Genomic DNA, 137,220 nt, shown 5'->3' on the forward strand with positions numbered 1-137,220 from the left:
TTTGGGATTACAGACATGAGCCACCGCACCTAGCCAGATTTTTGGATGTTATCTCCAAATGAATAAATATAAGTATGGCCACAGGGACACTGCTCAACAGGAACATGGATAACATACCTCGTTTTGGTAGTCCTGTTTGGGCCTGTCTTCATTTTTATGTTTTTTTCTTTTTCTTTTTAAGAGATAGGGTCTCACTCTGTCCCCCAGACAAGAGTGCAGTGGCAAGATCATAGCTCACTGCAACCTCGAACTCCTGGCCTCCAGGGATCCTCATGCCTTGACTTCCCAAAGTGCTGGGATTATAGGCGTGAGCCACCACGCCTGGCCTCTTCATTTTTCAAACAACCCAGAAGGGATACAGAATAGAATGTCACTTGGATAGCTGTTTGACAGCTTTTTCTTTTTCTTTTCTTTTTTTTTTTTTAATTGAGGCAAGGTCTTGCTTTGTGGCCCAGGCTGGAGTGCAATGCCGCTGTCATGGCTCACTGCAGCCTCAACCTCCTGGGCTCAAAGGCTCCTCCTGCCTCAGCCTCCTGAAACAGGCATGTGCCACTGTGCCCAGCTAATTAATTAATTTATTTATTTATTTATTTATTTATTTATTGAGAGGGAGTCTCGCTCTGTCGCCAGGCTGGAGTGCAGTGGTGCAAGCTCCGCTCACTGCAAGCTCCGCCTCCCAGGTTCACGCCATTCTCAGCATCCCGAGTAGCTGTGACTACAGGTGTCCACCACCACGCCTGGCTAATTTTTTTGTATTTTTAGTAGAGACGGGGTTTCACCGTGTTAGCCAGGACGGTCTCGATCTCCTGACCTCGTGATCCGCCCGCCTCGTCCTCCCAAAGTGCTGGAATGACAGCTGTGAGCCACCGCGCCCAGCCCAGCTAATTTATTTTTATTTTTTGTTTTTTGTAGAAATGGGATCTGGCCATGTTGCCCATGCTGACAGCTTCTAATAGAAGCAAATATATGCTCCCCTTGTAACCAGTAAGTTCACTTGCAGATATTTATCCCAGAGAAATGAGAGTTTGTATCCACCAAAAAAAAAACTTGTAACAGAATAGTCACTATAGCCAGAAAAGAAATGAGGGAGGTGGGAAAGGAGGGAGGGAGGGAGGGAGGGAGGGAGAGAGGCAGGCAAGCAGGCAGGCAGGCAGGTAGGAAGCAAGCTAGGTGTCCATCAACTGGGTAAACTTTTTAAAAATACGGTATCTTTATACAGTGGAGTACTACTCAGCAATAAAAAGGAAGGAACTGATATGAACTACTTATATTCCCAACAGGATGGATCTTCTAATTTGTTATGTTGAATGAGAATACTCTGTATTCAAGTTTATGAAGTACAAGGACAGGCAAAATAAACCTACAGTGACAGAAAGCAGAATACACTGTAGTGGTTGCCTGAGGCTGGATGGGGAGAGGTCTTAAGAATGGGGACAGGGAAGGAAGGTAGGTCAGGAAGGCCCACCACGGAACTTTCTGGGGTGATGGGCACGCTCTATTTGTTGATGTGGGCGACGGTTACACAGGTGTACATACATATAAAAATTAGTGGAGCTGAACACGTAAGGTCTGGGCATCGCACTGTATGTAAGTTAAACTTCAGTCAAGTGCTCTCAGCACACATCCGCAGCCACACCCACACAAAATCCCAGGAGGCTCAGTACCAGCTGTGGTCCGGGCCTTACCCACTTCGGAGAGGCCACGACCCAAGGCATCCGGTTTCCTCTCGCTCCAGTTCAACTTCCGCGCATCTACGAGGGCCGGGACTGCAGCTACCTTTCTGGAAGGCGCCTGCCGGCCAGTCACCGGCTGAATCCCGCCGTAGGCGGCTCCCAATCTCCGGCTGCGGGGCAGGGACCCGGGCGCCCCGCCCTCGCCAGCGCCCGCCCCCCGCCCGCCCCCGGTCCGCCCTCCGTATCTGGCCCCTGGGCAGCTGTCCCGGGAGGCGGCCAGCGAGTTGGGGCCGCGCGATGTCGCACGGAGCCGGGCTCGTCCGCACCACGTGCAGCAGCGGCAGCGCGCTCGGACCCGGGGCCGGCGCGGCCCAGCCCAGCGCGAGCCCCTTGGAGGGGCTGCTGGACCCCAGCTATCCCCGGACCCAGGCGGCCCTGCTGAAAGTGGCGCAGATGGTAAGTTAGCGCGGGGCGCGAGGCCGAGGTCCCACGAGGCGTCCCGGGAAAGCAGGGGTCGGGGAGCGGACGCGCCAGGCGGCTGGACCCGGCCGGAGCCCAGGGAGCATCGCGCAGCGGGCGGGGGACCGCGTCGCTAAAGTTCGCGGCAGGCTTCCTCCGGGAAAGTTGCTGCCGCAGCCCCGGCGCTGGAGCTCAGTCCGCCGCGCTGGAGCTCAGCCCCCAGCGCCGCCCCCGACCTTGCTCCCGCGGACCCAGGTCGCCAGGCTTGCAAGTTTCTCCTTCCATCCCCCTGCGGAGCCTGACCCTCCTACTGACTGAAGCCACGGGCAAAGTTCCTTTTCGTCTTTCTTCCTCTTCTCTGGGCCGCGCCGCTTCGAACCCGAGTCGGGGGTGGAAGAGTCGCCCAGGCGGCGGCGCTGAGGCAGCGAAACCCTACCTCCTCCCCGTCCACGGCCTCCTCTTTCCTCTGAACCCAGCGCAGCAGGGCTTCCCTGCTGTGTGTGCAGTTTCTCTCGAGGGAGGAGGTCAGAGGGTCTTGCGTTCCATGGTAGGGAAAAAGAACTGGGACCACTGAGACGGCCGTCCTGGTCCCCTGTGCTCTCAAGTTCCGAGGGAGGGCTCGGGTCTCAGGGGACTCTGGAGGGCAGGTGGTCAGCTGGGAAAGGCCTGTTCTCAGGGGCTGGTACTCATGTGGGGGAGCCAGACTGTTGAATGGGAGTCACCCGTGGAGCCAGGCAGGATGAGTGTCTGGGCTTGGACTGTGACCAGCTCAGCACAAGGGTTTTCTACCAGGGCAGACGTTGCCTGGCCGATTCTCTTGTTCCCCACTCTTTTCTTTTCTCCCTTCCCGTTTTTTTCTTCTTTAAAAAACACCTTTTCCGTTTGTATGATGTGTTTTGAAACTGGGTTGGGCTGTTTGTGACTCTCCACCATTGTAATGTTTGCACCAAGAATGGTGGGGAGGGGAGCGGTAAGTTTCAAAAAGAGGTGTGGGGAAAGGAGTATGGGGCTTGGACAAGGTCACAGACCCAGAAGCTGGGGCCTACTAAGGTGGACTGGCCCCAGGGGGTTGGGCACAGGACGTCTGTGCATCCGTAGCACTGCTATTCCAGACACTGAGTGTGCATAAGGTGGCCCTCATGTCTTGCTTGGGCCAGACCTAAAGACAAGGGGCGCTGAGTTCCTGCCTCCCTAAGAAGGGTGTCTAGATAGACCAAAAATTAGGAATAGAGGCATTTTAGCAACGTACAAAAAAAATCTGGTGCTGAGCATTGTTGGGTTTGAGCAGGGCATTTTTTGGCCCAGGCTAAGAGATTTGATCAGCCAAATAGAAGAGATCAGCCCATCTCACCATCCTTAAAAGAAGGGCTGGGGTGAGACGGTCCCTTCCTGAGCATTGGAAGGGATGAGTTTGGTAGACAGAGAATGGGATCAGAAGCCTCCATCTTGGCCCATGAGTTTGCTGGACAAAGATATTGTGGGATGAAAAGTCTCCTTGTTGGTCTATGAGTTTGGTACACAAACATAATGGAGATGAAACCTGGGCAACATAGTGAGACTCCCATCTCTACAAAAAAAAATTTTAAACCTGGTGTGGTGACAGGGGCCTCTAGTCCCAGTTACTTGGGAGGCTGAGGTGAGAGGATTCATTGAGCCGAGAAGGTCAGTGAACTGCACCACTGCACTAGTCTGCATGACAGAGGGAGATCCTGTCTCAAAAAAAAAAAAAAAAAGGTACAAAGAAAGGGTAATGGAGATGAGAGGCCTTCATGTGGTCCATGATTTTGATGAATAAAGATATTGGGAGATGAGAAATCTCCATCTCATTTTAAGCTCCTCAGCTAGCCTCTGGTCTGTGGCCCTTGGGGCAATTTACAAGTGACAAGAGTGGGGCCTGTTGTTCCAAAAAAGAGAACAAAGACTTGAAGAATTTCTTTATGTGGCTCCTGCTTCTCTGTGTGCCCCTCTTAAAACCATGCTGAGGAGTCTTACACTTGCCCTGGAGGGTTCCCCATCACTGCTGCAGGCTTGTTTGATCAGATCCTCTGGGAGCAAAGTTGCCCTTGCAGGATGGCCATGTGAGTCCTAGTTAGGGCTATCTGCTTGGGCCTCTTGTCTAACTCCTCCCTATTTTCCCCCTTCTCCTCTTTTCTAAGGCTCTGCTTGGGCATTTGAGGTTCATTTGTCTTCTTTGCTGGAAAATGCTTGTTTAGCCAAGTTTTAACTTTGGGGAAGGACAGAAGCAGCTAAATTAATGCCACCCACTGGGCTCTCTTTCTATGGGTCTCTCATTTTGACCATTGATTTCTCAGTTGCATGCTGAACAGGCTGACCCTTTTGTCCTCAGCTTCTCATGAAATGTTTTCATCATGATCTGATCAATAGATCTGCCAACACGGTGTCTTAAGAAATCGCTGCAAAGGCGATTGGAGAATGACTTCCCTTGTCTTGGGCCTCTTCTGGGTCCACCATTACTAGAAAATGAGTTTCTAAGTGAATATGTATACTTGACATGTCATTTATACATGTGTAAGTTTTATAATCTTCTGGCCATGATAATTCAGTTTCTTTGGTCTTCCTTTTCAGAGTAGAGACACAGTCACAAGTTTTGACTTTTGGCTTTAAAGGACTCTTTTTTCTTTCTTTTTCTTTTTCTTTTTTTTCGAGATGGAGTCTCGCTCTGTCACCCAGGCTGGAGTGCTGGAGTGCAGTGGCGCCATCTCAGCTCAATGCAAGCTCCACCTCCTGGGTTCACGCCATTCTCCTGCCTCAGCCTCCTGAGGTAGCTGGGACTACAGGCGCCCACCACTATGCCCAGCTAATTTTTTTTTTTTTTTTTTTTGTATTTTTTAGTAGAGACGGGGTTTCACTCTGTTAGCCAGGATGGTCTCGATCTCCTGACCTCATGATCCGCCCACCTTGGCGTCTCACAGTGCTGCGATTACAGGCGTGAGCCACCGCGCCTGGCCTTTTCTTTCTTTCTTGAGAGGGAGTCTTGCTCGGTCGCCAGGCTGGAGTTCATTGGCACAATCTCAGCTCACTGCAACCTCCACCTCCCGAGTTCAATCAATTCTCCTGTCTCAGCCTCACGAGTAGCTGGGACTACAGGCACGCAGTACCACACCCAGCTAATTTTTGTATTTTTAGTAGAGATGGGGTTTCCCATGTTGGCCAGGATGGTCTCGATCTCTTGACCTCATGATGCACCCCCGCCTGTGCCTCCCAAAGTGCTGGGATTACAGGCGTGAGCTGCTGTGCCTGGCTAAATGACTCTTTTTTTTTTTTTTTTTTGAGAGAGACAGAGGGTCTTGCTCTGTTGCCCAGGCTGGAGGACAGTGGTGTCATCATGGCTCACTGCAGCCTTGACCTCCTGGGCTTGGTGGTTGTCCTCCCTCAGTCTCCTAAGTAGCTGGGACTATAGGCACCCACCATGATGCCCAGCTACATTTTGTATTTTTTGATACAGATAGGGTTTCGTTATGTTGCCCAGACTGGTCTTGAACTTGGGGGTTCAAGGGATCTGTCCACCTCGGCCTCCCCAAGTGCTGGGATTACAGGCGTGAGCCACTGCACCTGTATGAGACTCTTTTTTTAATAGCTATATTTTTTTAGCCCTATTACTGTCCTTGATAATGTTCTAGTAATTATATACTATATACCATTTTATATGGTGTATATCTCATGAAACGTGTGTATAATCTCATGAAATGTTTCTAAGAATCCAGTGAAGTAACATGTTTGATAGGTAAGGAAACTGGCTAAAGAGTTAAAGAGACACTAAAGTCACACATCTGTTAGCAGTAGTGGTGGAACCGATCCAGGCCTAATGGCCTGATCTCTAAAACTCATAACTCTGGCAGAGTTGTTGCTTGTTAATAGTTCTAGGGAAATAAAAGCCACAGTGAGATAACACTTCACACCCACGGAGATGACAATAGAAAATAACAAGTGATGAAGATGTGGAGGATGTGAAGAAATTGGAACTCTGATACAGTGCTGATGAGAATGCAAAAATGGTGCAGCCACTTTGGGAAACTGTGCAGTTTCTCAAAAATTACCATGTGACCCAGCACTTCTACTCCCAGCTCTACCCAAGAAAAATGAAAACAGATGTCCACATGAAGACTTAGACGTTCATATGTGTTCATAATAGTATTATTCATAATAACCAGAAAATGAAAACAACACAGCTGCCCATCAAATGATGAATGTATAAGCAGCAACTAAAACTAAGTGGTACATTCATACAATTGAATATTATTCAGTCATAACAAGGGAGAATAAAGTACTGATGCCTGTAACCATATAGATAACCATGAAAACACTAAGGTGTGAAAAAAAGCCAATCACAAAAGACCACGTGTTATATGATTCCATTTATATGAAATGTCCAGAATAGGCAAATGCATAGACACAAAAAGTAGATTAGTGGTTACCTAGGTCAGGGAGCAGGGGTTGAAAGGAAATGGGATGTGACTGCTATAATGGATACGGGGTTTCTTTTGGCGGTGATGAAAATGTTCAAAAAATTGGTGACAGTGCCTGGTGCGGTGGGTCATGCCTGTAATCCCAGCACTTTGGGAGGCCAAGATGGGTGGATCACCTGAGGTCAGGAGTTCGAGACCAGCCTGACCAATATGGTGAAGCCCTGTCTCTACTAAAAAATACAAAAATTAGCTGGATGTGGTGGCAGGCGCCTGTAATCCCAGCTACTGGGGAGGCTGAGGCAGAAGAATTGCTTGAATGCGGGAGGCAGAGGTTGCAGTGAGCTGAGATTGCGTCACTGTACTCTAACCTGGGTGACAGAGCCAGACTCTGCCTCAAAAACAACAACAACAACAACAGCAACAACAAAATTGGTGATGGTGATAGTTGCACAACTCTGTGAATATATTAAAAACCACTGAGATTTACACTTTAAATGAGTGAACTGGATGGTATGTAATTATGTAAATAGACCTGTGGATGAGTGTGAGGGGCAAGGTGCTCTGCATGCAGCCACTGGGTGTGGGGAGGCAACAGCTACACTTCAGGAATCCCTGCGGTGTTTCCGCCACATCCACTCCTAGAAGAAGGGGTGTCCCCTGCAGGAGTCACAAAAGGTGGGCTGAAGGGCATCCCCTGAGTGCCTGAAGGGTCTGAGCTGAAAGGGATGCTCTGGGGTCTGAAGGGGTCTAGATATCTTTGCTGTGGGATTAAGGAGACCCCAGGATGAGGCTTGTGGCCCTACCAACACTCTCTATCTATTTGTTCATTCAGCAGACATTTATAACTGCCACATTCATCTCCATTTGTGCAGAAGCAGATGACTGTGACGAAGTTCTTGCCCTCAAGTAATCTGTGGTTCAGCTTGTCATGGGAAGAGGGGTCTTGTCCCAGATCCCAACAGCCGGTTCTTGGATCTCGTGCAGAAAAAAAATCGGGGCAAGTTGTAGAGTATAGGGAAGTCAAGATAGTCTACTAGAGACTACTCAATTACAGAGTAGGGAGTCTTCAGAAAGCAAAAGGAGGAACGCACCCATTGCAAATACAATGCTTGCTTATACAGGTTATCAAAAATAGTGTACTTTATTACAAAAGCTTGTGGTCAGCTTGTGACAAGCTATTAGTATTGTTACTTTCCTATGTGATTATTGATCTTAGCAAGAATTTATGAGTGGGCCATTATTTTAAAAGCAGAACCTATTCTTAAACTAAGAATACTTTTTCTTCTTAAAGTACTGGGACATTTCCATAAGTTCTGGGTCTTTATTTAGTTAGTTAATATTGTTAACTCGGGCCGGGTACGGTGGCTCACGCCTGTAATCCCAGCACTTTGGGAGGCCGAGGCGGGCAGATCACTAGGTCAGGAGATAGAGACCATCCTGGCTAACACGGTGAAACCCCGTCTCTATTAAAAATTCAAAATATTAGCCGGGCGTGGTGGCACACGCCTGTAGTCCCAGCTACTCAGGAGGCTGAGGCAGGAGAATCGCTTGAACGCGGGAGGCAGAGGTTGCAGTGAGCTGAGATCGTGGCATTGCACTCCAGCCTGGCAACAGAGTGAGACTCTGTCTTAAAAAAAAAAAAATTATTAACTCATTCCCTCAGCCATAAACATCTGTGACCGAGAGTGCCCAACCCCCCGGGAATGTAACCTAGCAGATTCGGCTTTCTCTCGGCCTTTATTCAAGATGGAGTCACTCTGGTTAGGATGCCTCTGACAAGCTGAGGGGATGAACAAGTACCAAAATTGGCTGCTCAGGAAGGTAAAAGTTCTGATAGTTGCCCACCTTATGGAAGAGGGTCAGAGGGCAAAGGTGATATTTAAATTGCATCTTGACAGATGAGTGTAAGTTTTTCAGGTTGGGAGTGGCTCATTTACCCCTTTACTGCCTTTATTCAGTATATGTTTAAGTCAGAGATAAGTGATATGTTAGGGATGGGAAGGAAAAAGATGTAGCAAGAAATGAGCCAGTATTGGGGTAATTATCTTAATCATCCCATCCCAGACATTTAGAAATGGGTGCCATCTTATCCATTGAGCATCTGCTATGCTCTTAATCTTATGTTATGTGAAATACAGCTATTAACAAGATAGACTCTTTCTGCCTGTGCAGCAAAACAGACTGTGACATTTGCATAACCATAACATGGACAGAGAATCAGAATGTATTTCACAAGCGGCAGTGATGGAAATCTAAATGTCTTCCGGGAGGTTCATTTATTTATTTGGCACATATTTGTTGATCACCTGCTGTGATCAGCTAACTAGTAGGTGATCACGACTGTGTGCTAGGGCACTGTGGAAAGAAGACAGATGAGCCCCTGCCCCTTTATACTCAAATAGAGAAAATAAACATTAATCGAAATGGTTATGAATATGTAATTACAAACCGGTTCCAAATTATGAAGGAGAAGTACTCAGTGGTATAGAGCATATACTAGGGTGTGTGACCTTTTGGGGATTAGGAATGGTGTTTCTGAGGAAGGGACATCTGATGTGAGCATGAGGAAATTGCATCACAAGCAGAAGAAAGAGCATTGGCTGGCGCAGTGGCTCATGCCTGTAATCCCAGCACTTTGGGAGGCCGAGGCAGGTGGATGGCTTGAGCCCAGGAGTTTGAGACCATCCTGGGCAACATGGTGAAACCCAGTCTCTACAAAAAATACAAAAATTAGATGGGTGTGGTAGCACGTGCCTGTAGTCCCAGCTACTCAGGAGGGTGAGATGGGAGGATCGCTTCAGAGGTCTAGGCTGCAGTGAGTGGTGATCGCCACTGCACTCCATACAGCCTAGGTGACAGAATGAGACCCTGTCTTCCCATTCCCCCAAAAAAGAAAAGAAAGAGCCTGGACCCTGGCTCTTAGTGGAGGGAGGAGTCTCTCTAGGGCTGGAGGGGAGAGAACAGGGTGGGAGTATTGGGAATGAGACTGGAGGTATGCAGGGACCAGACCCCAGGGTCTGCCAAATCTTGGTGAATATATAGTCCTTAGTCGAAGAAAAATCAGCAAAACATCCTATCAACTCACCATTCATGAAGTGACTCCTAACTAGGGGCTGTACTGCCCCCTAGGGGTTATTTTAGAATATTATGGAACTTTTTTTTTTTGATTGTCACAGGGATTAGGGTTATATTACATATACAGTTTATTCATTTCAGAATAGTAATGCAAACTGGAATTTTGACAGTGCAATTTTGACAGTGCAAAATACTTTATATCCTAAAAGGGTGTTTTGTCTGAAATAAGATGGAAGGAACCTTCCCAGACTGGGTGCTAGGGGGAGTACACTAAGGTTTCTTGTCAGGAGAGTGGGTCCTACAGACCCTCTAAGAGGCCTGGGCAATTCCAGGCTTCACTTTGGGAGTTCACAGCTTCGGTGCCAAGTGGAATTCAGCTGTGGGGGATGTCTGCCTCTGGTGTAGCAGTGAATAGACCTGTTAGCACAGAATAGCCCAGCATCATCCAGAAAGACCCGCCCCTTTATGTTCTGCTTTAGACCTGTATGGCGGGGGTGAGGCAGGGGTCTAGTTTGGTTCCCAAGTGCAGTTTGCACACCCACGTCCTACTTCCTGGAAGTTGGAGAGTAAAAAGCAGCAAAGAACCTAACTGCCAAGATTCTTTGACCTCAGCCCATTCCTGACAAGAAACTACTTTCCATCAGTGACCAAACAAATGCAAAAATAAAATATAATAAAATCAGTTACTGACTTTATTCCTGCTAACAAAAGTAATACTTGTTCATTATGGAAACTTTGGGGAGCACAAGAAGAAAATAGATTCACCCGCTCCCTCTTCCCCAAGACTAAAAAGTAAGACTATTTTATAGTAGATACACATAATTTTGGTGGTGGGTTTTTGTTTTTTTTTAATTTAAGAGACAGAGTCTCACTCTGTTGCCCGGGTTGGAGTGCAATGGTGTGATCTCAGAGTGCAGAGGTGCGGTTTCGGCCCACTGCAACTTCTGCCTCCCAGGATCAAGCGATTTTCCTGCCTTAGCCTCCCAAGTAGCTGGGATTACAGGCATGTGCCACCACACCCGGCTAATTTTTGTATTTTTAGTAGAGATGGGGTTTCTCCATGTTGGCCAGGCTGGTCTCGACCCCCTGACCTCAGGTGATCCACCTGCCTTGGCCTCCCAAAGTGCTAAGATTACAGGCGTGAGCCACCATGCCCGGCTGGTGGTGTTTTGCTTTAAACAAAACTAGGATGATTCTATACATATTTGTAAATGCTTTTCTTTTTTTCTTCTTCTTTTTTTTTTTTTTTTTTGAGATGGAGTTTCGCTATGTTGCCCAAGCCAGAGTGCAATGGTGCAGGCTCACTGCAACCTCTGCCTCCCGGGTTCAAGCCATTCTCCTGCCTCAGCCTCCCGAGTAGCTGGGACTACAGATATAGGCCACCACGCCTAGCTAATTATTGTATTTTTAGTAGAGACGGGGTTTCACCATGTTAGCAAGGATGGTCTCAATCTCCTGACCTCGTGATCCGCCCACCTCGGCCTCCCAAAAGTGCTGGGATTACAGGCATGAACCACCATGCGTGGCTGTAAATGCTTCTCTTGCTGTTTGTTTAATGTGTGGTGCATTTTGTTCGTCTGCAGTTTGGTTTCTAAGAGTGCTGTCGTAGCCAGTCATGGAGGTACCGTGGTTGTGTGTACCATGGTACACTGTGGCTCAGGGAGCTTCCAGTTCTGCCTGCATACAAAGGAGGCTGTGATGAACCTCCTTGTAGAGAATCCTGGTGTACACGTCTGTAAATACTTCTTAAGGATAAATGGCACTGACCTTTTCCGAGAGAGAAATGAAGTGCCTCTTGCCCTACTCAGGTGGCTGGCATAAAACAATTCTCTAGACTTTTTAACATCTAGAAATTAATGAGTGCCCCTTTATCATCCAGGAGTTTCAAGGAGCCAAGTGCAGTAGTAATAGTATTTAAGCTGTAATCGTATTTTTGGTGTCTGATGATTTGGAAAAGGAACAGTGACAGACTAGAAAATTCAAAAATGCTTTTAAATGTTCTCGTACTTAAGTAATGGCCTCTATCTATCTGCATATATTTGAAGAATGGAAGTTCCACTCTTGTGGAAGACCTTATCTATTGAGGCAGCAGAGCTTAAGGCTTTAGTAATCACTGGCAAGAATTCCCATCCAGGACACCTCAAATAACCACTTACACTCCGGCTGGGAATCACTGGTCGGAGTGAGGCGATAGGGATGGAAACACCAGCCCAAGGTCCTCCAGGCTGCCCGGCAGCCAGGGCGAAAGGGGGTAGAGGAGGGGTTCGGGGTTGGTTTTCTCCACTGCAGGGGCCCTAGAGACCCCCGCCCCCGCCAGCACGCCAGGACCCTGGAATCCTGGGGGATTCCCTGTGTGGGCCGGTGTATTTATTTAAATTCTCGTTGCAGCGAAGGCCGCCCTTCTGTCTTCCTGCCAGCCCTGGCGCTTCCTGTGCAGCGCCACTGGACAGCCATCTGTTTCCTCCCCTCTGCCATCTGCCTCGCGCCCGGCCCAGCGTGCGGCCCTGGAAGCCTGGCTCGGCCGCCGCCCGCGCACGCTGGCCTTCTTTGTTACCACTTTGGCTCAGTGGTTTCCTGGGCTCGCTGCTCATTCCCTGGCAGGGCTTGCCGCGTCCGCGGCGACTCCTGGGATCGGCAGAGGCCTGGCTTCGAGCCCAGCGCCGGCAGCAGCCTGGGGGCTGCGGAGGGGAAAAGGGCCTGAGACGCGGGCACTGCTCCAGGCACCCCGCGTTCCTGGGCGGAAATCGCGAGCAGAGCCCTTCTCAGCCTCCTGCAGAAAACGCGCCTCACCTGGCTTGTGTTTAAATCAGCAAGGGCAGTGACGCGGCTCTTCCTTTTCCTGGGGCATTCACCCTCCTCCCTCTGCCAAGCCCTCTCTCTTTAGTTTACTTTAAGCAAAGGTTTTGTTTGTTTATTTGTTTGTTTGGTTGGGTTTTTTTGAGACGGAGTCTAAAGTCTCCAGTCTGTCGCCCAGACTGGAATGCAGTGGTGCAATCTTGGCCCACTGCAACCTCCTCCTGCCGGGTTAAAAAAGATTCTCCTGCCTCAGCCCTCCCAGGTAGCTGGGGCTCTAGGCGCCGGCCATCACGCCCAGCTAATTTTTATGTTTTTAGTAGAGACGGGGTTTCTTCATGGTGGCCAAAGTGGTCTCGAACTCCTGACCTAAAGTGATCCACCCGCCTTGGCCTCCCAAAGTGCTGGGATTACAGGCGCCCTGCCAGTTTACTTCAGATGGTTAGAAAGACCGATTGATAACCAGAAAGGCGGTAACCCGCAGTTTCCACTTACTACTTCCAAAGGGTTGCTCTGAAGCTTAAAAGCTGTGTCATGCTTATTTATTTTATTTTATTTTATTTTTCGAGACAGAATCTCGCTCTGTCGCCCAGGCTGGAGTGCAATGGCGTGATCTCAGCTCACTGTAACCTTCGCCTCCCGGGTTCCAGCAATTCTCCTGCCTCAGCCTCCCGAGTAGCTGGGATTACAGGCTCCCGCCACTGCGCTTGGCTAACTTTTGTATTTTTAGTAGAGAGGGGTTTCACTATGTGGCCAGGCTGGTATCGAACTCCTGACCTTGTGTTCTGCCCACCTTGGCCTCCCAAAGTGTTGGGATTGCAGGCGTGAGCCACCATGCCCGGCCGCTCATTTTTTTTAAAGAGAAAAATGAAGTTCCTTCTGAAATAAATGGGAAGGGAAAAAGGAGAAAGTAATTAAATGCTTTTGGGTACAGAGTGAAGTGGAGCCTTCTGGAAAGCAGAATTACTGTAGTGTGACCTCTGAATACTTTCAGTCTCTTCTTCCTCTTCAGATTTCCTTTATTCCCTGAGAAGCCAGCGCCAGCTCTCAACATTGTGAAGAAGCCTCTTTAAACGTTTCCTCTAAAGTTGTGAGAGTGGTACTTAACTAAATAACAGCACTTTGACTTCTTTAGGTGACAGCCACTGGGCTAGGTGGTTTTTGTTTTGTTTTGTTTTGCTTTTGGTTGTTCTTGTTTGTTTTTGAGACAGGGTCTCACTTTGTCATCCACGCTGGAGTGCAGTGGCGCTATCTCTGCTCACTGCAGCCTTGACCTCCTTGGCTCAAGTGATCTTCCTGCCTCAGCCTCCCTAGTATTAACAGCTGGGGCCACAGGCGCAGGCCACCATGCCTATCTAATTTTTTATAGAGACAGTGTTTTGCCGTGTTGCTAAGGCTAGTCTTGAACTCCTAGGCTCAAGCAATCAGCTCACCTTGGCCCCGCAAAGTGCTGGGATTACAGGCATGAGCCACGGTGCCGGCTGGGCTAGGTATTTTTTTATATGTGTTACCTTGCTTAATCCTTACAACAATATTATGGGGTGGGTCGTATCATTATCTCCAATTCACCGAGGAAACTGAGGCACAGAGTCATAAATACTGAAGGTGGATTTGATTTGGAGCCAGGCGGTCCAAGTCCACCACTTGAGCTCTTAAAAGGACAATTTGGGGTATTTTTTTCATGATGATTATGTTGTGTATATTGTCCTGTGTCATTAAACGCTGTTTGAAAATGGTGTTTTGATCACTGCATTCAGTCCGTTACTTGGTCGTACTGTATGTTCGTTTGGCTCTTGCTTGATAGGCAGGCTGTGGCAGATCTAGAAGGGGATGCTATGAGACATAACAGCAGGTGCTAGTGATGACTTCATCCTTTGCCAGAGATGAATTCAACTGGAGTGGGGAAAACCCCTCCCTGGGGTATTGAACGGACTAAGTATATGCCATATTTTAGGAAGGATTTTCACATTACCCAACATTATTATTATCTTCATTTTTAAGTTCTAAGTTCCTCCAGGAAGGACTGGGAAGAGAGAGGGGATCTAAAGTTACAATTCCTGCTCTACTATGTCTGGTGATTTTACATGCAATTTCCCTTTGTTTAACCTTTTCTTCCTTTTTTTTTTTTTTCTTTTTTCTTTTTTTTTGGAGACAGAGTCTCACTCTCTTGCCCAGACTGGAGTGCGGTGACTTGATCTCGGCCCACTGCAACCTCTACCTCCCAGGTTCAAGCAATTATCTTGCCTCAGCCTCCTGAGTAGCTGGGATTGCAGTTGCATGCCACCATGCCCTGCTAATTTTTGTAATTTTGTAGATATGGGATTTCACCATGTTGGCCATGCTGGTCTCGAACTCCTGACCTCAAGTAATCCCTGCTCCTTGGCCTCCCAAAGTGCTGGAGTTACAGGTGTGAGTCGCTGCACCCAGCCTGTTTAACTCTTCTAATGACTCTGTGAAGTATTCAGTTTTTCCTCCTTTTGGTTGAACAGAGCTGAGAGGTTAAAAGTTAAATACATAGCCATCCAAAGTTGAATACATCTATGAAGTTGTGGATCCAGCATTTGAACCTAGGTCCAGCAAGTCTTCTTTTTCCACTGTGGTGTGCTGTCTCTCTATGTACGGAAAGCAGTCCCCCACACTAGCCCACCATGGTACACACACCTGAGGGTGACTCCTAGTCAGTCACATCCTGTGTAAGTCCATCCTCTTGAGTGTGAGTGGAACCTCAGCCAGCAAGAAAACGGGACTTCAGGCTGGGTGCGGTGGCTCATGCCTGTAATCCCAGCACTTTGGGAGGCCAAGGTGGGCAGATCACGAGGTCAGGAGATCGAGACCATCCTGGCTAACAAAGTGAAACCCCATCTCTACTAAAAATACAACATAACCGGGCGTGGTGGTGGGCACCTGTAGTCCCAGCTACTTGGGAGGCTAAGGCAGGAGAATGGCGTGAATTCGGAAGGCGGAGCTTGCAGTGAGCCGAGATCACGCCACTGTGCTCCAGCCTGGGCGACAGAGCGAGACTCCGTTTCAAAAAAGAAAGAAAGAAAGAAAACGGGACTTCAGACCTGTGGCTACAAGAAACTGAAAGCCACTAAGAGCCATGTGAGCTCAGAAGAGGACCCCAAGCCTGGCCAACCTCTTGTTGCAGTCTTGTGAGACCCTGAACAGTGGACTTCTGCCCAGACTCCTCCTCTATGGAAACTATGAGATGATAAATGAATGTTGTGTTGAGGTGCCAAGTTTGTGGTATTTGGTTGTAGAGCAATAGATAACTAACACACTCACAAAAGCTTTTTTATCCTGCATCAAAGCTGGAGCTCTGATGGCTGCTCCTCAGCAAGGGAAGATGGAGCAATAGCAGTGCAGGGGGCAGCAGGGGCAGTGGCCACGTTTATCACTGGGCTCTGGTCACATAATCATTAGATTCATATGGAGTAAATCCATGTGTCAAGTTATTGCTTTTGGCATCCTGTGGCTTGTTTTACATGCAAGAACTCATTCATGATTACAATATCCCTATGAGATACTAGTATTCCCACTTTACAGATGAGGAAACTGAGGCAGGGAGTTTAATTATCTTGTCTGAGCCAAGTGTGGTGGTGCGCGCCTGTGAGCCCATCTACTCGAGAGGCTGAGGCATGAAGATTGCTTGAGCCCAGGAGTTCAAGGCTGCAGTGACCTCTGATCTGTGCCACTACACTTCAGCCTGGGTGACAGAGCATGAACCCATCTCTTGAAAAATTAAATAAACAAACAAATAAATATCTTGTAAGTTATACAAACTGACTCCATCTCCAGGCTGTCAGCCGCTTCTCCGTGGGGTTTTCTTGGAGCAAGTCCAAAGCAAAATCCTGATGCAAACAGTAACTGTGGTTGTACATTGTTAAGTTGTATTTACTTTTTTGAATAGGTAACATTTACATGATCAAGATTCGGAATGTACCAAAGTCCCCCAATTATCAGTTTTCCTCTCTGGAAATATACAGGAGGCTACTGGTGATACCAGTTTCTTGTGTAACCTTTAGGAGTTGTTTCACACTTCTGTGTCGGCCTCCCTTCCTGTGCCAGATAAGAGCATACCTACACTCACTGCTCTGTACTTTTATAACCTAACTTTCTGACTTGGAGGTAATTCCATATCCATTCAGAAAGTGTCCTCATTCTCCTCCTTTTTTATAGCTGCATTGTATTCCAGAGAATGGATTTACTGTATTTATTTAACTAGTCCCCTATTGACAGCCGTTTAGGGTATTTCCCCCTTTTGTTATCTAGCCTGCTGTAATGGTTACTCTTGTACATATCATAGTCTTGTGTATGTACAAGAATATGAGAAGGAGCAACTCCTGGAAGTGGAGGACCTGCTCCGAATGTTGCATGCGTTTGAACATTTTTTCATCTGTTCTAAAACTCAGCTTCTAAAACATCAACTTGTGATCTTCTCCCAGCAGGCTTTAGGGGTCTTCCATGTCTGCTGTCATGGAGAAGGACACTACTTAGTGTTGAGACAGTGTTCAGAGTTCCACTGCCCTCATATCCCACTCAAATTTCTTTAGCATATTAGGAACCAGAGAAGTCTAAGTCGGGAACAAGAAGACTTGCTTGACTAGCATTTTTCTTAGTGTTTCCCAAGATTCGTTAACATGGAGTGTTCAAGTCAGCTTCCCTAAAAGCAAAAGTAGATATGGGGATTCTTGTGCAACTGGTTTATTGAATGAGGAAAGAATACAAGGGTAGAAAGAGGAGGACAAAGACGAGTTTCAGAAGCCCAGCCTCAGCCTGATTCTATGGGGAACACTGGAGAATGAACTGCACCACAAAGATTGCCCTGTTCTGAGGCAAGGGAGCTGGGCTTTTGTACACCTTTCGTTGCCTACAGACCAGAAAGGAGGGTACATAAACTCCCAGGGATCTCTGAATCAGACAGCTCTAGTTGTCCAATGGAAACCACTAGCAGAAGGGTGCAAGCATAACAAGTTAGCAGCAGCATCTGCAGTAGCTGGGGGATGGATGCACAGACTTGGTGAAAGGGAACCTGGGAATCTGAACAGGGCACCAAGGGAGTCCCTGCTGGTATTCCATAGGAGCCATTTGAACTGTAGAATTGCCTCCCATCTATCTGGTGTCTGCCAAGTCTTTAAGCTGATGTACTCTGGGGACATACAAATCTGACCGCACCTTCCTTCCACTTGCAAACCTGGCTTATCTGTATTCTTGCCCAGACAGGCCCCTGGATCTGCCATGCCAGGCAGCTGCCTTACACATCTCACAAGATTTTTGATGTTACTTTTTACTGTCCACTGAAAGAGTTGAGTTATATTTTTCAACTCTCATTTGAGACAGAGGAGGGAAAAAATGTTTACTGAACAGAAAATAAAAGTCAATAGGAAGCAAAATTATTTCTGCAACCTTTTACAGGAGAGTTACAAGGAATATCACAGCAACACAAATAACTCGACCACATCTTTTGCAACTCCTTGGAAAGCCCTAAGGCCACAACCACAGAAAAAGGTTTCCTGCAAATCAGATATTTGATTTCTGGACTGAGGGCCTTTGTGACACATACAGTTTCACCTGGGAAAAGTGAAAGAGGCAACACAGACCCTTGTGTTGATAATGTGACATTGGTTTTTCAAGGGTTCCTCAGTGTCCCCATTATCAAGCAGCGCGTCTTGTTTTCTGGCTACCATGTTGGCCAGAGGAAAGAACTCTGTAGCAGAACATGTATCCCCTGAGCCTGATGTGGGTCTGCGTGCTGACAGGAAGTCTACTAGGTTTGTGATGACGTATATCCTGAATTTATGGATGTGATCACTGCTGTAACATTGTTGCCTTACTGTAGTTTAAGGATAAAAGATTATTTTCCAGATGTAGTGGGTTGAGTGAAGGCCCCTCAAAATATGTATCTTACTTCCTCAGAACCTGAGAACGTTCCCTTACTTGGAAAAAGGGTCTTCTCACATGTAATTAAGTTAAGGGTCTTGAAATAAGGGGATCACCCTGGATTATGTGGGTGGACCCTAAATCCAATGACAAGTGCCGTTGTAAGACAGACACAGAGAGGTGATGGTGATGTGAAGGCCAGGCAGAGAGTGGTGATGCGGCAAGGAAATCTCTCCTAGAGTCTCTGGAGGATGCACTGTCCTGCTGATGCCTTGACTTCAGCCCAATGATAGTGTTTCAGACTTCTGGCCTTGAGAACTGTGAGAGAATAGATTTCTGTTCTAAGCCACCAAATCTGTGAGCTTGCTACAGTAGCCACAGGAAACGAATACAACCAATTAAATATTTTCCATTACAGTCAGATTCTAAAAATCTTCAGCATTGTAGACTGTAGACATTTAATATTTTCTCCTTTTAGAGATGCTTTGCTCATTTCTAGGAATTAACTTTCAGAGAGGTGATAGCCACGCTGTCTACCTCTCGGAATGGCAATGACATCTCATCCACTTTGAGTACATCTTTTTCCTTGATAGCTTATTCAATGAGAGAAGCAGTCCTTGAATTTCTGCTGAGAAAAACGGAACAATAAAGACAGAAGAAAACGTCAGAGAGTGGTTCTCAGATGGCAGGGTGGGGGCAAAAGATGGAAAGTACATTCCAAAGAAGCACTGCTTCTAGCCTTCCACAGATGATGAATAAAGTATCCCCAGATTCCCCCAAACCATCAGAATGCCAAATAAATCTTACTGCATCCTAGTAGAATCTTTTTTTTTTTGAGACGGAGTCTCTCTCTGTCACCCAGGCTGGAGTGCAGTGGCGCGATTTCGGCTCACTGCAAGCTCCGCCTCCCAGGTTCATGCCATTCTCCTGCCTCAGCCTCCCGAGTAGCTGGGACTACAGGTGCCCGCCACCACACCCGGCTAATTTTTTTGTATTTTTTAGTAGAGATGGGTTTTCACAGTGTTAGCCAGGATGGTCTCGATCTCCTGACCTCGTGATCCGCCCGCCTCGGCCTCCCAAAGTGCTGGGATTACAGGCGTGAGCCACCGTGCCTGGCCCCTAGTAGAATCTTTAAAAATGAGCTACTGCAACCCAAAAACATATGTATTAAAGTGGTCAAGTTAGTATTGCTTAGTCTACTAGTTGTGAATTGATTGCTATCTTTTTAGTGTTTGTAGAAGTATCGGATGATTTACGTTTCTTAATTATATATTTTTGTAACTTCTTTTTTTTTTTTTTCTTGAGACAAAGTGTCGCTCTGTTGCCAGGCTGGAGTGCAGTGGTGCAATCTCAGCTCACTACAACCTCCACCTCCCAGGTTCAAGCAATTCTCTTGCCTCAGCCTCCCGAGTAGCTGGGACTACAGGCACGCGCCACCACACCCAGCTAATTTTTTGTATTTTTAGTAGAGACGGAGTTTCTCCATGTTGGCCAGGATGGTCTCAATCTCTCAACCTCTTGTCCTTGTGATCGGCCCGCCTGGGCCTCCCAAAGTGCTGGGATTATAGGCATGAGTCACTGCGCCTGGCTGTAACTTTTTATTTATAAATAATCCCAGGTTTACACAAACTTTTGAAGAACAGCACAAAAAACTCCCCATATATCCTTCCCCCAGGTTCTCCGTTTGTTACCCTTTCACATTTGTTTGATTGTTTTCCATTTGTATACATGCTATTATTTTTTTCTCGGAACCATTTGAGAGTGAGTTGCAGGCATCATACTCTTTCATCCATCAGCACTTCAGCATGCGTTTTCTAAGAGGAAAGACCCCTTCTTACAGAACTGCAGTACAGTGACTTAAATCAGGAAATTAATAACACAAATGCTATTACCTTATCTACAAGCTTTACTCAGATTTTGCCATTGACCCACTAATGTCCTTGGGTCTAGGATCCCATCTCAGATCATAAGGTGTATTCACTTGTCACATCTCTAATTCCCTTCAATCTGGAACAGGTTCTCAGTCTTTCTTGTTCTTCATGACCTCGACATTTGTGGAGAGTCCAGGACAGAGCGGTGCCTTTGTTGGATATTAAAGTCGGTTTGGTGGGACCCTCTGATTCTCAGCATTTTGTAGCTACACTGAAGGCAGAAGACAAAGAAAGAAAAGAAATCATGTTTGGCATAACTCGTCTCAATTTGAATGCTTTTGTTTTCACCAAAGTCCCTTTTACAAGTGTCTTATCTGAAGTGAATAGTTAATAGTTAAAGTTGAGCTTTGCTGGATGTCCTGTTCTTTTAAAAAGCCTTGCTCAGATGTCACCTCCATGGGACAATGGCTAACTACCCAGTCTTATTGTGTGAATTTGATGCGAATCACCTCATTTAATCCTCACAATAGCCCTATCATTTAGGTACTCTTATTTTGCTATTGTATAGTGAGGAAACAAAAACCCAGGTCTAGGGGGTGCCTGCTTCCCCGCTGGACAGCCCCCCTCCTGCCTCAGAAGGGCCTTCCCCAGCCCCTCAGCTTAAGTAGTCCCCTGCGCCACCCTGCTACCATCACTCTGCCCTGTCTCATGGTTCTGGTTTCATTCCAGCACTTTGCCAGCCCGAATCCCTTTGTTCACTTAATTACCTGTTTATGGTGGGCGCTCTCTACCAAGACCTGAGCTGCAGAGGCGCAGCCATCTTTCTGTTCGGGTCACCACGGGGTGTCCAGTTCCTAAGGTGGTGCCTGGGACACAGGAAATACTCATAATCTTTTTTCAAATGAACCCATGCATATTTTCTTTGACAAGGCCTTTGGTAATAACACTGCTTTCCAAAAAGTCAGCATGGATGAAGTGCTTGAGAGACTTGGGTCTTCTCCAGAAGATGAAATAATGCTGTGTCAGACACGTGCTGAGGAAGGGGGCTGGCGTGTGGGCCCAGCAGTGGAAAGAACCCTTCTGCCAGGCCCAGAACAGGCCATGGGGCCTGGGGCACATATCTTCAAGCCTGTGGGCCACGAAGCTGGGAGAAGGCACAGCTGGGTACCCCAGCGGAGAGAGGCTAGGATGCCTGTCCTGGAGCAGCCCACCCTCCCCCGCCACAGTTTGCGATAGAGATGCAGTTTCTGTAGTAGCTGCTAGCCTGTTGTGATAGCACCTTTCTTTTTTCTTGAGTTGAGTTGACAGGTTTCGGCAGACTCACAATCAAAACAGCAGAAGCAAACAGAGACAAGCAGAGGGATGACAGAAGTGTCTGTCAGCGCATCAAGCTGTCAGGGCAGGGTTTCTAATTTAAAGCAACACCAGGAAACACTGAATAGTGGCATTACTGTATTGGATTAAAGGCTAAAAGAATCAGATGCCAGAAGTGGCAAGCTCAGTTTCTGATACCATTGCTCACTCGATTGTTAGCCGTTTGGTGTAGTCCTAGCCGTGGCTCTTTGCCTGGCAGAGGCGCTACCTTAAGTCACTTCATCAGATGTTTATTGAATGGCTGCTGTGTGCCAACTCTGTGTCACCCGCAGGGGATACAGCTGTGAATGAGGCAGAGCCAGCTTCCCTGTCGCTGAAAATCAAGACCCTAAACAAGGATGGTATTTCACTACATTGAAGGCACCATTGTTTTAGGCACTCCCTAAGAAAGAAAGAAAACTATTTATTATGTGGTAACACCAATCTTTCTTATCATTTAGAATTTTTATTTTATGCTTATTGAAAGAACTCTTTTAATTAAATATAGATTTTATATATTTTTATGAATATATAAAAAGGAAAATAGGTGAAGAAAAATAAATTGGTTAAGATATCCCTAAAACTTGTTTTACAGCCAGAGCATTCTCTTCTAAATCTTTTTATTTTTAGAATATTTCTACACAAGCTTTTGTCCTCTATGCCATCAAGAATGTGAGACATGCAGCATATCTCAGAAGAATCCATACAAAAACTAAAAGCCATCAGTGCTGGGTTTGTGCACTGGCTTTTGACTCCCACTTTGGGAATGATGCTAAGCGACCCCTGAGTCACTGTCCCTGCCATCAGTCCCACACCCTAGGGGTCAAGGTGCGCTACTCTTGTCTCTGGGATTTTCTTCCTCCTGCTGGCACCTATGCCACACGTTTTGATGCTGGTGTGTCTGACCTTGCCACATGCATAGGCAGTGATAACTACACAACTGTTTTTCCAGTGGCCATTGAAACACCCCGACTTGGCCATGTGCAGTGGCTCATGCCTGTAATCCCAACACTTTGGGGGGCCGAGGCAGGCGGATCATTTGAGGTCAGGAGTTCGAACGAAGCTCCAGGCAAGACCTAATGCACAGGAAGGGGCAAGGCAGGAGGAAAAGGTGGAGGGGTGTCCTGGAGGAGAGAACAGTCTCTGCAAAGGCCCAGAGTTGGGAGAGAAAGTAAAGGGTTTGCAATCTTCTTGGTCAGTTCATAAAGTAGGCTTTTTGCTAGTGGTCAAGTATGGAAGAGCTGTTAGCCACAAAAATGTTAGTGGTTCCGTTGGGCTTTGCCAACATCCCCACCATAGCTGACTGCCTCGTAGAAGCTGCTGGAGGAATTAATGATGCAGTGGGCATGTTAATATACCTAAATTAAAATATCCATTGTAACCTGGGCATGGTGACTCACACCTGTAATCCCAGCACTTTGGGAGGCTGAGGCAGATGGATCACCTGAGGTCAGGAGTTTGAGACCAGCCTGGCCAACGTGGTGAAACCCCATCTCTACCAAAAATGTAAAAATATTAGCCGGATATGGTGGCACACGCCACTAGTCCCAGCTACTCAGGAGGCTGAGGCAGGAGAATTGCTTGAACCCAAGAGAGAGGTTACAGCGAGCTGAGATCATGCCACTGCACTCCAGCCTGGGTGACAGATTGAGACTGACACACACACACACACACACACACACACTCACTGCATCATTAATTTCTCCAGCAGTTTTTCTTTCATCTGGGTCTTAAGTTGAAGGATTTTATAGGTCTAGCGTTTTTTTTTTTTTTTAAGTTTTTGAGATGTTTATATTATTATACAAATATGAATAGGGAAATATTAATATAATTAAATCTGAAAGTTATTTGAAACAACTAAATTCACGCATAGGCCCACCATTCCACAGTTTCTACAATGTTATATTTTGGCCCTTGTTTGAGAATATGTGTGAACTTTGCAGGGCTGTTACCCTACTGACAATAATAGATTTCGTTTTGTTGCTTATTTTTCTATTACAAAATTTAGTATTTGGTAATGCCCCTGTTGCTATGAAAGCTTTATAATTGTGCATAATATGTACAGTCATCTAAGTGGATATTTTTAAATTTACATGACCACTCACTTTTAAACATGTAGGTTACTTTTGAGCTTTTAGCTACTGTAAATGATGTTATACTGAACATTTTCAGGGGTTGGCAAACGACAGCCCACAGACCAAATCTGGCCCTTCCACCTGTTTTTGTAAATAAAGTTGTATTGGAACACAGCCAGACCCATTCATTCATGTATTACATATGGTCACTTTCGCACTAGCACTGCAATAAAGATTGTGTGGCCTGCAAAGCCTGAAATATGTACTATTTGGTCATTTACCAAAAAGAAATTGCCAATGCCTGTTTTACGGTATGCAGTAGAGTTTTCTTTTGACTTAGATTCTTTTCCTTAAGATAAATTCTGAGAGAGAGATATTTATTCATAGGATATATAACTTAGTTTGTTGATTTCAAAATAACCTCTATTTGTAACATGAATACGGCCTTAAAGACATTGACATATCAGAACAAATGAATTAGCTGATTCATTGATACATTCATTTATTAACTGCTATAAGATTAGAGTAATTAGAAGATATTATTAATGCACCGTTGGTCCATTTCATTTGTACTCAGAAATAACTAATCTTCATCTCCATTATAACTCCTCTAGTAGCACCCAGTTCTTTTCATTCACAGCATTTCTCATAGTTTTACATTTTTTTATTAGTGCAACACTAGCTGCTGTAACAAATAACTCTCAAATGTTACTGGTTTGACACAACAGCTTTCTCCCTCCCCCATTTAGGAACCCCAGCATGGGGGTTCCTGGTCCGTGGGCAGCTTTTTCCTATGTGGCTATTCAACTTTGGGCCAAGATTTTTCTATTCTTTTTTAACTACTTTTTTGGGGAAAGAGCCCACTTAAACACTTGCAGTGAACATACTGTTGTGTGCCCAGGTATCCCCTTTATTGCTGAGGCATTCATCCCCCGCAGGTTCCAAGAATGGACCTGCCGAGTCCCTCCCCACAAATCTATGTCCACCCAAGGGACTCTCCTCACCCAAGATGATGCCTGTCCTCTCCCTGGGGGCAGCCTGTATCCAGTGGTCAGTGCAGAGTCAGGGAGGCCTGGTCTCCTTGCTTCAACAGAGAAACCTCTGAAGAGCAGTCCTAGCTTCAGCACTCCTCAGAGGATCAGCCAAGGCCTTTATTATGACTGCTCAAATCCTCCCTCCACCTGGTCCTACATGGCTTACTCTCCCACTGTGATCTCCTGGAGACCACTCCCCAGTGAACTTTTTGGATGCAAATATCTTTCTCTGAGTCTATTTCCAGGGAATTCCACCACCCCAGGCCCAAATGACCAAGCTACATTTTCTTGGTTCAGTTTTCATTCTTCACTTTCCATTGACTTTGAAAGTGTGCACCTTCTTTACTACTGTATTTCAGCACTGTGTTCACAGCTTCTGTTTGGTGCAAGTCTCTGCTCTTCCCCTCATCTTTGGCATTTCTTACTAAGGCTCCTTTTATTGCCTCATTACCTTAGGAAGAGGTGAAGTACAAATTACCAAGATAATAAATACTCAGATTGCACAGACCATCTGCCCCTGAACAGATGTCCACTTTAAGTCATTGTCAGTCTCCATCCCTGGGGCAAGGGGAGAGGTGAAGAAACTTTACCATTGAAGCTTCATGGGAGGAAAAGGGACGCTGGGGAAGTGTGGCTTCTATTGAGTTTCTGATTCATACACAGGAAGAGATTCCTTCCAGAAAATTCAGCTAAGGAAGAAGAAATGATAACCCAAGAATGTTACGATATGGAGCCTGCCAAATGTTTATGACAACAGAAGTGCTGCATGGACCCAGTGAGAGTTTTACTTTTGCATTTAGCTCTTGTGGGCAGAGCATGTGATGCATGCCAGGAACTGTGCATAGTGCTTTTCAGGTATTAGAAGAGCTAACTCTCTAAGCGGGTTACTATTTGTCACCCCCACTTTCCAGGTAGAAAACAGGCCCTGGGAGGTTACATAGCCTTTCCAGGTCACACAGCTAAGAGGCAATAGGAATTTGACCCCAGAACTGTTTGACTCCAAAGCCAAGCTCTTAATCTGTATTGCCTCTCTTCTGTAGAGGCCAAGGTTGTCCACAGTCTAGCCCAGGGACCAGCCAAAGTACTTTGGCTGGGGAGGGAAGTAAACCTGTTCAAAGTGCAGATTCCTGGGCCCCAACTCAGACCTACTGGATTAAAAACTACTCTGGCTGACGAGATCACGCCACTGCACTCCAGCCTGGGTGACAGAGCAAGACTCCATCTCAAAATAATAATAATAATAATAATAACTCTGGCTGAGGTGCCCAGGGACCTGCATTTTAACACGTCCCCTTGTGGATACACTCTCTAAAGGATGAGAATGTCGAGTAGTGACTTTCTCACTGCCGTACAGATCACAGGCCACCTTCATAACTTCCCTTGCCTTGTGTCAAGCAAACCAGCAGGGACCTGAGACCATCAGCACCTTTGTGACACCTGCAGGTCATCTTCCACTCTCATGCTGCCTTTTCAGTAGGCCCTCCTGTTGGGATTGAGTACTTTCTTTCATGCTGCTCTTCATCTCCTGATAAGGGAGGGAAACTGGGGCAGTGGAACTGCTGGATTCCTACTCCTCAGTAAAATCTTGGGTACGTCACCTACCCTCTCTGTGCCTCAGTTCCCTCTTCCGTGAGATGGGGGTGATAATATTACTGGCACAGGGTTACTGTGCAGATCTTCTCTGAAGTATTTAAGCTCTGAGTGAATGTTAGTTATTATTTTATTACCTCCTTTCAGTTGTCTAGTAAGATCTTTAATCTTTTCTCCAGAAGTCAGCTGAGTCTGTTCTTGCTATTCCATATTCATAATATTTTCTACAAGGTCTTCATTTCCTTTTTCCCTTTGCGCATCTCCACCTTGCCTCTACAAATCTATGCTAGTCGCTTTGATAAGAATATTAGATGAACAAAGGTCTGTGTCCGCATGAGGAGAGAGTCCACTTGGTCTTTGTTCGAGGCATTTCAGACGTTTGATTTTGCATTTAGCTGTCATCTGTAGAGCATATCATACATGCCAGGCTCGTGTTTTTGACTTAGCATAGACATCAAGGTGATGAAGAAAGAGCATTGGGTTGACTCTTGGCTCTGCTGCCCACTAGATGGGTAATCCTGGGTAAATCACGTCCCCTCTCTTGGTCTCAGTTTTCTCTTATGAAGTAGGGGGAGATTTTTGGGGATCAGCATTGTTCTAATCATGATATATATGTGCACATAAGTAGTTTTTTTGTGTTTTGTTTTGTTTTTTTGAGACAGAGTCTTGCTCTTGTAACGCAGGCTGGAGTGCAGTGGTGCCATCTCGGCTTACTGCAGCTTTCACTCCCGGGTTCAAGCAATTCTGCTGCAGCCTCCCGAGTAGCTGGGATTACAGACATGCACCACCACATCGGGCTGACTTTTTTTGTACTTTTAGTAGAGACGAGGTTTCACCATGTTGGCCAGGCTGGTCTCGAACTTCTGACCTCATGATCCGCCCGCCTCGGCCTCCCAAAGTGCTGTGATTACAGGCATGAGCCACTGCCCCCAATCATATGTACTTGTTAAGAATGAATTGCTGGGCAAGCTCAGAAAAGCCTGGGCTCTGGTGTAGATGAACTGTGAGTACTGGGGGCTGTGGCATTGCTGCAAGGTTTTCTTTTGGTATCAAGAAATTCCAGGGCAGAGAAAGTAAGAGTTCTGAAAAAGCTCTATGGAAATGAAGTGAACTTTTTACAAAGTGTACTAAGGGCTGGGACCTCTGAATTTCATCTCTTCTTCACAATCTAACTCTCATTCCGCAGTAGTGTGATTGTGCCATTTCTTGGCAGATGTCTTTTTCTTTTAAGTTTTTTAAATAAGAGTTTTATTGAGATAGAATTCACATACTATAGAAATCATCGATTCAAAGTGACAATTCAGTAGTTTTTAGTCTATTCACAGAGTGTGTACCGTCATCACCACAATCAATTTCAGAACACTTAGAACAGTTCTGTGGGTTTTGGCAAATGCATAGAGTCATACATGCATCACCACAGTTTGTACAGAACAGTTCCATCCCCCTCAGGTTCCCTCATGCTGCCCCTTTGTAGTCAGCGCTTTCCCCACCTTGTAACTCCTTGCAACCATTGATCTGTTTTCCATCCCTATAGTTTTGCTGTTTCCAGAATGTCATATAAATGGAATCATATAATATGTAGCTTTGGGACTGGCTTCTTTCACTTAGGAAAAGGGGTTTAAATTAATCCATGTTATCACATAGATAATAAAAATATTCTTTCTTTTTTTTTTTTTTTTTTTTGAGACGGAGTCTCGCTCTGTCGCCCGGGCTGGAGTGCATGGAGTGCAGTGGCCAGATCTCAGCTCACTGCAAGCTCCGCCTCCCGGATTTACGCCATTCTCCTGCCTCAGCCTCCCGAGTAGCCGGGACTACAGGCGCCTGCCACCTCGCCCGGTTTTTTTGTATTTTTTAGTAGAGACGGGGTTTCACCATGTTAGCCAGGATGGTCTCGATCTCCTGACCTCGTGATCCGCCCGTCTCGGCCTCCCAAAGTGCTGGGATTACAGGTTTGAGCCACCGCGCCCGGCCCAAAAATATACTTTCTATTACTGAGTAGTGTTCCATTATATGGATATGTGTCTGTTTACCAGTTGAAGGACATCTGTTTCCAGATTTTGGCAATTATGAATAAAGTTGCTATAAACATTCACTTATAGGTTTTTCTTGTGTGTATAAATGTAAGTTTACATTTATCTTAAGTAAATACCTATCTGTAGTTTTGTTGGTTCGTATGTTAAGTATATATTCAAATGTATAAGAAACTGCAAAATTATTTTTTACAGTGGCTGTACCATTTTGCATTCCCATAGCAATGTATGAGAGTTCTAGTTGTTTACCACACTTGCCAGCATTTGATATTATCAGAATTTTCTAGTTTGGGTTTTGTTTAATTTTAGCTCTCCCAATAGGTATGTAATGATATCTTACTGTGGTTTGTTTTTGGTTTTGGGTTTTTTTTTTTTTAAGACAGGGTCTCACTCTGTTGTCCAGGCTGAAGTACAGCGGCACGATCTCAGCTCACTGCAACCTCCGCCTTCTAGGTTCAAGCAATCCTCCCATCTCAGCCTTCTGAGTAGCTGGGACTACAGGCATGTAACACCACATCTAGCTAATTTTTGTATTTTTTTTAGAGACCAGGTTTCCCTATGTTGCTAAGGCTGGTCTCGAACTCCTGGGCTCAAGAGATCCACCTGCCTCAGCCTCCCAAAGTACTGGGATTACAGTTGTGAGCCACCACGCCTGTCCTTATTGTGGTTTTAATTTCCATTTCCCTAAAGACTATAATGTTGAACATCTTTTCATGTGCTTATTTACCATCCACATAGCCTCTTTGGTAAAGTATCTGTTCACATTTTTTGCCCATTTTTAAAATTAGGCTTGTCATTTTTTTATTTTTAGGTTTTGAGTATTCGTTGTATATTCTGGATAAAGTTCTTTGTCAGAAATGTGATTTACAAAATATTTCCCCTGCTCTGTGTCTTGCCTTTTCTTTCTCTTAGTCTCTCGAAAGAGCAGGGCAAAAGTAAACTTTGATAAAGTCTAATTTATCAGTTTTTTTTCCCTCATGGATTGTGTTTTCAGTATCTTATCTAAAAACTCTTTTGTTAATCCAAGTCACAAAGATTTTCTGCTATGTTTTCTTCCAGAAGTTTTGCAGTTTTATATTTTTGGTCTGTGATCCATTTTGAATTAATTTTTGCATAAGGGGCTAAGTATGGGCCAAGGGTTGTTATTTTATATGTGGATATCGAGTTGTTCTAGCACTACTTGTTGACAAGGATATCCTTTCTCCACTGAATTACTTTACACTTCTCTCAAAAGACCAGCTGATTATATTCATATGGGTCTATTTTTGGACTCTGTTTTGCTGCATTGATCTATTTGTGCTTTCACCAGTACCACACTGTCTTGATGACCATAACTTAATAGTAAATCTTGAAATTGGATAGTGCTCTTTTGCAAAATTGTTTTGGTTATTCTGATTCCTTGCCCTTTACATATGAATTTTAGAATCAGTTTTCCAATATTACAAAAATAACAATAAGCCTATCGCTGGGATTTGATTGAAATTGTGTTGAACCTGAATATCCATTTGAGGAGAATTGACTTATTAACAATACCATGTTGTTCAATTCGTGAACACGGTGAGCCCTTCCAATTATTCAGGTCTTTGATTTCTTTCACCAGTGTTCTATCATTTTCACTATATTGTAAAGTTAGATTTACACCTAATAAATATTTCCCTCTTTGCTGCTATTGTAAATAGTCCTCCCCTTTGCTTTTAATTTTTAACTTGTTGTTCATTGCTAAGACATTGAAATGCAGTTGATTTTTGTAAATTGATTTTGTATCCCATGACATTACTAAAGTTATGTATTAGTTCTACGGAGGTTTTTAGTAGATTCTTGGGGATTTTCTACGTAGATCATTATGTTTTCTACCAGTGAAGTGGTTTTGTTTCTTCCTTTTCAGTCCAGATGCCTCTAGTTTTCTTACCTTATTGCAACTCGCAGCAGTATAAGAATGTGAGGAAAGACATCCTTTCCTTGTTCCCTGTGTTAGGGGAAAGCATGCAGTATCTCACCAAGTATGATGTTCGCTGTGGGTTGTTTGTAGATGCTTTTCTCAGTTAAGGAAGTTCCCTCCTATCCTTGCTTGCTGAAAGTTTTTTGTTTGTTTGTTTGTTTGTTTTTTATCATGACTGGATATTGAATTTTGTCAAATGCTTTTTCTGTCTTGATACTAGTATATGACTTCTCTTGTTTTGTCTATTCATAAGGCATATACATTTGAAACATTTGGAAGTACTCAACCAGTCATGCATTCCTGTGACGAACCTTAGCTATGGTGCATTTATATTTCTTATGTATGTTGGATATGATGTGCTAATACTTTATGGAGGGTTTTTGATAGCCTGGAGTTTCTCTGTAAGCTTGTTAATGATTCAATCCACTTTGCATCCTTCCTTTTGAGATATTCATGTATTCATAGTCTAGTGTGGGTTATTCTGAATCCGGGTCTCTCTTTCCTCTCTCTGTGATTGGTGTTCTTTTGACTTTCTTTGTTTCTGCTTTTTGCCTACATGTTAGGAAAACATGAAGTTACGCAACTCAATTCAGGAACAGGATTTAGGAAGAAGTATTTGAGTCCAGTAGCTAGATTCAAATAGATTTATCTCACATTACTGAGGTCCTACCAAGTGCTGCGTCCCTGTTGTCACCTTAGAAGAACAGTTTGTTTGTGTTTATCTGAGCAGTCCAGTTCTCCATTAGCAGGCACATGAGAGGTATTGTTGAGGATGAACCTCTCCTCCATGTCTCTTTGTGGCCTCCCTGTTTCCTCCAGAGGCATCCAGATCAGGGCAGAGGCAGAGCCTGCTTCATGGGGACTGAAAGGGCTTTTTTGTCTTTCCACCAGGAGACTTTAGCAGTGGCAAGGAGGCCTGAGAATGACCCTGCAGGCAGGGCAAGGGGAAATGTAGGGAGTGACCAGGTTCTGGCCTAACAGGTTATTTTTAAAAAGTGAAGCCCAGTGAGGTGGGGAACTTTCTGAAGGGAGGTCTTTGTTTTCACTTGGCACTTAGATGACTCAAAAGTGAGAGAGCAAAGGAGAATGCAGGCTGCCTCTTCGCCTGCCTTCTGAAATGACTGCAGCTATACTTGGGCCTGCAGGTCACAGTGATCATGCCTCTGAACGGTTGAAAAGGCTGGAAGAGGAAGAAAGGGGCAAGGTGTCCATGCCACTGTCTGCCTGACTGAAGGGCGGTTTACCACAGCTGGCTTTTTGTTCCCTAGCAAATACAGCGGCCAGAGAGCAGGTGGGAAAGGCCCTCTCCAGGGCATTGTTCCTCAGAGCTGGGTCTGGGGGCAGGAGAGGGGCCAGCTAATGGCCTGCAGAAGTGGCAAGGCCTGCTGCCTTGCTTGCTTGACTCAGCGGTTTAGTTTGTGGAAGAGTTTGCAATGATGGAATCGCTTGAGCATATTGTCCACAATCTAAGGCAGCCAAGCCAGTCGGGGGAGTTTTTTTGTTGGTCTCACCAGCTGTCTGGACCCTCCCATTGGAGGCGACCCTGCTCCCCACCTCACTGGGCTTCACGTGCATGGGCAGCCTGGGTCCCTGGAAGCTCCCTGGAACATTCCTGCCACCTGCTGCCCTCTCTCTCTCCCTTTTCTTCTGGCCAGTATTCTGATTTCAGTCCCCATTACCTTGCTAGAACTGACACAGCCTCCTATAAACTGACTTCTGTGTCTCTTCTCTCCCATCTCCAGTCCACCTGCTACTAGATTCATTTTCCTCAAGAACAATTCTGCTGTGGCTCTTCTCTGCTCAGTAACCTTCACTGGCTCCCCATTGCCCACCTGGCGTATCTACTCCCTCAGCCTGGAATCTGATCCCCACTCCATCCCGCCAGCTTTGCTTCCCATCACACCTCTTCACATACCTGTGCAGTTTGCCTCATATGGACAGCAACCCTCTTGTTCCCAAATATACTCTTGTGCTTTCCCACCCCTATGCCTTCTGTGGCTGTGTTCCCACTGCCAGAAGCCTCTGATTCCCCTTCTCTGTGTGTTGGAATGCTTTTGTTGAGTCCACACCAGGGCCACGTCTGCTCTTCATCGGGGACATGCCTGACCACCTCCTTCCTCTATTCCTCACAAATTGTAGCTGTCTGGTAGTATTTATCCCCTGGTTTGTTGCCATTACTTGTATCTGGATCTTAAGCTCCTTACCCTTTAGGACGGGGTCCGTGTCTAAGCTGTCCTCATCTCCTGGTGACAACACACTGCACTCAGAGGAATCATCATTTTTGTGCTACTTTGTGCCAAGACCTCAAACATTATCCCATTTTTTTCCTCCCAACAAACTTCTGAAAGGAGTTTTAATACCTAACATTAGTTGAGCATTTACTGGAGCAGTACCAGGCTGTTCTAAATATTTTGCCTGAATTAGTTCATTTAATCCTTGTATTAACTCATCAACTCTTTGTGGTACGTTTGATTATTGTCCCTCATGCCAGAGATGAGGAAACTGAGGCCCAACGGGCTTAACTAGCCCCTACTGGCTGTGTTGAATGACTGTCTGACCTGTGGGGGTTGCTAGCCATGCTTTATTGCTCCCGTTTGGCCTTCCTTCCTCTGATGGAAGGCCAGCCTTTGGCTAACACTCAGACTTCCTTCCCCAGGCCCCACAGGGTACCACACACGTTCTCAACAATAGTGATTTTTCATCCGTGACATGTGCTTACAAATCCCTTAATGGCTTTTGTATTCTTGCTTTGTCGTTTTTTATCCCAGACTAATTTCTTCTTCCCCAGGCTGGCACTTATTTGGCATTGTGCTGCCTGGGGTTTTAATCAAGGCGGCCTACACCCACATTGTGAAACTCAACAGGCACTCATTTGTGGCACGGGCCCAGGGCTGGTTGCCAGGCCTCCTGCTGGGACTGGCCCCACAGCTTCTCCAAATATTTATTTCCCCAGGGTAGTGGCCAAAGTACTCAGCAGCAGAACTATTTCTTCTGTGTCAAGGTTCCTTAGGATTCTCTTTGGCAAAATGGCAACCAGTGTCGTCTCGTATCCGTAATGCCAAGCACAGAGCTGGACATGTGTGTGGCCATCAATAAATAATCCTTGAATGAATAACTTCATTCTTCTTTCCTTTTTAAAAGCTAGGGTTGCCTGACTGGGAAACTAGGAAAATTCTGAAAACAGATGTATCAGTTAGCTTTTGCTGGATAACAAATATAGACACTCCTCAACTTATGGTGGGTTACTCTTGAGAAATCCATTGTAAGTTAAAAGTACTGTTAAGTCAAAAATCCATTTAATACCCTCAACCTACCAAACATTATAGCTTAGCCTGGCCCACCTGACACATGCCCAGAACGCTTACGTTAGCCTACAGTTAGGCAAAATCATTTAATACGAAGCCTACTTGGTAATAAAGTGTTGAATAACCCAAGTAATTTATTGATGTTTTACTGAAAGTGTGTCACTTCCATACCATTGTAAAGTTGAAAAATCGTAAGTTGAACTATCATAAGTCCAGCCATCGTAACTGTGGGCACAAAACCTCAGTGGCATACAACAATAAGAGTTCATTGCTCACATGACTGAGGTCAGCTGGGGATTGACTGTGCTCATTATAAATTAGCCTTGCGTCTGTGCCTGGGGGTTGGCTGCTGTCATCTGATCTGGGCTGGTTTCAACTGGGGTGACTGCAGTGACAGCACTGTACATGTGCCTCTTATCCTTCTGAGGCCAGCTGAGTAGAGAAAAGTGGTCAGATAATTACATTGTCACAAAGCACACGTTGGGTGGTATGAGCACACCAAACTGAAAAGAACCTTCCTCTGCTGTGGCACTGAAGAGTGGCCACATTTCATTTTTAAAAAAATCAATATGTAGATATATTTGCTGATAGAACTGTCTTTTCAGATGGAATCTTTCAGAGAACATGAGTAAATGATTCTTATAAGCTGCTCAGGGGTAGGGGCCAAGAGGAGGGTGGAGGCAGAAGTTCTGTGTCTTCCTACCGCTCCTTCTCGGTTTCTGTGGCTACTGGGAAACCAAAACCAAGAGCTCTCAAAAGTGCCTCTGTCGCTGACATTCTTCATTGACCTGAAGCAAAGCGTGGATCCCCCAGGCCCAGCAGTTAGCCCTGTCAGAGTCTCTAGCCTGCAGAGGTTTCAGAACGAGCAGAACTGCAGTGATGTAGTATGGAGGTGTGGGTTTCTCAAACTTTTCTCAAGGTTTGGCCACCAGGGTGGTTTCATTCTATAATATTCAGTAACAAGCTTCTCAGAGGTGACAGCTGCCTTTTAGCTGAGCCATCCTGAGAGTATCTGCTGAGGACGCATTTTTAAGCCAGACCCCCAGGTGCAGGTCACAGATGGTGTCTCTCTCACCTGTGCCCGTGACTGTCCTCTGGATAGATTTCAACTTCCCTGTGCAAAGAATCAAAACATGAAACCCGGAACGGTGCATATGTTACTTTCAATAGAGGCCAGATAGGGCCTTTTTCTCTTTAAGTGCTTTTTCTGTAACGGATTACTCAAAAATTTAATGGTGTAAACCAACCACTTATTTTCACAAATTCTGCAGGTCAGGAATCCAGGCAGGGCACAGTGGAGAAGGCTTATCTCTACTCCACAATGCCTGAGGCCTGGGCTGGGAAGACTTGAAAGTTGGGGCCAGAGTCCTCTGAAGGCTTACCGTCTCACATCGCAGTTGATGCTGGCTGGGGGCCTTATAGGCCATAACACCTACACATGGCCGCTCCAGTGCTCTAAGCCTGTCGTAACATGGAGCCAGGGTTCCTAGGGCGAGCAGCCTGAGAGTGCGGACCAGAAAGAACTGGTATGGTAGACTGCGACCTCGTCTTACAGATCACGTCCTGTCACTTCCATCACATTACAGGCGGCCACCAAGCCCTGCCCAGCTTCAAGGGGAGAGGAAACAGATTCTACTTCTTGATGGGGAGTGGCAAGGTTCTGCAAGAGCATATGAGACTAAAAGTATCGCTGTGGAGGTTTTTGGAAAACACAGCCACGCTACACGAACAGTGTTGGGTGTTCTTTTATATCCCATTACCAAGGCCAAAGGATTCAGAATATCTGGTTATAGGGAGCTTGTTTAAGCCTCTTGTCCCCTCTCCCAGACCACTGAGCCCTTGGGGAAAGGTGGTTTGTTTTTTGTTTTTATTTTGCAATGGGGGGGATACATGGTTCCACTGTGTCACCCAGGCTGGAGTGCAGTGGCATGATCATGGCTCACTGCAGTCTCAACCTCCCAGGCCTCCAGCAATCCTCCCAGCCTCAGCCTTCCGAGCAGCTAGACCACAGGTGTGCACCACTGCACCCAGCTAACTTTTCAATTTTTTGTAGAGACGGGGTTTTGCCGTGTTGCCCAAGCTGGTCTCGAACTCCTGAGCTCAAAAGATCTGCCCACCTCGGCCTCCCAAAGTGCGGGGATTATAGGCATGAGTCACTGGCCTGGGAAACCTTTACAGTTAGAGCTTTGCTGAAAACAGAGGCCAGAGGCCCAAAACGTAGAAAAAACATAGAAGAGGCAGGAAGCAGTGTCAGTGGTTAAGAAGCAGACCTTGGAGCCAGATGGAAAGGACTGAATCCCAACTCTGTGCAGACAGCTCTGTGGCCTAGAGCAAGAGCCTCTCTGTGCCTCAGTTTCCTCATCTGTAGAATGAGGGGAATAATAGGGTTGTCATAATAATTTGACAGCCCTGTGCCTGGCACATAAGTGCCCAATGAGTATTAGCCATTTATGAAACTAATTATCATTATTGGTATTATTTCAGCTCCTTGTAAAAAAAAGCTTATGTCTCAGCAAGAGCTGTAGATCTTGACCCACTCCTGCCAGTCCTGGAGAAGATTTCTTGGCAGTCACTCCCTTTTATTTTGTTATTGACCTCATCAGGGAACCTGCGGGAAACATGAGCTCCTAATCCCAGTAATACCCTAGCTGTATATAGGGATTTCATCTGTCTGATTTTGTCTAGTCACCCAGGTCTTAGAATCTTGACTTTCCAGGAAAAAAATTTTTTAAAAAGAGCATTTAATGTATTTTCTAAATTTTTCTCATTTGTAAATTAACATGCTCTGTTTCCTCAATTCTAAGCTCCCCCCCAACCTTAAGACCATTGATTTTTATAACTTGTTAGGTTGGTGGGGGAAGAGTGCCAATCTGTTGTATAGTACATTCCAATCTCAACAACACTAAAATGTAGAAAGGTACAAATTGGAATTAAGGAAACACATTGAGTTCACTAGAATTTAGAAGTCTAGAAAAACACCTTAGAACTCCTTATAATTAGGTTGGGTATGTAGTTTTGAGAGGATACTTTTGAGCAACTGGTCAGCACCTGGTCACAAGCATAAAACTGGGATTTGGCTGGGTGCGGTGGCTCACGCCTGTAATCCCAGCAGTTTGGGAGGCCGAGGTGGGCGGATCACCTGAAGTTGGGAGTTTGAGGCCAGCCTGACCAAACTCCCATGGAGACCATGGAGAAACCCCATCTCTACTAAAAGTATGAAATTAGGCAGGCATGGTAGTGCATGCCTATAATCCCAGCTACTCGGGAGGCTGAGGGAGGAGAATCGCTTGAACCTGGGAGGCAGAGTTTGCGGTGAGCCAAGATTGCACCATGGCATTCCAGCCTCGGCAACAAGAGTGAAACTCCGTCTCAAAAAAAACAAAAACTGGGATTTGCCTGAGCAGACTAGAATATCTGCTCCCCTAACCTAAAACCCTGAGTTAAAACTAGAGCTAACCACAGTTAACACACCAGGCCCTTGGCTTCCATTTCTTCTCTCAGTGGTTGTATTTTCACACCATGAATCTTTCTTAACCTTTTTAATATTTATGTCATGAATATTTTCCCATGTTATGCAAGCGAGATTATTTAAAGCTACATTTTTCACAATTACAAAAGTAGTAATATTTTTAATACAAACGTTTAGAAAACACAGAAGCAGCATGAAGGGGAAATAATCACTCATAATACCATGACCCCCAAAGAGTCACAGTTAGCATTTTGTCTGCAGTATTTTTCTTTAAATATATTATCTGTGGTTTTATTAGGGTGGTGGAAAGGGTGGAGTTACAACTTCTATGCCTGATTTCTTTTTTTTTTTTTTTTTTTTTTTTGAGACGGAGTCTCGCTCTGTCGCCCAGGCTGGAGTGCAGTGGCCGGATCTCAGCTCACTGCAAGCTCCGCCTCCCGGGTTCCTGCCATTCTCCTGCCTCAGCCTCCCGAGTAGCTGGGACTACAGGCGCCCGCCACCTCGCCCGGCTAGATTTTTGTATTTTTTAGTAGAGACGGGGTTTCACCGTGTTAGCCAGGATGGTCTCGATCTCCTGACCTCGTGATCCACCCGTCTCGGCCTCCCAAAGTGCTGGGATTACAGGCTTGAGCCACCGCGCCCGGCCGCCTGATTTCTTTTTTCTTTACTAGGTGAACATTTTTGTTAATGGCTACATAGTATTTTGTCATAAGGCTAAACTATAATTTATCTAATTAACAAGTACTATTTCATATCTACAGGTTTTGTAATTTTTCCACTTTTATAACACTGTCATGACTATTCTTGTAAATAAATCTTGGCCTATATGCATGAGTGTTTTAAAATTATTAGAGGTGAAGTTATTGGGTCACAGAATATGCATTTTTTTTTAGATATTCGATAATTTAATGCTAAGTCCAGAGGTGCCTTTTAGACCCAAGCTCAACCATCAACCCTTAAATGTTAGTAGTTATTTCACTACTTATTATGTACTTTATAATGTGCTATATTATATACTTACTTTGTGTCAAGCACAGTGCTTTATATGTATTAACTGATTTACCCTCACAACTTCCTTGTAGAGTACATGATCACTTCCATTATATAGGTGAAGAAATTGAGACATGATAAAATTAAGGCCACACCACTTGAAAATGGCACCAGCCATTGAACTGAGTGGAAATACAACTGGGTTTACATAGAAATGAACCCAGGGCATGGCTGGAGGGACCACTCCCTGGCTAATATCTATGAAAGGTTACTGACCTCTCCAGACTAGCTGAGTAGCCATTCCTAGAAGCCCAATACTTAATCTAAGGAGGGACAAAGGTCTGGTCCCACTGAGTAGGACAAACACATAGTGAGTTCTTTTGTTGAGTGGCCGCCTTATGAGATCCAAAGAAACCCAAACCCTGCCTGGATCTGAAGGAAGTTTCTTCTCATGAAGGGCATGAGAATGAGACTGGAAGGAGCTGTGGCAGATGCTAGAGAAAGCGTGGGCAGGAGAGATGCCCTCAGTATGGGGACCAGGAGGGCAGAGAGTGCTTCTTAGACAGTCTAAAAGTGTGTAATACCATAGCCATTAGCCACATGAGGCTATTTAAATTTAGATTAATAAAAATCAAATCAAGAATTCAGTTCTTTGGTCACACTAGCCCATCATAAAGGCTCAGCAGTCACAGGAGGCCATGGGCTGCCATATTGGACAGCACAGGTAGAGAACATTTCCATCATCACAGAAAGTTCTATTGGAAATCTGATCTAGAAGCAGGAGTTTGGCAGGCATGGATTAAGGGATGGAGAGTGACCTGTAGTCTACTTCAATTTGGACATGGGTCATGCATGGGAAAGTAGAAGCAGACGTTGGAAAGGGAGTTTGGGGCTATTCCTTGGCGTGTTCGGTGAGCCTCATTTTGTGTGGACTTTGTATTAGGCCTCTGTAGTATTTAGAATACATCGTTAGATCAAACTCTCAAGTGTCTATCATGCCCATAGCCTCTCGTGAGGAAGCTAGCCAGTATGTGCTATCACCTAACCCTGGGCCAAACTGGCTAGAGCAGGGACTGCATTATCCATAGTCTGGACACAAGGAAGGTCTGAGGCCCATGAAGTGACTGGTAAATACGGTCCTCCCTGTGAAGAGTGTGCTGTGAGAGAGGCCGGGTCCCAGAATACATGGCAGGGACACACAGAAGCAGGAGAGAAGGATGGCCACTTGTGGCTATACCCTGAGTGGTGAGGAAGGCCCGCCAGCTCTCTCCAAAGCCTTCCTGAGAGGTGCTGAGAGGGCTCCCCAGGCCCTTTGCAACCAACCCCATTGCCAGAGGTGGCCAGAGTGCAGCCTCAGTCCTCCCTGCAGCCTCAGAGTCCGACTCCTGGAGCCACCTGCCTGACATTGAATTTTCCCTTCATTTCCTCATCTCAGTACCAACCGGATCAGGGTACCTCATGGAGGAGAAATGTAAAATAAACAGGAGTTTCAGTGAACTGTCGGTTAGGAAGGGGTGTAAGCGTCTGCTGAGCCTCTAGAGAGCTGGAAGTCAAGGGTGTCTGTGAGATTCAGGCAGGTGAGGGGTTTAGAAAGGAGCGAAGCTGAGGTGTTGTGGGATGGCTTCCCTGCTGGGGGCGAAGCCAGCCTGGACTTTGGCTGTAAGGAGTCAGTCTCATCTTAGTGTGAGCGCTTTTGCTCCTTTTTCTGCTTATATAACATCTTTGTTTGGCTTGTAAAATTGCACCATGCCAGACGTATTTCCAGACACCTCAGGCTCTTGTCGCTGCCCAGTTGATCCAAGCAGCTGGGTTGTTTTTCCAGCCAGTCCTGATCGTCATTGCTCCAGAAGGTTTCTTCTGGTCTTCACAGAGACTTAGATGAGCTGTGTTCAGCCCACCTTGCACCTGAGAGTCGTGGAAAGCCGCAGACAACAGCTGTCCACCTGCGGCCCACCTGGCCCCACTCAGACACCAGCCAAGGTTTGCTTGACTGCATCAGACCTGCTCCCACCTAGACTCTGCGCTGGTATTTGCACTGGTGACTTGTGAACGGAGAGCCTCATTGTTTGGTCTGGCTGTGGTCAGAATGTGAACTATTGCACTTTCATTCAGTTTATCGAAAGGAACCAAAAATCGTTGTCTTCTCTTGGGTGAAGCCCCATTGTGTATCACACTGCTCAAATTGCTTATTAAACAATTATTATTTTATAGTTTTAAAAATGAAAAGAATAAATTCACAACTTCCTCTCACGCCTTTAGGGGAAGAGTGATGACTGCAAATCTGAATCCTTTTTTCCCCCTCCCCTCTTTTGTCTTAATGACTGTTAATTCTTTCTCTGAGCTTATTGAGCAGTGTATTTTTTCATTTTATTTGTTTTTTGAGACAGGGTTTCACTCTGTCACCCAAGTTGGAGTGCAGTGGCACGATCTCGGCTCACTGCAACCTCCACCTCCTGGGTTCAAGTGATCCTCCCACCTCAGCCTCCCGAGTAGCTGGGTCTACAGGCGTGTGTCACCAAACCTAGCTAATTTTTATGTTTTGGTAGAGACAGGGTTTCACCATGTTGACTAGGCTGGTCTCAAACTCCTGACCTCAAGTGATCCACCTGCCTTGGCCTCCGAAAGTGCTGGCATTACAGGCATGAGCCACCACGGCTGACTGGAGCAGTGTATTTTTATTTTTATTTTTATTTTTTTTTGAGACGGAGTCTCGCTCTATCGCCCAGGCTGGAGTGCAGTGGCCGGATCTCAGCTCACTGCAAGCTCCACCTCCCGGGTTTACGCCATTCTCCTGCCTCAGCCTCCCGAGTAGCTGGGACTACAGGCGCCCGCCACCTCGCCTGGCTAGTTTTTTGTATTTTTTAAGTAGAGACGGGGTTTCACGGTGTTAGCCAGGATGGTCTCGATCTCCTGACCTTGTGATCCACCCGTCTCGGCCTCCCAAAGTGCTGGGATTACAGGCTTGAGCCACCGCGCCCGGCCAGCAGTGTATTTTTAAAACATTTTTTATGGAAAATTTCAGCCATGCACAAAAGTAGAGAGAATAGCACAGCAAACACTTGTGTACCTGTCACCCGACTGCAACAGTCACCAACTCATGGTCAGTCCTTGTGGAGCTGTGGTTTCACTGCCATATGATTGTTTAACAGCTTTATTGAGATACAAATTAATATCAAAAGAGTCATTCTTTTTAAGTGTGTGCAATTCAGTGATTTTTAGTAAACTGACAGAGCTGTGCAGTCATCACCACAATCCAATTTTTGATATTTCTGTCACCCCCCCACCCACCCAAAGATCCCTCGTACTCGTTTGCTCCCATATTGTTGTGAAGCAGATCCTGCGTTGTTTCATCTCATCTGCAATCATTACCGTATGTGTCTAAACTGCTGGCCAGCGTATCTGCTTGTCATGGCAGTGCCTGCTCAGGCGGTCCCCATTCTGCTGATGCCTTTATAAAAGCATATGTGTTCCAGGCTACTCCCTAGAGAGCCCGCACTCAGCCTGCTGGCCATTTTTACTGTTGAGAATTCGATTCAACCCCAGATTCAGTTCTACATGACTTAGTGACGGCCTACTATGTGCTGGGCACTAGGGACAAAACAGGGAATCCATGTAGTCCCTGCTGTGTGCACACAAGGTCAGACTGTGTACATAGTTGATGATGCAGTGATCAGAGGCAGCCTCAATGGGATGTGCACTTAGTAGGCTGCTTGTCTCCAACTGAAGCATCATTCTGCCCTGATCTGAGTATGTGTGTGTGTGACACAGCGCTCCTGATGACCCTTTGCTTCTGAGTGTAAAGCCCCTACTTGTTTCAGGATGGACAGGAGAGAGTGACCATGCTGCTCTCATCCCACATGTTAGAGAGAAGACTTCGCACCAGGGTGATGGTTTTGTGTTTCTTTACTCACCTCTCCTCTAGACAGTACGTGGAGAGGGAGTAAGAACGTGGCCCAGCACAATGCCTGCGCTGTAGAAGGCCCTCAGAAAAAGGATATAAAATGGCATTTGTTCATTCAATCACTTATTCAGCAGATATCTATGGAGAACCAATATACCATTCAAGGTTTCTGGCACTGGGAAAACAACAGTGAACACAACAGATCATCACGGGACTCACATTCTGGGGTGACAGACAGTAAGCAGACAGATAAAATATACAACTTCCTGGGCAGTGATAAGGGGATTGAATGAGTGGCATCTACAAATGAGAAAATATCTTTTTAAGAGGCAGAGGATGGCCGGGCGCGGTGGCTCAAACCTGTAATCCCAGCACTTTGGGAGGCCGAGACGGGCGGATCACGAGGTCAGGAGATCGAGACCATCCTGGCTAACACAGTGAAACCCCGTCTCTACTAAAAATACAAAAAAAACTAGCCGGGCGAGGTGGCGGGCGCCTGTAGTCCCAGCTACTCGGGAGGCTGAGGCAGGAGAATGGCGGGAACCCGGGAGGCGGAGCTTGCAGTGAGTTGAGATCTGGCCACTGCACTCCAGCCTGGGCGACAGAAGGAGACTCCGTCTCAAAAAAAAAAAAGAGAGGCAGAGGATAAAACTATATGTACAGTATGATCCGTTTTTGAAAAGAGGAAATAGTACATATGTGCTTGAAACATACATACATGGAAAGAAATACCTCGCAATGCCAGAGGAAGTGGTTATCTCTGAGGAGTAGCATTATGGGTAATTTTTGTTTTCTTAAATAGACACCTGCCTGAATTAATTTCTACAATGAGTAAGTATTGATTCTATAACTAGAGTAACACTTTGTTAAAGCAAGAGACTTGACATGAGCAACCTATCTAATGGGCTGAGCCTTGTGAGTTGGAGTCCCAGAGCCCTGCTGGCCAGCGTGAGGGAATCTGAGGCAGTGTTAAACTACGGACTTTCCTTCTATCACCTAGCTCTCAGTGCTCACTCCCAGGTGGGACAGAACTTAGGCCCTTGACTGAAAACAGAGGCCAGAAGCTGGGACAGGGGGCTCTGTATACAAGCAAGTGCAGCCTGCAATGGAGCAGCGTAGTGGTTAGGAATAGGGACTCTGCAACTGCCGGCCATGGTCCGGGGCCTGGCTCCTTAACCTGGCTGTGTGACTTTGAGCAAGTTACTTGACCTTCTCTGCCTCAGTTTCTACATAAAAAGATGATAGTAGTACTTACCCCCTAGGACTGTTGTGATGAACTTAGTTAAAAATTTTAGGGGCCGGGCGTGGTGGCTCACGCCTGTAATCCCAGCACTTTGGGAGGCCGAGGCAGGCAGATCACGAGGTCAGGAGATCGAGACCATCCTGGCTAACACGGTGAAACCTCATCTCTATTAAAAATACAAAAAATTAGCCAGGCGTGGTGGTGGGCCCCTATAGTCCTAGCTACACGGGAGGCTGAGGCAGGAGAATGGCATGAACCCGGGAGGCAGAGCTTGCAGTGAGCCGAGATTGCGCCACTGCACTCCAGCCTGGGTGACAGAGCAAGACTCTGTCTGGGAAAAAAAAAAAAATTTTAGTCCGGGCACAGTGACTCACGCCTGTAATCCCAGCACTTTGGGAGGCCGAGGTGGGCAGATAACTTGAGGCCAGGAGTTCGAGACCAGCCCGGTCAACATTGCTGACTTCAGAGGAGACACCCCCTACCCTGGAGGTGGGTACAAGCTCAAACCACTGAGTCGTTTCAGCCCAAGCTCGCTTCTTGAGGCCTCCCTCTGGGATGTGCTCCCTCTTATGAGCCTTGGATTCAGATAGACCTGGATTTGCTTCTTGGTTCCACCACTCGCCATCTAGGTGATCTTCCTTGGGCAAGTGACCTGCCCTTGGTCCTCACTTTCTTTAGATCTGGGAATTGGGCAGAGTGCCACCTGGCCACAGTTGTGAGGATTAAATGTACCAGCATTGCGCTGCCTGATATCTAGCAGGTGTTCAGTAGATGATTGCTGCTCCACTTGTCTCCTCCCACCATGGGCTTCCCAGATCACTCCCTGGCCCTCCATACCTTCCGCCCTGCCTCAGCTAGTGCTTCCTTTGCCCCTGGGGATTCCCAAGGCCCTGACCCCCAGACATTTTCCCTGCCCATTCCTTGCTATGCTGTTCACTTTTGGTGACCACATGTCAATAACCAGTGGTGAGGCCGGGGTGCCCTTTGGAGCCACAGCCTCTATGGCGAGGGACATCATTGCTATAGCAACAAGAGGCAGCAGCCCTGAAGAGGGTGCCTGCGGAGCCGGGCTGCCTGGGTCCCAGCTCTGGCTCTGGATGCACTAGTTGTATGATCAACTCAAATCACTCAATGTCTCTGTGTCTCACCTTCCTTTTTATACAGTGAGGAGAGTAATAGTCCCTACCTTGTAAGCTTGTGAGGATATGATGGGCACACAGATGTAAGGCACATAGAGCTTGGTGCACGGTGAGCGTACAATCAGGGTTAGTGATTACTTTTGCTCTTCTTGTCATCCTAGGATTCATGCTGATAGCCATAGCAGATACCCTTCTCTTTGGGGTTCAATCCTCAATGCCGTGTGCCATCCCCACATTGTGTCAGCTGCCCTTGGTTCCCTTTGATGACCTACTCCTCCAGGGATTTTCTTGTGGAGATGACCGTCCAGAGCCCCGTCCTTTCGCTCTCATGCCTGTCTAAAGAAGCATGTCCTCCTGCAGTGATGACAAGAGTGAGCAGCAGAAAATGCTCTTTTTGCTGTCTTGAAATTTAGTCAGCCCCAAAAGAAACCAGGACATTGTGTCAGGCACCGAAAGAGAAACAAGATAGAGAAAAACCGTTGCTTGTTGCACACCAAAATTTGTGATTTCAGTTCAGTTCAACACAAGCACTAAACCACCAGGTTTGCTACACAGTAAGTGTCAATGGTGCTTCTTGCCCTTTTGGATGCAGTGACATTTTTGGCAAGTTGAGCTTTCCAACCCGATCTTTCTTTCTTTTTTTTCCCGCTCTGTCGCCCAGGCTGGAGTGCAGTGGCACAATCTCGGCTCACTGCAAGCTCCGCCTCCTGGGTTCACGCCATTCTCCTGCCTCAGCCTCCCGAGTAGCTGGGACTACAGGTGCTCGCCACTACGCCTGGCTAATTTTTTTGTATTCTTTAGTAGAGACGGGGTTTCACCGTGTTAGCCAGGATGGTCTCGATCTCCTGACCTCACGATTCACCTGCCTCGGCCTCCCAAAGTGCTGGGATTACAGGTGTGAGCCACTGTGCCCAGCCCCAGCCCGATCTTTCTAAATGTGATCCTGACGACCTTTGCCAGTGAAGTACAGTGGTGACTCAGTGATGTGATTGTGGTACAGGCCATCTGTCTGGGCTGCACCTGTTGTGAGAAATCGGTTAGGGATGAAGAGAACATGGCCTGGCTTGAATAACAAGCAGAGAATGTTCTGGCCCCATCACTAGCCAAGAATCTGGAACCTGAACCCCTACATCACACCCACACCTTGGGTAGTCTGCCTGGAGAGCCTGAATGGCACCCTCTGGGGGCATTTGATGAGTACATTCTACCAAGTGGAAAGATGCTCTGAGGGCAGCCTCCAAAATCACCTCTTCTCCTAGTCACAAGGGACCTTGTGCTGGGTCCCTTATTGATGTTTGGCAAAAACACAGCACAGTTCTCTCCTAAAGTCCTACAGACCAGTGAAGGAGGGATGTGGGCTTTTTAAATGCAACAGAGTGTCATGGAGCTGTCACAGAGGATGGCAGGATGAGCCTAGGAACCATTCATTCACCCAGTGTTGAATTGAGCACCTACTATGTGCAGGACACATAAAGGATACAAGTGAAACCAACAGGGTCCCTATACTCATGGAGCTTGCATTCTAGGTGGGGAGGTCGGCAGTAAACAAGTTAACCAACAAACATAGATATAGTACAGGTTGCAAAGGTACCCTAAGAGAATATTCGGGACCTTCCTGAGGGGCAGGGTGTGAGGAACTCTAGGAACCCAGTGTGTTTAGAGAAGGAGAGGTAGCTGGGATCAGAACCTGCAGCTCCACTGGGCCTCATTAGAGGATGCTGAAACTGATTCAAGAGTATGGGACTATCGAAGGGTTTTACATTAAGACTTTAAGGTGCTCTAAAGTTGATGATGATTGCTGTGTGGACAGTGAATTGGACAGTAGACAGAAGTTTTTATTAATGGTGGCATTTCAACCAATGGGGAAAGAATGAGCTGTCCAGTAGATAGGTTAATACAATCGATTGACTGATTGGATACAGTCAGAACCCTACTATATGCTCTAGTCCATGCCATCTACAATCCCAGGCTGGATCCCATCTAGATCCCAGGCTGGGCGCAGTGGCTCACACCTGTAATTCTTGCATTTGGGAGGCCGAGGTGGGTGGATCACCTGAGGTCAGGAGTTTGAGACCAGCCTGGCCAACATGGTGAAACCCTGTCTCTACTAAAATACAAAAAAAAGTCTGGACATGGTGGTGGGCACCTGTAATCCCAGCTACTTGGGAGGCTGAAGTGGGAGAATTGCTTGAACCCGGGAGGCGGAGGTTGCAGTGAGCCGAGATCACGCCATTGAACTCCAGCCTGGGCAACAAGAGTGAAGCTCCATCTCAAAAATAATAATAATAATAATAGTAATAATAATAAAATAAATCCCAGATGATTAAAGAGCTAAAAATTGTATGTATATTTTTAAAGGCAGCAAATATTTATTTTTAATGTAGGAGACTTATTTATGAGTTAGGTTCTCACTTTGTCACCCAGGGTGGAGTGCAGTGGCCCAACCACAGCTTACTGCAGCCTCTAACTCCTGGGCTCAAGCGATCCTCCTGCCTCAGCCTCCTGAGTAGCTGGGACTACAGGTGCATACCACCAGGTCTGGCCAATTTTTAAATTTTTATTTGTAGAGATGTGGGTCTCACTATGTTGCCGAGGCTGGTCTCGAACTCCTGGCTTCAAGTTATCCTCCTGCCTGTCTTGGCCTCCCAAAACACTGAGATTACACCTACTGCACCCAGCCATTTTTTTTTTAAATAATGTTGAGATAGAGAACAAGACACAAAACCCAGAAACTATAAAAACTGATGCATAGATTTGACTGTATAAAAACTTTTAACTTTAGTCAAACAAAAGACTAAAAATAAAGGCAAATGAGAAATGGAGAGAATATATTTGCAATATCTATAAGAGACTAAGTAAGTTAGTATTTAGAATATAAAGAGCTCTTTGAATCCATAATAAAAATAGAAGCAATAGAAAATTAAGCCAAGAACATGAAAAGGCAGTAGCCAATAAACATATGAAATGATATCCAATCCACTAGTAATTAAGGAAATGAAAATTCAAACAATAAGATATTATTTCCATTCTTTTTAAATACTGTTCATCTGTGTTGGCAAGATTCCCTGTGGAGGGAGACAGGTATCTCTTTTGGATAACATTTTGGTAACAAACAACAAAATCTTAAATGTGCATATGCTTTCACTCAGTAATTTCACTTCTAGGAATCTATCAGAAATATTCATACAGAGACCAGGCGCCATGGCTCATACCTGTAATCCCAGCACTTTGGGAGGCGGAGGCGGGCAGATCATGAGGTCAGGAGATTGAGACCATCCTGGCCAACACGGTGAAACCCCATTTCTACTAAAAATACAAAAAAGTAGCCAGGTGTGGTGGTGGGCACCTGCAGTCCCAGCTACCCAGGAGGCTGAGGCAGGAGAATGGCATGAACCTGGGAGGCGGAGCTTGCAGTGAGCGGAGCTTGCGCCACTGCACTCCAGCCTGGGTGACTGAGAGAGACTCCATCTCGAAAAAAAAAAAAAAAGAGGAAAAAAAAGAAATATTCATACAGTTACCAAGAAGTACGTCTAATTCTTTGCCAGGTTGTTTGTATTAATGAAAAACTGGAGATGTGCTAAATGCCCACCAATGAAAGATTAAGTAGGTCTTCTCAACCAGAGGCAATTTTGCCCCCCAGGGGACCTATGGCAGTGTCTGGAGACATTGTTGATTGTTGCAAGTGGTGAGTGGGTAAAGGCTGGTATCTCGCAGGTAAAGGCCAGGATGCTGTGATAAGACAACCTATAGGACAGCCACCTACAACAAAGAAGTACCCAGCCCCCAATGTCAGTAATGCCAAGGTTGAGAAACCCTGGGTTAAATAAAGCCACTGCCAGACTGGGGAATAGTATATAGCCAATGAAAAGAAAAAGGTAAAATTATGTTTGCATGACATTAAAGATCTCTAAGATGTGTCATTTTAAAACTGCTTTTTTGAGGCCGGGCGCGGTGGCTCAAGCCTATAATCCCAGCACTTTGGGAGGCCGAGACGGGCGGATCACGAGGTCAGGAGATGGAGACCATCCTGGCTAACACGGTGAAACCCCGTCTCTACTAAAAAATACAAAAACTAGCCGGGCGTGGTGGCCGGCACCTGTAGTCCCAGCTACTCGGGAGGCTGAGGCAGGAGAATGGCGTGAACCCGGGAGGCGGAGCTTGCAGTGAGCTGAGATCCGGCCACTGTACTCCAGCCTGGGTGACAGCGAGACTCCGTCTCAAAAAATAAAATAAAATAAAATAAAACTGCTTTTTTGAAACTTAATATGTGATTCTTACAATGTAAGAAAACAAAATAAGTGGATTTTTAAAACTACTACATATCACTTCCCCTCCCCAGAGGCAAGTGCTGTTACCAGATTCTTATGTCCTTCCAGAATTACCACCAGCCTGGACAAACAGAATCTGGTTTTCGGTACGCTGTAAACAGGTGACTCTGCTGTGCAGTTACATTCAGAAACCAGTGGTGCATCACTGACCTGCCCAAGTCCTAGAGCTCAGGACCCCTGACATATTTCCTAGATTATTCTCCCTCCCTCGAGTTTCTGTGGCATTTTCATTTGTAGATACAAAACAGAACTATGTTTTGTTTTGGGGGAGGACAGGACCATGGGCAGGACCCTGGGGCAAGATTCTGATGTTGGTGAGTGAGACAGGACCTAGAGGAAGCCACGGGGCAGGTTTCTCAGCCAGTGGGTGTTAATGAGATTGCACAAAGGCTATTAGATGATGATGACTTTAACAGGGAGGCACGGGTAAATCTCCTTACACTCAGTGCAAAATTCAGCCAAAGTTGGGAGCATACCACATTCCTCTTCCTGTCTGCCACTGCCAAGCAGTCATTTATGGGCCCACTTGCATTTACAAATGCAGGTTCCAGGCACTGCATCCGCATCTGCTTCTCTGACTTTCTGAACAAGCCTGGCTTTCATATCCTGGGGATTTCCTGGAAAGCCTCTTAGAGTTGGGTCTGAGACTTTTGATGTTGGCTTTCATCAGTTACTTCTCCGCCTCCTGCCTTCTCTCACTGAAGTTTCATTCCAAGGTCAGATGGCAGGGAGAGTGGGGTTGGGTGACCTACCAGCATCCAGCCCAGGGCTTCCAAAACAAAAGGTGTCTGGGTGCCATCGTTAGCCAGACACAGGCACACTCAGTGGACCAGAGTTGGCAGAGGCACGAGGGCTCAGGTCTGCTGAGGAAATGTTCCCCAGCATGGGTGGCAGGAGACAGGGTCCTGAGACCACCAGACACCTCCCCAGCCCAGCTCAGAAGCAGGCATCTCTTGAAAACTGCCTCTCGAGTTTTCTCTAGAGATTTTTCATCTTAGACATCAAAATCTCGTTTCTTTCTGGAAGGATACTTAGCGAGGCTGAGAACCTGGGCAAACTTTCTGGCACCTGGCTGGCTGCAGGTGTACACTCAAGCTGCAACCAGACTAGTTTGGTTCCAGAGTCCTCAGGGGACCGTCACTGTCTCAGATCATGTCAGCTTGCTTCATCTCTTGTGAAATTTAAACCCTCTGCTCCTTCAAAAAAATAATCTCTTCTTTCTAGTAAGAATTCTTACAGAATGGAGTCAGAAAGGGCACAGGTTTTGGGGAGTGATGTTTTTAATCTGGAATTCTAATTCCAGTGACTCTGTAGTGTCATGGCTGGTCTGTGGGACCCTTGCTTTGAGTTGAGGGCTCTTGCAGTGTTACTTTTAAACCCCTGGACATGGCTGGGCACTGTGGCTCACACCTGTAATCCTAGCACTTTGGGAGGCTGAGGTGCGTGGATCACTTGAGGTCAGGAGTTTGAGACCAGCCTGACAAATATGGTGAAACCCTGTCTCTACTGAAAATACAAAAATTAGCTGGCTGTGGTGGTGCAAACATGTAGTCCCAGCTACTCGAGAAGCTGAGGCAGGAGAATCACTTGAACCCAGGAGGCAGAGGTTGCAGTAAGTGGAGATTGCACCACTGCACTCCAGCCTGGAGCAAGACTCTGTCTCAAAAGAAAAAAAATAGGCCGGGCTTGGTGACTCATGCCTGTAATCCCAACACTTTGGGAGGCCAAGGCATGCAGATCACGAGGTCAGGAGATCAAGACCCTCCTGGCCAACATGGTGAAACTCTGTCTCTACTAAAAATACAAAAATTAGCCGGGCATGGTGGCGCATGCCTGTAATCCCAGCTACTCGTGAGGCTGAGGCAGGAGAATCCCTTGAATCAGGGAGTTGGAGATTGCAGTGAGCCGAGATGTTGCCACTGCATTCCTGCCTAGCGACACAGTGAGACACCATCTCAAAAAAATAAAAGAAATAAAATAAACTCCTGGACATTTATGTTAGATATTTTATTTTTATGACAGTTCAATATAAAATAACCGTTATGAGAGGAGCTAGAAGGCACCTTAAGAGGCAAGTGAACCCTTTGGGCAGCATCACTTTGAAGTCACTCTACACAGAAGCATTGTCTTCCAGGAGCCTCCCAGCTGCTTCACTCGGTCCTCAAGTTGGAACCCCTACCTCCAGTCCTCTCTCAATTCAGGCGTGTTTGTTCATGTGCTTTTCTTTCTTTCTTTTTTTTTTTCCGAGACGGAAACCTCGCTCTTTCGCCCAGGCCGGGGTTCATGCCATTCTCCTGCCTCAGCCTCCTGAGTAGCTGGGACTACAGGCGCCTGCCACTACGCCCGGCTAATTTTTTTTTTTTTTTTTTTTTGAGGTGGAGTCTCGCTCTGTCGCCCGGTCTGGAGTGCAGTGGCCAGATCTCAGCTCACTGCAAGCTCCGCCTCCCGGGTTTACGCCATTCTCCTGCCTCAGCCTCCCGAGTAGCTGGGACTACAGGCGCCCGCCACCTCGCCCGGCTAGTTTTTGTATTTTCAGTAGAGACGGGGTTTCACCGTATTAGCCAGGATGGTCTCGATCTCCTGACCTCGTGATCCGCCCGTCTCGGCCTCCCAAAGTGCTGGGATTACAGGCTTGAGCCACCGCGCCCGGCCAAATTTTTTATATTTTCAGTAGAGACAGGATTTCACTGTGTTAGCCAGGATGGTCTCGATCTCCTGACCTCGTGATCCACCCACCTCAGCCTCCCAAAGTGCTGGGATTACAGGCGTGAACCACCGTGCCCCGCCGTTCATTTGCTTTTCTAACTGGGAACATGAAGACACCTGAGAGGGGTGGAGCCCGCGGGAGGGGCAGGGATAAACACCCCAGCGCTTTTCCCCACTGGTGTCTTGTTCTTTCTTCTACTTCACCTTTCCTTTTTTTTCAACTTGTGTATTAAGTTCAGGGGTACAAGTGTAGCTTTGTTGTATGGTAAACTTGTGTCACGGGAGGGGGTTGTTGTACAGATTATTTTGTCACCCAGGAATTAAGCCTCTAAATAATTCAGGGGGCCCCAGCATTTGCAGAAGTTACCTTCTGGCTTTAGAAGGATTTCTGAAAAGTTTGATGTCAGTGAAAAAAAAATTTTTTTTTAATTTAATGTGCTGGCTAAGATGCTGGCTATTTAAACTTGGAATGAATGAATCCCTGGGCAAAAAGGAAACTTTTAGGAGCATGCATAAGCACACACCATACTCTGGCTAAATTAGATTTTCTAAAATTGGGCTTTCCTAAAGAAAGGCATATGGTAGACGGCCATAGGCCAAGTGAACCGGATTCAGGAAGTGTTATTTCATGAGCACGTTTCCCAGGGAGGTTTGAGATGTTTCTAACAGAGCAGGAATGCACTTCCTATCACATAGTACTCAGCCCTGGAAGCTCGGAGCCGGACGACCTGCACAGGCCCCTTTTGTTCACTGGGAAACTTCCACATCCCTGTGTCACCATGATAAAGAGCTAACTTTGTTTTCAACGAAGAGTTGGAAAATTATTTTAATCTCTGCATTAAACTAGGTGCAAAATTGCCTCTCTACCTAGGAATCACACTGCATAATTGCACATTATCTACATTTTCAGTCATACCTTGAATAATACTTCTTGAGTTCATGAGGAGGTCAGTGTGGGGCTGGGAAGACCCCTAGACTTCCCCGTGTAGGTGTGGCCTGACGCAGCAGCAAAGCCCTGGTGATCATGCACACTTCTGCTTAAGGCAGAGGTGTGAATCATTATATCACCATGGCTGGCTAGCTTCAGAGGAACCGAAAAAATGAAAACACTTGGCGTTGCTCATTAGCAAAGGGAAATACACAAATGTTGAGGGACTCTTCGTGTCAGAGCCGCACTCTTCTGTTTTGATCTGGTAAGCAGAGCACTCTCCATGCCCACTTCAGGCTTCTGGCTGAGAGTCCTCTTTTAGCTGTTGTACCTGTTGCTGAGGATCTTGGTAGCGGGCTAGCCACAAGGGGCTTTAGAAACTAGGAGCATTTCAGCATCAACTGTTTTAACTGGAGTTAGATCCATTTTGTGATTTGATTTGATTTTTCTTTTTTAGAGACGCACTCTCACTCTGTCTTGCAGGCTGGAGTACAGTGACATAATAATAGCTCACTGCAACTCGACCTCCTAGGCTCAATTCATCCTCCCACCTCAGCCTCCCAAGTCACTGAGACCACAGGTGCATGCCACCACGCCCAGCTAATTTTTATATTTTTTGTAGAGACAGGGTCTTGCTTGTTGCCCAGGCTAGTCTCAAACTCCTGGCTTCAGATGATCCACCGCCTCGGCCTCCCAAAGTGCTGGGATTGCAGGCGTGAGCCACTGCACCAGGCCCCATTTTGTGATTTAATTCTCATTGTAGACTGACATTTTCTACAGCAGTTTTTCAACAATAGTATTGTAGTTGAGGGGCCACATTTGGGGCTGGAGCTGGGTAATTCTTTACTATGGGAGCTTTCCTGTTTATTGCAGGGTGTTTAGCAGCACCCTGGGCCTCTACCCACTAAATGCCAGTAGCAACCCCCATCCCCACAAATTGTCTAAACCAAAAATATATCCACACATTGCCAAATGTTCCACAGGACACAAAATCGCACACCCATTCACATACCCCCTCCCCCCACACACACACACACGCACACACACTTTAAGAATCACTGCTCTGGCCAGGCGCGGTGGCTCATGCCTGTAATCACAGCGACTTTGGGGAGCTGGGGCAGGCGGATCACTTGAGTTCAGGAGTTTAAGACCAGTCTGACCAACATGGTGAAACCCCGTCTCTACTAAAAATGCAAAAATTAGCTGGGCATGGTGGTGCATACCTGTAGTCCCAGCTACTCAGGAGGCTGAGGCAAGAATCACTTGAACCTTGTAGGCAGAGGTTGCAGTGAGCCAAGATCATGCTACTGCACTCCAGCCTGGGCAACAGAGTGAGACTCCATGTCAAAAGAAAAAAAAAAAAAATCACTCCTCTATAGGAAAGAGGCAGTATAAAATAATCTTTTTCCTAAGCTGGTTGTGCATTTTAAATAGATTCCTGGCTGGAAACAATGGCTTACGTCCATAATCCCAGCACTTTGGGAGGCCAAGGTGGGCGGATTGCTTGAGCTCAGGAGTTTGAGACTAGCCTGGGCCACATGGCAAAACCCCGTCTGTACTAAAAATACAAAAATCAGCTAGGCATGATGGCACACGCCTATAATCCCAGCTACTTGAGAAGCTAGGGTGGAAGGATGGCTTGAGCCCAGGAGGTAGAGGTCTCAGTGAGCTGAGATTGGTTCACTGCACTCCAGCCTGAGAGACAGAGCCAGACCCTATCTCAAAAAAACAAAAACAAAATAAACAAACAAACAAACAAATAAATAAATAAAGTAGATTCTAAGATTTTACACACATTGAACCCTGTGTGTTACTGGTTTGTCCTCTACATGGAGTAGACAGGTTTTCTCTTTGAGTGGCCTTCACAGAAGCTCAGACTCTTACTCATTCTACTCTCTTGTACTCATGCATTGCTAATAATATTTCATCTGATTATTAATCCAGGAGCAGGCTGTTAAGCATGTTCACTCGTGCTGCTATATTTCTTAGTGAGCTCTCACCACGTGCCCTGATGGTGAGCAGCCTCATCTCTTAAACAGGATTCCCGCACGGTTGAGAACCCGTCCACCTTTCTTGGCTTGTTATGATGAGAGCTTACACTTTTGGGAGGTAGAACTCCATCTGACATGGAGAAACATGGTCCTTAGAGTCAGACAGATCTGGATTCAAATCCCACTTCTCCTGCTTGCAAGCCAGATAGCCTTGGACTGAGATCGAACCTGCATGCCTGTTTACCCTTATGAACACGGGGATGATTTTGTCTACCTGGCAGGGTTCTGCATGGCCTTAGTGAGATCCTGTATGTCAGACATCAGTAAATGGTAACTTGTTATATCTGTCAGTTGATAGCTGTAAGGTATGAATTGCCATCTTTGTAGGTCAAAAACCATCAAATATTGGCAACTTCATACAATTGGACCTAATATGTAAACCCCAGGTCACCATCACGCTGTCTTCTTCGCTCTGTGGATATCCAGCAGATGAAAGGGATGGTTCTGCTTTTATATTTTACTGTTTTCCTGCTGCTTCTGAGGGGGCTTCCTGCCAGCACAATCTAACGAACTTCAGAGAGGACAAAGTCAGTCTCTGCCGTCATCAGTGTTCATAGCCAGCATGTAGTTTTCAAAGTGTGTACCACATGAAGTTGCACTCTTCCAACCTTCCGGCCAGTTTGTGTGGAAATAACCTGAATTGTATTAATAGCAGTTCTTCAGTTTGGGACTGCCGGGGGATGCTTGGTTTGTTTTCTGTTGTTTATTCCCTGGGTGCCCGTCTTGGGCAAGCATTTCTCTGATGTCTCTGTTTCTGTGGCAGGTCACTCTGCTGATTGCCTTCATCTGCGTGCGGAGCTCCCCGTGGACCAAAAACTACAGCGCCTACAGCTACTTTGAAGTGGTCACCATTTGCGACTTGATAATGATCCTCGCCTTTTACCTGGTCCACCTCTTCCGCTTCTACCGCGTGCTCACCTGTATCAGCTGGCCCTTGTCGGTAAGAGAGTGGCCTGGCCCTGTCCTCCTCATGCACAAGTCAGGATGTCAGCTGGCGTACTGAGACCTGACAGAGTTTTTCCCGTCTGTCCATCTCACCTCTTTACCCATTCTTTGCTGCCTCTGCCCTGAATTTCCTGTTGTTTGGTGAGCATCTCTGCCTGATGTCCTGCTGGTTTTTAAAACTCACTTTCCAGCTACAAGAAGGCTGTGACTATTGCCTCGTGCTTATTTTCTCAAGCAACAGAGAATGGCTGTGTGTATGAGTTGAGAAAAGGAACGTGGAAGGAAGGGTATTGATGCTGTTGTGAGGATCGAATGATAAGATTTTCTGGCTAAAAGGGACTAGTAGGGGCTGAAGAGACAGTCAGAAGTTGCCAGACTTTTTCTTCCCACTGTATAATTTTTTTAAGTTTCATTGAGATGCAGTTCACATGCTGTGTTGTTCACCCATTTCAAGGGTACAATTCAATGGAGTTTAGTATATTTCCAGAGTTGTACGACCATTACTACAGTCATCTTTAGAACATTTTCATCATTTCAGAAAGAAATTCCATTCGTTTTAGCTGTCACCTCCCTAACACTCATCCCTCCGGTCCTAAGCAATCACTAATCTTCTGTCTCTAAAATTTTTCTACTCTGGACATTTCATGTAAATGGAATTGTATTTGTGGTCTTTTGTAACTGGCATCTTCCACTTAGCAGAATGTTTTCATGGTTCATCCATGTTGTAGCATGTATCATATTTCATTCCTTTTCTTCTTTTTAGAGACAGGGTCTCACTCTGTCACCCAGGCTAGAGTGCAGTGACGTGATCACGACTCACTGTGGCCTCAACCTCCCAGGCTCAAGTGATCTTCCCACCTCAGCCTCCCAAGTAGCTGCGACTACAGGTGCATGCCACCACACCTGGCTAATTTTTGCATTTTTTACAGAGATGAGGTTTCACTGTGTTACCCAGGCCAGTCTAAAACTCCTGGCCTTAAACAGTCCTCCCACCTTGGCCTCCCAAAGTGCTAGGATTACAGGCATGAGCCACCATGCCAGCCCTTTTTATAACCAAATATTATTCCATTGTGTGGATAGACCAGACTGCATTTTGTTTTTCATTCATCATCAGTGGACCTTTAGGTTGTTTTTACCTTTTGGCTATTATGAATAATGCTGCTATGAACATTCGTATGTAAGTTTTTTGTGTGAACATATTTTCATTTTTCTTTGGTATATATCTAGGAGTGGAATTGCTGAGTCATATGGTCACTTTGTGTTTAATTGTTTGAGGAACTGCCAGACTGTATGCCAGAGTGGCTGCACCTTTACATTCCCACCAGGAGTGTGTGAAGCTTCCAATTTCACCACGTCCTTGCCAACACTTATTATCTGACTTTCTGATTCCAGCCATTCTAGTGAGTGTACAGTGTTATTTCCTGTGGTTTTGATTTTCAGTTCTCCAATGAGTAATGATGTTAATCATCTTTTCATGTGCTTTTGGCCATTTGTATATTTTCTTTTTTTTTTTTTTTTTTTTTTTTTGAGACGGAGTCTCGCTCTGTCACCCAGGCTGGAGTGCAGTGGCCGGATCTCAGCTCACTGCAAGCTCCGCCTCCCGGGTTTACGCCATTCTCCTGCCTCAGCCTCCCGAGTCGCTGGGACTACAGGCGCCGCCACCTCGCCCGGCTAGTTTTTTGTATTTTTAGTAGAGACGGGGTTTCACCGTGTTCGCAGGATGGTCTCGATCTCCTGACCTCGTGATCCGCCCGTCTCGGCCTCCCAAAGTGCTGGGATTACAGGCTTGAGCCACCGCGCCCGGCCCATTTGTATATTTTCTTTGAAGAAATGTCTATTCGAGTCCTTTGCCTATTTTTTAATTAGGTTATTTATCTTTTCATTATTGAGTTGTGAGAATTCTTTCTATAGTCTGGATAAAAGTCCCTTATCAGCTATATGACTTGAAAATATTTTCCCCCATTCTATTGTTTTTCACTTTTTTGATGGTGTCCTTTAAAGCACAAGTTTTTAATTTTGATAAATTCAGTTTATCTAATTTTTTTTAGCTCATGCTTTTCTTATATATAAGAAGCCATTGCCAAATTCAAATTGTGAAAATGTACTTCTATATTTTCTTCCAAGAGTTTTATAGTTTTAGTTCATATATTTAAATATTTGATCCATTTTGAGTTAATGTTTTTTGCATAGGGTGTGAGGTAAAGATTCATTTCATTCTGTTGCATGTAGATATCAAATTATCCCAACACCATATGTTGGAAAGACTATTCTTTCCTCCATTGAATGGTATTGGCACCCTTGTTGAAATCAGTTGAACATTAAATACATGGATTTATTTCCAGACTCTCAATTCTATTCCATTGATCCATATGTCTATCTTTATGCCATTATCACGCTATTTTGGTTACTGTAGCCTTGTAGTAAGTTGTAAAACTAGGAAATATGCAGCCTCCCAATTTGTTCTTCTTCTTTTTTTTTTTTTTTTTTTTTTTTTTTTTTGAGACAGAGTCTTGCTCTGTCTCCCAGGCTGGAGTGCAGTGGCGGGATCTCGGCTCACTGCAAGCTCCGCCTCCCGGGTTCACACCATTCTCCTGCCTCAGCCTCCCGAGTAGCTGGGACTACAGGCGCCCACCACCACGCCCAGCTAGTTTTTTGTATTTTTTTTAGTAGAGACAGGGTTTCACCATGTTAGCCAGGATGGTCTTGATCTCCTGACCTCGTGATCCGCCCGTCTCGGCCTCCCAAAGTGCTGGGATTACAGGCTTGAGCCACCGCGCCCGGCCCTTGTTCTTCTTTTTTAGGACTGATTTGGATCATTACAATTCCATATGAATTTTAGAATCAGGGTTTCAATTTCTGCAAAAATCAGCTGGGATTATAATAGGAATTATGTTGAATCCATAGATCAATTTGGAGAATACTGCTCTCCTAATAATATTAAGTCTTATGATCCATGAACATGGGAATTTTTTCCATTTTTTAAGATAATCTTTTATTTCTTTCAATGTTTTGTAGTTTTCAGAGTAAAATTTTTGTTTGTTTGTTTGTTTTGTTTGAAACAGGATCTTGCTCTGTCACCCAGACTAGAGTGCAGTGGCAAGATCATAGCTCCCTGCATCCTCAAACTCCTGGGCTCAAGCAATCCTCTTGCCTCAGCCTCCCAAGATACTGGGACTACAGGCATGAGCCACTGTGCCTGGCCTGAACTTTTAAAATTAAATTTCTGTCAAAGTATTTTATTCTTTTTGATGCTGTTTTAAATGGATTTTTTTCTTAATTTTATTTCCAGATTGTTCATTGCAAGTGCACAGGAGTCCAGTTACTTTTTGCATAATGATTTGTGTCCTCAACTGTGCTAAACTACTTAGTAGTTCTAATATATTTTTCTAATATATTTTTAGTGGATTCCATAGGATATTCTATAAACAGGATCTACAAATAGAGATATTTTTACTTCTTCCTTTATAATCTGGATGCCATAACATTGTCTTGCTTTATTGCAAGAAATTAGTTGAATAAATTAGACAAATATTGAATAGAAATGGCAGAGCAGCCATCATTATCTTTTTCCTGATGTTAGGAGGAAAGCATTCCTTCTTTCATCATTAAATATAACATTGGGTGTGAGTGTTTTGTAGAAGCCCTTTATCAGGTTAAGGAAGTTCCCTTCTAGCACTACTTTGTTGAGTGTTTTTATCATAAAAGAGTCTTAGATTTTGTCAAATGCTTTTTCCATATCTACTGAGGTGCTGAGTTTTTCTCCCATTATTAATATGGTGTCTTACATTGTTTTTCGTTTTCTTTGTTTCTGTTTTTTTTAGACAAGATCTTGGTCTGTCATCCAGGCTGGAGTGCAGTGGTATAATTACGGCTCACTGCAGCCTTTATTTCTCAAGCTCAAGCGATCCTCCCACCTCAGCCTCCTGAGTAGCTGGGACCACAGGTGTGCACCACCATGCCTGGCTAATTTTTTTTTTTGTTTTTGGTAGAGATGAGGTCTCCTTATGTTGCCCAGGCTGGTCTTGAACTCCTGGGCTCAAGTGATCCTCCTTCCTCGGCCTCCAAAAGTGTGGGGATTACAGGCATGAGCCCTCACACCTGGCCTGATTTGTTTGTATATGTTGAACCAACCTTGCATTCCTGGGGTAAATTCCATTAGGCCATAATGTATAACCCATTTTATATGCTGGTATGTTCAGTTTGCTAATATTTTGTTGAGGATTTTTTTGCATCTTTATTTAAAAGAGATATTGGTCTGTAGTTCTCTTTTTTTTCTGATGTCTATCTGGTTGTGGTATCAAGGTAATACTGGCCTCACAGAATAATTTAGGAAATATTCCCTCCTCTTTTATCTTTTGAAAGAGTTTGTGCAGAATTGGTATTAATTATTCCTTAAATATTTGGTAGAATTCAGCAGTGGCACCATCTGGGTCTGGGCTTTTCTTGTGGGTAATTTTTTTTATTGTTAATTCAAACTCTAATTTTACCATCTTTTCAGATTGTGTCATTTATTCTGGAGTCAATTTTAGTAGTATATATGTCTAGGAATTTGTCCATTTCATCTAAGTCATTGAATTTATTGGCATGCAATTATTTATTGTATTTCTTATATCCTTTTTATTTCTGTAAGTGCAGTAGTAATGTTTCTCTTTCATTTGCATCTTCTCTCTCTCTTTCTTTCTCTTTGATCAGTCTAGCTAAAGATTTGTCAATCTTGTTGATCTTTTCAAGAACCAGTTTTTGGTTTCATTGATTTTTTAAATTGTTTTCCTATTATCTTAATAAATTTTGCTTTAATCTTTATTATTTTCTTTCTTCTGCTTGCCTTAGGTTTAGTTTGATTTTCTTTTCCTAGTTTCTTAACGTATAACATAGTTTGGATATCTGTCCCCTCCAAATCTCATGTTAAAATTTGATTCCCAGTATTGGAGGTAGGACCTAGTGGAAGGTGTTTGGATCATGGGGGCAGATCCCTTATGAATGACTTGGTGCTGTTCTAGTGGTAATAAGTGAGTTCTTGCTCTGTTAGTTCCCATGAGAACTGATTGTTAAAGAGAGGCTGGCACTTTCTTCCCCTCTCTCTCTTGCTTCCTTCCTCTTGCTGTGTGATGCCTGCTCACCTTCACCTTTACTTCAGGAAATAGAAGCTCCCAGAAGCCCTCACCAGAAGCAGATGCAGGTGCCATGCTTCTTATACAGCCTGCAGAACCGTGAGCCAAATAAACATCTTTTCTTTATTTATTACCCAGCCATGGGTATTCCTTTATTAAAACAATGCAAAACAGACTAAGATGATGTGGAAGGTCATCATCTAATTTGAGACCTTCCTTCTCCTTTAATATTGACATTTACAGCTATAAATCTCCCCCTGATAACTGTTTTACTTGTATTCCATAATTTTGGTATATTATGTCTTCATTTTCATTCATCTCCAGGTATTTTCTAATTTCTCTTATGATTTTTTTTTCTTTGATCCATTCATTATTTAGGAATATGTTGTTTAATCTCTATATATTTCCCTGATTTCCCTTTGCTCTTGATTTCTAATTTGATTCCATTGTGTTCAGAGAACATATTTTGTAGTCCTTCTACCTCTATTGAAGTTTGTTTTATGGTCTGATATGTGGTCTATCCTGGACAATGTTCTGTGTACATCTGAGAAGGATGTACTTTCAGACGTTGTATATTTGTATATTATACTTTTGTTGGATAGAGTTTTTATATGGGATCTTTAGGCCTGGTCATTTTATGGTGGTGGTTGAATCTTCTGTTTCCTTGTTGACCTTCTTCCTGGTTGTTCTATACATTGCTGAAAGTAGGGATATTGAATTCTGCAACTATTATTTCTGAATTGTCTGTTTTTCTCCTTCATTTTTTTCATTTTTCGCTTCATGTGTTTTGGCTCTTTTACTAGGTGTATATATGTTTATAATTGTTATCTCTTCCTTATGGATTCAGCTTTTCATTATTATAAAACGTCCCTCTTTATTTCTAGTAACTTTTTTTGTGTTCGATTCTATTTTGTCTGATGCAGTACAGACACCCTGGCTTTCTTTTGGTTGTCGTTTGCATGCCATATCCTTATCTTTGAATATAAAGTCTCTGTCCCATAGACAGCACATACTGTAGTTGTATCTTGTTTTGCTTTGTTTTTTAAATCCAATCTGACCACCTCTGCATCTTGATTAGATTGTTTAATTGTTCACATTTAACATATTACCCACTGTTATCTTGAAAGAAATTTCCTTTGTGTTTCTAAGTTCTAAGGCCCCTTTCAAAGTTATGGCATTTTTTTCTGCTTCTTTTGAAAACAAATTTCTCTGGGGCTTACCCGATGCAGATACTGAACAAGCAAAGGAGAGAACAGAAGCTCAGCGACAAGCACAAGAGTGGGCTGCGTGGGGAGTGAAAGTTGGAAGGACAGACTCAGCCACACATTTCTGGTTGCGATACTGTGTAGGTACTTCCGGTTAGGATTCTCTCCAGTAGGTTTTCTCTGCCCCATGTCATCCTCCTCTGTCTTAATAGGTGAGAATCTTGGAGGTGAGGAACTTGCAGTTACTCATCTGCTCTTTAGTTAAAATCTCTGTGATCTATCTTGTGATATTCCTTTCTAGTCACTAAGGGAGAAACCAGGGTCTTTGATTTTACATAGCTTTGAGAGGAGCTACAGCTTTAAATTGGAATGCTTTTCCAAAATTTAATAGCTGCCTGCCCTAACGGACAAAACTTCATGAAGGAATGATTTCTAAATTCTCATTGAAGACAACTGAAAACGGATGCACCCTGGATTCAGGGCAAGCACTGGAAGTGGCCCCCAGCCTCAGTTCTTCTCTGATCTGATGTTTAATGGGGAAGAGAGAGGGTGAGGTGGAAGCTTTCCCTCGCTACTGAAAGGCCTGGTCTCATCCAGGGCCTGCAAGGATGCTGATTCATCATGATGAGTGAGTGTGGAGGAAATACACGGCCCAGGGGCCAAGGCAAGAAGCAAAGGTGGAACTAGTCCTGCCAGTGGATTGGCAGAGCTTGGCCAGGAGGGCACTCTTCTGGAGAAAAGAGAAGAGGGAACGACAGAAAAAAAAAAAGCCGGGCAGGGGGCGGAGCGGGGCAGGAAGGCTCAGGAGTAAGAAAACCAGCTGCCACCACACATCCACAGGCACATCACAGAAGTGCCACTGACCTCATTCTAGAGTCTGAGTCTGACAGGCCCCGGGAATGAACACCTCTCAGGTTCACACTCGGGGCCGTTCACATAGTGGGCAGACACTCCAGTCAGTCACACAAGACCAGCAGATTGTTAGCCCAGAACTTCCTCTGAAGCAGAAGAGAAAGGCAAATATCTCTAAGGCACTTTGCTTCTCAGAGCTGGAGCTTTCTTTAAACTCTCCAGCCGGGAAGTTGCAAGAAGCTCGTTTGCCTTTTAGTAGCTTTAGCCAAAGGTTAAGGCATTGTCCACGTATTGCTCTCAGGAGTAGAGAGGAGTCCTTAGTGGCTATCTCTGCTTACACCAGAAGCCTCCTTTCTTTCTGTCCTCTTCCCTTCCCACCTGCCCGGCATCACTTCTGTCTTGCTTGGCCTCTTCCTGTTCAGCCCCCACGTTGGCTGCCTGTGAGCTGCATTGCTCATCCCCTCTGCGTGTTGCAAGGGAGAAGAGGAAGCGTCACTCTCTCCCTTTCTTTTCATCTCTTCTGATGCCCAGTTGCTCTTCCCGAACCAGGAATGGACCACCCTACCCACTTCTTTGCTTTGTTTCTGCCCCCAGGAACTTCTGCACTATTTAATCGGTACCCTGCTCCTCCTCATCGCCTCCATCGTGGCAGCTTCCAAGAGTTACAATCAGAGCGGACTGGTAGCCGGAGCGGTGAGGACATTTTGGGGAGCCTTTAGGAATGAGTTCATATTTAAAATGCTCATTTTCTTCCTGATGGGGGAAGAGAAGGGTTTGGTTTCTGGGGCATTCCTTTCATAGAATCAACACCTACCTTGATCCAGTCATCAGCTCTCTTCAAAGAGCCTTAAGCGGAGGCGTCTAGTCCCAGAAGGTGGATTGTCAGGGCTGCCGGCAAATTCACAGAGCCCCAGCAGCCAAGGCCTCTCTCTCTTACAGCCACTACTGAAATCAGGGGGCCAAGCGGGTTTTAATTCACACACCCACTGTGATCGTTTGCTCGTTGGATGTCTCAACACTATGCAGAGACAGATTCTGGGACCTCTTTTGGGCCCAGTGGGAAGTGTACTGTGATCAATTAGAGATATATGCCATGAGCCTGAGCTTTGCCATTCCTGATTTTTAACAGTATTCAGGCCAGGAAATAATACTCCTGTATCTTTCAGAAGCAAAAATTGATCCATCTGATAGCCATAAATAGAAGCAGATGGAAATATACAAAAATACAGTCCTGTGAGATATATACATACATATATATGTATATACATACAGATGTATATACTATTTTTTAAAGATTCATAGATTCCTGTCATCTGATTTCTGATTTAGCTAACTGTTTATAGTTCAGTGACCTGTGGGCCAACACTGATTTGCTTCACTGATGAGTAGACGAGATTTTAAAAATGAGTTTTACGAAAAGCTCTCTCAAGCCAGACGTGGTAGCATGCACCTGTAGTTCCAGGCCCTCGGGAGGAATGCTTGTACCCGGGAGTTCGAGTCTGGCCTGGACAACATACTGAGACCCTGTGTCTTAAAAAAAGAAAAAGAGAAAAAGAAAAGCTCTTTCTGTATGTGACATTCATTGTCTTTCACTTACACATATTACCAAAATTTTCCAGACTTTGGCCTGGGAGTGGGTTGGCTCCTGGAGTTCCACTGAGGGATGGAGTCTGTCCTCTGAAGGTCAGCATGGGGGCAGAAGGTCACTGTAGAGGGTGGCCAAACCTCCCAACACTGATGCTCCACATGGCCCTCCCACAGCCCACCGCCCCACCCCTCTGCCCCCTCTCTCTGCCCTCTCTGAAGAGAGGGATGGTTGCCCCCTGCAGCTTAATACCTGCCCAGCTACAGTGCAGGATGCTGGAAGAGGCACGCAGTAGACCTGTGCCCACTGTGTTTTCGGGCCCACTTGGGGTGACTCCACTGTGTTTGGTAATTCAGGTTGCACGTAACTGTTTAGCCCTGGAATGTCTATAGCTAACATTCATCATATGCTGTTTTGTGCCTAGGACCAAACCTGGGCTATGAGGAAGTTAGAAGAAATTTTTCAAATATAGTCCCTGCTTATAAGAAAGTGGTCATCTAACTTAGGAGACAAGACACATGAAACAATTAGCAAACAAGGCATTGTAGTCTAGAATAGCATTCTGTAGCGATATAATAAACTGTTCAATTATGCAATGCAGACACTTGGAGACTGGGATGGTATATAACGTGCTAATTGTGCAGAACAGACAATGAGAGGCCGGGACAGGCTCTTAATAGGCTGATTATGTGCTGCAGACAACTGGTACAAAAGGAGCCCAGGAAAAGGAGCCCAGGGAAGAAGTAGGGGCAGCTGTTTATGTAAAGCAGCATCTGGGCTTGAAAAGAAAACCAAACCTTGTTGAAAACCCTACCCTTTAGCTGCCCCTGTGCCATTCTTACCGGACGCCAGTGCTGGTGTAATGAAGTGGAGGCCGTCGCGTGGGTCCGAGAATACCCAGGCACTGGGTACTGCAGAGCGCGGACTCTGGAGTCAGGCTCCCAGGGCTCCCATCCCATATCGGGCCCTTGCTGGCTCTGTGGCCTTTGGCAAAATAGTTGACCGCCTGTACCTCTGTTTCTTTAGTTGTGAAATGGAGGAGCAGGGGTGGGTAATCGTAGCTCCCGCCCAGCTGAGTTGTGAGGGTTAAAGGAATCAATACACCCACAGGGCCTCGCACCCTGGTAGGGATGTAGTAAAGTGGTCAGTAAGTTTTCACCACTGCAGCTCCCAGTGTTGTTCACAAGCAAGGAAAATGGCTGCAGGCTTCAAAGCCCAGAGATTCCAGAAGAAGCTACTGCCTCTCCCTCGACCATTTGATGAGCCTCCCCACAGGCGCTCTTCCTTTCCCAGCACCCGAATCTCATCTACAAGTGAGGGGGCTGCACTAGGTCAGCCTTCCTCACACTTCAGCGCCAGATGACCCTGAGAAAGGGAAAGGGTGCTGCCTTAACTTAGTTTAGTCTAATATTGTTTAATATGTACAAACATAAACCTAGATGTAAAGGCCTCGGCTTCTGGCTCTTATACGGCTGTAAAGCCAGAACGGAACGGAAAACCATTACAAATGAAATGCGAACAACGCCACTACACCACAGGTCATGTGAACTTTTTTTTAAACCCAAATTAAAATTTCACCCTTTTCTTCTCTACTGGTCTAGGATAATCCAAGTCCATTGGCTTAGCCCCAGCTCTCTTGTAAATGTAAACCCAAACCAGGCACTGAGGCTGCCAAAAGACCGAGAGGCCTGGCTGCCAGCCCTGACCTGGCCCAACCTGGGGGACCGGGGCCAGTGGCTGGGCCTCTTGGGGCATCCTCTCTGCACCTCATCCAGGATGAGGTGGTCGGGTTAGATGACTCTCCAAGCTCCTTTCTGGCCGGAGGCATGAAGGGAACAAGCGCAGAGATGAGAAGCAGACAGGATTGCCCGAGTAATTGGCCCTACGGCCCGTGAACTTCCTCTCCCCTCTCTCCACTGCAGATCTTTGGTTTCATGGCCACCTTCCTCTGCATGGCAAGCATATGGCTGTCCTACAAGATCTCATGTGTAACCCAGTCCACAGGTGAGTTCTGGTTATCTGTGCACAGAGGATCTCTCAGGAACAGGGGATGGCTTGTTCTTGACTTCAGCCATAGGGATAAACCCTGCTGTTGAGAAGGCTGTGTCCCAAGGGGACTTTAGAAGTAGTATTAGATCACAGGGGCCGGCAAAGGGGGAGATGTGGCCCCAGAATCTCCCCTCACATGCCCATCTCCACACATCCAAGGATGCCCTAGCATTTCAGCCTCGGGTGGCCAAGCTTTTTTCTCTTGCTTGCTTGCTTGCTTTCTCGCTTTCTTTACTTTTCTTTTCTTTTCTTTTTTTTTTTTTTTGAGATTGGGTTTTGCTGTGTTGTCCAGGCTGGTGCAGTGGTGCGATCAGAGCTCACTGCAGCCTCTGCCTCCCAGGCTCAAGTGATCCTTCAACCTCAGCCTCCTGAGTACCTGGGACTACATGTGGGCAGCATCACCATGCCTAATTTCAATTTTTTTTTTTTTTTTTTTTTTTTAGAGATGGAGTCTCACCATGTTGCCCAGGCTGGTCTCAAACTCCTGGGCTCAAGCAGCCCTCCCACTTCAGCCTCTGAAAATGCTGGGATTATAGACATGAACCACCGCACCCAGCCAGCTTTTTCTTAAGTTTCCTAATGACAAAAATAAAATGTAGGTTTTTAGAAAATACAGATAAAAACATATTTTTAATAGAAACCGTCTGAGCCAGGGACAGTGGTATGTACCTATAGTATCGGCTACTCAGGTGGCTGAGGCAAGAGGATCACCTGAGCCCAGGAGTTTGAGACCAACCTGAGCAACATAGTGAGACTCTGTCTCTAAAAAAAACAAAAATGTATTTTAAAAAATTAAGAAAAAGCCATCTGTCATCACACTACCCAGAAGTAGCACTGAGTGTCTATCCTTTTGGTATTTTCTCTCTGAAAAAATACAAGGATCAAACTTCATGTTTCATAACCTGTTTTTTCTCCTACTTAGCCACCTATCAAACATTTTCCCAGCATCATTAGGAATTCTTAGTGGCTCTGTGGGTTGCAGCATTAAGTCCATGGCATGACTGGGCAGTTTATTTAACTTGCCTCCTGTTTGAGGGCATTACTCATGGAATCCTACACTAAGCCCATGGAGTGTAGGATTCCTCTAATAAAAATTGTCTAGAACAGGCAGATTCATAGAGACAGAAAGTAGACCTATGGCAGCCTGGGGCTTCGGGGAGGAGACTCAGGGGTGACTGCTAATGAGGATGAGGTTTCTTTTTGAGGTGATATAAAGGTTCTAAAATTGTGGTTGCGCAGTCCTGTGAACATACTGAAAAACACTTTAGATGGGAGAATTGTATGGTATGTGAATTATTAAAATATCCCAGTAAAGCTGTTTAAGACAAAAAAGAATGATTTTTTAAAAGTAGAGAATGTAGGGGGAAAAAGAAGTTAATAGGTGATGTCTAACAGGATAAATCTATAAATATTGGTATAAGTTGGTTTTTTAAATTATGGAAGAATCACCAAAAGAAACCACCAAAGGGCTTATGGAGGTTATTGCTGAGGTAAGACTGAGGTGTGGGGCGTGGGGATGGGAGTCTCCTCTGTGCTACCAAAGTTTTTTTCTTGTTTGGAAATGTATTTTTAAAAAATGGAATAGTCTCAGTGAAAGTCGGCACTGGGTGGAGGACAGAGGTGCCCCCCGAGCAGAACTTGGAGTCCAACCTGGGGAGTGTGGCTTGTGGGTGGACCACATCCCTGGCAAGCTGTCCTGACTTTGCCATTTCCTTCCCAAGATGCAGCCATCTGATGAGGCCACAACCCCTAGGCCCCTCAGGAGCTTTGCAAAGAGGACGTGTACTCCAGGCGAGGCCTGTGGACCTGTGTTCCTGTGCCAAAGTCCTGTCAGGCTGGTGGGAACCAGGAAAGGCCTGCCCCCTCTTCCTGCTCTCCCAGGAAGCCAGCTCCCTGAGCTCCTGAGCCAGCCGGAAACTCTTCCTCCAGCCTTCTGGGGAGAATATTCCTCCCCTTCTGGAAAAGGAAAGCAGCCTCCAGGGAAATCTGTTTTCTGCCTTCCTGTTTCTAGAACCACCTCAGGTACTGATGAACCCCACTTAGCACAGCTGGAGGGGTTTGTGAATACTCCTGCCTAAATCCCTTCTACTTCACTCCTCAGGGGGGAGTGAAGCGCCTTAAGAAACAAAGCCCCCTCCTAATTTATCTAGCTTGTCAGTCCAGTCTTAGAGATACCCTCTTTCCTGAAGCGAGGCGTGCCTGTAGAAACACTATGTGGTCAGCCTGTCCCTAAGGAGATCTCGCGTCTCCTCTCCGTCTCTGCCTTTGTTACCATTGTACACGTGTTTATGCGTTTTTTAATAAAATATTGGCTCGGCCAGTTGCACAAGGCTTTCTTATTGAACCAGATGAAGACCGTAAAACCCGGCCTGAAACAGTTTCCATTCAAGCTTGTGTCTAGCCTGTGGCCCTCCACCCATGCTCTGTGGGTGCCCCTTGCTCAACTGCTGGACTTCAGGTTTTCTCTCCATCTTGGGGGATGGTATAGCAGGGCTGAGTTTTAGGTAAATGTGCAGGTTCTCATTTATATTAACGTCCTCCTTCCCCTGGAAAGAGCTTTAGAGCAAGCTAAGGATTGTGTTTACACTGTGATGATTAATGATCTTGCCCTAAATGCGCCATTTCCTTCCCAAGATGCAGCCTGATCTTGAGCTGCTCAGTTGGCTGGAAAAAGGAGGGATGGAACAATGTTTGAGCAACCCTGTGTGCAAGCACCTACATTCACGACCACGTCCAGTAGCGATGATAGTGACTCCAAGGGGGCAGGTTATAGGACCACATTTTTAGAAATGAAATCGGGGCTCTATCCCAAGGCACAGGGCAAGCCAGTGGGGAGGTGGGCTCAGGATCTAGGTTCGCCTGACTCCCAGCCCCATCCTTGCCTCTGCTGAGTGTTGCTGGAAATGGAGGCAGCCCCTGTGGGCTTTGAGCTGGAGCTCTGGGGCTGCTCTTGTGGCTGCTGGCCAGCTTGGAGCATCGGGCTGTCTGGGATGATCTAAGGAAGCAGCACCCGTGGTGTATCTGGAGCCCAGTGCTGCTGATGGGAGGGGATCCTGTGTACCAGCTGGGCCGGAGCAGGAACACGGCTGAGCTGACCCTGGCACGGTCGGCTCCTCCAGGGCAGTGGAATGGAGGAGCCTCAGCTGAGGAGGGCGCGGTCCAGGTGAGGCAGTGGGTCTGGGAGCCCCCTGCCTGTGTAGTGATGATGTGGGCCTCGCTAAGCAATGAGGATCCCAGTGTAACCATTCGAGCCTCCCCCTAGGAGGGCAAAGGTGGGTGGAGGACAGTTGGAGGAGTAGTAGCAGGAGCCAAGAGTCTGCTCAGTGAGGAAGGAAAGCAAAACGCAGAGCCAGGTGAGGCCTCCACAGACAGCGAGCAGCGGACCATGCAGCCAGCAGCTTGGCTGAGGGGTGGCTGTTTGAGACCACAGGGCCTTTTTAAAACAAGGGTTTCTGTGACCTCCTAAAAAACTGTCTGGTAAAACCACCCCTTCTAAATAGCCACATCCCCAGCACCAGGGAGTAAATGTTTAAGCAAAGAGCTAAGGGTGGTGGGAAGAAAGTCAGGCTGGGAGCCAGCAGACGTGGGGTTGAGTCCAGCTCTGCCATTGACTAGCCCCCGACATGGCGCTGGTCATCTCGCTGAACCTTAGTTCCCCCTTTGTGTAACGGAGAGAATAAGCCCATCCTGCCTGCCTGTGACCTTCCTGGACTTCAGTAACCTAGCAGCGCGCTTCCCTTAGCGTTATCTTAATCCCCAGAGAGGCACCAGAATGCCAGGAAATGAGCAGGTGAATGTTGCAAAAGTGATTGACTCACCTGGGTGTGAGGGAGCTGGAGAACATAATTTACTTTTAGTTCCCTGGACCTTAAACTTTGTTATAGTCAAGATTGGAAGCTGAGGGCAGTTTTCAGCCGAGCGCTGGGACCCATGGTGGACAGAGGGCATGATGAGACACCTGTAGGGAACTGGGTGGGTGAACACATCCCCAGCAGCCAGCTCTGGGCTGAGTTGTGGGGGTCCTCCCCGAAGGGGACACTGGCTTTTCACTTTTGAAGTAAGACAATGGGCCGGGTGTGGTGACTCATGCCTGTAATCCCTGCACTTTGGGAGGCCGAGACAGGCAGATCACAAGGTCAGGAGATCAAGACCATCCTGGCTAACATGGTGAAACCTCATCTCTACTGAAAATACAAAAAATTAGCCAGGCGTGGTGGCGGGCACCTATAAGTCCCAGCTACTTGGGAGGCTGAGGCAGGAGAATGGCGTGAACCCGGGAGGCGAAGCTTGTAGTGAGCCGAGATCATGCCACTGCAATCTAGCCTGGGCGACAGAGTGAGACTCCGTCAAAAAAAAGAAAAAAGTAAGACAGTGACCTTCAGATCCTCTGCTCCTTCAGCTCTTTTAGCCCTGGCGGCGCCCCAGCCAGTCACGGACGTTCTAGAAGCAGGGCCAGCACCTTTGAGCCCCTGTAATCTTGGCAACCTCTGCACACAGCTGGCTCTCCATTGGCAGTTGAGGATGCTGTTGACAGTAGGAAGAAGGAGCCCCTCTGGTTTTCCTATGGTGACTCACTGCCCCTGGACACAGCTTCAACCCTAGAGAGTGAATATCTGAGCCAGGGGGGCAGTACCATTCAGCTGCCCCATGGAGGACCAGCCTCTAAACCCAGGCATTAACTCATCACGGCAGCATGCCCTGGGGGAGCCGACCAGCCTTCCTCCAAGAAATTGAGATGCAATAGGTCTGAAATGGGAGCCAGGAATTCCTAAGCCTTGTCCACAAAGTGGATGTCACCTGGCAGCTGGTTAGAATTGCAGGATCCAGGCCCCACAAAGACCAACTAAAATAGAATCATCTGCATCATAACCGAGTCCCAGTGGTGTGTGTGCATTGCAATATTTGTGAGACACTGTTGGAATCAAAGACGCTCTAGGGTGGGTGCAAGTCTGAGGCTGATTTCACCGAAGGAGGAAGGAGATGAGAAATGGTGTCAGTTGGCGGGTGTCTGAAGTAAACCCTAATTCTCACTGGATCCACAGCTGCATTGGAAGAAAGATCCTTTTAAGAAGTAGCTAATGGGCTGGGTGCGGTGGCTCATGCCTGTAATCCCAGCACTTTGCGAGGCCGTGGCGGGTGGATCACCTGAGGTCAGGAGTTCCAGACCAGCCTGGCCAACATGGTGAAACCCCGTTTCTACGAAATACAAAAAAGTAGCTGGGCGTGGTGGCATATTCCTGTAATCCCAGCTACTTGGGAGGCTGAGGCAGAAGAATCGCTTGAACCCGGGAGGCAGAGGTTGCAGTGAGCCGAGATTGTACCATTGCACTCCAGCCTGGCAACAGAGCAAAACTCCATCTTAAAAAAAAAAAAAAAAAAAAAAAACAAAGGAGCTAATGGATGCTGGGCTTAATACCTAAGTGATGGGTTGATCTGTGCAGCAAACCACCATGCACCATGGCACACGTTTGCCTATGTAACACATGTTTACCTATGTACATCCTGCACATGTACCCTGGAACTTAAAATAAAAGTTGATTAAAAAAAAAAAAAAAAAAAAACACCTCCACTGCCTCCTGTCTTGGTATTTTCGAATTCCTGACCCTTCCCATATTCTGGCTTCAGCCCTCAGAGCCCCTTGCCCCTCTGGGCACTGTGGAGACCCAGAGGCAGAGCAGAGGGTGTAGGGAGCAGCACAGTCCCTGGATCCTGGGAGCTTTCGAGGAAGGCTGGCCAGAGCTCTGGGGCCTGGGGCAAGGAACACACAACCACCCTCCAGCCCCAGGGGACAGATGAGAAAATAATGTGCTCCACACGCCTCCCACTGAGGCCAGATGTCACAGAGCTTTGTGAACTAGGAAGAGGGAGCTCACTGAAGGAGGGTGACCGCACTCCTGCTGCCCCAGGGAGAAGCTGCGGAAATGAAGGGGCCGCTTCATGCTACGTGGGGGAACACCTGAGTTTCTGTGCCCCGCTGGAGGTAAGAAGAGTAGAGTTTGAAGAAGATGGTGATCTCGAGATTTCCATATTTTGTACTGTTTATACTTGTATAAACTACTCAAAAGCAATACAGATAGCCTTAAAGAGGAAGGAAGTTCTGCCACAAGCTACAATACAGATGAAACCCGAGGACGTTATGCCACGTGAAATAAGCCAGACATGGACAGACAGATACTGCATGATTCCACTTATAGGAGGTACCTAGGGTGGTCAAAATCATGGAGACAAAATCTAGAAGGGTGGTTGCCAGGGGCCGGTGGAAGGGGGAATGGGAGTTATTATTTAATGAGTACAGTTTCAGTTTGGGAAGATGAAAAGTTCTGGAGGCCGGGCGCGGTGGCTCAAGCCTGTAATCCCAGCACTTTGGGAGGCCGAGACGGGCGGATCACGAGGTCAGGAGATCAAGACCATCCTGGCGAACACGGTGAAACCCCGTCTCTACTAAAAAATACAAAAAAACTAGCCGGGCGAGGTGGCGGGCGCCTGTAGTCCCAGCTACTTGGGAGGCTGAGGCAGGAGAATGGCCTAAAGCTGGGAGGCGGAGCTTGCAGTGAGCTGAGATCCAGCCACTGCACTCCAGCCTGGGCGAGAGAGCGAGACTCCGTCTCAAAAAAAAAAAAAAAAAAAAAAGAAAAGTTCTGGAGATGGATGGTCATGGTGGTGGTTCCACAACAGTATGAATGAAAGCACTTAATGCTACTGAACTGTACACCTAAAAATGGTTAAGATGGTCAATTTTATTTATTTTACCATAATTTTAAAAAAAGCAATTCAGGGCCAAGTTCAGTGCCTCATGCCTATAATCTCAGCACTTTGCCGGACTGAGGTGGGCAGATCACCTGGGGAGTTCAAGACCAGCCTGGCCAACATGGTGAAACCCCATCTGTACTAAAAATACAAAAATTAGCTGGGCATGGTGACGCACACCTGCAGTCCCAGCTACTCAGGAGGCTGAGACATGAGAATTCCTTGACCCTGGGAGGTGGAGGTTGCAGTAAGCCACCGCACTCCAGCCTGGGCAACAGAGCAAGATTCTGTCCTTAAAAAAAACAAAGGCCGGGCGCGGTGGCTCAAGCCTGTAATCCCAGCACTTTGGGAGGCCGAGATGGGCGGATCACGAGGTCAGGAGATCGAGACCATCCTGGCTAACACGGTGAAACCCTATCTCTACTAAAAAATACAAAAAACTAGCCGGGCGAGGTGGTGGGCGCCTGTAGTCCCAGCTACTCGGGAGGCTGAGGCAGGAGAATGGCGTAAACCCGGGAGGCGGAGCTTGCAATGAGTTGAGACCCAGCCACTGCACTCCAGCCCGGGCAACAGAGCGAGACTCCGTCTCAAAAAAATAAATAAATAAATAAATAAATAATTTTTTAAAAGCCAATTCAGGACCTATGTCTAGGCACCTCAGTAGCTGAAGGAGCAAAAATTACATCAACCCAAAATGGCAACCCACAGCCCAACAGCAGCCACCCCATGTTCTAACAGCTAAGCATTATGGGTCCTGGAGAACACAGCTGTGGGTGCATTTGTCTTCTCTAATCCAGGCTGTCTGGGAGCTGTTCAACCCAGGCGCCTTGTGGAACCCAAACTGTGCACCCACCAGCCCTGCTCCCAGAGCAGTCACAGCCAGGCAGGTCCAAGCAAAGATGTGAGAGGAGGAAGGGATGTGCCCATGGGGGGAGGGGCAGGGAGCCAGGGGAGCCATCATGGCAACCTGAGGCCCCAGGAAAGGGTGTTGGCACCCGTGGCCACAAGGGGCACTAGGAGATGAGGCCAACGGCGGTCTGCTCACATCCCCTTCCACAAGCAGCCAGTTCTGTGGCCTTGCTCTTAGGGAGGGAGGGAGGAAGGCCGAGGGCGGTGCCATCCCTTGGGCACGCCTCTGCCAGGTTTTCTTACTACCCACAAGAGTGGCAGAAAACTGTTGCTCAGCCAGGCTCTGGAAGACTACAGCATCTGTGGGGTTTTCTGTAATAGGGGGCAGGGGGGCCTGTGGCAATAGAACTCCCAATCTTTAAGGACAGTGAAACGGGGAGACCCAAGGAGAAAGCCAAGTGGAAGGGAGGTTAGTGATGGAGCCGGGTGTGAGCCGAGGCCTGGCTGTCTTCTGGGCGTGGCCTGGGACCACCCCACTGCGGGCTGCTGGGATGACAGGGCAGGGCCAGAGCTAGATGTCTGCAGACAGACCCAGAGGGAGAACAAGTGTGTTCCTGAAGGGGCCCCCTTAACCCGGGCCTGAGGCGCCCCCTGTGCCACAGCCCTGTGCCGAGCTCAGCCTGGCTTCCAGCCAGACCACTGAAGAGACCCCAGGTGGGGGAAGATAGACCCAGAGCTGGCCCATTCTCTGGGCCACCCAGCTGCAGTCCTCTTCACTAGCATGAAAAGCAAACTTCTGTTGCCATGGAAACACAGCAGGTCTTTGGGGCCCCTCCTCAGCAACCACCACTTCCCTCCTTTGTGGCAGTTTCTGAAGTGCATCCTGTGAACTCTCAGAGGTGCTTCAGACTCACAGATACCCGATTTTATGAGTAAAATATATGCAAACACTTAAAACACTCTCCAGCCTTCAACAGCAAACACGGACACTGGGAGCCCCTCGGCCTCCGTGGCCCCTGCCCAGGGTAATTCACCTCGTGCAGCCACCGTCAGTGCAAGGCCACGCAGAGTGTGAAGCGAGCTGCTAAAAACCCCGCCACCACCTCACTGGGCAAGCCTGGACTCCTCCATCCTGGGCAACTCAGACGCAGCCACAGGGCGAATCCGACCATGAAGCTGCAGCTGCAGTTATCTCCTTACTTACCCAAACTGTGGACTTTGCAAATTAATCCCATTGTTCCTATGCACTGACTTTATAATAAGTAAATGTTGTCAATGTAAATTAGTCATTGATATTCATACCATATTTCCCGTTTCATATAATGGAGTTTCATGCATAATTTAGATTGAAGAGGGGGATTTCTCTGCTAAAAAAAAAAAAAAAATGGAAACCACTCACATAAAGGGCAATGCCAGGAACCACCGGGCACCAGGTAGATGGAAAGGGCCCAGGTAGGAGGAGGGCTGGGGAGACAACCGGTGGACTGTTTGGGTTTTATTGCCATATTCTATGTACATAGAAAACAACATAGGCCGAGTGCGGTCACTCACGCCTGTAATCTCAGCACTTCGGGAGGCTGAAGTGGGCTGATGACCTGAGGTCGGGAGTTCCAGACCAGCCTGACCAACATGGTGAAACCCCATCTCTACTAAAAAGACAAAATTAGCCGGGCATGGTAGTGCATGCCTGTAATCCCCGCTACTCAGGAGGCTGAGGCAGGAGAATCACTTGAACCCGGGAGGCGAAGAGGTTGCGGTGAGCCGAGATCACACCATTGCACTCCAGCCTGGGCAACAAGAGCAAAACTCCGTCTCAAAAAGATAAAATAATAATAATAATAATAATAATAATAATAATAATACTCCACGTAGAGTTGTGCAAAAAAGGAAATGTTACCACAGCATGAAGTGTGCCACTTGGCTCAGTTCTGAATAGTGATAATAGCCAGAATAATCGTCACGCGGCATACTGATTTGACCAAAACTATGACAAATCTCATCAGCCGGGCAGGGGTGCGTGTGGAGCGAGCTGCTGTCCAAGTGCTGCCAGATGCCCCAAGTGACCCAGAGAAATGGTCACCTGGATTTCCAGGCTAAACAGTTGCCGATTTTTAAATGTTGCCAAGTATCTTTTCAAAGATATACTCCAAGCCAAACACACCTGCTGGGGCCTAGCTGCAGCAGCCTGCCCCCGTTTAGCGACCCTTCCCGGGAGGGCCCTCCAGCGCTTGCCCCAGGGTCTTCGCAGTTCTCGGGGAAGTCGGGCCCCGCCGGTCTGGCAGATGCTTCCTCCCCAACCCAGGGGCAGCGCGCTGGGCGGAGGCCCTCCCTGGGGAGCCCCCGGGGTCCCCGGCCAACAGCTGTGCCTGCTGCCACTCCTCCCAGCTGGACACAGCTCTCCTGTAGCGAAAACAAAACCCACCGCACAGGTGGCTGCGGGAGCCCGCGCGACGCGCCCGCTCTTGGCCACGCACGTCCCCTGGTGGCCATCGGGAAGCATCGCCGCCGCATCCCTTGCGGAGAGCCACACCTCTGGAAAGCTAAGTTCAGGGTTCACATTAGAAGCATCCACTTGCACGTGTGTTTTTTTGTTGTTTTTTGGGTTTGTTTTTTGTTTTTTGTTTTTTTTTTTTTTGAGACAGTCTCACTCTGTCACCCAGGCTGGAGTCCAGTGGCACGATCTCGGCTCACTGCAACCTCCACCTCCCAGATTCAAGCAATTCTCCTGCCTCAGCCTTCCCAGTAGCTGGGATTAAAAGCGCCCACCGCCACGCCCGGCTAATTTTTGTACTTTAGTAGAGAAGAGATTTCACCATGTTGGTCAGGCTGTTCTCAAACTCCTGACCTCATGATCCACTGGCCTCGGTCTCCTAAAGTGCTGGGATTACAGGCATGAGCCCCCGCGCCCGGCCTGCACATTTTATTTGAACCTCAGGTACACAGACTAATCATCATCCGGAGTTTATAACACTCTTACACTCTAATCATGGTCCATGCATGGCCTCCTTCCTCCCTCCCTCCCTATTTTTGTTTGTAGTCAGCACTGAAGCTAGAATCGTGACAACTTACATTTAACTGTAACAATATGCTTCTTCAGCTCATCACCCTCCCATCTTTCCCCTCCCAAGGTAACCTCCCAGATCCCCCATTCATCAAGGGTTTGCATTATCTTGTAATCTTGGTACCTCATAATTAAATGGAAAAGATACCACACTGTATGTAATCTTCCAGGACTTTATTCACTTACCATTATGCAACATGTTACATCCTCTTGGCCTCACGTATCCCTTGATCCAGCCACCACTGCAGTGCCAGCCCTGCAAGGCCTATGACCATGTCGTGCCAGCATAACCTGATAGCTGTGCTTTGGGCCTTCAACTGTCACCTTGGCGCTTTCCTGTGGACACTGCCATGGGACCTGCTCAGTGGCCACACAGTGCAACTCGCAAGTGCAGGGGAATTCACTCCTTGTGTGGTAACACCGACCAATGGGACACAGGAACCAGTGCGTGCATTCTTCCTCCTTCTCTCCTGGACCAGACCACCCTGAGGCACATTTTACACAGCTTCTCAGAGGACAGTCCTGTGGGATCGAGGAACCAATCACACAGTGGTGGCTAACTCAGTAATATCCTCATATTGGCTCACTCTTCTTCCCTGGTTCACTCATGATGATGGCTCAGCGGACCACGTGGATACAAGCTGAAAATGTGTGCTGGCTGCACTAATAGCCTTATTCCAGGGGTAGCCTTGAAAGAAACAATGAAAGGAAACACTCCCAATGGGCAAAGCTCTGGGCAGTGCATCTGATCATCCGCTGGAAAGAAAATATACAGACTCAGGGAGTGGTGAACGGCTTGGCTGATTGGCCAGGGGACTGGAAAGAGAAAGTCCTCAAGGCCCCAGAGGGATAGGTGAGACAAAACGAGTCTTCAGCCACTAAACTTCTCAAACAAGTCAGTCATTTGAACAAGAGGTGGATTTCTTACAAAATGCAAGCCCTGAGTAATGAGGCCACTGAATGTCAGGAAAAAAAGCCCAGAAAAAAACCCCGCATAACACACATTATGGCTGAAAGCCAGGTATGGATGGAATGAAAGAGACAGGCAGAGCTGGACTAGCCAGGGGGCTCTAAGGGTGCTCAGAACAGCAGATGACCTGATACAAAACCTGGAGTGGATGTCACAGTTCCTGTGGAGCAAAGATCTAAGTCTGAGCTGATACAACTCAGTCCGGGGCAAACGACAGCAGAGGGACAAGAATTAGATATGGGGTTGCGTCCCCTGATTCACTCCCACCCAGGAGGAAGCCCTAAATATTCCTAAACTTACTACGTACTAGCTGCGGTTTTGTGAGGTAGGGTGGGTGTGTGTGTGTGTGTGTGCCTGGATGGTGCTTCTCTTTTGCAAGAACTTGTTCACTGGATACATTTATTGTGAGCCCTGTTGGTGACTCATATCAGGAGCAGTCAGATGCATACCCAAGGATGGCGTTTACTCATAAAGCTTGCCAAGCATAACATTTGAAACAATGCCTCTTTCTGGGAGAAGAAGAAGTATCTGGTCTTCTCACACAGGTTTTATACCGACAAGAGGTGCTATACAGAGCTTTCTTTCTTTGAGATGGAGTTCTGCTCTTGTTGCCCAGGCTGGAGTGCAATGGTGCGATCCCGGCTCACCACAACCTCCGCCTCCCAGGTTCAAGCAATTCTTCTACTTCAGCCTCCCGAGTAGCTGGGATTACAGGCATAAGTCACCACACCTGGCTGATTTTTTTTGTATTTTTACTAGAGATAGGGTTTCTCCATGTCGGTCAGGCTGGTCTCGAACTCCCAACCTCAGGTGACCCACCCGCTTCAGCCTCCCAAAGGAGCCACTGCACCTGGCCTATACAGAGCTTTCTTTAAGCTGAACATCCCTGTCTGTCGAACGGATGCTGGGAACTCTACTGTGGATTAGGGAAGCTTCAACAAGAGTGTGGCCACCTTTTGTTTCCATTGTGCTGACATAATAAAAGTGAAGGAATGTTTTGTTGCCATCCTACCTGGTACTTGGTTTGCAACCTAGGGTGTTGCTAATGCATTATTTTAGATCCCCCTGCTTTCACCAGCACAGCATATAGCACACTTTTATTGCCCTGAATTTCCCAGTGATATGGCATCAGTGGGTTGGACAAATCCAGTACAGTGTGAACTGGTGGTGTATGGGCAGGCATTTCCATCATGTCTGCACAGAGAATACATGCCACCCAGCACCACTAACGAAAGACAGGTGGGCCCTGAGCAAGGATAAAACCCAAGCGCTCTGCCTTTCAAGTGGCCATCTTGGGGGCTGTGTCGCAGCTCAGATAGATACTTCACAATTAAATAAAAACTTTGTAATAGCCACAAACTACAAAAAAAAGAAAAGAAGAAGAAGAAGAAAAAAAAAATGTGACCCTGCAGCAAAACTGGCTGTCAGACAGTACATTCCAAACCTAGGAATATTCCTATAGCTTCCATCCCCCAAGTCATGAGACAAGTGGCCACATTTGCGTGAGGGCCCAAACAACAAAGAATCTTAGAATCAGCCCAGAAAGCAGTAAAAGAAGCCTTGCCCTAGAGCCTCTATTTCCTTCGGACCTCAAGGAACTACAGGGGTCTGGGACTAACTGCACGGTTAATTAGAGCCTTTGGCAAACCAGACTTCTCTGGTTTTTCTAGGCTTCGATCTTGTGAACTTGAAGACTTCTTCCTGCTGCTGAGAAGCAACTGCCAGCATCACTGAGCCCTACCTATCCAAAACCGTCTTCAATTTGACATTCTCATCCTGCAATTCTGAACTAAGTTTCATAAATGGGTGGGACATGCTCCAGAACATCCCATCACGAGAAGAAAATGGATCTTCCAATTAAGGGCCAAACCCAGCTCCTCAGCCTTCAGCCATCTTCTGGGTGGGCCAAACAGGTGGTGGCCCACGCAGGAGACAAAAATAGTGTCTTTCCTACTGTTTTACCAAAACTGCTGGTTTAATGAAGGTGCCACCTATGAAACAGGCCACCTGACAAGAAAGCATCACTGAAGAAAGAGCTCAGCCACCTCCGAGCGAGCAGGGCCTTTGGAATGCTACAGCCATCCAGTGATGGCGCAAGGGTGGTGGCCCACAGCTGTGCGCACTCTGTGCGATGGGCTGAACTCCAGATGGGACATCTGACCACAGAGAATCCTGCCCTAAGATTAAACATGCTGCATGGGCTGCCACTAATGGCCCATCTGTATGGTCAGATCTTTGGGCCAACCAGGACTGGACCAGAGAAGACATACCATATATTGGGTGGCACCTACCTTGGGGACGTGTAACGATTTAATTACAAACTCAGTATTGATCTATATGGTTATATGAAGCAACCACATCCAGTGAAAAGCATTTAGAGTGAAAAAGTCAATCAAACATACGTGGCCATCACCTCCATTACAGACCGATCAGCCTGTGCTCAAATCCACCATAGGCATGGAACCACCATAAAGGATTGAGATGCCCAGTGATCAATTATGGAGGCCATGTTTAACTGCAAAGACTGTATTATTTGCCAACTATACTGGACTCTTCAATGAGGACTTCTACAGGGACAGCTGGTCCATCTTCATCTATTTACAAGTTGTACAAGCTGATAATCACCTCTGCTTACCCGAGCTCCCTTCAATGGATAAACAGACGAATGGTTCATTTTGTTCTGATTTCTGTGGACAGACTAAAACTTGGATACTCTATTAATCAGGTGTTCTATGGCCACCTTCCTCTGCCTGCTATGTACTTACAACAAAATGGCAGCTTGTGGGTCCAGAAAAAAGGACAACCTGGGTAATCCCTAAGACAGGATGACAGATCCCAACTGATCTGGTGTAAATGTTTGACCCTAGAAGTGCATGGGGGCCAAGGGGAAGTGAATCACTCTCTCTTTTTCTATTACAGGTATGAACAACAGTCCCAAATGTCCAGATTCTACTACTCTTCCAGTTCTCATGTTGTTAAATATGCCACCCGTGACCCAGCCCAGCTGTAGAACCCCAAAGGTCAGGGGTTAAGACAAATTTGGAGGTTTGTTTCCTCCCTCATTATAGTAGCATATTGGAGAGATGGTTCAAAAGGTCCAAATCAGCGCAGTGGACTAACATACTAAGTCTAGCCCCTGAACCTTTGGAAGAGCCCCTTTTTGAATAAAGCCATTTATTACTCTACCAGGGGCTTTCATTCTTATAAAATTGCATAATTACTGTTGCCTCCTCCAACTTCCCTATAAACACGTGAAGCACCACGAGTCAGGTCCCTCTCTGCATGTAGGCTCTTTATGTCCAGCATAAATTGTAGGATAATGAAAGCTTGGGGAACTGTGCGTACTCAACTTTTTTTTTTTTTTTTTTTTTGAGACAAGGTCTCACTCTGTCACCCAGGCTGGAGTGCAGTGGCGTGATCTCAGCTCATTGCAGCCTCGAACTCCCAGGCTCAGGTGATCCTCCCACTTCAGTCTCCCAAGTAGCGAGGTCTCCAGGCACATGCCACCATGCCTGGCTAATGTTTACATATTTTTTGTAGAGACAGGGTTTTGCCATGCTGCCCAGGCTGCATACTCAACTTCTAATCTGCTCGTTTCCCCCAGTGCGTTACTCTTATCTGTACTACGAAGCACAATGTCATATTAAGCTAGACAGCTTTCCATCTCAGTAGAGAATTTCTGTATTTCACTGTGTGAACGTATTCCCTTGTTCAGTAAAAATATTCTTTAATCAGAGAATGCTCACTGATGGCAGGAGCGACTGCTCTTGATTTTAAGGGCACAAGTTCAAGGAAATAGATAGATGAGTGGGATACAAGGAATGAGTGCCTGCTGAAGAACGGCCCCATCCTCCATCCCTCCCTTTACCATGCCCTTTGCCCCTCACTCTGTAGAACCTCCTCCCTCTGACCCTGGGCTTGGGAATGCTAATGAATGTGATAAAAGCGGCCTGAAAGCGACTTACCTTTGGGGGCTTGTCCCTGTTGCCCCTGTGCCACGGCCATGTGAATATTCCCAGGCTTGCCTGCGGAAGGGATATGAGAGACACACGGGGTGCCAGTTTCCCCAGCTGACAACAAGCTGACCCAGAAGCGTGAGCTTCCCATCACCAGTGAGCCTGCACCCAGACATGTAAGAGCCCTGCGGCCTAAACCATAACCATAGACCCATGAACTAGTTTTTGTTTTAAACCACTGAGTTTTGGGGTGACAGTATTCATCATTTTTTGTGGTGACAGATACAGAAGGTGCCAAGGGTGATTTTTTTTTTTTTTTTTTTTTTGAGATGGTGTTTCACTGTCACCCAGGCTGGAGTGCAGTGGCACAACCTCGGTTCACTGCAACCTCCACCTCCCGCTTCAGCCTCCCAAGTAGCTGGGACTACAGGTTTGCACCGTCAAGCCCGGCTAGTTTTTTGTATTTTTGATAGAGATGGGGTTTCGCCATGTTGCCCAGGCTGGTCTCAAACTCCTGAGCTCAAGTGATCTGCCCGTCGTGGCCTCCCAAAGTGCTGGGACTACAGGCATGAGCCACCGCACCTGGACCCAAGGGTGATTTAAAACTTCAGGGTCTGCATCCATGCCACCTACCCACAGAGGCTGGTTTCTCTGCTGCCCACATAAACCTGAGGTTTAACGTAAGAGGATTCCAAAGGAAAAGCAATAGATTGACATGGGTTTGTCCAGTGCCAACGGCAGGTCCCATTCTGCTTTTAGTGGAACAATCCTTCTGGGCATTAAATGTTCTGACTTCAGATGAGAGAAGGAGGGCAACAGGTGGCTAGGCAAGGTATCCAGAGGCTATGCCAAGTGCAGAGGTGATTAAGTACCTGAGGATCAAATAAAAAGGACTGAGCCACTGGAAACTTAGAGTCACACTCCCAAATGATAAAATGGAACCAATATGAGAAGGAAGACTCCATAAATCCAACAAACAGGAGAATTAGCACCAAAAGAACTTAAGATCTTAATAGAATGGTTTCAAAGAAAATGTAGTAAATGAAGTCAAAAACTCAATAGACTTGCTAAATAGCAAATTAGTTAAAATTAAATGAATAAGTTAAAAACAGCTTAAGAAACAAAATTAGCGTTTGAGGCTATCATCCATCTTCAAATATCTGTAGTACAGAGAGATAAAAAAGTAGAAAAAAAACGGAAGGTTAAATATTAGAGGACTGAATGAGAAAGTCCCACATACATCTCATAAGGACTCTAGAACAAGAGAGAAAATAAGAAAATTTCAAAGTGAAAATAGATGAGAATTTTGCAGAAATTCAATTTCATTCCTCAGATTAAAGCAGCACAACACATCCCCAGCAAGTTAAATAAAAATAAATCCACAGACATCTCCAGTGAAACTCAATACCAAATTCAAAGATACAATCTTAAAGAACCAAAGATTACCTAGTATGAATGCAGGCTGACCTCATGCTTTTTGCAACATCAGGGGCCAGATGACAATGGAATAACATAATATCTTTGAAGTAATGAGAAAAAATATTATCAATCTAGAATTCTATACCCACCTTAGCTATGTTTAAGAGTAAGGGCAAAATGAAATTTCACTCTTGCAGAAAGGACATCCAACACTGAAGTTAGAAAACAGTAACCAAAAATAAGGTGGGATGCAAAGACTAAACTATGTTGGTAAACCTAAATAAGTAATGACTGCATAAAACAACATTAATAGTTAATTTAGGAAGTTGCTAAGATAAATGTAAAATACTAGGCAGTAACAACATAGTACATGAGAAGAACTGATGGCCATTAATTCTAAGGTCTCTTAGTATCATTCAGGAGATGAGCAGGAGTTCTGATTAATATTACAAATCCTTATAAAATCAAATATGCATGCTAAAAATTTGATAGTATGTTATTACTGAGGAATTCTAGCAAAGAAAAGTGGCAGGAATTACAGAATTATAAAGTTGCTATTTTGCAACTGCTAACAAAGCAACTGATTGAGGCAAAGATCCATGGATGAAACCTTTTAGTTAAAAAGTTGATGGGAAACCTCACAGTGAGTGGGGAACACATGGTCAGCACCTGACCCCACTAAGTGTGCACTGAGTGTGGTTATTACCAGAGAATACAGAAAAAAAAAGTTTAATCTGAATTTAAGCATGCCTTTAGGGCTATCTTTCAGTTTACAGGAAATATGGAAATAAAGGAATAAGTTAAATAACATGATAACAGAAATTGATAAATCCAGAATGTGAGATATCTGACAGAAATCCATAGACGAACTAGTAGAGGTGTGTAGAGTATTAGGAATGCAATTGATTTTTGATTATTGATCTTTTTTTTTTTTTTTTTTTTTTTTTTTTTTTTGAGACGGAGTCTCGCTCTGTCACCCGGGCTGGAGTGCAGTGGCCGGATCTCAGCTCACTGCAAGCTCCGCCTCCCAGGTTCACGCCATTCTCCTGGCTCAGCCTCCCGAGTAGCTGGGACTACAGGCGCCCGCCACCTCGCCCGGCTAGTTTTTGTATTTTTTAGTAGAGACGGGGGTTTCACCGTGTTCGCCAGGATGGTCTCGATCTCCTGACCTCGTGATCCACCCGTCTCGGCCTCCCAAAGTACTGGGATTACAGGCTTGAGCCACCGCGCCTGGCCCGATTATTGATCTTATATTCAGCAAACCCGCTGACATCTTCTGTTACTTTTACTAGTAATATGCTAGTATGCATATCAGAATATGTAATTTGCTAATCAGAATATGTAACTTCTTATAAATATCTCATTCCGGTAACCATAAAAATAAGGTATCTAGGATAAATCTGACTAAAGATATGTAAGACCTTTATGAAAACAAAAGAAAATTGCTGAAAAACAATAAAAGACCTAAATCAATGGAGATTCTATGTTCATGAACGTGAAGTTCAACCAGTAAGATGCCATTTTCCCCCAAAATTAATTAATTAGTTAATTAGTTAATCTTCCAATTAAATGCAATTCCAAGAAAAAAGCAAGAGATAGGTGAGGTCTATCTCTACAAAAAATTTGTAAAAGGTGGCCAGGTATGGTGGTGTGTACCGGTAGTCCCAGCTACTTGGGAGACTGAGGTGGGAGGATTGCTTGAGCCCAGGAGTTCAAGGCTGCAGTGATGTAGTGAGCTAGAGCACACCACTGCACTCCAGCATGGGCAACAGAGTAAGACCCTGCTGAGAGGGAGGGGAGGGACAGAGGGAGGGAGGTAGGAAGGAAAGGACAGAGGAAGGGAGGGAAAGAGGGAAGGAAGGACAAATTTGGAGGTTGGTACACAGACCAAGGAAATAGAACAGAGAACCCAGAAATAAATCCATGCATTTACTGCCAACTGATATTTGAGAAAGGAACCAAGAACATACATTGGGGAAAAGACAATCTCTTAAATAAATGGTGCTGGTTAATGGTAACTTGGGAAATCAATAAATCAGTGCTGGGAAAACTAGATATCCATATGCAGAAAAATGAAACAGACCCCTCTCTCACCATATATGAAAATCAACTCAAAATGGATTGTAGACTTAAAAGATCTGAAACTGCGAAACTACAAGAAAATGGAAAATGCTTCATGAAATTGGACTGCGCAAGGATTTTTTGAATAAGACCTCCAAAGCACAGGCAATGAAAGCAAAAATAGACAGATGGAATTACATTAAACCAAAAAGCTGTGGCCCAGCAAAGGAAACAATCAATAGAGTGAAGAGACAATCTATAGAATGGGAGAAAAGTACTTGCAAACTGTCCATCTGATAAGATGTTAATATCCAGAAAACACAAGAAACTCAAACAGCTCAATAACCCAGAACAAAAACAAAAACAAAAACAAAAAACAAAGAACAAAAAAAAAACTAATGCTCAAAACGCCTATATAGACATTTCTTAAGAAAAGACATACAAATGGCCAACAGATAGATGAAAAAAATGTTCAATATCACCAATCATCAGAGAAATACAAATCAAGCCACAATGAACTATGATCTCATTGACGACTATTAAAAAGACAAAAAATAGGGCCGGCTGCCAGTGGCTCATGCCTGTAATCCCAGCATTTTGGGAGGCCAAGGTGGGTGGATCACGAGGTCAAGAGATCGAGATCATCCTGGCCAACACTGTGAAACCCCATCTCTACTAAAAATACAAAAATTAGCTGGGCGTGGTGGTGCGTGCCTGTCTTCCCAGCTACTCGGGAGGCTGAGGCAGGAGAATCCCTTGAACCCTGGAGGTGGAGGTTGCAGTGAGCCAAGATCACGCCACTGCCCTCCAGCCTGGGCGACAGTGCAAGACTCTGTCTCAAAAAAAAAAAAAAGACAAAAAAAAACAAATGTTGGCAAGGATGTAGAGAAAAGGAAACTCTTACGCACTGTGGGTGGGAATGTAAATGAGTACAGCCATTATGAAAAACAGTATGGAGGTTCCTCAAAAAATTAAAAACAGAACTACCATATGATCCAGCAGTGTAATTACTGGGAATATATTCAATGGTAGTGAAATCAGTATGTCAAAGAGCTATCTGCACTCCCATATTTATTGCAGTGCTATTTACAATAGCCAAGATACAAAATCAATCCAAATGTCCATCTACAGATGACTAAAGAAAACGTGGCATGTGTGTGTGTATATATATACACAATGGAATACTGGTCAATCATAAAACAATGAAATCCTGCTTTTTTTTTTTTTTGCAGCAACATGGATGAACCTGGAGGACATTATGTTAAGTGAAATAAGCCAGGCACAGAAAGACAAACACCACATGATCTCATTCATCTGTGGAATCTAAAAAAGTTGATTTCATAGAATTAGAGAGTAGAATAATGGTTACCAGAGTCTGGGGAAGGTAGTGAGTTTGCAGGAGTGGGGACTGGGAGAGGTTGGTCAATGGATACAAAGTTACAGTTGGACAGGAAGAATAAATTCTGGTGTTCTATTATACAGCTGAGTGACTATAGTAATGAATAATGTAGGTGGGCCAGTGGTGGCTCACCCTTGTAATTCCGACACTTTGGTAGGATCGCTTGAGCCCAGCAATTCAAGACCAGCTGGGACAACATGGCAAAGCTCGTCTCTACAAAAACTACAAAATTAGCTACTTGGGGGCGCTGAGGTGGGAGGAATGCTTGAACCCAGGGGGTCAAGACTGCACTGTGCTCCAGCCTGGGTGACAAAACAACCCTGTCTCAAAAAACAACGATGTAGTGTGTATTTCAAGATAGCTAGAAGACTTTGAATGTTATCACCACTAAGAAATAAATGTTTAAAGTGATGGATATGATAAACCCTGATTTGATACAATGCACACATACATTGAAACATCACTGTACCCCATAAATATGTAAAATTGTCAATTATAAATAAAAAATTAATTTACAAAGGGAATATTCTATACTTTCTAAAATGTTTAAAGGTTTACATCTTATATTTAGTACTTGATGCTACCTTGGTTTTGGTGTATTGTGTGAATGCCTCACACCATCTAGTTTATTGTTTCAATAGGTGGCCCCTTCTCTGACATACATGTTGCTTCTGTTTAAGTGGATATAAATGTATAGGTCTGTTGCTGGCTTTCTTGGGTATTTTATAATACCTATGCTAATAACACAGACTTGATCACATCTCAAAATTTCTGATAGTACAATTTCAAAACTGTTTTATGCTTGGCTTTTTTTTTTTTCTTTTTTTTAAGATGGGGTCTCACTGTGTCACCCACTCTGGAGTGCAGTGGCACAATCACAGCTCATTTCAGCCTCACACTCCTGGGCAAAAATGCTGTTAGAATACTCTAGCGATCCTCCCACTCCTGAGTGGATTGGACCACAGGTGCAGGCCACTGCGCCTGGCTAATTTCAGGTCTGTTCTTTTTCCACAAGATTGCCTTGGCAATCCAGGGTCTTCTGCATTTCCATATGAATTTTCAGATTATTTTTTCTATTTCTGAGAAATAACGGTCAATAAACAAGTGAAAAGACAATCAGGTTCACCAGAAACAGGAAGAATACAAAAAAAAAAAAAAAATGAGGCACCATTTCAGTACCAGACGAGCAAAAATGTTACATTGAACTAATATTAAATGCAGGACAAGAGAGGGGAAACCAGCACCTCATTCACTGCTGAGGGAAATACAAACTGGGTCTACCCTTTGGAGATCTATTTGGAAATATTTAGTCATGCTGAAATCATAACGTACCTTCTGACTCACCTAACAATTTAACTTCTAAGTACTTACCCACCATGTAAGCTCTCACATGTGCACAAGAAGAGATGTTCAAATACATTTGTTCACTGTAATGTTAAGATGGTCAAAAGCTGAAAATGCTATTAGAATTTTTCTATCAGTAGGAGAGTAAGTAAACTGTGACATATTCATACAATGAAATACCAAACAGCATTCAAAAATGAATGAACCAGAGTTACAACCTTGAAGCAAATACGGCAAAATGTTATAATCTATTAAAGGTGAGTGGAGTCTACAACAGGTATTATCCTCTGTGCTTCCAGTGCTTGAAATATTTCAGGCTGGGCATGGTGGCTCATGCCTGGAATCCCAGCACTTTGGGAGGCCAAGGCAGGCGGATCACCTGAGGTCGGGAGTTCGAGACCAGTCTGACCAACATGTTGAAACCATGTCTCTACTAAAAACACAAAAAAATTAGCAGGGTGTGGTGGCATGCGCCTGTAATCCTAGCTACTCAGAAGGCTAAGCAGGAGAATCGCTTGAACCCAGGAGGCAGAGGTTGCAGTGAGCCAAGGTGGCGCCACTGCACTCCAGCCTGAAGGATATAGCGAGATTCTGTCTCCAAAACAAACAAAAAAAATTCAAAAATTCTAAAAAGTAGCTAATAAAAATGTTGGGGAAAAGATAATACTTCTCCTTTTTTTTTTTTGAGATGGAGTTTTGCACTTGTTGCCCAGGCTGGAGTGTAATGGCACGACCTCAGCTCACTGCAACCTCCGCCTCTGGGGTTTGAGCGATTCTCCTGCCTCAGCCTCCAAAGTAGCTTGGATTACAGTCATGTGCCACCACACCCAGCTAAATTTTGCATTTTTAGTAGAGACAGGGTTTCACCATGTTGGCCTCGCTGGTTTCGAACTCCTGACCTCAGGTGATCCACCTGCCTCAGCCTCCCAAAGTGCTGGGATTACAGGTGTGAGCCACTGCGCCCAGCCTCCCCCTTTTATTATATCAATTTCTATGACACACATTACTGTACTTGTAGAATAATTTATCCACTGAATTTACCAATGTGGAATTGCCCTAACCAGATGTCTTGTGAAGTAAGTTTTTCTTACTGTTTAAGACACATTTAATTAGATTTTCTGCTCCTTGAAGCTTATTGCATATTGATACAATGCTCTTTATCAAAACAAAACTCTAAACTCTGAAGAATGTACAAATCCTGGTGAGTTCTTGATGACTATAAAGATCCTGTTATTCTCATAGAGGGTGGAGGCGGGAATTTCGCAAACTACACAAATAGCTGTAGTTTTACCAGAAACCACCCTAGTTTTGCTTCACATTTTCCCAGTCATTGAACAGTTCCTAACAGAATGTGCCTATTTTGTTCTTAGCATTGTTAGCCACATCTAGAAATGTGACAGAGTCTAAATTGCTTCTTTGGAAGTATTTAAAGGCATTTGTAAGTCTTCCTCTGTGGTTCCCTGAAAATGTTGTTTAAATGTGTATTCTAACTTTCCGACAAGAGAGACAGCCCAGGGAAATGGTTTTGTTTCTTTTCTATCCTAGATATATCCAAAATCTAGTATTCTACATAGGCACTCACCAAGATTGTGCAGCAACTCCCACAACTACAGAGACAGCTTTTCATTTAAACATCACACTTCTGTAATAAACACTTACAAAGGTACGAACATTTTAATTAAATGGATTTATTTAAAAAGACTATAAAATTTGGCATCAAGAGAGATAAAAAAGACCCATAAGATTTAAATTGACAAATATAAAAATGATTGACTATAAACAATGTAAAAATACATTTCCCAGCCCCCAAACAAAACATAGGTAATTATAAAATTTTTGTACTGAGTTCATTTCCCTTATAATTCTTGAGAACCATTCTAAGCAATCTATTTGTATAAAATATAAAATTAAATGTATCATAACTATTAATTTAAAAATGATTTTAAATTTGAGTTTATTGAGTTTGCCATTTTTTGTACGTTAACAGTGGTTTCTGGTCCCAAGTTCCCCTTGAACATATTTACTACAATGGTCTTTTTACTCCTATTTCCTGCTAAAATAGAAAAGAAAGGCTAACCATTCATGGGTCCCATAAAAAACAATGTGAAGGAAGACTCTAAGAGTGACCAAATCTACCAGTGAACAGACTATCTTTCTGAAAAAGAAAGAATTAAGTGACCAACTAAGAAATCCACTTTTGTACCAATGAAACACATGGAGGTGAAACCTCAGAACAAGCAGAACTTAAGCTCAATGACAAGATGTTTTATATGACAGGCCAGATGAGAATGTATCTGTCAATCTTGACTAAGCCCAATGCATGGGTGGTGACCCTGAGGAAGGCCAGATGATATGCTCTGAATTTTAGATAGGTCTAGATGACATTAAAAATCACAATGGCATGGTTTGATGTGAAACTCTAGTCTACCTATCATAAACTAGTTTTCTGAATCAGTCCTTATTCTTAGACCCAAGACTCAGCTATTTCTCCTTTCTTAGATGACATGCCCAATAAAAACAGCATCCATGATTGGTTTCATTATCTCCCAACTAAATAGTGGTGACATTACCACTAACACTAGTATCCAAACTCTGACACAAATCCTAAAGGTACCGAGTCAGTAAGACAGAGCAGAAGCTATGTCAGGCCATACTGACCAATTTCTGAGAACCACATTAGCCACATTCATGCAACTAAAACCCATCTACGACACACAAATGGCAGATGAGAAAAAAAAAAAAAAAGGATGAGGTCATTCAACTTTATCCCTGGAAACATGATTCCACTGTTTCAAATATAGGAAACCTACCCTGGGAGACTTCTACCAAAGTGCAGAAGGACCTGATGTATGGGCTCATCATCCTAACACTAGAGTCCCAGGTCAAAACTCCAGGAGGAGGAGAAGAAAGGTCTAGTCTGTGAACCACCTGGACAGAAAGGTCGTATCCCAAGTGTCCTGCCTACCTGTGACAGCTGCTAGCCAACAGACAACTCTGGTTATGAAGTTATCTCTTGAGAATGGCTTGATTCTCCCTTATGCCACCAACAGTATTAGTCTGGGCAGGGCTCCCTGGATATTTACTTTCTTAAGATGTTCCTTGCCAAAGACAAACTAGACCAATGCCTATGTAAGAACAAGGACTCTCAAGATCCTGCTACACAATATTCACAATTAAAAGGGCCCAAGATTCAGGACCACCTAAAGACAACTGACAAAAAGTAAGCGTCAGAGCCAGAGGCCAACCTCTGCTAGATGAAGCAGCAGCACATAGTTCCATTTCTATCTGATAAGGAGACAGTAAAGAGGCATCTCGAACGATGAAAAACGAAAGGCTGGGGTCCTAAAAAAACAGACTGGCTTCAAAGAAAACACTAAGGAAGACCCACAGAGCTGTATTAATTTTAGCAAAAATTATCATATGCCAACAGGGGAATTGAACCACTTTCTAAATCATAGTATGAACTCATCTCTTCAGATACTTGGTAAGTGGTCAAAGCTTGTTTTTATAATTACTTTCACTGTTTTGGGCAAAAAGTCTTTCTTATCTTTGGTCCTTAGTTGTGGTATCAGTTTCTTCCACTTTTTTATGTGTTACAAAACAATCTCTTTCTCACTTGACATCAACAACCAAGGTGCAGTATAAACACGAAGTTGCTGATATTGTTGCTTCTATACATACAAAATACCAACATCTCCATACATTTTATAGGCTATACCAAGGTCTCAGAAAGAATTAATAACAGTTATCCAAAAATATTGCAAAATTTAAGGCTGAGTGAAATACAGTGAAGCCTGGTAATATAGGTTAAGGAAAAAAACCTAGACCAACATTTTAAATATTGGTTTCTTAAATATGTTAAATTCCCATTAACAAAACCTAATCTAAGCATCAAAACAAACAGCTAAGCAAATTAATTTAAAAATTAAACAATTTCTAAGTAGATGAATATAATCATGTTTATACAGCTATAAAGCATCATCTGGAAGCTAAGCCTAGTGAAAGAATGACCTGTAACAGAATGACAGAATCATTTATCAACCTTTGAGTTGTGTGATTTAAAATACAATTGTTCTCTCCTCCTCCCACCAAAATCTCCATTTGAGATGTTTCAATCATTATTTTTTTTTAATTTTTTAACTTATCTGGCCTAATTTGTGGTGGCTGACACAATATTGATCAAACTGCCTACTTGACCTTCCTCTTGCTCTCCGAAAGAAGTGGTTTAAACAATTACACAAATTTTACAAGAGCTTCTGCCAGGGCTCGGGCACCACAGTGCAGAGTCACTACCTTAGTTAACATCTGCTCCCCAGAGTCTTTAGGCATTAAGTGGTTCAGTGAGGGCTTCAGCCCTAGTGGTATTTTCAGGTTTTCTCAGCTGGGACTCCTGTCGTTTTTCATACAGCATAATGACAAAGTCAAGTAGGAACATAAAACTTGCTATAAATCCAAACACCTGAGGAAAAAAATGAGGAAAGGTTATAGGAGGAATTTTGGAATATAATCTTACATTTCCTACTTGGCTTGGACAGTGTTTCATATAAGCAAGATGTTTATGAATTTTATCTTATACACAACTACTCTTTAATGTTCAAAAAAAATTCTTTAAGTCATCAAAAAATGGAAAGAAGTTATAAAAGAAAAACTTCCAGAATAATGGCTATCAGTCAAAGTCCCACAAAGTACTAATGTTCTGCCTTATGTGTGCATGTTTATATGTGGAGGGCTAATATATGAAACTAGGGTTAACAGATAAACATTAAATCCTAAAAAATGATATAGAACACAAGAATATTTGCATCGTTAGATTGACCCACAGATGTGATAAGGAAATGTGACTAGGCAACTCAGTCTAGGTGAAAATGAAAAAAGTTATTAATATCAAAACAGAAATTCCATTTTGAAGATACTATTAGGTTAAGTTACTTAAATAAAATACATGTTCCAGTTGTCACATTGCAATGACACAGTGGCACGATGCCACTACCTACTTCCTCTTCCTTAAGTCACTTCCTCAATTGTTCTCTTCTAAAATATGATCAAACATTCTGAGAATTCTATCAAGAGACAGAAGACCATGCGTCTGCTTCAAATTTAGCTTCTCCACTAGCAAAACCCTTAAGGATATGGGGGCCAAATAAGTGCTCTGTAAAAAAGAGAAAATTGATGTAGGTGATGGCTAAAGTCTCTTCCAAATCTAATACTCTCTATCTCCACGATTTTTATTAATAACATTCTCTTACAGTCTGTTGCAGTCTCCTGACCTGTCCTCCCCGCTCTAAGAATATGCATTCCACCTCATTTTACCACAAAGTAAGCTGACCTCCAAATTCATTAATTCCGCCAGATATCCCCAACATATCCAATGTAAATTTAATTATCAATGCCTCCCACCCTCCCATCCCCCGCCACAAAAGCCAAGTCTTTTTCCCTCTGGAATCTTTATTTTTGACTTGATGGCATTTATCCCCTTATTTTCCTGGCAATCTTCTTAAATACATCAAACTCAGACCAAATGTCACCCTTGTTTTTGAAACTGTCTCCGATCGCCTCAAAGAGCTCCAGTCCATATAAGGCCCTCTATACTATACACTTCAGACAAGCGATCTTAGAGCTCTTATGTTTACATACTTCTGAATTTAAAAAACAAAAAGGACTTCCTCATGCATTTACGTCTGTAAAACTTTTCATAATTTAAATAGTTACAAAAGGTAATGTCCAGCATATTATAAATATCGGCTTTTTAAACTACCAGTCACTACTAAATATACCCAGTGAAATACAAATACTGGGACAGTCGAATACATCATCTAATTAAAATCCAAATTTTTTTTTTATAGCTGTAAATTTTTTCACTGGAACTCAATTGTTCCTCAACTTCATTTCACTTTCCCCACAGAATTTTATAGTAATATATTTTTATATTCATAATTTTATTTATCACCATCTCATACTCCTCTGCAACAAAAATGATTCTAAACTGAAATCAACCATAAAGCCCTATTAAAACTTTGATTTTTCTCTTCTACTGGTTTATGTACCCATGAATAAATATTGCTTATTGCTAGAATGAATCAAGATTCAGTGTTAGTTTTCCTTCTATGTTTTGTTTTTACACATGTAAGTGCTACGAAACTGTTGTCATATGAATAGGTAAATATAGCCATGCAATTCTCTGAACTCCTTTTGAGTTTTCTATCATAAAAAGCAGTTTTAATGATGTATTAGCTGACAACTCTATTAATTACAACTTCAATTTTGGGTTTTTTTGTTTGTTTGTTTTTTGAGATAGAGTCTCACTCTGTCACTTAGGCTGGAGTGCAGTGGCACAATCTTGGCTCACTGCAACCTCCGCCTCCCAGGTTCAAGCAATTCTCCTGCCTCAGCCTCTCGAGTAGCTGGGACTACAGGCGCCCGCCACCACGCCCGGCTAATTTTTGTAGTAGAGACAAGGTTTCACTCTGTTGACCAAGGTGGTCTCAAACTCCTGACCTCGTGATCCGCCCACCTTGACCTCCCAAAGTGCTGGGATTACAGGCATGAGCCACCACGCCCCGCCTAACTTCAATTTTGTTAAAAACAAAGTATTAGTTGGAAACCAGCTGACTTGCAAGACAATTTGTTGTCCAGTTGCTAGTCATTCAAGTTCACAGCACTGGCACCAGTCCAAGGCCATGATCCTTAATTTACAATTTCGAAACCCAAAGAACTAATTAACTCAAGGTTTTCATGATTCACTTGGCTCAAAATTGACACGAAGTAAGACTATTTACAGTCTTTTCTTATCCCTTTTACTATAAATATTCGTATGTTTTACTTCAGATAAACCAATGTTAGATGACAGGGTACTGTCCCAGGCCCTCAAATGGGTGTTGTGTAATATAGGATATGTACAGCACTACCTTTCTAAAATCCAGAATATTCTGAATTCTAAAAAAAAAAATTCTGGCCCCAAGAATTTCGGATAAAAATTGGATCTTTATTTTCAACTGTCTCTTTGTTGTACTCAAGGGTTTTGTTTTACAACTTAGGGTAATCCACCACAGTAAGTGATATGGTTTGGGTCTGCGTCCCCAGCCAATCTCATGTTAAATTGTAATCCCCAATGTTGGGGCTGGGGCCTAGTTGGAAGTGATAGGATCATGGGAGCAGATTTCCCCTTTGGTGCTGTTCTTGTAATAGTGAGTTATTGAAAGATCTGGTTGTTTAAAACTGTGTAGCACCTCCCCACTCTCTCTCTTCCTCCTACTCTGGCCACGTAAGATGTGCCTGCTTCTGCCTTGCCTTCTGCCATGACTGTAAGTTTCCTGAGACCTCCCCTGCTATATTTCCTGTAGAGTTGTCAGAAAAGAGGCAATTAAACTTCTTTTCTCTATGCGTTACCCAGTCTCAGGTATTTCTATATAGCAGTGTGAGAAGGAACTAATGCAGCAAGATTCAGGACACACAATTTTTTTTTCTTTTTGAGGGGGCAAGGTGGGTGGCGACTGTGAATGGGAAGGTGGAAAAGAGCTGGTGAGACTCCTTCACCCGAGATAAATTCTCAGACATACTAGTTTTAAAAAAGATTACATATGGAGATTAAAAAGCTGGAAATTAATTTCCTCAAAACTATCTCTGCCTCGTACTCCTTGAAAAGTCCTGGTGAACCTTTAAGGATATGTATAACCCACTGAAAACTGCTGTGTAGACCAACTTTTTTATTATTAATTTTTTTCTCTTCTTGTAGAGATGAGGTCTCACTATGTTGCTTGCCCAGGCTGGTCTTGAACTCCTGGCTTCAAGTGATTCTCTCACCTTGGCCTCCCAAAGTGCTGGGATTACAAGCCTGAGCCACAGCACCCAGTCTCAGAACAACTTCCATTGGTTCATTTAACAAACTCCATTACAATTTTACTTTTCTGTCTCCTTTTCTAGGCTGAGCCTCTGAATAATTTCTCCCATATATTCTCCATACCTAGAATAGCACCTGGCATGTAGGTGTGCATTTATTGTACTGAAAGTGAAGAAATATAAAATAATAAAGTCAATTTTACCACTTCCATTAGCAATGACACATTGATATGTGGAGTAAGTAGATTTTTTTTTTAAACAAAATTCAGTCAAATTCTATAGGCTCTAGGTTTCAAAGGCTATCATATTGATTTGCTTTAAGGTCTTCTATTCAAAATTACACTAAAAAATAAGTTAAAAGAAAAACAACTCTAACATGCTGTATAACTTGTCAAGTACTCTCCAAATTCCCTATTTCTAAGGAAACAAAAATAAGCAATGTTAAAAATACAAGGTACTTACAATAGCAGCAATTTCAGCTGAAGTCCTGTCATGTGTGGAAACAAAAATGATGGATGCCAACAAAAACACACATCCTGTTCCCAAAGTAATATAAAAATCCTATGCATACATACAAAACACAGAAGGAATACAATACAGTTAGATTCATGGAAATGAACTTTTTCATTTTTAACTTTAAAAAGCTCTGGCTGCTTGTTTTTCTTGATACAACCCAAACTTACATACCCAAACTTCTAACTTTTCAGTAAGCCTGGCATTCAGTAAATACTGTGTAAAATAAACAGTACCCACGCTGGGCTGGGCATATTGAGAGAACACATTACAAGATAATCTTTTAATAACAACAGCCCCCTATGCCAGGAGAGGTGGCATGAGCCTGTAGTCCCAGCTAATTGGGACTTTTTTGTTATCCAGTCTCAAAAAAAAAACAGTCCCGGAAAAGATCTCGTGTGCATGTGTACAAGTGTTTGTGTGTGCCTCTTTTTCTCTGGGACATAATACAATTATCTAAGCTAAAGCATTTATTACAATTCCATCTTACTTCCAGCAAAAAAGCATTTTTCTTTCCTTTCAAAGTATTTTATGGTAGGATGACATCTCTGAGAGTATTCTAATGCTTTGAAAGCACTTTCTAAAAGAAAGAATTTTAAAAACCACCCATTATTAAATAGAAGTATGCCAAGAGTGTGTTTTTTAGACACTTAAGCTTTCTGGAATAACATAATGCCTTCAACTGTTCCAAGTGGGTAATCCACAGTGAGCCTGTATGATGAGCTTATCTACTACATAAAACTTCCATATATCATCATAATGCAGCTTACAATCATGAGATGTTTCATGGGTTTCCAAGTGCTCTCTCGGGCATTATCTCACAAGGCTCTCATATGCCAACTGAAAACAGTAATGACATATATACTTGATTCAGAAAGGGAAACTTGGTAAAATGATAGCCACTCCAAAGTCTGATACTTTTTGAGTTTTCTGAACTGCAAACTCCACTAAACCTAATACCAATAAAACTGGCCGGGCACGGTGGCTCCCACCTGTAATCCCAGCACTCTGGGAGGCTAAGGCAGGCAGATCATGAGGTCAGGAGTTTGAGACCAGCCTGACCAACATGGTAAAACCCTGTCTCTACTAAAAATACCAAAAAAAAAAAAAAAATAGCCAGGCATGGTGGTGGGCACCTGTAGTCCCAGCTACTCTGGAGGCTGAGGCAGGAGAATCACTTGAACCCAGGAGGCGGAGGTTGCAGTGGGCCGAGGTCACACCACTGTACTCCAGCCTGGGTGACAGAGCGGGACTCTGTCTCAAAAAAAAAAAAAAAAAATCAATAAAACTATTAAACACAAAATTCCTAAACTGTCAATCACTCACTTAACATTCATAAAAAATGTAAGAGGTTTTCTCGCCGGGCACAGTGGTTCACACCTGTAATCCCAGCACTTTGGGAGGCCGAGGTGGGTGGATCACCTGAGGTCAGGAGTTCAAGAACACCCTGGCCAACATGGTCAAACCCCGTCTCTATTAAAAATACAAAAATTAGATGGGTGTGGTGGCAGGCGCTTGTAATCCCAGCTACTTGGGAGGCTGAGGCAGGAGAATCACTTAAACCTGGGAGGCAGAGGTTGCAGTGAGCCGAGATCTCACCATTGTACTCCAGCCTGGGGGACAAGAATGAAACTCTGTCTCAAAAAGAAAAAAAAAAAAAAAAAAAGAGGGTTTCTCTGCTTCTAAAAGGTGTTTCCTTGTAGTACTTTATTTTTTAATTCCTTTGATTATTTCAGATTTATTGCATATAAATATAAAATTCTATTTACTAATATTTAGAATACATTCAAGTTAATTGAAATAAGACAATCATTTTGAGACAATAATGCAGTGTTCAACAAACATGGGTTCTAGAGCCAGTCTACCTGAGTTCAGATCTGAGCTATGCCACTAGTAAATGTAAATGTCAAGCTATATGCCACTAGTAAATGTAAATGTCCCAAAAATGTTGGCTACTGTTGTTCTTAATAGACTATGACTGCAATGGCATGGGACAGAAAACATTCTCTTAAAAAATATTATTCCTTTGGGAGGCCGAGGTGGGCGGATCACCTGAGGTCAGGAGTTTGAGATCAGCCTGGCCAATATGGCGAAACCCCGTCTCTACTAAAAGTACAAAAATTAGCCGGGTGTGGTAGCACACGCCTGTAATCCCAGCTATTCGGGATGCTGAAGCAGAGAATCGTTTGAACCCAGGAAGTGGAGGATGCAGTGAGCTCCTATTGTGCCACTGCACTCCAGTCTGGCGACAGAGCAAGACGTCTTCTCAAAAAAAAAAAAAAAATTATTCCTCTCTAGGCACCACCACTACCACACACTCAAAACACATTCCTCTAAAACAGAAAACCTCTCTTGCATGAAAAAATATTTAAAATCTAAGTGTATTAATATGCAGACAGTAAAAAGTGATTTTTAAACCATGCAAACAAGCATGAAATCCTTATGATATTAGGTAAAAAGTAGAATATATGTTCTATGATTACAAATCACTGAAATTTTAAAAAACACCTATGAATGGAAACAAAAGACTTGAATACAGCGAAATAATACAAAAGCTATTTTAGGATGAAAGGACTAATTTTTCTTTTTTCTCAGTATTTTTAAACTAGTATTTACTCTAAAATGACTTTTTAAATGCTCAAGTTTGATATAACAAGTGTTTTACTTTTTTCAGGTTACACCATTATACTATACTGGTCAATATTACAGTGTTGTTTCTTGTCAAAATGATACTAAACTGGACAATATTATAATACCGTTTCCTGATCAGTGTGCTTTAAACACTACAGATGCAGCATTAAAATAAAAACTAAACATTTCTAAAAATATTTTTATGGTGGTGATATTTCACTGTTGAAATAAGAAATGACAAAATGATTTCAACTTTTAATTTTTTTAATATAAATTTTTCCAGTCAGAATTTGGTGTGTGTGTGTCTATATATATATTTATATGTACACATTCAAACTATAAATCACCAGCTCAGATACTTGAGAACTTTTCCCTTGTCTAAATCTTATGGTATATTCATCTGTAAAAAAGAAAATGTCCAAAGACTACAAATATAATTAACAAAAATTCTAAGGAGTATCTGTATCCTCTTAATATATATTTCATAAAAAAATGAGTCCTGTTGTCATTGTCATAGAGATTCCTATAGTGCCTTAAGGTATTAGCCATGACAGCACCTCAAGATGGTAGGGCATTGGTTCTAACAGGATTCTGCTCCTAGCAAACTAACACAGGAACAAAAAAACCTAACACCGCATGTTCTCACCCATAAGTGGGAGTTAAACAGTGAGAACACATGGACACAGGGAGGGGAACATCACACACCAGGGCCTGTCGGGGGGTGGGGGGCAAGGGGAGGGAGAGCATTAGGACAAATACCTAATGCATGCGGGGCTTAAAACCTAGCATGATAGGTTGGTAGGTGCAGCAAACCACCATGGCAAATGTATACCTATGTAACAAACCTGCACGTTCTGCACATGTATCCCGGAGCTTAAAGTGAAATAAAAAATTTAAAAAAAAAACAGAGTCTGCCTAGGTCACAGAGTGTAGTGTAAGCGCTTGCCTTGAGTTCAAATCCAGTTTATTTTCCATCCTAGCTGTGTTAACTTTGGGCAAGTTCCTTAATCACCCTGAACCTAAGTTTCCTCAAAGAGAAATGGAGCATAAGGTGTAAGGATTCTAAATCACAGCACATAAAGTAATTGGCACACAGTACATCCATGCTGACAGCAGCTACCTATATTACCAGCCTGGATGACAGAATGGTCACATACTGACTATACCAAGAACTGTGTATATGTGCTCATAAAATGCTTGATAGATTTGGTTCAGACTCTACTTGTTTTTCAAAGTTAATTTTTAACTGTTTGGTATAAACTTTATTTATTTATTTTTGAGACAGAGTCTCACTCTGTCACCAGGATGGAGTGCAATGGTGTGATTTATAACGCACAGCAGCAGCCTAGATCCTCCTGTCTCAGCCTCCTGCGTAGCTAGGACTACAAGCACGTATCACCATGCCCAGCTAATTTTTTCATTTTTTTGTACAGATGGGGTCTCACTAAGTTACCCGGGCTGCTCTTGAACTCCTGGCCTCAAGTGCTCCTCCTGCCTCAGCTTCCCAAAGTGCTGGGATTACAGGTGTGAGCCACCACTCCAGTCTATTTTTTAACTTAGAATATATTTTTATAAAAAGGCAATAGATTCCTATAGCACAAAATTCAAGAGGTACAAAAGGTTATACAGAAAAAGTAACTATCTTAGGTGTATAATCAATATATAATTTAATGCTTGCTTCTTATTAATCTAAAATAATAGAATCTTACTGGTTTGCGGCCGGGCGCGGTGGCTCAAGCCTGTAATCCCAGCACTTTGGGAGGCCGAGGCAGGCGGATCACGAGGTCAGGAGATCGAGACCATCCTGGCTAACACGGTGAAACCCCGTCTCTACTAAAAAAATACAAAAAACTAGCCGGGCGAGGTGGCGGGCGCCTGTAGTCCCAGCTACTCGGGAGGCTGAGGCAGGAGAATGGCGTAAACCCGGGAGGCGGAGTTTGCAGTGAGCTGAGATCTGGCCACTGCACTCCAGCCTGGGTGACAGAGCGAGACTCCTTCTCAAAAAAAAAAAAAAAAAAAAAAAAATCTTACTGGTTTGTTTTTATACTGTTATTTCTTATTTGTAAGAGCACAAAATCGGGCCAGGCATAGGTTCACGCTTCTAAGCCCAGTACTTTGGAAGGCCAAGGCAGGAGGACTGCTTGACCCTAGGAGGTCAAAGCCAGCCTAGGCAACATAGCAAGATCTCATCACTAATAAAAATCAAAAAGAGTAGCTGGGAGTGGTGGCACACACCTGTAGTCACAGCTACTCCCCAGCTACTCAGAAGGCTGAGGCACAAGGATTGCTTGAGACCAGGAGATCAAGGCTACAGTGAGCCGTGATCATGCCACTGCACTCCAGCCTGGTCAAAAGAGCGAGACCTGTCTCAAAAAAAAAAAAAAGGCCAGCTGTGGTGGCTCATGCCTATAATCCCAGCACTTTGGGAGGCCAAGGCAGGCGGATCACCTGAGGTCAGGAGTTCAAGACCAGCCTGGCCAACATGACGAAACACTTTCTCTACTAAAAGTACAAAAATTAGCCATGGCGGATGCCTATAATCCCAGTTACTCAGGAGGCTGAGGCAGGAGAATTGCTTGAACCCAGGAGGCAGAGGTTGCAATGAGCCGAGATCCTGCCACTGCACTCCAGTCTGGGCGACAAGAGCAAGACTCCGTCTCAAAAAGAAAAAAAAAAAAGTTCAAAATCTACCATAATCCCTTCCCTCAAAAATGTGGATTATTTTGCCAACCCTGACACGTACAACTCTTCACAAACTACTACTGACAACTCAAATGCTACTAAAGAAGTAAATTGCTCGCCGGGCGCGGTGGCTCAAGCCTGTAATCCCAGCACTTTGGGAGGCCGAGACGGGCAGATCACGAGGTCAGGAGATCAAGACCATCCTGGCTAACACGGTGAAACCCCGGTGAAACCCCGGTGAAACCCTGTCTCTACTAAAAAATATGAAAAACTAGCCGGGCGAGGTGGTGGGCGCCTGTAGTCCCAGCTACTCGGGAGGCTGAGGCAGGAGAATGGCGTAAACCCGGGAGGCGGAGCTTGCAGTGAGCTGAGATCCGGCCACTACACTCCAGCCTGGGCGACAAAGCAAGACTCCGTCTCAAAAAAAAAAAACAAAAACCAAAAAAATAAGAAGTAAATTGCTCAACTGTTAAATTCAGTAACTATATAAATTATTTCGCCGGGTGCAGTGGCTCATGCCTGAAATCCTAACACTTTGGTTGGCCAAGGCGGGTGGATCACGAGGTCAGGAGTTCAAGACCAGCCTGGCCAAGATGGTGAAACTCCATCTCTACTAAAAATACAAAAATTAGCCGGGTATACACCTGTAATCCCAGCTACTTGGGAGGCAGAGGCAGAAGAATCGCTTAAACCTGGGAGGCGGAGGTTGCAGTGAGCCAAGATTGTGCCACTGCACTCCAGCCTGGGCGACAGAGCAAGACTCCATCTCAAAAATAAATAAATAAAAATTATTTCATGTGTCATCTCACACATTCAACTATACTCAAAAACATAGGGTCAGGGCCAGGCATGGTGGCTCACGCTTGTAATCCCAGCACTTTTGGGAGGCTGAGGGGGGTGGATCACTTGAGTCCAGGAGTTTGAGACCAGCCTGGGCGACAAGGCAAAACTCCGTCTCTAAAAAAATATAAGAATTAGCCACATGTGGTAGTACAAACCTATAGTCCCAGGTACTGGGGAGGCTAAGGTGGGAGGATTGCTTGAGCCTGGGAGGCAGAGGCTGCAGTGAGCTGAGATCATACCACTGCACTCCAGCCTGGGCAACAGAGTGAGACACCATTGCAAAAACAAAACAAAACAAAAAACCTTATCAGGTCAGCATACTAAGTGTTAAAAAGTTAAGCATTTCTAATTTTGTAAAAAATAAGACTCTCAAGTAGTTTTTATTTTTATAAGAAAATGTATGAATAAATTCAACAAATACATTCTTAATTCACTCATAGACAACTTTTCATAATACCATTAAAGCAAAATATAGGAAGAATTACATGTTGTTTTATTTTCCCTGATCACTGAAGCTTTAAGCGTTAAATGTTGTTTTATTTTAAAGCTCCAGAAATATTTCACATTAGTTCACTACTCTATCTCCAGTGTCTAGCATATAAATGCCTGGCATGTAATAAAGGCACACAATTAATAATTGTAGAACCAATGAGTGACACTCAAAAGTGAGAAATCAGAAGTGACAAAATCCTAGGCTTTTTTTAAGTCGAATGTGAATTACATTAAACCACCAATAGCTGTAAACTATTGGCAGTGTCTGCCACTCTCACTCTGATCTCACTTTCCCTCTCTATCATCCCCTCGGTAGCAAAAAACAGAGGTGCTTAGAAGCAGAGCCAGTTGGAACAAGGGATACTGTCTTTTCATGTTGCTGAGTTTTGAAAACATTACTGCTTTAAACAATAAAACTATGCCAGATTACAAAATAGCTATGCTCTTAATATGGGGATGATATTTTCTCATGCTTACCGATGATTTTACTTTTGTGGTATCAACTCTCTTGTAAAATGGAGTGCAATACATAATCAGTATAAGGAGACTCAGAAGAAAGGCACTGCAGCTTACAAACTCAAAAAAATAAAGTCCTCCACACAAAGTACACTGTGATACAACTTCTTCACAGATGAAGGCCAGCAGAGACAGCAACTACAAATGAAGCAAAACATTTTACTTAAGTGTTTTTCAGAGAACCTACAGTATTTAGAAAGCTGTTTCTGAATAATACATTTACTCAAATATTTAAATATTTACAATGAGGAGACTATGGCAAACAAGATTAATGAATAAACCTCACCTACACAGAACTTACAGTTTGGCCGATTTGAAGGGAATACAGGTAAATAAAGAATTAACCCATCGTGTACTAATGCCAGAACAAGGGAAATACATAATATTGTTATAAAAGCACACAGGAGAGAAGCTCAACTTTGGGGTCAGGAAAGGCTTCCTGAAGGAGAAAGCTGAGGCCTGAAGAACGGAGTCAGTTTGGGGGATGAAAGATTGAGGAAAGAAATTCCCAGCAGAGAAGCAGTACATAGAAAGGCCCAGAAATGAGAGCATGGCACCTGCCCCCCGACCCAACATACAGACAACACACCCTGACCTCCAACTGAACTGCCAAAGTGAGTCAAATCAACACGGCTCAAGTATAGAGTTTGAGGGAAGAGAACGGCAGCACAAAAATTATTACATGAGGCTAGAGAGGTAAGCTGAGGCCGGATCTAAATGTCCTCATTAATTGAAGAATCTGGATTTTAAGGGTTTTAAAGTAAAGGTTGACAATGATCAGGTTTATGCTTTCAGTAGTTCTCACTGGCTACAATATGGAGAAGGCACCAGAGGTAAAGCAAACCTTGGGGTGGACATCCAACTGGGAAGCTGATGTAGGAAATCAGGGCAAATAATAGCGAGTAGACAGTAGCAATGGAGAAGAGTGGCAATCACTGAGAGATGCAGCAGAAGCTCTTATCGCACAGGATGCAAAAGCTCGTATCAGACAAGATGCGTACAAATAATATGGAACATAAGATAACACATATGTACCTTAAACATTTTAACTTAAAAATGCACATTTATTAACAATCTTTTGAAGTGAGTTTTTTCTTTATGGGTCTACTGACTGGAATTCCACATTTTCTGCATTACTCACTTTCATCATCTAGGGACTACCACTTCCAGACTGATGTTATCTGAAGTGAAGTGACATCTTAAACACTTGAGAAACAGAGTTCAGAATCTTTCTAGAGTCAGATTAGTTTTACCAGCCTTTTACAGTTGCCTTGCTCTTCCTTAATTCCATGGCAGATAAATATTGTAGTAACTTATCTTTCAGTCTTTCCAAAGCATTCAATTTAGTTTTAAAAAAGCAATTCCTTTTCACACTCAGTTTTAGCTTTGTAGTATTTAACTGTATGGCCATAAAAGTATAGTTAGCATAAACCAGTATGGGAACAACACAACTCAACTGATAACAGAAGCAAGAGTTTGGGTGTGCTAATGAGACGCCTACTGGCCATGGCAGGCTGTGGGTGACCAGTGTGAGGTCAGGATGCTTGGTATGGTGAGCAGAGAATGTTAACTCTGGTTAACTTGGCAACTCAATTACACGCAAGTGGGTTTTAACTACTTCCAACTGCTCTGTATGTGATACTAACATACTGGTCCTCACTGAAGAAACAGTCAGGTTTTTTTCTTTTTAAAAGGCAACGGTGCTGGGGAGAGAATAAATTCAGTTTTAAATACGCTGTGATTGAGGAGGTCTGTGGAAGAGTTAGGTGAAGATGTAGTTGGAAAGCAAATGAATACATGGTCTGGAGCTCAAAGGAGACGTCTAACATGCAGATAAAGATGGGGGAGGCAGCAGAGTGGGAGGGTGAGATGACCCAAAGGAGGAAAGATAGCCTTACGTGGAAATGTGAGGAATCTGAAGATTTCTAGGATATGCAGAGGGGAAAAAACCAGCAAAGGACAACCAGGAGCAGCAATCAAAGGGGTAGTAAACAAGAAAAAAGTATTTACACACACACATGCACAAGTAATCAAGAGTGCTAAATGCTACTTAGAGGTCAAGTAGTAACAACACTGAAACACCTACCTTAGATTGAGCTATAAGAAGGTTACCGGTGACATCAGCAAGAAAAGTTCCAGGGTAGTCGGGGAGAGAAGCTCGATGACAATACTGTGTATTGGGAAATAAGGGGAGGGTAAGGCAGTGAAAGAGAGACAGCATAGGCAGTAAGTGTGGCTGGGAAAGAATGGCCAGATAGGGCAGTAGTGGATGAGGTCAAAGAGAAGGGAATTTCAACATGGGAGAGAACTGAGCATGTTTAAATACTTACGCAGAAACCAGTAAGATGGGTCGATCTAAAGACAGAGGTAGAAAAATGGCTCTCTAAAGATAGGATTCAGGGCTCAGGTTTGGGGCTAACTCTTCTCTAGAAATAGAAGGGAAGAGAGTGAAGAAGAATATTTTGCTTGGGCAGTTTGTGTGCGTTTTGTGGAAGCTGAGGGAATTTCCTGCTGAGGGCCAAAACCATCAAAACGACTGATGACCTAAGTTACAGGCTAAAGGGAATTCCCTTCTCACACCAGTCAGGTCAGTAGAAGCAACCAGACAGGTTAATGGCAACAAGATTGTTACCAAAATCAACAGATACATTTCATAGTAATAGTAAATATCTTATCCTACAAAACATTTTCATCAAAAAGAGTCAAGGGTACAGTCATCCTGAACAACAGTTCAGCATGGCTGAACTGTTTAAAAACTAAGCATATATCTACCATATGACCCAGGAACAGAACTCTTGGCCATCTATCTCAGAGAAATGAAAACTTAACGTTTGTACAAAAACCGGTACATGAGTGTTTATAACAATTTTATTCCATAGTAGCCCCAAACTAGAAACATCCCAGATGGCCGGGCGCGGTGGCTCACGCCTGTAATCCCAGCACTTTGGGAGGCCGAGACGGGCAGATCACGAGGTCAGGAGATCGAGACCATCCTGGCTAACATGGTGAAACCCCGTCTCTACTAAAAAATACAAAAAAAAAAAAAAAACAAGCCGGGCGAGGTGGCGGGCGCCTGTAGTCCCAGCTACTCGGCAGGCTGAGGCAGGAGAATGGCATAAACCCGGGAGGCAGAGCTTGCAGTGAGCTAAGATCAGCCACTGCACTCCAGCCTGGGCGACAGAGCGAGACTCTGTCTCAAAAAAAAAAAAAAAAAAAAAAAAAAAAGAAACATCCCAGATGTCCAATGGTTAAAACTGTGGTACATCCATACCATGGAATATTAGCAATAAAAAGGAGCAAACTTGATATATGTAATGTCCTAGATGAATCTCCAGAGAATTATTCAAAGTAAAAAAAAAAAAAAATCCAGTCTCAAAAGGTTACATATTGTATGATTCCATTCATAGCTCATTCTTAGAATAAAAAAAATAATGATGGCTAACAAATTAGTGGCAGCCAAGAGAAAGGGGAAAGGTGTGGCTACAAAGGGGTAGCACAGGGGAGCCTGTGCTGATGGCACAGTTCTGTATCTTGACTGTGGTGGTGATTATAGAAAGTTATCCATGTGATAAAATTACACAGAATTACACACACACGCACATACAAATGAGTGCATGGGACCTCCCTGTATTTTTTTTTTTTTTTTTTTTTGCAATTTCCTGTGAATCAATAATTATGTAAAAATAAAAAGTTAAAAAAAAATTCAAATCTGTACTGGTATCCAAACCTTTAAGGGATTTCCTCTCCCTCCTACTGCTTACACAAAATGTATATATCCCCACAACTGCAAAGAATTTATATAAAAGAAAAAAAATAGATATCCCTCTGATGTCCTGTAAGTTAGTGAAGCATGAAATAGCCCAACACGTCCCCAACAACTTCCTTCAGACAGGTGTTAGGTAAGGCACTCCCAATCATTACACCACAGGATATAAAGTGACAACAGCAAGACAAATCCCAGAAGGCCACTGTGTAAAGACACTTCCTTAGTCTCCTATAATCAGAATTACAGGATGAGTTTTTTTGTTGTTGTTGTTTGAGACGGAGTCTTGCTCTGCCACCCAGGCTGGAGTGCAGTGGCCGGATCTCAGCTCACTGCAAGCTCCACCTCCCGGGTTTACGCCATTCTCCTGCCTCAGCCTCCCGAGTAGCTGGGACTACAGGCGCCCGCCTCGTCGCCCGGCTAGTTTTTTGTATTTTTAAGTAGAGAGACAGGGTTTCACCGTATTAGCCAGGATGGTCTCGATCTCCTGACCTCGTGATCCGCCCGTCTCGGCCTCCCAAAGTGCTGGGATTACAGGCTTGAGCCACCGCGCCCGGCCCCCAGGATGAGTTCTAACATGACTATGGTCTAATGAAATACTAACTATCCGACATTTCACTTGCCTTTTTCTTGCCTCTATGTTAAATCTTGTCCAAGTTTTGAAAGTTTCTCTCTGAGAAATTTACAAAATATGCCTCAGGTGTATAAAAGTCAATTAACTGAGAGAAGATACCAGCCTAAAACTCTAGGGTCTGGGAGTAGTTGAACCATTCATGTTACAATTAGATTACTAGGCACACTCATGTGTGAAGGCTATATGGCAATAAAATGTTATCTGTAGGACAGACACAGGCTGCTTGTCTATTCTCGGTTAAAAAAAAAAAAAAAAAAAAAAAGGATAGGATCCAGCTTGTCCAGAAGCAGTCAGTCTCAAGTCATTACAAGTCCTATTCCAAATGTATTAACAGGTGTCATTCTTACTGACCTTACTGATCTATTGCCTCAGAGCAACAGTAAGAGGCATTCTGCCTGGACATCTTAAGAGAATGAAGGAGTACAATATTAAGTATGGACATCTGGCAGGGCACAGTGGCTCACACCTGTAATCCCAGCACTTTGGGAGGCCAAGGCGGGCAGATCACTTGAGTCCTTCTGGCCAACCTGGTTCAAAACCATCCTGGCCAACACAGCAAAACCCCGTCTCTACTAAAAATACAAAAATTAGCTGGGCATGGTGGCATATGCCTGTAATCCCAGCTACTTGGGTGGCTGAAGCATGAGAATTGCTTGAACCCGGGAGGTGGAGGTTACAGTGAGCCAAGATGGCGCTACTGCACTCCAGCCTGGGTGACAGAGCGAGACTATCTCAAAAAAAAAAAAAAAAAAAAAAGTTTGGACATTCACTAGTTCCCATCTCAAGTTAAAGGCCAAGAAATTGGCACTACAAGCTATAGTCAATATGAAATTCTGTTGGCCAGGTGCGATGGGTCACACCTGTAATCCCAGCACTTTGGGAGGCCAAGGCGGGAGGACTGCTTGGGCTCAGGAGTTTGAGACCAGCCTAAGCAACATGGTGAAACCCCGTTTCTACCAAAAAAAAAGAAAAAAAATTCTCTGACTACCCATCTCTGAGGCTACTAACCTTCCTCTGTAAGCTCCCACAGCATTACACAATTGCTAGTTCAAAGTGTACTTGAACTAGCAATACTCCAATACTGTTCTATGTACAGGAAGATATAATGATGGAGTAATAAGCTCAGTGTACAAGAATCAATACTAACCACACATTTTATACCACATTAACTGAGCATTCATTATATGTAGGTTAGAAAATCTCAAGAAAATGTTCTAAGGAGCTGGAGAAGGATGAGTAGAAAAGCAGGACTCAAACCAGGTAGAGACACACACAGAACCTGGAGAAACAGATGACATTCTAATTCTAGGTGGAGGAGGAAAAAAAACATATTCATAAGGGCAAGAATTTGCATAGTAAATCCAAAAATGATAATAAGGCAACTGACCTAACTGGATGGGGATGAAGAAAGAAATGGTTTAGGAGTTGGGTGTGGTTGTGTGATGATCATGCAAGGGAATACGGATGTCCAGATAAAGGCAGCAGGGAACACCTGCCTGGTTTAGTAGGTTAGAAAACAGGAGGAACAGAGGATTGGGTGGGGCCTAAAGGAATTCTACAGTTCGAGTATAGGAGGGAAAAGAGCAACTAACAGAGGATAAGCAAGCCACAGGAAGTGTTATTAAAAAAAGAAAAAAGAAAACTCCTTAAAAAGCACCAAGTAAACATACTCCAAACTGTTTATCATACCGTGACACCTGGCAGTGTGAGGGGTAGGAAAGTGGTTTCCTTTTTAATATTTTTACTTGATTTTTTTTTTTTTTTTTGGTAAGCAGACACTCTTTTTTTTTTTTTCTTTGAGACGGAGTCTTGCTCTGTCGCCTAGGCTGGAGTGCAGTGGCTCAATCTTGGCTCACTGAGAGCTCCGCCTCCCAGGTTCACACCATTCTCCTGCCTCAGCCTTCCCAGCAGCTGGGACTACAGGCACCCGCCACCAGGTCCAGCTAATTTTTTGTATTTTTAGTAGAGATGAGGTTTCACCGTGTTAGCCAGGATAGTCTTGATCTGCTGACCTTGTGATCCACCCGCCTCTGCCTCCCAAAGTGCTGGGATTACAGGCGTGAGCCACCGCACCCGGCCAGCAGACGCTTTTTTGCATTAAAAAGAAAAAGAGTAAAAGTTGGCCAGGCGTGGTGGCTCACGCCTGTAATCCCAGCACTTTGGGAGGTCAAGGCGGGTGGATCACGAGGTCAGGAGTTTGAGACCAGCCCGGCCAACATAATGAAACTCGTCTCTACTAAAAATACAAAAATTAGCTGGGTATGGTGGTGCGCGCCTATAGTCCCAGCTATTCAGGAGGCTGAGGCAGGAGAATCGCTTGAACCCGGGAGGCAGAGGTTGCAGTGAGCTGAGACTGCACCACTGCACTCCAGCTTGGGTGACAGCGAGGCTTCATCTTGAAGAAGAAAAAAAAAAAGTGTAAAAGTTGAAGGAAGAATTTCAAGAAATGAGTGGTCGCCAGCATTAAATGCCAAAGTGGTCAAGAATAGGAAGAGAGAAAAATGTCACTGAATTAGCTAAGAAGTTCATAGTAAATGTAACCCATAAGTAAAAAGGCTCAATTATTATTTTTTGGTAAACAGTTTTGTTCTCAATAGCATGAAGTCATCACACTAAATATTGCTTACTGAATATTAAGCTAAGTACCTAACAACTGTATACCCAACGTAACTCCTTTTAATGACATAAAATTTTACCCAAATATTATTAAGGGAATTATCAAGCTTTTAATGTCAGGAGGGCCCTTAGAGGGCATAGTCTCCCACCGTCATGTTTACAAAGATGGAATTAAGCTACTGACAGATTAAGCCCCAAGTTAGCTCCACGCAGACAAGACTCCAAGTCTCTGACTCCCACTCTGTACTTCCTCTCCCCATGAAACACTGTTTGTTAAATTCCTTTTACGAGTATGTATGTTTGTGTAGCTTTTCCCTGTAAGACTGGCTTTGTGAAGTTAAACCCACAGTTCTGTATATTTCCCTTAATGTATTAAATCATACATTAAAAACAATTTGCTAGCATCAACAGATTTGGGAAATCTCAGTGACTGAAAGATGATCTTACAGCTCTGGTTATTTAAACACTGGATAATTACTATCCTGCATCTGTCTCTCCATTTCAGTTTCACTACCCTTTCTTTTTCCTTTTTTTTTTTCACTACCTTTCTTTTTCCTATTGCCAGGCTGGAGTGCAGTGACACGATCTCGGCTCACTGCAGTCTCCACCTCCTGCCTCAGCCTCCTGAGTAGCTGGGATTACAGGCACACGCCACAACACCCAGCTAATTTTTGTATTTTTAAAAGAGACGGGGTTTCACCATGTTGGCCAGGATGGTCTCGATCTCCTGACCTTGTGATCTGCTCGCCTTGGCCTCCCAAAGTGCTGGGATTACAGGCATGAGCCACCGCACCCGGCCTCAGTTTCACTACCTTTTCTGAAATTTCAAGTGTTCCTTAAAATGGTCACTATATTAAATACGAATTCTCCATTAATTTAACAGTCTACTACTTATATTTTATAAAAAGAACTTTTTTTTTTTTTTTTTTTTTTTTTTTTTGAGACGGAGTCTCGCTCTGTCGCCCAGGCTGGAGTGCAGTGGCCAGATCTCAGCTCACTGCAAGCTCCGCCTCCCGGGTTCACGCCATTCTCCTGCCTCAGCCTCCCGAGTAGCTGGGACTACAGGCGCCCGCCAGGTCGCCCGGCTAGTTTTTTGTATTTTTAGTAGAGACGGGGTTTCACCATGTTAGCCAGGATGGTCTCGATCTCCTGACCTCGTGATCGGCCCGTCTCGGCCTCCCAAAGTGCTGCGATTACAGGCTTGAGCCACCGCGCCCGGCCAAAAAGAACTTTTAAATATTTGTCATTAATTATAAGGCTCCTTCTACAAAATGATATGAATTATAAATTAATGAACTTTACTATTAAAAACCTTGTGGTTGTAAGTAAAGTTCAAATTTAAAAATCCATTGGTCTGAAGAAACAGTCCAGGCCTCCCTTGCCTTAGGCAAATATTTACTCTTACAAACGTTCAAAGATATAATTTGCTGACATTATGGATCTTCCTCAAGGTAAAAATAGAACATTTCAATTTACTACACATCAGTTTTCATAATGAAAAGAGCATTAATATAAGAAATGCTTCTAAGTAATTTGTTTCTTGGTACTTATAGGGCAACATTTATAATGTAATAAATTGAAAAATCACTGGCGATTTCTAAAACTGCTGGCCAGATGAGCCACTAGAATCCCAGTACTGTGCAGCTATCAGGACAGTCAACCGACTGCACGGACACAATGTGGAGCTTGTTGCACAGAAAATTACACATATTTAGGTCACTGCACCAGCATATCAGCAAGCAATTAGGTTACCAAACGTCAATTCTCCCCTTAAAACAAAAACTCCCTCAAAAAAATTCACAAAATAAAACATGAACATATGGACAAATCTAAGGATAGTATAAACTGAAAAACTGCATACAGTTAGGACTCCAGTAACTCCTTATACTGAATTCTCAGCTGAGCATTTCTTCTTAAGCTCTGGAAGGGTGAATGGTAGTTGGGGGATGCTTAGGGTTTTAAAAAAATTTAGGTCATATCTGAATGGTAGACACAGCTATGTAACTTCAAGAGACAGAGAAGCTACGTTCTTTTATCTCTAATCTCCTCTGTATACAGGCTCCAATCTCTATCCCTTCAATGTTCAGTTCTGTAACAGCAAACCCCATGGAGCCTCAGAGGTTTGAAAAAAAAATTTTACGAGTGGAAAGGGCCGGGCGCAGTGGCTCAAGCCTGTAATCCCAGCACTTTGGGAGGCCGAGACGGGCGGATCACGAGGTCAGGAGATCGAGACCATCCTGGCTAACACGGTGAAACTTCGTCTCTACTAAAAAGAATACAAAAAAAAAAACTAGCCGGGCGAGGTAGCCGGCGCCTGTAGTCCCAGCTACTCAGGAGGCTGAGGCAGGAGAATGGCGTGAACCCAGGAGGCGGAGCTTGCAGTGCGCTGAGATCCGGCTACTGCACTCCAGCCTGGGCGGCAAAGCAAGACTCCGTCTCAAAAAAAAAAAAAAAAAAAAGAGTGGCAAGAACCTCAGAGGTAATCCAATTCAACCTCCGAAGACTCTAATGTTAGAATTTCCTAAGTATATACAGTGTCTGGTTTTTAAGTTTTAGAGCAAGCTTCTTTTCTCTTGTAGGATCTTACAGATTCTGTTAAGATTTATGGGTCCAGAATAATATACTCAAACATAAGTATATAATATTTTGAATAAAATTTCACAGGGTTTTGCAGGTCCCTTGTTAAAATACCTCCTCTTCTGATTATGGGTTTCTCCATTACAGTTGTTTCCTTACTGGAGCTCCCAATTCTGTTTAGTTTTTTTTAAAAATTAAACATCTAAAGTAAAACAACCAATCTATCTAAAGGAAGAATGTGAGTTAAGGCCTTGCCTATAGCCCCAGGCTGGAAGACAACTTTTACTGACTTTATTTTTATTTTTTTTTATTTATTTTATTTTTTATTTTTATTTTTTTGAGGCAGAGTCTCACTCTGTCGCCGGGGCTGGAGTGCAGTGGCCGGATCTCAGCTCACTGCAAGCTCCGCCTCCCGGGTTTACGCCATTCTCCTGCCTCAGCCTCCCGAGTAGCTGGGACTACAGGCGCCCGCCACTTCGCCCGGCTAGTTTTTGTATTTTTAGTAGAGACGGGGTTTCACCGTGTTAGCCAGGATGGTCTCGATCTCCTGACCTCGTGATCCGCCCGTCTCGGCCTCCCAAAGTGCTGGGATTACAGGCTTGAGCCACCGCGCCCGGCCTTACTGACTTTATGTGTAACTTTCTTGGGACTTGCTGGATAATTCCTGTAATATACTGTTACTGTGAAGAGATAAGACATTATCAAAACAGACAAAGCAGGAACAAAAAGACAACCATCAAAAGTGAAAGGCAGGCCGGGCTTTGGGAGATGGGCGGATCACGAGGTCAGGAGATCGAGACCATCCTGGCTAATATGGTGAAACCCCGTCTATACTAAAAATACAAAAAACTAGCCGGGCGAGATGGCGGGCGCCTGTAGTCCCAGCTGCTCCGGAGGCTGAGGCGGAGCTTGCAGTGAGCTGAGATCTGGCCACTGCACTCCAGCCCCGTCTCAAAAAAAAAAAAAAAAAAAAAAAAAAAAAAAAGTGAAAGGCAATAATGAAAAAGTACTTTTAAATCTCCATATTAAAGGCATTCTTGTAACATGACAATTTCCCCATAAACAAATAAATAGATTTCATAAAGAGATACTAGTTTTTATTCTTTCTCCATTTCTTCTTATGAATCATGGAGAACAAATACAATTTAACGATCTTTTAAGGCAAATTCATCTTTTCTGTGTCCAAGTATAACATTTACCACAAACATTTCTGGTTGTGTTCCATGTTTTCTTCTATAATAGCAATAAGGAAGGAAACTGGTTATGTTCTAGTCCAAAGATACGAAACTACAGTTTACTAAACTATAAGAAGGTAATGAGAGGCCGGGCGCGGTGGCTCACGCCTGTAATCCCAGCACTTTGGGAGGCCGAGGCGGGCGGATCAGGAGGTCAGAAGATCGAGACCATCCTGGCTAACACAGTGAAACCCCGTCTCTACTGAAAAAAAAAATACAAAAAATTAGCCGGGCGTGGTGGCGGGCGCCTGTAGTCCCAGCTACTCGGGAGGCTGAGGCAGGAGAATGGCGTGAACCCGGGAGGCGGAGCTTGTAGTGAGCCGAGATGGCGCCACTGCACTCCAGCCTGTGCGACATAGCGAGACTCCATCTCAAAAAAAAAAAAAAATTAATTAAATAAAAAAAAAGAAGGTAATGAGAAAATTTACTTTAGCTTTGCCACTTTTTATTAGAAAGAAAAAAAATAAAGGCAAGTGAAAACAGGAGATTTTGTGGGCAGCAAACCAATACAGATGATTTTTTTGAGCAGCAAGAATGCTTCAGATGGGCTGGGCGCAGTGGCTTATGCCTGTAATCCGAGCACTTTGGGAGGGCCGGGGAGCGAAAATCACCTGAAGTCAGGAGTTTGAGACCAGCCTGATCAACCCCGTCACCATGAAAAATACAGGAAAAAAAAAAAAAAAATCAGCCGGGCATGGGGGTGCGTGCCTGTAGTCCCATCTACCCGGCACGAAAACTGCTTGAACCGGGGAGGCGGTTTCGGTGAGCCGAGATCGCGCCACTGCACTCTAGCCTGGGCGACAGAGCAAGACTCCGTATCAAAAAAAAAAAAAGTTTCAGATGAATATTCTTTTCTGTTCTAAAGAGTTCTATTCACGTAGAAAATTTTAGCTTTAATGCAGAGAAATACAGCTAATACCTAAAAATCATGTGACAGCTGACCAGAGAAGAGCAGAAGGAAGAAGGTAGCAGGAACAGCTTATGCAAAGGAACAGTGGCAGGGAGGAGCCCCTGATGCCTCGTAATAAATTAAAGGTGGCCAGTGTGGAACTACCTACAGGGAGACTGGAGAGAAAGATAAGGCCAGCTCCTACTGGGTTCCATAGGCCGCATTATCCCTTGCTTTCAAATGATTTCCCAGTCATCAGCAGATGTGATCATTTTGATCGCTGAGCAGCCGATTTTCCGACTTCTGTTTTTCTATTCAATAAAAGTAGGTCACCTGAGTTCTAAGAATTTAACTTCTGGTCATTTGAGTTGTAAGAATTTATTTCCAAGGAAACCAAAGAGCTAATTTTTACTTAGAATGGTTAAAAAACAAAACAAAGTAAGACGAAACAAAACTCATAAACATTGTAAGCATTCGGATTTTTCCTAAACTGGTTCTATTGCAGAAAATGTTGCTCATCAGTGGTTGAAATAGTACATAGGAGCTCAACGCGACTGTAAAGTGAATAATTTAAATCCCAAAGATGCTTTGATGTTTTCACTAATAGGTTTATGGTACTTTAACTGCTTAAAATAAACTCAATAAAACGGAAAGATGCATACCATGTCCTAGTTCTGCTGTCCGCACATACTCACAAAAAGCTGTCCTTTTGACTTTCCACTGAGAATCCCTATTGCTCAATTTTGAAATAATTATTTTCCAATCAATATAAAACTTTTAGAGGACAATTTACTGGACACACACACACATCTCAATGCCACGCGTGGTATCGCAGGACTTTGTCCAGCAAGTTAAGCTGCCCCCATGGGCTCGCCGCAGGAAAACCGCAAGAGCTAGAGAAAGATAAACACAAAGCGCTTCACGGTCTAAATACAGGCACTGTGGGCGATAATGCAGAGTAGCAGCGGGGAGAAGAGAGGAAAGTCGCTACAGAGGATGGGTGAAAGATGCTGAAGTGGCTGACTTGGGTCTCCGACGCATTTCCTGAGCCCGCCTAATACTGGGTGGCCCCAGGTCGTGGGATCCCGATGGGGAGAGCCGCGGGACTGGGGGCCGCCCGGCGGAAGGGCGGAGGGTAACGCCCCCTTCCCCAGGCGGAGAGGAAAGGAACTAGAGGTGCGGAAACCGCCTCTTACTGAACAACCAAGCTGAAACGAAGCAGCTCGGCGGCCTCCCAAGCCCGGGCCAGACCCCGCTCCCCGGCCTGGGCTCGCCCTCCCTGACCGCGGACTCACCAGCTGCAAGCCCTTGAGAACGCGCCGGTGCCACGGGAGCCGATCCAGGAAGAAGTAGGCAGCGAGGCCGCTCCGGGGGCCTCTGGCGGGGCCCGGGTCCTCCTCCGTAGTGGGGCTGTACACCGCTCCGTTCTCCATCGCCTCGGGCCGGTGAGCACGGCGGCCGCAGCAACCGGGCCGCTGACTTCTCGGACTCCAGAAGTCCCCAGTAGCGGGGAGGCGGCCGTCACTTCCTGGGCCTCTTCCCCTTCTTCCGCCCGACTCCGCCCCTTCCCGCCCCCGCCCTCGGCCCGCCGGGTGCCCTGTCTCAGCAAGCTTGCCTGTTAGCTCTTGGGATTCTTCCTATTTTCATCCAAGGATTGAGTTCTTTCTGTGAGCCTTTGATGGGTTTCTCACCTCCCTCCATCTTTCATCCTGACATTCGTTCATTCACTTAGTATTTTTGCGTACTCTCAGTGTGTAGTGAACCCCGTTCTAGGTGCTTGGGTGACAGCCAAGTACCATGCAAAATCACAGGATCCCTCGTAACAGAGACAGACAATAAACAAGAAAACAGATGAATAGTAATTTCAGATAGTGATAAGTGACGTGAAAATAGTGTGATGTGAAAATATGACACGAAAATAAAGGATTCAGCGCCTCTGGTGGCTTGGTAAATTTAGTTAAAATAAGAAGGAGGAGGAGGAGGAGGAGAAGAGGAAGGAGAAGGAGAAAAGGATGGAGAATTGGGTGCTCTACTTAAATGGCCACTACTAAACTGAGTGGTCAGGAAAGGCCTCTCTGAGGACCATGATCTTTGAGTTGAATGAGACTCAAAGTATGAGAAGCCAGGCTTGAAAAGTTCTGGGGAGAGCCTTTCATGCAACTGCAAATGTCCCGAGGACCAAATGAGTTTGGCTCAATCTGAAGCCCAAAGGCCTGTGTCCCTAGGGATAAGTACAGGAGGAAAGGAGATGTTGGAGATGTAGGCAAAGGCCAGATAATGTGGAGGCCTTGCAGACCAAGAGAAGAATTCGGATTTCATTTTAAGTACAATGAGTTGTCTGTAAGGACTTTCAGAATGGCTTCCTCCCGCATCTCCCCAAATTCCATTTAGGCTCACTTTTCAAAATCATTTCCTTTGTCTCTTTCTTGGTCACCAACTGCTACAGTCACGTATGTTAATTTTGTATGAACTTGTCAAGGAATGCAATTATATTTTAGCAACTGAAGTTGATTGAGTTACAGTATCTTCACAACAATATAAAGTAGGTTCAACAGTATAAAGTCGGTTACCTTCATTCTCAAATGAGAAAACTGAGGCCAAGAGGCTGAAATCATATCCAAGGACAAACAGCCAGGAGCAGCTGGAATGCAGGCCTAAGCAGTCTGACTCGAAACCTTGCTGCTAAACCCAGAAAACGTCAGCTTCTAACTCATCTCTCCATTGGAGTCTCAAAACCTACGGAAGAGAGAAGGGTTTCTGCTGCCATCAGCTGCTACATCTTCTCCGTGGCCCCAAACCTCCCTTTCTTCTTCCAGTAACAAAGGAAAGCTCCCATTCAAATGAATAGAGACAAGTAGATACTGCCCCACAGGGGCCACCTTGAACCAGCCAGAACTACCCTTCTGTCTTTGATTACATGCATTCTGAATGTCCTCTCAAGGCCAAGATGCCACCAATTCTGTCCAACAAAAGAAGGGTATTTTCACCAGGGCTACAAGGATTCATTGTCCCGTTATTCTTCAAGTCACTATCATCCCAAATTGGACACTACTGATGTCTAAAATTTCCTTTGAAATTCATCCAAAATTAAGATGAGTTGATGAATAGAGAGATGGATAAAAGATTTGTGATAGGCCAGGCACAGTGACTCACACCTGTAATCCCAGCAATTTGGGAGGCCAAGGCAGGTGGATCACCTGAAGTCAGGGGTTCAAAACCAGACTGACCAACATGGTGAAACCCTGTCTCTACTAAAAACACAAAAATTAGCTGGGCATGGTGGCATGTGCCTGTAATCCCAGCTACTCAGAAGGCTGAGGCAGGAGAATCGCTCAAACCCGGGAGGTGGAGGTTGCAGTGAGCCAAGATCACACCACTGCACTCCAGCCTGGACAACAGAGTGAGACTCCGTCTCAAAAAAAAAAAAAAAACGCAAACAAAAAACAAAGATTTTTGATAAAGCAACTGCAGTAACATATTAATGGTAATATCTAGGTGAAGTATATGGGTATGCACTGTACAATTATTTCAGCATTTCTGTATATTTAAAGATTTTCAAAATAAAGTATTGGGGGAAAGTTACAAAGAAACAAGGATACTTTGAGACAAGAGAGAAGATGAACGGACTTCGTCAACCCTCTTGGTTCGTTTAGGGCACGCTTACGCAATTCTCTAGGGGTCTCTGCTTCTCTTTGCATTTTTAGAAGAAGACATGAATTTAGCCTGTGATTCATAAACTCCAAGATGGCAAAGAATCATCTGTGATGTTAATTTAAAATGAAGATTCTTGGAGATCTAGCCCCAAAGATTCTGAATGTGGATGGGGCTTGGGAATATACTTTTGTAACACGCTCTTCTTGTGAATCTGGGAACAAATCCATCCACATAGAGAAACACTGTTTTATAATGTGATAAAAGTGAAAGCCATTGTGTAGTAGACAGTAGACGTGCCATATTTTCTTTGCTCTGAATGATTTGGGGGTGTCCAGGATTTAGAGACTAATATTTCACCCAGGTAAAGAAATGGGCATCCCTTATGTTTTCTTCATAAATTGAAAGACCAAATAAAAATGTTAGTGCTTCATGAGCAAATACTTGTATAGGAAACTCTTTTGATGGGCATATTCACACAGAAAACTGTCACCCTCATTAATGAATAAAACAACTGAATAGGCCGGGCGCGGTGGCTCAAGCCTGTAATCCCAGCACTTTGGGAGGCCGAGACGGGCGGATCACGAGGTCAGGAGATCGAGACCATCCTGGCTAACACGGTGAAACCCCATCTCTACTAAAAAATGCAAAAAAAAAAACTAGCCGGGCGAGGTGGCGGGCGCCTGTAGTCCCAGCTACTCGGGAGGCTGAGGCAGGAGAATGGCGTAAACCCGGGAGGCGGAGCTTGCAGTGAGCCGAGATCCGGCCACTGCACTCCAGCCTGGGTAACAGAGCAAGACTCCGTCTCAAAAAAAAAAAAAAAAAAAGAAAAAGAAAACAGCTGAATAGTCAAATGGTGGAACTCACCATGTTGAAATGAGAAATCTTATTTATGGTGAAAAAAAATACAACAAAAAGAAGAAAGGAAGATACACTAAATTTAGGTTTTAAAGAATATTCACTGTTTTCCTTTAAAAATAGATATTGATTTTTTAAAAAAGAAAGAAAAACATTCACAAGAAGAGATTGGGGAACATCATTTGATGGGATTTCAGACATTCAAAAAATAATGTGGTAGTGTTGGAGGCTGCTGCAAGACCTCTGTTCTTGTGTTCTTAGTTTAAAATAATTTAAACAAGAGACACAGCAAAAGAGATGTAGCATAATTTATTGCAAAAGAAAAAAATATTTTGAAAACTAAATACAGAATAGACATCACACCCTGAGAGACAGAGAGAATTCAGGGCAGGCTGCTCAAGAGGACGAGACGGCGTTGATTATTGCTGGAGATTATTGCTAATCATGTGTTATTTGCATGATTATTCATAAGGAGGTGGGAAGAAGTGTTACCGTTAGGTTTGTGCAAGAGTAATCGCGGTTTTGGCCATTACTTTAAATGAAAAAACCACAATTACTTTTGCACCAACCTAGTAGTAAGCATCTTCTGGCTGGTCCTCTGGCTGCACATGTGCAGTAGCTGTGCAAGCATGTTCATCCCTCAGGTGTCCCATTAGCATTGTAAATCTCCACCCAGGGGTGTGTTTTATGCTATTATAATGAGCAAAGGGTCAGTTTGAGGATGGTAAAATCAAAGTGCCCATACTGCCTACAGGAGAAATTCCCTACTGAAGATAGCTTTGCTCGATTGAGTTCAATCACAATTCAAATGCTAAGGCTTATTGTGTTGACTGTTCGGGTCACCACGGTTGCTGCGTCCTGAGGATATGGGCACTTCCTTGACTACCTATCCTGCCTCAGTACTACTTTTTCAGTTCAGAGTTTAATTTTTTCAGCAGCTCCTGCTAAACAATTTTTCACTGACTCTCTTATGGATGTTAGCACAGTTAGGCAATAATGTGGATACAAAGTTAGATTATAGATGCTATCCTACAATGATACCACAGTGATGTCCACAAAGGACTATGTTACAAAACAGAAAGAGATATGTGTTATAGAAGAGATACAAATTAAATATGTTGCTAATTCAGAGCAGAGAGAGAGAACTTTCAGTTAAAAGGATCACTACAGTGGAGCTTCAAGTTGGGGTTAAACTATACTTCGGTTTGGACATACAGATACAGGGCAGAATGTATTCAGGCAGTAGGGCGGTATGAAGGAAGGCAAAGAAAGTGTGCATAGGCACAGTGAATGAAGGGAACAGGAAAGGACAGAGTAGTTAAGGAATATAAGCTGGAGATCAAATTTTGGAAGGCTTTGAAGATCAAGCTAAGGAACTGGGCCTTTCCATTATTGTTGGGTAATGAAGAACCACAGCAAGTTTTAGGAAGGGGAGTGAAATTATCGGAGCTCTTCCTTGGGGATATTTTTCTAGCAGCCTTGGGCACACTGGTTACAGAGATCCAGGTAAGGGCTGTTATAAAACTTCAGGAGAGAGGGAATAGAAGCTTAAACTCTGACGGTAGTCATGGGGATGGCGCCAAGAGAACATTGAAAGTAAAACCAGTGAGATTTGAGGACTGATTTGTTTACAGAATAAGGAAGGAATTGGCGCAGGTGCCAATATTTCAAGTCTGGATAACAAAGAGATTGAGGGAGAATAATAACAGACAGAGGTAATATAGGAGGCAGTAACACTTGTTGGTGTCAAAGTACAAATTTCAAAAAATTAAAAAGATAACTTTCACACAAGCATATAGTAAGCATGCTTCAAAGATTTATCTAACTTATTAATAGATCGGGCTCATGCCTGTAATCCAGGCAGGAGGATTCCTTGTGTCCAGGAGTTCAAGACCAGCCTGGATCCCATCTCTAAAAAAAAAAAAAAAAAAATGCAAAATTAGCTGAGTGTGGAGGCATAGGCCTGTAGTCCCAGCTACTTGGGAGCTTGAGGTAGGAGGATCGCTTGAGCCCGGGAAGTTGAGGCTACAGTGAGCCTTGACTGTGCCATTGTGCCACTGCTCTTCAGCCTAGGTGACAGAGTGAGACCTTGTCTTAAAAATAAAATAAAATAAAATAAAATAAAATAAAATAAAATATCGCCTTTCCAGCTTGGACCCAGCAGAATGGTTCCCGCAAAGAGGCCTGCAAAGAGCAGAAGGGCCGTTTCCCCATCAACGAGGTGGTGACCCGAGAATACACCATCAACATTCACAAGCACATCCACGGCGTGGCTTCAAGAAGCGCACCACAATTCGCCATGAAGGAGATGGGAGCTCCACATGAGATGTGCAAGTGGATACCAGGCTCAACAAAGCTGTCTGGGTCAAAGAAATAAGGAATGTCACATACCGAATCCGGTGTGATTATCCAGAATGAGGATGAAGATTCACCAAATAAGCTCTATACTTTGGTTACATATGCACCTGTTACCACTTTTCTTCCTTCCTTCCTTCCTCTCTCCCTTCCTTCCTTCCTTCCTTCTTTCCTTTCTTCCTTCCTTCTTTTCTTCTTTCCTCCTTTCTTCCTTTCCTCCTCTCCTTCTCTCCTCTCCTTCTCTCCTTCTCTCCTTCTCTCTTTCTCTCTCTCTTTCTTTCTCCTGACAGAGTCTCGCTCTGTCACCCAGGCTGGAGTGCAGTGGTGCAATCTCAGCTCACTGCAAGCTCCGCCTCCCGGGTTCACGCCATTCTCCTGCCTCAGCCTCCCGAGTAGCTGGGACTACAGGCGCACGCCACCACACCCGGCTAACTTTTGTATTTTTAGTAGAGACGGGGTTTCACTGTGTTAGCCAGGATGGTCTTGATCTCCTGACCTCGTGATCCACCCGCCTCAGTCTTCCAAAGTGCTGGGATTACAGGCGTGAGCCACCGCGCCTGGCCACCACTTAAAAAAATCTACAGACAGTCAATGTGGATGAGAACTAATTGCTGATCGTCAAATACATCAAATAAAGTTATAAAATTGCAAAAAAAAAAAAAAAACTACCTAATTTATTAGTCAAGTAATCAGAAGAATGTAAAACTGGTTTACAGGAGGATATGAGGGGTGTGTGTGTGTGTGTGTGTGTGTGTGTGTGTATTCAGTGAAAGAAAAAAAATAATGCTAGAATAAGATTGCTAGGTTATATCCAAAACTGGTTAATGGTCTACCAGACAATAAAATTGTTAGCTTTGTGATGAACTCTAACACAGAGAAATCATTTTTATCTCCCTCTAACAAAAATCATTTGCAATTTACCAATTTTCTATAATTAATACCTTAATTACAGAATCTGGGACCAAGTCAGTAATAAATACTAACTCAAAGAAAATTGTGTTTCCCTAGACGATCAGATGACCCTTAGGAGGGTTTTGTAGACAATGCTCTAGTCTAGGGGCCGGCAAACTTTAAAGAACCAGATAGTAACTATTTTAGGCTATGAGAGCCATGTGGTCTCTGTTGCAACTACTCAAGTCTGTTGTAAAATAAAAGCAGCTGTAGGTGATATATTAACAAATGGATGTGTCTGTGTTCCAATACAACTTTTACAATAGCAGGCAATAGGCTGAGCATAGTGGCTCATGCCTGTAATCCTAGCACTTTGGGAGGGCAAGGCGGGCGGAGCACCGGAAGTCAGGAGTTCAAGAGCAGCCTGGCCAACATGGTGAAACCCCGTCTAAAATACAAAAATTAGCCAGGCATAACGGCGGGTGCCTGTAATCCCAGCTACTCAGGAGGCTGAGACGGGAGAATCACTTGAACCCAGGAGACGGTGGTTGCAGTGAGCCAAGATCGTGCCACTGCACTCCAGCCTGGGCGGCTGAGCGAGACTCCGTCTCAAAAAAATAAAATTAAATTAAAAATTAAAATTAAAAAAAAATAAAGGCAGTAGGCTGGCTTTGGCCCACAAACCATGGTTTGCTAGCCCCTGCTTTAGTTCACTAATTCTCAAACTTAAGGGATCATCAGAATCCCCTGGAAGGCTTGTTAAGCCACAGATTGCTGGGTCCAGCCCCCAGAGTTTCAGACTCAGTAGATCTTGGGTGGTACCTGAAAATTTGCAATCCTAAGAAGTTCCCAGGTAATGGTGATGCTGCTGGTCCAGGGACCACACTTTGAGAACTACCGTGCTAGTATGACATTGAAAGGGCACTTGGTAATCCTTATTTCCAGGTCTGGGGTCATTTGTTCCAACAAAGGGAAGATGAAGAACTCAGATTAGGGCACACTGAGATTGAGGTGCCAGAGGGCATCAAGTGGAGTTTGTGATAAATAGTTTCAAATTTGGATCTGGAGGCTGGGCGTGGTGATTCACACCTGTAATGCCAGCACTTTGGAAGGCCGACATGGGCCAATCACTTGAGTCTAGAAGTTCAAGATCAGCCTGGCCAACATGGTGAAACCCTGTCTCTACTAAAAATACAAAAATTAGTCAGGCATGCTGGTGCATGACTGTAATCCCAGCTGCTACTCGAGAGGCTGAGGCACCAGCTCTGTTTCCAAAAAAAAAAAAAAAAAAAAGGATCTGGAGCATTGGAGGGAGGAAATAAAGCATTTGGGAAATACTCATAGAACTGAATAGTTACAGCCATAAAAGTGCTAAAGGAATGAACTTATAGGAAGAAGAGGATTGAGGCCAGAACTTTGGAGGGAGTAGGAAAGACAGTGAAGAAGAGCCAAGGAAAAGCAGTGGTTGAAGAGCAGGAGGAGACAAGAGCAGTGATGTGAAAGGCAAAGGAAAAGTCTTAAATTGTATGAATATTTCCAAATTCCACAAAGTGCCCAAGAATACCAGATAAGCAAGAAGTTTGCATCAGAGATCTCCTAGGAAAGACAGCTTATCAATGCTCCTCTCCCAACAAAACTAGACTACAGAATAAGCAAGTAACATCATCAACCTCCACATTTTCTTTACACCAGCAGAGGGCCACAAAGGCAAAGGAATGCTAAGGCTTCTGCGCTCAACCAGTGCAGGGTTAGTTCTTAGGTGTCATTAGGGGGAAAAGATGGTGTGTCACTTAACCTCCTTGCTTCCATCATTATTTGGGTATTTTAGTCCAGGACAGTTGGACCATGTGAGTGAGGGATGTGATAAAGAAAGGTAGGAGCGGCCGGGCGCGGTGGCTCAAGCCTGTAATCCCAGCACTTTGGGAGGCCGAGACGGGCGGATCACGAGGTCAGGAGATCGAGACCATCCTGGCTAACATGGTGAAACCCTGTCTCTACTAAAAATACAAAAAACTAGCCGGGCGACGTGGCGGGCACCTGTAGTCCCAGCTACTCGGGAGGCTGAGGCAGGAGAATGGCGTGAACCGGGGAGGCGGAGCTTGCAGTGAGCTGAGATCCGGCCACTGCACTCCAGCCTGGGTGGCAGAGCGAAACGCCATCTCAAAAAAAAAAAAAAAAAGAAAGAAAGGTAGGAGCTTCTGAGTGCCTGAGGAAGGGAAAGAGTGGGGTCCAATTTGATATTTGGATTGCAGGGAGACCCCATCATCCCCAGGCAGCCCTAACACAGTCTAACCTCATAATGAGTGCCATTGCAGGTCACAGAATCCATCTTAGAGGTTTTATCTTCATTATTGGTTAAATTTTATTTTTTGAAAATATGAAACCTTGATAAAGGTTTCGAAAGTAGAAACATACAAAAGGTTCACTTAGAGAAATGTCACTCAGTCTCTATGCCTTCCACCTGATTCCCACCCGCCCCCCCCCACCTCCACTGTAAGTAACAAATTTTGTTAGTTTCTGCTTATCTTTCCCGTGTTTCTTTAGTGGAAAGGGACAGATACAAATGTGTATGTGTGTTACATATATATTAGTACTTTTTATTTTCATTTATCAATACATCCTAGCAGTTACTCTATGTCAGTTCATATAAATCAATTTCACTTGAAAAAATTGTAGTTACTCCATCATGTAGCTATGTCACAGTTTATTTAGCCAGTTTCCTATCCATACACATTTAGGTTGTTCCCACTATTTTGCAGTTACAAATGATTAATAAATGTGTGAATATTACTTTTGTGTTGTGAATAATACTTTTGTATTACTTTTGTATCTTTAGGGTCAGTTCCTAGGCATGTCATTACTGAGTAGGCATATGCAATTTTGTTAAACTGCAAATTTCCTTCACTAGAGCTTATACTATATGGCACTCCCAGGAGCAGTGAAGAAGTGCATGTATTTCTCCATTGCCTCTCCAACAGTGTGGTCAAGCCTTTGAATGTTTTTCATTCTGATAGGGAGAAATAATATTTCAGTGTAGTTTTTTGTTTGTTTGTTTGTTTGTTTAAGATGGAGTTTCACTCTGTTGCCCAGTCTGGAGTGCAGTGGCATGATCATGACTCACTGCAACCTCTGCCTTCTCAGCTCAAGCAGTTCTCCTGCCTTAGCCTCCTGAGTAGCTGGGACTACAGGCATGCACCACCACGCTCAACTAATTTTTGTATTTTTAGTAGAGACAGGGTTTCACCATGTCGGCCGGGCGGGTGTCAAACTCCTGACCACCCACCTTGACCTCCCAAAACGTTGAGATTACAGGCGTGAGCCACCGCGCCTGGCCTCAGTGTAGTTTTAATGTGTACTTCTCCCATGAGGAAAGCTGATCACATTTTCTTATCAAGGGCCATTTTTATGTTATTTTTTATTTGTCTGTTCATGTCTTTTTTTTTTTTTTTTTTTTGAGATGGAGGCTTGCTCTGTCGCCAGGCTGGAGTGTAGTGGCGCGATCTTGGATCACTGCAATTTCTGCCTCCTGGGTTCAAGTGATTCTCCTGCCTCAGCCTCCTGAGTAGCTAGGACTACAGGCATGCACCACAACACCCAGATAATTTTTTGTATCTTAGTAGAGATGGGGTTTCACCATGTTGGCCAGGATAGTCTGGATCTCCTGATCTTATGATCTGCCTGCCTCAATCTCCCAAAGTGCTGGGATTACAGGCGTGAGCCACTGCGCCCAACCGAGACAGGGTTTTGCTTTGTTGCCCAGAGCTGGATGGAGTACAATGGCTCGATCTCAGCTTACTGCAACCTCTGCCACCCAGGCTCAAGCCATCCTCCCGCCTCAGCCTCCCGAGTAGCTGGGACTATAGGCATGCACACCCCGGTAATTTTTGTATTTTTTGTAGACCACCAGGGGTTCCTTACAGGGGTTCTGTAAGGTAGACTATTTTCAAAAGACTACTAAGAGGTCATTTGCCTTTTTCACTGTGAGGACATTTGTTTGCACTGCTAGTGGAGTAAAACTGCCAGCACCATAGCACAAAACAAGACAGTGGTGCCAAACTCTATTTGTAGTCATTGTATTCTTCACCACTACATGGGAAAAAATAAAGCGAATTTCACTTAAAAATTCCCTTGATGAACAAGTAAATGATTAATTTTGTTAAACTGCAGTCATTTAGTACGAGTCCTTTTACAATTCTATATGATAAGATAGGAAGTACACATATCGCATTTCTGCTGCGCGCTGAGTGACAATGGCAGCTCTAGGAGAACAACTCATGCTGTTGAGTTATAAGTAAGCAAAACTAGCCACTTTTTTAACCATCTTACTTGAAAGAACAGGTTTCCAGATTTAGGTATTTGGCAGACATTTTCTCAAAAATGAACAAAATAAGCCTGTCAATACAAGGAATACAACTGACAGTATTTGTTGCCATTCATAACATTTGAACTTTCCAGTAAAGCATTTTGGAACACTTGTATGTACCAGTGAGCTTGATAGCTTCCCAACACTTAGACTTTTCTAGTGAGATTAGTAGTAATATTAACAGATGGGACTTTTTTTTTTTTTTTTTTTTGAGACAGTCTCCCTATGTTGCCCAGGCTGGTCTCAAACTCCTAGGCTCAAATGGTCCTTGCATCTCAGCCTCCTGAGTAGCTGGGACTACAGGTGTTCACTACGGGTGTCAGGCTACAGTGTGATTTTTTTTGAAGAAATATCAATACTTGGAAGATCGTTTTGTGTCTGTGTGTGTGTTTTTTTGACGAAATATCAATACTTGGAAGATCCTTGAAACTCAGTAAACTGGTATTTTCTAAAAGACCAATAAATTGATATTACAAACTCACATAGGGGTAACAATCTATTCAAAGTGTAGGATAGGACCAGGTGTGGTGGCTGACGCCTGTAATCCCAGCACTTTGTGAGGCCAAGGCAGGTGGATCACCTGAGTCCAGGAGTTCAAGACCAGCCTGGGCAACATTGTGAAACCCGATCTCTACAAAAAGATACAAAAAACTTAGCTGGGTGTGATGATGCGCGCTTGAAGTCCCAGCAACTCTAGAGGCTGGGGTGGGAGGATCACTTGAGCCCAGGAGGCAGAGGTTGCAGTAGGCTGAGATGGAACCACTGCACTCCAGCCTGGGTGATGGAGCTGTCTCAAAATCAAATAAATAAATAAATAAATAAATAAATAAATAAATAAATAAAATTTTTAAAAAGGGTAGGATAGACCAATGGATTCCACACTGTATTTAATCCTTAAAAAACTAACACTTGTCAAATTTTAGTCTCAAAAAAGAAAATTCACAATTATTTGGAAAAGCTATTAAAATATTCCTATCTTTTTCACCTGCATATCTGTGAAGCTGGATTTTCTTTATAGAATTCAACCAAAACAACGTAACACATCAAATTGAATGCAACAGATATGACAATCCAGCTGTTCTTCTATCACACAAGATATTAAAGAGACACTATTTTCAATACATTTTTTGTTTGGGGAAAGTTATATTCCATTAAAAATGTTATTCATGTTAACCCATAAAAAATTTATTTGTTATTTATAAGTGAATAAAATGTTTTATGTTTTATTCTAATATGGTAAATATAGATGAATATTACAAACATTTTCAAAAGCTCTTTGGGGTCCTTAATAAGTAGGAGTGCAAAGCAGTCCTGTGACCAAAAAATTTGAGAATTACTGTATTTTTCAGAAAATATTCCTAACCCAAGATAAGATGGAAAAGAGTTGTTGCCAACTAATTCTAAAAAGACTGTGGTGATATAGTGCGACCAAATGTGTGTATGTGTTTGTAATTCTCTCCCTCTCTGTTTTTCTCTCTCTTTCATGCTCTGTGTGTGTGTATCCCCAATTTCTCCAAGTATTTGTGTGTGTGTGTGTGTGTATCTGCAATTTCTCAAAGTATGACTATTGCCATCTACTCTCTAATTATCTTCAGCTGATTGAGAAATACGTTTAAAATTTTTTTAAGTCTAGCCAAGTAAAATACAGATATCTTTAAAAATATCCTTGAATTCCAAGGACCTCTTCACATTAATAACCACATATTTTTAATTATATATACAGATTACAATTTAGTAAAACAGTAAAACCAAAAGTGGCTGCTATTCATTCCCGCCATGTCCCTGTTACTTAAGAGAATACAGTGTCAGCTATTCCTGACATTTCCTGGTATAAGATGCCCAAGAAATTACTAAGCAACGGACATACACTTTTTCATTTTTCTTTTAAACATTGCTCCTATTTGACACAAGAGTTGTCCAAATGTTTTAAATAATTCCTCATATAAGCCAATTTTGCTACCCGTTGGCTTAACCTATGATAAAGGAAGCTTCTCAACATAATAGTTGTGATTTTCCTCAACCAAACCAAACTCCTGTAAGCAGTTAAGAATTATACTTCAGGATGTTTCCAAATAAGGTATTCACATGTCTTAGCCATTTTCTAGGCCATGTGGCTCAAGAAAGAAGAGGTGAGAATTCTAGCAAATTATCCTATACTATACATAGCTTGAATTTCTCCCTAGGGTTTATTAAAGTTTAACCTATTATAATGAAAGATTCATTCATTTTTCCTACAATTTTATAAAATGATAATGATCACAGGATAAGTCTCACACATTCAGCAAGAATTGCCTGGCATCATTTTCTACAATCTTATTTCAGCATGGGGAACATCTATTTAGTAAAAACATTAGTAAACGTTACGTGAAGGAAGAACTCCCATATTTTGGGATTCTGCCAGTTTAAACAGCTAGTAATTGCTGTCTAAATGAAAGCCCACAAGTAAGAAAACTACACTGGATATTACCATTAAGTTCATTATTCCGTTCCATGAGGGGACTTATAAAGTGACATTTGATCATTCTACAGAAACAAATTTGACAGGTACTACAGCAATCTTGCATGAACTCTTTACGAAGAACACAAACGGAATTGTCTTAGGAGGTCAACATAATCTTGATATAAAACACTGACAAAAACATTAGGGGAAATGAAAATTACAGGTTAGCCTTTCTCAGGAGCATAACGCAAAATTCTAAAAAAGTTAGCAAATCAAAATCAGGAGTACAATACAACTAATATATCAAGATCAGCATAGGGATTTTTCTAGGAATACAAAGTTGGCATAATTTTTCTTTTTTTTTTTTGAGACGGAGTCTCGCTCTGTCGCTCAGGCCAGAGTGTAGTGGCACGATCTCAGCTCACTGCAACCTCTGCCTCCCAGGTTCAAGTGATCCCCCTGCTTCAGCCTCCTGAGTAACTGGGACTACAGGCATCCACCACCACACCTGGCTAATTTTTGTATTTATAGTGTTTACAGTAGAGACAGGGTTTCACAGTGTTGGCCAGGATGGTCTTTATCTCCTGACCTCATGATCCACCCGTCTCTGCCTCCCAAAGTGCTGGGATTACAAGCGTGAGCCACCGCGCCTGGCTGGCTTTTATTTTATTTTATTTTAGTATTTTATTTTATTTTATTTTATTTTATTTTATTTTATTTTATTTTATTTTATTTTATTTTATTTTTTATTTTTGGAGACGGAGTCTTGCTGTCGCCCAGGCTGGAGTGCAGTGGCGCGATCTCGGCTCACTGCAAGCTCCGCCTCCCGGATTCACACCATTCTCCTGCCTCAGCCTCCCGAGCAGCTGGGATCACAGGCGCCCGCTCCCCACTTCCGGCTATTTTTTATTTTTATTTTTAGTAGAAACGGGGTTTCACCGTGCTAGCCAGGATGGTCTCGATCTCCTGACCTCGGGATCTACCCGCCTCGGCCTCCCAAGGTGCTGGGATTACAGGCGTGAGCCACCGAGCGCGGCTGGCTTAATATTTTAAAAGGTAATGTAGGCCGGGTGTGAACCTGGGAGGCAGAGCTTGCAGTGAGCGGAGATAGCGCCACTGCCCTCCAGTCTGGGCGACAGAGTGAGACTCCGTCTCACAAAAAAAAAAGAAAAAAGAAAAAAACGAAAAAGAAAAAAAGAGAAACAAAAGATAATGTACTCATACCATTAATGGAAAAAAAGAAAATAATCTGTATAGATGAAGACAGCATTTGATAAAATTAAACACCCATTCATGATAAAACTCATAACATAAACTGACTAGAAAAAAAAGAGCACTTCCAGGTGGGGCGCAGTGGCTCATGCCTGTAATCCCAGCACTTTGGGAGGCTGAAGTGGGCGGATCACTTGTCGGGAATTGGAGACCAGCTCTGACCAACATGGAAAAACCTCGTCTCTACTAAAAATACAAAATTGGCCAGGCGTGGTGGTGCGTGCCTGTAATCCCAGCTACTCGGGAGGCCGAGGCAGGAGAATTGCTTGAACCCGGGAGGCGGAGGTTGCAGTGAGCCAAGATTGTGCCACTGCACTCCAGCCTGGGCAACAAGAGTGAAACTCCATCTCAAACAAACAACAGAAAAAGAGCACTTCCTTTTTTCTTTTTTTTTTTTTTTTTTGCCAGGACATGTTTTCATGTGAGAGTACTTCCTTTTTTGACAGAGTCTCTGCAGAAAGCATGCAGCAAATACACTTAATGGTGAAATATTGAAAGTTTTTACTCTGGGATGGGGAATAATTAAAGATGTTTCCCCTTACGGGTTCTATAATATTCTGTATTGAAGTATAGGTGTAATAAACAAGAAGATATTACAAAGGAAGAGATAAAAGAGTGAGACTGAAAAAAAAGAAAGGAAGGAAGGAGGGAGAGAGAGAAAAAAAAGAAAGAGAAAGAAAAAGAAAGAAAGAAAGAAAAAAAGAAAAGGAAGGAAGGAAGGAAGAGAGAAAGAGACAATAAGAAAAAGGCCGGGCATGGTAGCTCACACCTGTAATCCCAGCACTTTGGGAGGCCGAGGCAGGTGGATCACCTAAGGTCACGAGTTCGAGACCTGCCTGACCAATATGGAAAAACCCTACCTCTACTAAAAATACAAAATAGCCGGGTGTGGTAGCGCATACCTGTAATCCCAGCTACTTGGGAGGCTGCGGCAGGAGAATCACTTGAACCTGGGAGGCGGAGGCTATGGTGAGCTGAGATCACACCATTGCACTCCAGCCTGGGCAACAAGGGCAAAACTTTGTCTCAAATAAATAAATAAATAAATAAATAAATAAGAAAGAAAAAGTCATATAGCCGCCCCCTCCACCTCCAAAAAGGACAAGACTCTTAAACAAGTACTTTACAGAAGAGGATATCCAAAGGCCAGTAAACATGAAATATGCTTCACTTCATTAGTTATCAAGGAAATACAATTTAAACCACAAGATCCTACCATACATCAGCAGAATGTCTAAAATTGCAGACAGTCAACAGTTTGTGTAGACAAGGATGTAGAGCAACTGCAACTCTCATGTTGCTGGTAAGCTATGGAAATTTTTTTTTTAAAAATTATATATAATTAACATAAAATTCACCTTTTTCTTTTTTTTGAGATGAGGAGTCTCACTCTGTCACCCAGGCTGGAGCGCAGTGGCGTGATCTCAGCTCACTGCAACCTCCGCCTCCTGGGTTCAAGCGATTCTCCTGCCTCAGCTTCCCGAGTAGCTGGGACTACAGGTGCATGCCACCACACGCAGCTAATTTTTTGTATTTTTAGTAGAGACAGGGTTTCACTGTGTTAGCCAGGATGGTCTCGATCTCCTGACCTCGTGATCCACCCACCTCAACCTCCCAAAGTGCTGGGATTACAGGCACGAGCCACTGCGCCCAGCCCAAAATTCACCCTTTTGAAGTGTACAAGTCAGTAGTTTTTAGTATATTCACAAGATTGTGCGACTACCACTATATAATTCCAGATTACTTTCCTTACCCCCCAAATAAACCCCACTAGCAGCCACTCCTTATTTCCTCCTTTCTCTACCTTCTAGCAACCCACTAATCTACTTTCTGTCTCAGAGCATTTGCTGTTCTAGATATTTCACATAAATGAAATCACACAATATGACTTTTTGTGACTAGCTTCTTTGACTTAACATGTTTTCAAGGATCATTCATGTTGTAGCATACATCAACACTCCATTTCTTTTCATGACTGAGTAATATTTTATTGTATGGATATATCGTTTCATTTATCTGTCTGCTGATGGATGTTTGAGTTGCTTCTGCCTTTTGGCTATTATGAATAATGCTGCTGTACACATTTGTATACAAGTTTCTGTGAGGACGTATGTTCTCATTTCTGTTTGGTATAAACCTTGACATGGAATGGCCAGGTCATATGGTAACATTTAACCTTATGAAGAACCACTAAACTGTTTGCCAAAGCCATTGCACCACTTTACATTCCCACCAGCAATGGATGGGGGTTTCAGTTTCTTCACGTGCTCACCAACACTCATTATTTTAGCCATCCTAGTGGTTGTGAAGTGGTAGCTTATTGTGGTTTTGATTTGCATATTCCCAAAGACTAAAGATGTTAAGTATCTTTTCACATGCTTATTTTACATTTTTATATCTCCTTTGGAGAAGTGCCTCTTCAAATCCCTTACCCATCTTTAAATTGGGCTGTCTTGTTATTGAATTGTAAGAGTTCTTTATATATTCTGGATACTGGGCCTTTCTCAGATCTATGATTGCAAATATTTCCTCCCAAGAATGGGAATTCTCAAAACCACTTTGGAAAAACTTTGGCTTTCTCTGCTAAGGTTGAAAACATATATAATCTATGGACCCAATAATCCACTCCTGCATATACACCCAACAGAAATGAAAACATGTTTTCCCTCAGACATATTCAACAGTGTTTACAACAGCATCGTTCATAATAACAATTGAAATACTAAAAATCACCCAGGCATCCTGTGGTTAGGCTGAGTAACAGTGCCCCAAAAAATGTCTACTTTCAAATCCCTGGAACCTGCAAATGTTACCTGACTTGGCAAAGAGACTTTGCAGATATGACTGAGGATCTTGAGGGGGGTAAATAAGATTTCCAGTTCAGCATGTAAGGAGTTTTGAGGTCATCACTTTGTCCTAAGAAGTAGAGCTGTCAGGGCCGGGCGTGGTGGCTCACGCCTGTAATCCCAGCACTTTGGGAGGCTGAGGCAGGTGGATCACCTGAGGTCAGAAGTTCAAGACCAGCCTGGTCAACATGGTGAAACCCCGTCTCTACTAAATATACAAAAATTAGCTGGGCGTGTTGGCAGGCGCCTGTAGTCCCAGCTACTTGGAAGGCTGTGGCAGGAGAATTGCTTGAACTCGGGAGGTGGAGGTTGCAGTGAGCTGAGATGGTGCCATTGTGCTCCAGCCTCGGCAACAAGAGCAAAACTCTGTCTCAAAAAAAAAAAAAAAAAAAAAAAAAAGTAAAGCTGTCAGAGAAATGGTCACAGGGCAAACCCCTGCCTCCCAAGTTGGAGGCAGACCGGTGACACACAATCACAACTTACCGGAGCAGAAACCAGTGGGCATACACCTCTGCGGGAACCGGTACTGGGACAGAGGAATCTGAACTGTAATTGATGAATTGCCCAGAGGCTCAGTTTGGGTAAGTGTGTGAGTTAGTCATTCTACAAAGACCCAGTCATAAGAGGGTCCCCACACTTCGTGAGTTTTACCTCTAGGAGCTCTCCCAGGTTCTCACAGTGAAGATCAGAGTGAAGATCTCACCGTGAAGATCTCTCATGCTTCTGGCAGGGGAGGGGGAAAAAGTAACCATTTTGAAATATGCCAGAGTATTCTGTTCTTAACAAGCCCTGTCCTCAAGAGAAACGATTCTACCACAGTCTTACCTGTTGAGGTTTTATCAGAGCCAAACCGGCCGGGCGCGGTGGCTCAAGCCTGTAATCCCAGCACTTTGGGAGGCCGAGACGGGCGGATCACGAGGTCAGGAGATCGAGACCATCCTGGCTAACACGGTGAAACCCCGTCTCTACTAAAAACTACAAAAAACTAGCCGGGCGAGGTGGCGGCGCCTGTAGTCCCAGCTACCCGGGAGGCTGAGGCAGGAGAATGGCGTGAACCCGGAAGGCGGAGCTTGCAGTGAGCTGAGATCCTGCCACAGCACTCCAGCCTGGGCGACAGAGCGAGACTCCGTCTCAAAAAATAAAAAAAATAAATAAAATATCAGAGCCAAACCAACCTGGTGGAAGGGAGACACCTAACTCCAGCCCCTTCTAGACATCCTGTCCCACCTAAAAGGGGTGGGGGTACTGAAAGGCACTTGTGAGGTTTACATCCCAGGAGCACAGGCTTGCTAAAACTGAGACCTTATAATAGGAATATAGAAAGCTTCCTCTCTCTCTCTGCCACTAAAGGACTACTTACCAGAGTTCCTTTTACTGTACATCATATCCAACTGTTAACACAAAAGTGTGAAGCATACAAAAAACAGTTTGAAGACAGAGCAAGCATCAGAACCAGGCTGGGATATAGCAGCGATGTTGGAATTATCAGACCATGAATTTAAAACAACTACGACTAATACGCTAAGGACTCTAGTGGAAAACGCAGACAACATGCAAGAACAGATGGGTAATGTAAACAGAGAGGTGAAGTCTAAGAGTGTATCAAAAAGAAATGCTAGAGACTAAGAAAAAGCTAACAAAGAATGCCTTTGGTGGACTCACTAATAGACTGGACTGAAGGAGAGAATTGCTGAGCTGAGGAAAGAATTGGTGAGCTGGAGGTCATGTCAATAGCAACTTCCAAATCTGAAAAGCAAAGAGAAAACAGACACACATGCACACACACGCACACAAAGGAACAGAATGTCCAAGAACTGTGGGGCAACTACAAACGGTGTAATATATAGATAGCAGGCATATCAAAAGAAGAAAGGAACAAAATCAATATCTGAAGCAATGACTGAGAATTTCCCCAAATTAATGTGACACCAAACTATAGATCCATGAAGTTCAGGAAGCATTAAGAAAGATAAATGGGGCCGGGCGCGGTGGCTCAAGCCTGTAATCCCAGCACTTTGGGAGGCCGAGGCGGGTGGATCACGAGGTCAGGAGATCGAGACCCTCCTGGCTAACACGGTGAAACCCCGTCTCTACTAAAAATACAAAAAACTAGCCGGGCGCGGTGGCGGGCGCCTGTAGTCCCAGCTACTCGGAGGCTGAGGCGGGAGAATGGCGGAAACCCGGGAGGCGGAGTTTGCAGTGAGCCGAGATCGCGCCACTGCATTCCAGCCTGGGTGACACAGCGAGACTCCGTCTCAAAAAAAAAAAAAAAAAAAAAAAAAAAAAAAAAAAAAAGATAAATGGGCTGCGTGCGGTGGCTCACACCTGTAATCCCAACACTTTGGGAGGTTGAGGCAAGAGGATTGCTTGAGCCCAGGAGTCTGAGACCAGCCTGGACAACATGGTGAAACCCTGTCTTCACAAACAATACAAAAATTAGCTGGGTGTGGTGGTGTGTGCCCGTAGCCCCAGCTACTAGGGAGGCTGAGATGGGAGGATTGCTTGAGCCTGGGAGGGAGAGGTTGCAGTGAGCCCTGATTGAGTCACTGCACTCCAGCCTGAGTGACAGAGTGAGACCTTGTCTCAAAAAATAAAATAAAATGAAAATAAATGAAAAAAAAAAAAACCTACACCTAGGCATATCATATTCAAATTGCAGAAAATTAAAGAAAAAGTCTTGAAAGAAGCCAGAGGAAAAAAGCCCCTTTAGAGGAACAAAGATAAGAATTTCATCTGATTCCTTTTCAGAAACAATGCAAGCAAGAGAGTGCAGTGAAATATTGAAAGTGTTATGGGAGGGTATATGGAATTATTCAAGGGGGCCCAATTTAATCACTTCAGTCCTTACAAGAGGGAGACAGGGAGATCAGAAACAAAGTGATGTGATGGATGCAGAGTTGAAGATGCTAGGCTGCTGGCTTTGGAGAAGTGGCCAAGAGCCAAAGAATGCAGGCAGCTTCTAGACACCAGAAAGACAACAGATACTCTTCTAGAGCCTCAACAACAACAAAAAAGCCAGCTCTGCTGACACTTAACTTTAGCCAAGTAAGGCTTATTTTGGACTTTCAACCTCCAGCATGGTAAAATAATAAATTTGTATGGTTTTAAGTCACCAAATTTGTGGTAATTTCCTGCAGTAACAGGAAACTAATACATAACCATCTATAGCATAATAGATACTATATTTGCACAATGGAATAACATGCTACAATAACTATTGATACACGCAACAAAATGGATTAACCACAAACCTGATATTGAAAGATGCCTGGCACTAAAATAATATTAACTCTGTAAGATTCAATTTATATAAAGCTTAAAAATAAGCCAAACTTATCTGCGTATTTGTAAGTTAGGCAGTGGTTACTTGGTGGGTGGGGATACTGATTGAGGGGGCACACTGGAAGCTTCTGTGAGGGCTGGCTAATGTTCTGTTGCTTATTTTGGTGCTGGTTATATGTGGTCACCTTGTGATACTTCAAATCATACACTTGTACATTTTTTC

The 137,220-nt window shown here is 44.3% G+C and overlaps 2 protein-coding genes across 2 annotated transcripts; one reads left to right on the forward strand and one right to left on the reverse strand.

Moving 5' to 3' along the window:
* Positions 1-1,732: 1,732 nt before the first annotated feature.
* CMTM7 (CKLF like MARVEL transmembrane domain containing 7) lies at positions 1,733-68,329 on the forward strand. Its single transcript, XM_030932697.1, has 5 exons — positions 1,733-2,129; positions 55,023-55,199; positions 62,967-63,065; positions 65,880-65,961; positions 67,728-68,329. The coding sequence occupies exons 1-5, from the start codon at positions 1,971-1,973 to the stop codon at positions 67,739-67,741; spliced, it is 531 nt and encodes a 176-aa protein (XP_030788557.1). The 5' UTR covers positions 1,733-1,970; the 3' UTR covers positions 67,742-68,329.
* Positions 68,330-89,480: 21,151 nt separating this feature from the next.
* On the reverse strand, positions 89,481-116,939 carry CMTM6 (CKLF like MARVEL transmembrane domain containing 6). Its single transcript, XM_010354459.2, has 4 exons — positions 116,335-116,939; positions 103,287-103,463; positions 96,111-96,209; positions 89,481-92,271 (listed from the first exon to the last, which is right to left on the reverse strand). The coding sequence occupies exons 1-4, from the start codon at positions 116,470-116,472 to the stop codon at positions 92,134-92,136; spliced, it is 552 nt and encodes a 183-aa protein (XP_010352761.1). The 5' UTR covers positions 116,473-116,939; the 3' UTR covers positions 89,481-92,133.
* Positions 116,940-137,220: the final 20,281 nt, after the last annotated feature.

This window comes from Rhinopithecus roxellana, chromosome 1 (genome assembly GCF_007565055.1).
Source record: "Rhinopithecus roxellana isolate Shanxi Qingling chromosome 1, ASM756505v1, whole genome shotgun sequence".
NCBI lineage: Eukaryota > Metazoa > Chordata > Mammalia > Primates > Cercopithecidae > Rhinopithecus > Rhinopithecus roxellana.

Bases quoted from the DNA above. Each gene is read 5' to 3' on its own strand.
- CMTM7 (XM_030932697.1), top strand. From the start codon at position 1,971: ATGTCGCACGGAGCCGGGCTCGTCCGCACCACGTGCAGCAGCGGCAGC. The intron at 2,130-55,022 runs GTAAGTTAGCGC...TTTCTGTGGCAG, and splicing joins TGCTGAAAGTGGCGCAGATG to GTCACTCTGCTGATTGCCTT. The intron at 55,200-62,966 runs GTAAGAGAGTGG...TTCTGCCCCCAG, and splicing joins GTATCAGCTGGCCCTTGTCG to GAACTTCTGCACTATTTAAT.
- CMTM6 (XM_010354459.2), bottom strand. From the start codon at position 116,472: ATGGAGAACGGAGCGGTGTACAGCCCCACTACGGAGGAGGACCCGGGC. The intron at 96,210-103,286 runs GTAAGCATGAGA...ATGTATGCATAG, and splicing joins CCACAAAAGTAAAATCATCG to GATTTTTATATTACTTTGGG. The intron at 92,272-96,110 runs GTAAGTACCTTG...TTTTTTCCTCAG, and splicing joins CAGCTGAAATTGCTGCTATT to GTGTTTGGATTTATAGCAAG.